Source organism: Adiantum capillus-veneris, chromosome 10 (assembly GCF_014529385.1).
Source record: "Adiantum capillus-veneris isolate H3 chromosome 10, ASM1452938v2, whole genome shotgun sequence".
Lineage (NCBI taxonomy): Eukaryota > Viridiplantae > Streptophyta > Polypodiopsida > Polypodiales > Pteridaceae > Adiantum > Adiantum capillus-veneris.
In genome coordinates this window covers 139,791,864-139,907,895 of record NC_140940.1, presented here as the reverse complement: position 1 = coordinate 139,907,895, position 116,032 = coordinate 139,791,864, and the positions used below count along the sequence as shown (strand labels likewise).

The window sequence follows — 116,032 nt, the reverse complement described above, 5'->3', positions numbered from 1 at the left end:
AACCTCCAACCCAGTCGCATAAACCGGGGTGCATTCTTGGCTATCATGATTTGTGTACTCACCATCATGCCAAGCATTATGCCAGGCCTAAGGTAGGATTGGGGGGGCAAAGCCCTAATCTACGCATGTGTCAGGCCAAGGGCCAAAGGGGTCTGAACGGCTCGGTTTGTCGAGCCGAGGGCAAGGGCATATGGTTAAGGGGTTCTACTTGCAAGAGCCAAGGTCTATAAGTAGGGAGGGTGGGAAGAGATCAATATTCATGTCCACCCATAGGTCTCACATTGGTATCAGAGCCTCAGGTTTTTGAGAGAAAAGGGTGTGGTCCTTCTAGGTCTTGCATGTTTTTGCATGTTCATGCAATTGAAAAGAAGGAGGGGACGAGGAGCATTGTGTACATGCACTCTTAGCCAAGGACAGAGGTGGTCGTCAACATCACCAATATTGAAGCTCTCTCTCTCTCTCTCTCTCTCTCTCTCTCTCTCTCTCTCTCTCTCTCTCTCTCTCTCTCTCTCTCTCTCTCTCTCTCTCTCTCTCTCTCTCTCTCTCTCTCTCTTCACCCTGGCTTGAGGAGACTTTTTTGACACGTGCTCGAAGTCTGGTTTGGTTGCTAGCGCAAGATTTTCCCTCATCTTTCCCTACACAGTTTGCCTGCCACAATCGCTCACAAGCTTTGTATCTTTTCCCCCCTTCAAATGGTGGGCGCCTTGCCAATATGAAAGGCCATTAAAAGAACAAGGATACGTGCGCACAGTCGACAACCCCCACCCTCTTGTACATCGCCAAATAGGGAGGCAAAGGGGGCCCAAAGGGCCAAGTCAAATCAATGATAGTAATTTCAGAGGAGTTACTGAGCTTTCGAGCATCTTCAACGTATCTAAAGAGTTCTAATAACCTTTTTTTGGCATAAGCTACAAACAGTAAGCAAAGTCTACATCGTCAGGACAAGCAAGGATTGCAGCATTAGGTGCTACAATCACTTAGTAGTTTCTCAGTTTCTCACCCTTAGATTAGACACGGTCTTTTTTCGGTAGGCGCTTACAAGTTAACAAGCTTCATGTGTGACGCTGACTCTTTGCAACTTGGTGGTTTAGCATGTCTAATTATTGGGTGATTCCAAATTGTCTTCACTCGGCGACGTTTTTTTCAAGGTGGTTGCAACAACGCTTTGCAAGTTCAACACCCGATTTATCGAATAAATTAGAAGGCTGCATATCTAGAGATTGAACATAGTGTTCACTTACCCGTAGTCAAATACACATGCCCAAATCTCCTACCTGATTAGGCCTAGCAACACTAATTGAAAGATAAGTGAAAATCAAGCAGTAATGCATTAGTAACCCTGGGTGTTGCCTTTGTAATCCAGACCCTGTGGTTTAAATCAGGAATGTCTAACCCTTTAGTTAGACTCCATATGAAAACTACTCAACCTAGCAGCCAACGATGAGCAACTAGTCTACTGTGTATAATAGTGATTGAAATCAACTTTGGAAGTTGAACTTGTCCACTACCCCTTGGTAAATTGTGGACTTCTTTCCTTTAAATAAAAATTGTGATTCTAACTTTGTTGCCCCTTTGAGGAGAGTTGCCTTCCTCTGGAGCTGACTCGTACCCATATAAGGTGAGAAATTTTGAGCTGTAGAAGAATGTACCTTGCATGCCTTCGTGGCTTGGTTCATACCAACCTCCAATAAGTAGGTAGACATGTTGCCAAGGTTTCTCCAAAATCATATGCTAATAGCATATCCCAAACTTTGGAAGCTTCTTGGAAAAATTCCCCAAAGTGAAGCCTTGCTTTGCATAAGTTCTTCGAGGATATGAGACAGAACTGAGTGTGATTGCTCTTAACAGATAGTTGGGTTGACACACAAATGCCAAAGCGAAAGAGAATCGACATTGTTGATCTTTCATAGAGGAAGAACCAGGCCGAATCATGTAGCTTATTGGGAATCATGAGATTGCCCAATATTACAAGAGATAGCTCCTAAAGCTTAGTTGTCAAAGGTATCAACCTGCCAAACTCAAATTTGTTTTGTGACCATCGCCTCTAGCATCAGAAGTCGGAGCATCTTGTGGCATGATTGTGTTTCAATATACTTCTTGTACTCCTGCACTCTGGCAAGCTGTGATTATTGTGAAATGATTATACATCGAATGCATATACATAGATACGGAGTCGTGCTCCTAGAAGCCTTGCTTTACCATAAGTAATTCAAGAAATTACTATGCTCGTAGCTATGTGTTGCGTTCACAAATGTTCACCTATCATGCAATTGGGAGGAGAATTTGTACATGGTTTAAAGGGATGAGCCCGCAAAAGCATAGGTATACCATATCTTATTGATTTACCTAAATGTAAATGACATAAGGATAATCACCATATGCATGTAGCAACACTTCTAAGAATTAAAGCAAAAAGAAACATTTGCAATTTCTGGACTACATAGGTTATATCTATTCGTCTATTGTATCTTATACAAAGAGCTGAGCAAATAGATACCTACTTAATGACATATAAAAGATAGTTGACAACTTATTGATGACATGCATTACCGTCCTATGAGTTCAGTGCATGGGGACAGCAACACTTCTAAGAATTAAAGCAAAAAGAAACATTTGCAATTTCTAGACTACATAGGTTATATCTATTCGTCTATTGTATCTTATACAAAGAGCTTAGCAAATAGATACCTACTTAATAACATATAAAAGATAGTTGACAACTTATTGATGACATTCATTACCGTCCTATGAGTTCAGTGCATGGGGACAATGTTTTCTTTGATGTCTTCCCATGCAATTAAAGCATAACTTTTGCAATTTTTCTCTTTTAAACTCTATTACTGAAAGTCTTCTCTTGTCCACGTTGACCGAGACTTTTACGACCTTTTTTCCCATGAGTAGTGAGTACATCTCGCGAGATGTATGAGGTGATCAACTCAGTAAGTTACTGTACCTAAGTAGCGAGCAATTGGACTCGAATGGCCAATTTTTGGAAATTGGTCATCAAAATTTTGGAGGTCACGTCACGTGATGTACTCCCTTGCTTCGGGTAAATTGTTGGTATCCTCCAGAATTCCAGGACACTTTGAGGAGAAGGAGTTGATTGCCTTGAGGAAAGTTCAAAATCAAAAACATGATTCTCAAGCAGCCCCATGTCAAGAGACTCAAACACAGGGTCCATGAGGGACAGTTTGCTAAATCAAAATCAAGAAATACCTTGAAGAAGCCACCAATCGAGAACAATTTCAAACCGCTTAGAAGCCCCCATAACTACATTTATTTTCAAATATGTTTTGATTGATTTTTTCAAGTAGGATGTATACGATTCTACGCTTTCATCCATTTTTCTCTTCAGGGACCTGACATGGTAGGAGAAAAGTCTTTGGGATCGTAGTGTCCGAAATACATTTATGCATTATGCAGTTATCGACCTACATGTAAAGTTTTGTTAGGCACATGTTGTCACATGGGATACAACATGAACTAGGAACTCATGGGGTTTGGTTTAGCTAGTGTCAAGCAAAGTTTATGAGGGCCCCTCTTATTCAAGTCACTGAGTGTTTAAAGTTACCTCGACACACAAGTACCTCTTGTACTTGATTGATGTCATTTTTTGAACATACTTACATGAGATATATTATGACATTGGTGCCCGTTTTATCAATCATGTGTTGCAAAAAAGTCCGTAGGTGCTAGTCAAATCCGTTCATTAGACCGTTTTGAGCGCATCATATTAGGAACAATTTCAGTGGCCATAAACTATCGGCGGATACCTAGTAAGAATCATTAAGGTTACAAGTATTGTTAAACAATTGTAACACGTGGTTGTTTATACATGTCACAAAGTCATGTTATGTTAATGAACTAGTTCATTTGGTACCTAGATGTGATGGATTTTCACATTCTATTATCATCCAAATATGTTAGCATGGTTTTCACGTGGAAAGTATTCAACTCTTTCCTTGTGAGCTGTGAGCATACATTAGCCATAAGCATTGCAAGTATGATTATGGATATGGAGGTTCGGTTCTGCTTTTGCTGAATTCATGCACACTAGGTGTTATGGGCCCTAGTGTTTAGCAAAGGCTGATTTGGAGCGGCCTGCACATTCATGACATTAGCAGCTTCTAAAGCCTTTTGCACTCTATGTGCAATATCTCTATGAGATTAATTATAGATCTATCAATCACCAATAGAGGTCATGGCTTGGTTTGGGTGCTTGTTGATCAACTCACTATAGTTAATCCAAATGTTTTATTCTAAATTATCGATTACTCAGTAATAAAGCAAGGAATTGTGATTCCTATTTACCAGTCATTTTGGAGGATTGTCTATAAAAAGTGGGGAAACACACCTTAGGACTCTCAGTGATCCAGAGAGGATAGGCAATTTACAAGTATTGATCTGTGCTAAAGGATATGTTGAGTGTGTACATTAGAATAAAGAAATCCAATTAGAAAGATTATCTCTCTACTTGGAGTTTGCTTACCATGAGACAAAGCAGGTTGCGACTAAGTTTAGCCTCTCCTGTTTAAATCGAGTTCTCGACCTTGCACACCGGTTGTGGTGGGGTTGTCTAATGATGAAGAATGATAACAAGTGAAGGACTTATCCTTTGTTGATGAGTTATGTGAGCCAATTACTTCCATGGAAAGTGAGAAGAGGTATTCTTTCATATATATCTTAGTTGTAATAATTTGTTTAGCTTACTCTAGTGAGTTCTAAATGGAGTCTATACGCTAGGTTGGTCGGTTATACAAGATAATTGCAAAGGGACAACAATGTGGAAAATTGAGATGCTCATCTTGATTTCATTGCACCTCCTACTGAACCATATTCCAGTCAAATGGGCAGTTGGATCCATGAAGGGTGCCACTAAAAACATTAGTCTTCTTTTGAGGATAGCACCGCTTTTGTTTTTGAAGACAAAAACGCTTCTCCAAGCGGGGAGTAAGGTCACGCCAAGGGCCAAAGGGATCTAAATGGCTCGGTACGGCTAGGAGTCGAGGGCAAGAGCACATGGTTAAGGGGTCCTACTTGCAAGAGCAAGGGATATAAGTAGGGAGGTTGAGAGGAGGTTAGTATGCCTATCCAAACCTAGGTCTCATAGCATGTATGATCAAGGGACTCTTAAAATAGGGACCAAGGGTCTATATAGGGGCAAGGATGGGTGGAGACTAGTATGTGATAGTCCTCTAGTCCTTTCACTGGTATCATAGCTCATGGTCTCTCTCTCTCTCTCTCTAACCTTGAGGAAGGAGGAAGGGATGACAGGGAAAGACGGATGGAGGTGCATGGAGGGTCGTGGGGTTTTCACGATGCTTGACTACATGCTCCCTTTCTCCCTCTCTCAGACACACATAAATCGGCTTGAACGCTTGAGGGTTCACACACAAAGGCCATCCACCCTTTGAATTATACCAAGGGGTGGATGAAGGGTTGGTTCCCCATTTGCCTTTGGAAATTCATCCGAGCAATGCATGGCATGGTCCTTCTTCTTGTAGATTTCAACATGGCATGGCCCTTCTGCTCACAGATTTTTGCATTGCGGTGTAGAACAAAACCATCTTTCAACCATTGCACAAGTAATTTTTCATCAAAGCTCACATGGTTTTGGCAAGGCTACGAGCCAACATGTTATGATCATGGTGCATGCTACGCCAAAATTTTACTAAGAATCTCAGCACAGGAATCTTGGCATGCATGGTCATGCAGGTGTTTGAACATACATCAAAGCTTGACGATAGTTAATTGTTAAGTAGCCATGATGGAAAAGGATGTGCAACCAATGAAGGATGGCTAAAGGGAGTTCTCCTTCTTGGTCTAGAAAGGCCCATACACAGATGTTGATAGGAAATGCAAAGCTTGTGAAGCTTGGACGCACAGGCCATGCGGCTGGTAAGGAGGGTCAACATAGGTAATTAATGAGGTACGTAGTAGATTTTGATTTTGTTTGACAAGTTTAAGAACATGCTGAGTGGCTATGTCATGCAACAACCACACGTGAGCCCTTGGAAGTTTTTTAATGCTTGTGCAATTCAAGCCATGCTGCATCGAGACACAAGCAAGGCTTGTGAAAATCACAATAAGCAACAAACTTCAGACAAATTGCTTAGTAAGAGCACGATTTCTTAAGTCAATCAAGCAAGGATCGTGCAAGCAATGTTTTTGTCAACTTCTGGTACAAGCATGGCTTGTCAAGGGCGTATAAACCATGTAAGGCTCAATGTTGTTCTGTCAATACCCCCAAAGTTTGGCACATGCATGCTATGAGCATTGCATTTTGAGGGGGATTTTGCACTGTGCGTACATGATCATTCATTGGGTGTTGATATGCACCAAGCCAAGGGGCTTACAAGATACTTATGATGAGTTCTTAGTACGTCCGAATTCACGGCCATGATACAGAGTCAAAGTAACACACTTCACAAGTCATGGCTATGAGCCAGATTCAATCATGGATTGCAAAATTAGACTAACCTTCTCTCTCAACTCAACATTTGCTTCAGGATTTTGAGACAACTGGCCACCTATGGGCGACAAGGTTAGACTAGTTCAAGTTCTTCTTGTTTTTTTGTGTTTCTAATCTTTAAGCAAGTGCTTTGAAGGCCATAACAAGAATCACGATTTCTACCTCGTGCCAAGGTACTCCTCATTGAATTAGGATCAAGGACAAAGCACACAAGTTTGGAGGATTGGCAATATTGGGATATAAGCTCACATTTTACATACGAAGACATCAACAACAAGTGATGTATCCATTCTAGTATAGATTGTGCAAGGCACTTATGTTATTGGCTCAAAGTATTGAGAGGCCGTCATTGTAGCCAAGGGCTTATCACTCTATTTTTTTTATTTGCATGCATGGCATGCCAGTTAGGTGGAGTTAATTCTACTCATTCACTGTTTATGCTTTCAATATAACACCCAATACTCTATCATGGACATCATATCCACCTAAATGGATTCCATTCAATGTGATCTCCACATGCACTAGACTCGTATGCTTATTTAAGACAAGGTAAGATCTTGTTTGTTTCCAACAATTTTTATTGACGATTCTTTATAGACGTCGTTGCATGAGTTTCTCATAGCTCTGACCTTTTACTCGATAACATTTGAGGCTGGTATCTTTGCTTGTGTTTGTTGCATATCAATGCATTGATAGGAACTCTATATCATTTGTTATATACACAAGGTGCACACACTAGAGATGATGGTTTCCATCCATAGCAGACAATCATGGCCTCATTATCAATCATGTGATAACATGATTTTTTAAGATAGCTTCAAAGAAATCAATCTATTATTTTTAAAACCAAAGAATACATAGTATGGTTACCTTTTTTTTGGTTTTGGGAATCTTTCTCTTCTTTGCATGGGGAGGTATGATTGTTTCCAAGATCCAATTGTGAATAAGATTCCAACTTGAGAGGATCTCGTCCATAGTCTTTAGCACTGATTGTGTTTATAGGAGTGATATTTTTAGGGGTATGACCCACCTAATGACAAATCGCTCCATAAGTGTTGATGGTCATTGATTGGACTCAAGGAAAGAAGTTCTCAACTGCCAAGGGCTAGTAACTAAATTCACTTTACCAAGTTGCTTACATCACAATTGGTAGCAACGATAGCCTATGTTGGTCTCAACTACCTGCTATTTTAAGGAGTTTCTTTGAAAAATCTGACCAAGGGGTTCAGATTGCCAAGTCAACAGCAAGGGTTCTCAGTTAAATATTTGTTTATTTTCACTCTTCTCTACTTTAGTGTTTAATTGGTCAAAGAAATACTAATTCTCAATTAAATATTTACCTACTTTTACTAATCTCCACTTTAACATTCAACAGGTCAAAGAAATACTAGGCCTTTTAAGGCTGGAATTGTTGTAAGGTACCTTTGAGATTTGAAAATTGTCGATGACCATTGGTAAGTATCCGATACTTTTTCACCTCATAGTAAGCATATAATTTGGTTTTCTTTTCTTTTTTAACTATGCTTTGATTGAGCTTTACAAGTGGGATGCATATGCTAGAATTCTTTCATCCCCTTTGTTCTTCAAATACATGATAAGATCATGAATGAACACAGGATTTTGGGAAGGTAGTGTACCAGATACCATGTTTTCCACTTGTTACTTTCTCTATTGTTTACAGACAGTCTTCCAGAAATGAATTGTAAATATGGGCTCACTATTACTTACAAAATTGCTGGGTAATCCCATATAATGTATAGATATGGTGAACAACCAACTTGGTTAAAGAGTGGACTTGGTTGAATTAAACTCACAAAGCCTAGACAATCTATCTACAAGCACCCATACTGAACCATCATGTCGTATGGTGGTTGGTAGACTCTCAATAAATCCCATAAAGGTACTGTATTTGTGGTGCAAAAAGCTTCATAAGCTATCAAACTCGTGAATCTGCATACCGCACAATGCTTATAGCGGATGTTATGCTCATAGCATACATGGAAGAGGAGGGAACAAAATGTGTAAATAGCTCTACAAAAAGAAACTAAATACTTCCCACTATAATTACTCGATAGCCTTGCTAAAACAGTTGGACCATGATAGAATGTGAAGAGAAACCACATCTAGATACAAGCTATGAAGCATTTTCATTGACAAAACATAGCCTTCCTATATGCGTAATAGGTATGCAAAATCTAAAAATCTTGAAACAACCATCCATTAATGTTGTTTAATAGTACCTGTTATATTAACAAGTCTTACTGATATTCGATGATTTTTTGCCACTACATCTATTCGATACTACGTGCACTTAGGGACTCTAATGCGACACATAATTGGGAATAGGAACCTGTGTCAGTCCTAGAGACTCATATTCTCCACATGTGGAATATGTCTCATATAGGGATGTCGAGAATTATGACATCCATCAAATACTAGATGTACTTGCATGTGGAGGTAACTTGAAACACTCAGCAACAAGAGTGAGAGGGACCCTCATAAACCTTGCACCACAATGGCTAAACCAAACTCCATAAGACCCTAGACCATGTTGCACACCTTATGACTAGCAACATGTGCCAAACAAAACCCTACCTTGTAGGCCTATAGCCGTTTTAATAGGGAATGAACCTTAGATTTGATCAAAATGACACATCTGATAGAAATATAGCGCATCAACAAAAATTTGTAACATGGATTTGGGGTACGTTTATGGTCTCAAATCCCTCAGGGGGCTTTGCGCCCATTGAACATACTTTTTTGTATATGTTGGATGCCTCTACACTACAAAGGATATGCCAGGGTTTGAATATATTATTTTGAGTTAATTCAAATCTAGCTCAAATGAGCATTTAAAAAAAATAAAGCATTCATATTATTTACTAAAAAACATTTCATACTACTCTCGTTAAAATCATATAGAGCTTCTTCGTTGTCAAACATTGCAAGCCAACTCCTCTTATGTTCATAAGATTCAACGGTTCTACCAATGAAATTCTTTTTCCCATAATCTTTCTTTCCAAATTCTTCCTTAGCCCACTCTTCGCCCCACCAATACATAAGCACCTTGAAAAAATTTCCACTTATGTGAAAAACTACTAGTATATGATATATATAAAGCAAGGAGAAATTCCAACCCCTCCCTCGACCACATTTTAGGGAGCCGATGCATCTAGCACATCCTGACCAGTGTGCAGTGAGCGCCATTCGAGTCTATGACACAATGAGGAGAGAGAGAGAGAGAGAGAGAGAGAGGAGAGAGAGAGAGAGAGAGAGAGAGGGGGGGGGGGGGGGGGGTGATGCCCATGCAAGTTGTGACATTGTGTGTCCTTGCCATTTTCTTTGAGCTTTGTTTTTTCAACTGCGATGACTTTTTGAATTTAACTACCTTGTTCCAGCTCGACAACATCCCTTCTTCCAACATCTCTCCTATTTCCTTTGAGCACCGTCACATGCTTGGCATCATCAGCCACATGGCCACAGCTAGATGGGCTTTTCTCCTCCTCACATACTGAGCTTTACATGCTTTCCTTCTATGGGGCTCTACAAGTCCGCAAGTCACAAGTATGCAGATCATGATTTTTAATTGCTCAGGGCTCCAAATCCAATCACATACATCATGTATGCCACCAGATGTGGTGCACTTCATAAAGCACAAAAAGTGCTTGAGGAACTTCTTGTCTAGGATGTCGTCTCTTGGAATGGACTGATTGTGGGATATGCCCAAGATGCTAATATGGCCAAAATAATTCACGACGATATTGTTAGTCAGTGGTTGTTGAAAGAAAATGTCATGCTTGGCATTGCCTTGGTTAACATGTATACCAAATTTGGTGCACTTCATCAAGCATACAAAGTGCTTGAGGAGCTTCCTCTTCGGGATGTCATCTCTTGGAATGTGAGAACCATCTATACAAACAAAATCGTAAGGACAAGATTTAACAAACATTTCGTTCTTTGTCACAAAACTACTATCTATTGCAGTTGTATTTACACAAATCTCTTGAGATTCCTCTTCCCCATCTCTTGACGTGCAAGAGAAAAATAGACCAAGCTACAAAATGTGAATTTGAACTTGTGAAATTGCATTCACTTCTAGGGTTAAGGGTACTAGCCAATTCACCTTGAGGTGTTGCTACCAGCCACGGGCCACCTGCAGATAAAAAAAAAAAGCTCATGGCATCGAATTTGCAAAGGTACCTTCCTCCCCTTCCCATGCATATCACATGGGAGTGCTTTGTTGGCTTGTCTCCTCGTGCCCTCCTCCATCGTGCCTCTACCCTTGCTTGCACATGCAACCCTACCTCCCACACTTTCCCTTTATTTGTGTTTTCCTTCGTAGTTGAGGTAGAATCAATGTTGATTCTCGTCTTTATTTCTTTTTATAATATTGTAAGCACATACTATCTTTTTTTTTCCAAACTCACAACAGTGTGTATTTATATATTAAGAAACCAAAAAATTTACATAGAAGTCATGCTCCTACTGAGCCATGAGATCAATCAATAGCCCAATAACAATAGGAAAATCGGCTGATAAAGGTGCCACCCTAAGACCGCTTGTTGACATCCAAGGAAAAGGGGAACTTACACAGACTTGGGTTTGCAACCAAGAAGCATGCCCTTCCACAACCCACATCTTGATCGCCAAGTTGTAGCTAGAACACCAAAACCACTGACAAGAAAACCATCCAGCATCACTTTTTCTTCTTCTTTCTTTTTATCAAACTGACAGTGTTGGTCGTAGGACCTGAAACATTTATCACATGACTAATGAGATTTAACTTCTAGACCTGTACTTCTTTTCAAGCTGGAAGGCTTCATTGGGAGCCAGAGTCTCCATGGATGAAACGACACACGAATTTGGTTTGTCCTGAACCTCAATCGTGGGGCATTCACACTTATCTTGCAACTCCTTTGCAGGGTTCTCAGACTCTTTGCTTAACTCACCTTGTTTCATCTCATTGACCCCCATCTCCTTCGCCAGCTTGTTGGAGGTCATCGATGTCCTGATATCCCTAGAAACATGCATCCGTGTCATCCTACCCATCGTAGTTCGGGCCTCATCAGCCTCAGGATAGCCTAGTGTCCAATTTTGTGACATTTGTAGTATGTGTTGGGGAATGATGTAAAAGCCAACTCTTGATGATAGGTACCATAATCTCCCATATTGAGATCCAGGTATTTGGGAATGGGTCTGCACATGTCCCATAGAATGCACACTTTCACATCCAAGCCCAGCCTATGTTGCATCTTGGGAGTAAAAAGTACTCGACCCGTATAATATCCACATGGCCCTCGGCTAGAGAGGAAGGCTCTTAAGCATGACCCACACCGGGCAAAATTTCTTAAACTCTTCATCTGAATAGAACTCGGGCGACCACGACGTTTAAAAAAGTTGTCATACATTTGAAAGGCCACAAGGTGTAAGGTCTTTGAAGCCCAAAAAGTTCAAAAATAGAAGATAGTATGTCACAAATTAAAGTTGTGATGTGATAGATTTTGGGCAAACCTTCAGTTTCCAAGGAAAAATTCAAATTTATATTTTCCACGCAATAGCGTGCACATTATTATAAGCACAATCAAACATTGCACACGCGGGAGAGGGGGAATGACAATGATAAAAGAGATTTTTTACATGTCTCATCTAAATGAAGTAGACCAACCATGAATTATTGCAATAAAAAAAACTAGGAATACCGAAAATTAAAAAACGTAAATGCCTAAGTAGAAGCGATGAACTTTATGTAATATCGACTTGTCCACCCATCCACTTACGCTCCTACTATGGACAAAGAGAATTTCACCTCGTCAGGATTGAGCCAGAACACCTCCACCTTACCTAAGCCAAACATAAGTCGAGGTTGCTTCGCCTCCTTCCATGAACTCGAGCTCTGAAAGGATTTCAAATATATGTAGATGGTAGAAAATCAACACAAACCATACCAATTTAGGTGCCACGTCTCTTTGATGCCACACTAGGTGTTTGAGTGAAGTCAAGGCAAGATCCCCGATGTGTTATCCGTGTAGATGAACCCAACAAAAAAAGAATATCTACGCAACACCCCCAATCTAGCAAAGCTTCAGGTCATTGACCCTTTTATCTAAGGCTAAGCAATGCAGGTGATCCTAATCTTATAAGATACCTCCATGAGAAACATAACACATGATTCCAATCAAAATAGCGTCTTGCATACGCACAGATAATCCGTTCGAAGCAGTTAGACTGTACAGGGTCTCTACCCTTATACATATACCATAATCCATCAAAACCACTTCATAATCCAATTCAAAGAAAATAAACCATAACCCAATCCTATCACATGGGTGAACAATTCACCCTACTCTAGGTAATGCACATGCAACTTGCAAAAAATTCGGGAGCATAGCCACCATAGAAAAAATGATCCAAGAGCCACATCGGCTTTCACATTTAAAAATCGCCACCAAATCCATGAGGGATCTTAGCTCTTAACCATAAATCATGTTCCTCACTGAACCAACTCCCACACTTGGAGTTTTGACTATACATGCTACAGTCCAATTGAGCCAATACGCACCGCGCTTGAAGAAAAAAAAATTATGCATAAAAAGAACTCTGGAAAGCGACTAAACATGATCTCAAAATCCCATTTTGATAATGTTTAACCATGCATAAGTGTTGTACTATGACCGCACCTCACCCTCCTTGCACATTGAGCTAGAAGGGTGAAAAGCACTACACACATGCACATGAAATATCAACATCTATACATGGGGTTCCATACATCATGTGAAATCACCACATCCATCCATTCATGATGCAAAATAGCCCTACCACTTTAGTCAAGCATATGCCATTGTTTCACATGTAGGTAAAAGAACTACTTTTTTCTATTTTTGGATGTGTGCACATATGCAAAATAAATGCATCGAGCTTAGACCTATAACATAGACTAACATCTTATCACATCACTTCACCCATATGAAACTCATACTAACAATCGTGTCAAAAAAGGAAAGCTACTTTATGCATAGTTGCCTATAGGGTTGACTAACCATACATCCACCCCGAAGGTTATGGACATCAAACATTTGAAATCAACTCATCAAAACAACCCATAAAACACATATGAATCAATCTCAAACTCATGAATCCACATGGTACTCCCCCTTGGTAGTGTCTCTACACAAATTTGTAATTTCGTACAAAGAACGATTAATAACTCACGCTCATGAAGTGATATAGGTGATCTAAATACATTTATGAACAAGTGTATTCAAGGTTTTGATTTGGCTAAGTGGGCTTTCTCATCCTACAAATCTATATAGTGGTTCTTTAGAGCCCAAAATATTGACTGTGTAGTGGGCAACAAACTGCATTTTGACCGTAACTCTTTACTCGTATAGAATTTTCATGTGACCAATAAAGAAAAAATGCCCAAAATGATGTGTTTAATATCTAGTTCAAAGGCTTCAATTTGATTCATAGTAGTTTAGGATGTATGACCAAAATAGTTTTCCTACCGTTTACGTGACATTAAGCAAAAAGCGCTTTTTATGCATCTACTATATCATAAATACATTGTATGCATAAATTGACATGCTAAGCATGATGAAACAAGCATGGAACATTCTCATACATATTTGGAAAGCCCATACATACCTATGTATACAAAAAAGTAACCACAAATGGCGTAGTTTCTCGAAACGAAAGTAGAGAAAGTTTTTCTTCTTCCCCTTCCCGTGAACGAGAGAGGATTTTTTATGGGAGATGGTGATGGAGAGCTTGCACCATTTTGTATAATACGTACGTATAGTCTTGTGGTATTCTATGCAATTATTGGCCCTAAAAACTAATTACTAATGATGCTTTTATGCCAGTTTTCCCAAGCTTGGAGTGTCTCCCAAGCAAAAATAGGGTGCCCCCTCCTCAACCTGGAATAAACATTATTTTTGGGATACTTTGCTAAAAACAAGTCAATGTTTTGAAAGTCAACTCTCACCCCTTTTCTATCAATTTCAACTGCAATTTAATTCATAAAAATGATATCTCGATAATTAATGTGGCCGTAGTTGAACTAGGCTACATTGTGATTCTTTGATATAATAGTGTAGAAAGAAAAAGAAAATTTAAAATTGAACCATAGCTTCCCCTCGTCCACTAGAACTAGGAAACTAACTTGCTTTCCATCGAAAAGCGTCGAAAGGCATGAGAAGCTAAAAATAGCACTCAAAAATAAAATTTTACAAAAGTGAATTCTAGCTTCCTCAGGACTCATAGATTAAGAATCTAGCCTTGCTTTTTAGGAAAAAAACATTAAAAAAAAGAAAAAAACTTTTTTTTCAAAATTTAACTAAACGTTCGTGTTACCTATTGAAACATGAAAACGACTTGTTTTTCATTATAAAGTTGGACAACATTGCACAACGAGCATTCTAGACCCAAAAATTTCAGAAGTATACATTTGAATCCATTTTTTTATTTTTGAAAGAGACCCAAAAATCGAGGATCTTACATTTATGCTGAGGATACTGCTTGCATAATCGTGGACAATCCACACTCATGTTACCTTGTAAAATAGTCACTTTATGGCAAGCGTCTTCATTTGCCCCACATATATTGGAAATAGTACCCATATCACAAACCATCTTTGAATAAGTTTCCTCACCTTCCATTCTGCTCTTTGATGTCATGTCAATTTGTATATTCTCCATTGATACTTCTTGTGTCCTGCTTTGTGAGCCTTTCAACATCATAGCTTTACCCCCAAAAGCACAACTCATGTAAAGAAAGTGGAATATCCAATGTTTCATGCACAACTTTGATTATGTCCTCATCTTTGGCGTATAATAGTTGGTCATCTTTTGGAAGACACTCATTGATAATGGCTTTTAGCTTTGCTTGAACTTGATTATTGCCACATGCATCATCTTGTACATGTAACATTCCATTTGACACTATGGAAGCAGTTCACTCCATCTCCAAGTCTACATATTTAAGGTTTTCTTGCTTAACGGCTTCTTCAAAGTCATCCCAACTGTCTTCATATTCCCTTGCAAGGTCTTGGATTCGCTCAATAAGCTCTAGAATAACTGATTGCTCGAAGGACAAAACTATCAATCCTTGTGGAACCCCTTGAAGCTCATCCCCCTTACATAACACTGAAGATATCGTTGCGGATCATAACCCACAAAGGTATTACATTCCTCATACACTTTTTGTAATGTGAATTCTACCGCTTCTTCCATTTGCTTGGCTTAGTTACCTGCATATTGTATGGTGACCTTCCATTTGATAAAACTTGCTAGAATTGCATCATTTACCTATGATTTCCCAAACTCACAAACCCTCACCCTAGCCTTTCCATGTCAGGGTCACCAAAAATGTGTCAAGAAGCACATAGTGCGGCTAGGAAAGCGTCGGGCCTCTGACTGTGAGGACTCATAGAAAAATCAAGCAAATCAAAAAACACACTCAAAATGAAAATACTCCAGCAATGAAAGCTTCATTCTGGAAAAAGAAGTCGAGATCAACTCAAAACTCTTGTGTGTGTGTTGATTTGGTGTTCTTCAATTCTTTATCAAGGCCATTTCATGGAAGCTTCATCACCTACATAGACAAGCCCACACACATTTTTGAAGAGAAAAAACACTAATCCCCCACACACTCAAATACAAGGTCGGAACAATGCAAGACTGCACTAGCACACCATAGAAGAAGCATGTGTTTCCTTCTCAGAGAGTCTTGAAGTGTTGATATTGTACTTCACAAGAGATATTCACCTCATAATACTCATAAAAACGTGAGTGAAACGGCATTTTGAGACTTTTTCCATTTTGGGTTATTTTTTATCATTTTATACCATTTTTGTTGGAAACACACACAGCTTGGAGAAGACGAAGGAAGCTCAAGGCACACAATAGAGAGTGTGTTACTTAGTGTGCAATGGAAAGATAGATAGCCCTAGAGTGATGGGCGTATATACAATGCACGGGGGAAAAAACCTCCTTAAGAGGGAAAAAATGCCTCGGCGGTCTTAGTGTGTTCACACACATCACTACCACATGTATATGGTAACAAATCCCCCCTGGAGTGATGCGGTGAACGAGAGCTGGCACATGAGTACAGGGAAGTGCCATGCCTTGAGGACAGGATCAGTCCACAAAGGAGAGTAAGCCCAAAGCTTTGCAGAAAGCTTCAAGCTTCTCACGAGACAATGCCTTTGTGAAAAGATCTGCAAGGTTGTCCTGTGTTGGCACATAAGCCAAGCTGATCTCTCGTGCTGAGAGCCTCTCCCTGACATAGTGGTAATGCACCTCAATGTGCTTTGTGCGAGCATGAAAAAATGGGTTCCTCGCAACTGCCAATGCGCTCTGACTGTCAGTGTAGATAGTGTTGGCAGTGTCCTGTCCAACACCCAAATCAGCCATAAGGCGTCTGAGCCATACACACTCAACCATAGCTGTGAAGACTGCCCTGTACTCAGCCTCACAACTCGAAGTGGCAGAGACAGCGTGTAGGACCCATTTTGGGCATTTTAAGTTCTTGGTTATGCCATTTGGGTTAACCAATGCACCAACAACATTTATGATGGTGATGGACATCATTTTATGTCCATACTTGAAAATTTGTAGCAAATACTAGTCTATAGTAAATCTCAAAGAGAATATTTAGAACATTTGCATCTAGTGTTCGAGTTATTGAGAAAATATAAGTTATTTGTGAAGGAAAGAAAATGTTATTTCTTTCAGATTGAGATCATTATTTGGGCCACATTATCTTTGCTAAGGGAATGCCGCTGGAACCTGAGAAAGTGGAAGCTATTCTTAGGTGATGAACACAAAAAAACTCAAAGAGCTACAAATTTTTCTTGGTATTTTTAGCTTTTACTGACATTACGTAAAGGACTATGCAAGGATCCAAGTCCTGTTGACAAACCAATTAAGGTAAAAGAGCAAGAATATAAGCTAGAGTCGAAGCCCAATAGAAAAGAGCAACTGCACCTATGTGACTAAAGTTTATGTGGCTAAAGTGGCTATAGCAACTGCACCTATGTTGACTACAATGGATCCAAATGAGTCGTTTTTCTTCGAGATAGATGCAAGTAATGAAGCCATAGGAGTGGTGATTATACAAAGGGGACACCCAATTACATTTGAAAGCAAAAAGTCACAACGTGCTCAACATAACTACTCGGCCTATGAGGGAGAGTTATTGGCTATAGTACATGCACTTAAAAAGTTGAGACACTATTTATATGGTGCCATTTTTGAGGTCTAGATAGACCATGAAAGACTAAAATTGCTTTCAAGTCAGAATGAATTGAAGCATAGAAAGGCTTGGTGGGCATAGATCTTATAGGAGTTTGACCTTCAAATACGTTACAAAGAGGTAAATATAACGTAGTGGCAAATGCAGTAAATTGCTTGCTGTAAATCAATGAATTAAGCTTCACAATATTATTGAGTTCTTGCAGTCACTACATGGCTCATGTAAGCACGATCCAAAATTGGATTAAGGTAAATATAACATAGTGGCAAATGCACTAAGTTGCATGTTGTAAATTAATGAATTAAGCTTCAAAGTCTTCAAGAATGAGTTCTTGGAGTCACTATGTGGCTTATATAAGCATGATTCATCCTTTACAGAGGTATGGCATGTTGTACGCGATTGCACTACTTCACAGACATGACCATCTCTCTCGTCGGCACGTAGTTCTAGCCAGGAGAGACAAGTTGTAGGTGCAACTAGCAGAGAAGAGAGAGTTAGTATGGAGAGACTAATTGAGACTTTCGGGTATAGTTTGGGCAGGAGAGTGCTGATGTAGACCCTGCATCACCTGTGACAGCTTCAACTTCAAAGTGGGGTGGTAAACTTCGTCAGAGGGAGAAGTATACTAGTTACTCCATTGATGATAGGTACTTATCTACAAGATTAAAGTGTGTGTTGGAATTAGGGTTGCAGAGAAACGCACACAACTTGGAGAAGATGAAGGAAGCTCAAGGCACACAATGGAGAGTGTATTACTTAGTGTGCAATGGAAAGATAGATAGCCCTAGAGTGATGGGTGTATATACAATGCTCGTGGGGAAAAAACCTCCTAAAGAGGGAAAAAATGCCCCGGTGGTCCTAGTGTGTTCACACACATCACTACCACATGTATATGGTAACAAATCCCCCCTAGAGTGATGCGGTGAATGAGAGCTGGCACATGAGTAAAGGGAAGTGCCATGCCCTAAGGACATGATCAGTCCACAAAGGGGAGTAAGCCCAAAGCTTTGCGGAAAGCTTCAAGCTCTCACAAGACAATGCCTTTGTGAAAAGATCTACAAGGTTGTCCTGTGTTGGCACATAAGCCAAGCTGATCTCTCCTGCTGAGAGCCTCTCCCTGACATAGTGGTAATGCACCTCAATGTGCTTTGTGCGAGCATGAAAAAATGGGTTCCTCGCAACTGCCAATGCGCTCTGACTGTCAGTGTAGATAGTGTTGGCAGTGTCTTGTCCAACACCCAAATCAGCCATAAGGCGTCTAAGCCATACACACTCAATCGTAGCTGTCAACCGTAGCTGTGAAGACTGCCCTGTACTCAACCTCACAACTCAAAGTGGCCACAGTACGTTGCTTCTTGCTCAACCATGATATACATGAACTGCCAAGCATGAAACAAAAACCACTTGTGGACACTCACGTGTCAAAACAACCAGCCCAATCTGAGTCCGAAAAAGCATGTAAGTCTGGCGGCAATGATCCCCCCTTGGGATAAAACAAGCCAAGATGTAAAGCGCCACTAAGGTAGCAAAAAATCCTCTTGACAGCCTACCATTGCTTAGACCCCGGGCTATGCATAAATCTGCTGACCTGTGAGAGTGCAAACTGAATATCTTGCCTCGTGTTGCATACATAAATGAGGCAGCCAACAACAGTTTGGTAAAGAGTGACATCAGCAGGATCGCCAGCATCATGTAGACTCAACTTCAAACCTGTTTCCATGGGAGTGGCAATAGGTTTGCAATCCTCAAGTCCAAACTTACATAGCAATGTCTCTATGTAACTTTTCTGACACAAGGCAATACCACCATCACACTGCTTAAACTGTATACCCAAGTAATGATGCAACATCCCCAAATCTTTCATCTTGAAAGTAGCATTCAAATCAGCCTTAAATTCAGCAATATGTCTATCATTTGGTCCAGTGATAAAAAATCATCAACATAAAGAACCACGATGAGAAACACATCACCCTTACGCTTTACATACAATGTGCTTTCTGTTGGACTGTTACGAAAGCCTTGTTTGACCAAATGAGTGTCAGCTTTCTCATACCAAGCACGAGGAGACTGCTTCAACCCATACAAAGCCTTGTTAAATTTGCACACTTTGTCCTCTTGTCCTTTTATGACAAAACCGCGAGGCTGCGTTACATAAACTTCCTCAAATATGTCACCATTCAAGAAAGCAGTAACAATGTCTGATTGATGTACATCCCAACCAAAATGAGCTGCCAATGCACATAGAAAACGCACAGTAGTCATACGACAAGTGGGAGAAAAAGTCTCTTCATAATCTATGCCTCTTTGCTGTGCATAACCTTTTGCAACAAGTCGAGCCTTATGGCGATCGATCTCACCATCCGGCTTGCGTTTCAACTTGTAAACCCACTTCGTACCAATGGCCTTTTTGCCAGGAGGCAAATCACATAAAGTCCATGTGTCATTTTCTATAAGTGCATCATATTCTGATTGCATGGCAGCCATCCAATTTTCTGAATTCTGTGCTTCATCAAAAGTCAGAGGCTCCTCAACATCATGTAAACTAGACACAACCAAAGCATAACAATCTGATGCATAAGATGCATGGCGAGAGCCTGAACGAGTACGACTAGACAAAGGTGCATCCAATTTACTGTCACGCAAAGTGTGCACTAGCCATTTTGGCATACCTCTAGCCTGCTCATTTTCAGCCCTTTCCTCATCAAGTACATCATGTACATCTGCATCAGGAATAGGCTGATCTAAAACATTTTCAGAAACCCCCATAGGCTGTCCATTTGCCTCATTGGAACTTACATTCGTATTTCCACCACTGAAAAGAGGCAACAAAGTGTCATAAATGTCCTGTGAGCTTACATTACCGTCTCTAGTACATGACAGCAAGGGTTGAACAGAATCTTCCACAAACACTACATCGCGAGAAACCAGAATACGTTTTGTTTGCGGATGATACAGCCTGTAACCTTTGCTTTCAACACTATAACCAACAAAAATACATTTGACAGCCTTATCATCCAATTTTCTGCGCTGCACTTGTGGCACCAAAGCATATGCCAAACAGCCAAAAACACGCATGTGCTCAATAGAAGGCTTTCTATCATGCCATGCTTCATATGGAGTAATAGACTGCAAAGCTTTCGTAGGACACCTGTTAAGTACATAAGTGGCACACATGATGGCTTCAAGCCAAAAAGAATGCGGCAAAGCTTGACTTTTGACAATACATCGTGCCATTTCCGTAAGTGACCTGTTTTTCCTCTCAGCAACACCATTTTGCTGAGGTGTATAAGGCACTGTACATTGGTGTTTTATCCCACGACTAGCCAGAAATGCATTAAAATCATGAGACATATACTCCCCCCCTCGATCGGAACGGAGGGTGCCCATAGTACATTTCGAGACATTTTCAGCCATAGCCAGAAATTGTTTGAAGCACATAAAAACTTCGGACTTCGCTTTAAGCGGAAATACCCATGCATGCCTGGAGTAATCATCAATGAAAGTCACGAAGTACAGGTAATTGCCCAAGGACGGAGTTTGCATGGGCCCACAAACATCACTATGCACAAGCTGAAACCTGCATGTGGCCCGAACTGAACCATCCTTTGGAAACTTAGAACGTTGTATCTTACCCAAAATACAGCCTTCACAAACATGTTTGACAGGTGCTTCAAGAGGTGGCAAAGAAGCAACCATATCAGATTTCTGCAAACGCAGCAAACTAGCAAAATTCAGATGACCAAAACGTGCATGCCAAAGTTTTGCATCTGAAATAGCCCTTGAATCTGCAACAGCATTTGCAAAATTTTGTCCACACTTGTCATACAAAGTGAGCTTATACAGCCCACGGCACAAAAGGCCAGATGCAACAATTTCATCACCAAAACTGAGATCATGAACTGTACATCTGTCATCCACAAATTTGACTACAAGTCCAAGTCTAGCAAGTGCGGATACAGACAAGAGATTCTTCTTGATCCCAGGTACATAAAGTGCATCAACAAGTGTGAAGGAACTGCCATTAGCAGCAGTGAGCACAATCTTTCCAACTCCCTGAACTGGATAAGAGGCGTTGTTGGCACAAGTGACTGAATTCCCATGAGGGACAGACTCGAGAGAGGTAAACAATTCACGATGTGAGGTAATGTGCTTTGTAGCACCACGGTCGAAATACCACACATGTGAATCTGCAGCAACTGACAAGCATGCATCATGGACAACAGGATTGTAAGTGCACTCTGCGCTAAAAGCCCATTCTGCATCAACATCAGCATTACAGTCTCCTTTCACAGAAGACTCAACAATGGCTGCATTTGTAGTGGAACCAGCATTTGCAGTGGAACCACCCTCTTTCTTCTTAGCCTCTTTGGCCTTCAACTTAGGACACGACTTGATCAAGTGATCATTGGCTTTACAATAATGGCAACGCATCTTCTTTTTGCCCTTATCACCAGAATTACCAGACGAAGTACTGCCAGCAGAAGCATTAGGAACATAATTTTTGCCACTCGCAGCAGAACCATAAGAAGTGGCTGCATTACTATTACCACCCTTTCTTTGAGAAGCAATAAAAGCCTGTTCAACTGCACGCTGCCTAGTCCTGTTTTTTCTAGAAAGTGACTCTTGCAACAACAATGTGCATAATGCATCAAACTTGACAACTTCAGGATTTCCTTGGGTCATCAGTCTCCAAGTACTAGCAAAAGTCTGGTAGGAATCTGGTAAGGCATCAAGAACAGTCTGCACAAGGGAAATGTCTGAAATGACTTCACCTGCAGAAAGAAGCTGTTCATTGATATCTTTGACACTAGCAAGGAAAGTGCCCATATCATCTTCCTCATGCATAATCTTTGACTCCAGCTCTTTAAGCAGCAAAGCAATTTTAGCCTCATTGCGGCTTGCATAAAGACCTGCTAGAATATCCCAAGCCTGTTTTGCAGATTTTGCTGAACGGATGTGAGGAACAATGGTGCGCTTCACAGACAACGCAATCAATGCATGAGCCTGCGCATCCTTAACATCCCAACGAGCTTGTTCTGCCGTAGGCAAAACAACTCTAACAGTTGCAATCCTTGCAGCAAGACCTACAACATCCTCAACATCGCCTACATCCTCAGAACCAGGACGTACATCAGTGCCCTGCACAATGTTACAGACACCCTTTGACACAAGAACATGTTGCATCATATAAGCCCACATAGGGTAGTTGTCCCCATCCAACCTGTCCTCAACAGCAAACATCTTGAACACATCTGTGTTGTTGTTGTCAGCCATGGTAAATGCTGCACCTGATGTGAAAACTACCCAAAAATAGGAGAAACGGAGCGGGAACAACCTGTGCTATGTAGCACAAACCGTAGAAGACTGGAAGGCACCTATTATGCAGAAAACGGCATTGACAGAAATTCTGCACAAAATGACGAAATAGCCTGTGCAGTACTACCTGTAGTGGAAACGGAGGCCGAAATGAGCCCAAATCAAAATTCTGAGCAGACCAAGCTCTTTGAGCTGCCACAAAATTTTTGTCGACCTGCGAACGCTCGCCAAAGCTCACTGAAATTGGAGTAAGTGAGCAGGCGTGCGCTGGAGCAGCTGGCGACTAAGCCCGGGAGGACGTGACCTGCTCTGATACCAATTGTTGGAATTAGGGTTGCAGAGAAACACACACAACTTGGAGAGGACGAAGGAAGCTCAAGGCACACAATAGAGAGTGTGTTACTTAGTGTGCAATGGAAAGATAGATAGCCCTAGAGTGATGGGCGTATAAACAATGCACGGGGGAAAAAACCTCCTAAAGAGGGAAAAAATGCCTCGGCGGTCCTAGTGTGTTCACACACATCACTACCACATGTATATGGTAACAATTTTTAACCCAAAAATAGGCCAAACGAGCTAGAAAAATCTCTTAATTGTGGGAAAATTCCATTGGGCTCAAATTACATGTTGAAACTCATTTTTTCACTTGGTAAGGATTTTAGATGCATTGTTTATAATTGTGCAAGAAACTTGCTATTTTTGAACAAGATAGTCCACATTGAACTTTTTAGGCCAAACAAGAGTTCCATATCGATGCACTTGACATATATACATTTCTAAACCCCATTGGGCATGCTTTTATGTTATAAAACATGCAAGAGTGCCATGTCCAGGGCCTAGCTTGCCCCACAAGGTATGTACATAATTATGACCGTGGCAATTGTTTTCACACATATGACGTACATAGCTACAATAGTGGCAACTCTTATTACACATATGACACTATCTACATTGTAGCATTTGGTCCCACGTAATAAAACACATAAAAGTGAGGTGAAAATCTAAATTTCACATTATAAACGTGCTGCAGCTCAAAAACATCTCCTCGTGCTCCATACTTCAGACTCGCATCTGCTAAGACTCAACACCTGCGTCATTTCCATCTCCTCCTTGAATGACCTAATGTCTCAAAAATAATACTTTTTAATGCTAGGGCTAGAGAGAGAGAGAGAGAGAGAGAGAGAGAGAGAGAGAGAGAGAGAGAGAGAGGTCCATGTGTCAGAGAATAGGAGGGAGAAATCTAAAATTTACATGATTTTTTGGCCTAGCCGCTTGGGGGTAGTTCTCAATGTAATCTTTTTACTAGTTTTTGTGAAGAATTTGCTAGGTTTTAGACTAAGATGTGTAAAATTTAGCTGGTTTTTCTCTAAGATGAGCTTGAAATATAGTTGATATTTGTGATTCTAGTCGATAAAAAATAAATATGTCAGAGGTCAATTTTTTCTGAACACCGTTTCTAGCCATTGGGTCGTGAAAAAAGTCCTCAAATCTTTATTATAGAGCATGGCATGTGGATGATGGTCGAGTCTAACAACAAGGCTACACTCCTTCAGTTAATCCAAGTACATTGTTGAGAAAACCCGTTGACAAAAGACATTGTTAAAAGTAGTGTCTGAAGGAGGTTAATACTAAAAAGTGATGGCAATGGGAATCAAGCGACACAAGCTATTGGTGGCATTATCGCAACATGGAAGGTGGATGAAAGCTAAATTTCACAAGGAGGATACACTCCTTTAATTAATCCAACAAGGATTAGATTGTCAAGAAAATTGATTGAAAGATAAGAAAAGGATTACTAGATAGAGGACTTGTAATGAGGAAAACTCAATCATCCATTTAGAAGTTGCAAAATTATAGTTTGGAAAATTTGAAAGGCATTTTTTCAAAAAAATTGTCAAATCTGAGAGGTATTTGAGGAGTTTTTTGGATTTTACGTTTGTCACATTTCCCTCAGTCCCCCCCCCCCTCTCCCCCACTCTCCCCCATGCATATGGTAGATCTTGGAAAATAAGTGGGGATTACCCCTATTGTATATGCTTATGCAACCACTATTCAGAACCAATACTGTATGAACTACATAGTGAATCCCCTAGGCATGGGCTATAGTGTTATCCTTTTTAGCATGAACTAAACAACCTTTTCCTATTTTTTAGAAGAGAAATTTTTGACTTCCTGCAAAAGAATGGCCATTGTAAATGGAAGTGATACTAGAGAGTGATTTCTTTCATTGAAAAGATAAATTATGATGGAAGCCATCGGTGATGAAAAGTAGAGGGTCGGAGACAGGCTTAATGGTGAGGTTTTCCTCCCTAAAGCTCCTCATAGTGTGGCACCAATTTGTCTCTCTTGCCATTTGTTGTTGCACCATCAACGTCCTATACATCACCAACTTGGAGCTATTGCAAGTTGCTAGGCTTGCTACACGTTGTTGGAGAGTGGTCTTTGTGAAGGAGATGCTTAGAGAGATATGCAAAGTGTGAACTGAGAGGCTCATCATGTAGGGGTACTCGAGAATAGTGACGTCTCTCTCTCTCTCTCTCTCTCTCTCTCTCTCTCTCTCTCTCTCTCTCCCCCCCCCCCCCCTCTCTCTCTCTCATATATATATATATATATATATATATATATATATATATATATATAAGGCAGAACAAAGAGAGAACCCGATGCATGAAGTGTGGCCATAGTATGAAGTTCTTAATCTCCTATATTAGAAACTCATGGATGCTATGCGCAAAGCTCAAATCTATAATGTTACGGATGCTCTACTAGGGTAGCATCATTCCTCGGTGATTGCCGATGTAATGCAACATTCAGACATGGTAAGGCTGAGCATCCAAAACAGCTCTAGGGCTAGCACTAATGTATGGGCTACACAATTGTAGTTCTCAAAAGGGAAGACACTTGGTGGCAATACATGCGATAATGGTAGATGGCTTGTAGGCCAATGTATAGTAAAACGTTAGTGGTAATTATGTGGGTGGCTAGGTGGATGAATAGTACTCAAGTGTCAAGAATCAAGCCAATAGAATGGCAAGGGAATGGATAGTTGGACAGTCAACTATCCAAAGTCAACTAAACAAAGGGTGAATAAGGTACAACTAGGGTTTAAGAGAGGCACCAACTGCGAGGTTCACCTATAAGAAGTGCATAGGGTAGTAGTGGCATTGCATTGTTTGTGAGTAGAGGACATGTGTTGCATAAGGTAGAGTGAAGGGTGGCACACATTTTAGCAAATACCTCCATTACAAGAGATCCTCTCTACCACGTTCACTTTAACACAACCTCTGTGCGTGCCCCCTCTCTTATACTCCCATCGTGGTTCTTGCTCACAAGGTTTATGAATAAGCTCCAACATTTATGAGATAGCATGTGTGGTTTTAAGGCAGGATGACAATGCCTCTTGCTTATTAATTTTCCTTTTGTTAATAAAGTTAGAACCTTTGACTTGGTATAACACCCTACTACCAACAACAAGGGTAGATTTGAACAAATTGAGGCTATCATTCATGCAAAGGTCTAGGGCTCAAGAAAATTTGAAGATATGTGAGTCGAAACAAGAAAGTATCTTTTAGTATGGAGAGTATGAGGGATAGTTCTGGGGTAGGTGGATAGCAATACTAGTAGTTAGGAAAAGGACATTGAATTTCTTGAAGTGGGATTGCTTCGTGGCTGGCCTATGCCCGCCTCTCACAGACAAGGTAAAGGCAAGGTTCCTTGTCTCATTTGAAGCAACTAGGGAGGTGGGCTATCTAATGGAGAGGAATCTAAGGTATCAATGGTAGCATTGAGAAGGAGATCAAGAAGGAGGCAAGGGAGCTCGAGCACCACCAACTTGCATGTCACCACCCCAAAGACCTCTAAAAGTAAGCAATTGGCAGAAGTTGTTGAATAGGATCACTATCAATTACAGTATTTATCAATACATTTTTAAGAGCACCAACATCTGAACATAAAGAAAGAGGACAATGATGGCAAGACTAGGATTTTGCAGTACTACAAATGTAGTCAGGATGGTCACCATATGTGTTTGTCCCTATCCTCAAAGCAATGGAACTAATTTAGAACCCGAAATAGTAGAGACACCAAGAGAAAGACATCAACAACACACCAACTGCCCTTACCAATTTATCAAGCACCACCATTGCAAATAATGAGGTTGCATGTGCAACAATCACTGTTGCAACAATACAAGTAGCCGCCACCATCACCTCCACCATAAAAAATAGAGGTAGCCACCACCATCACCTCCACTTAAACCATTCTTCCATTGCCACCAATCCCTGAGAATAGGACTATCCCTCGGAGTCCATCTTTCAAAAATACCTATAGAACATACATTTAAGAGATATTTATTAAACCCATGAATTAAAAGACCCTTTTTTCGTAACTTGAAAAATTTGAGATTATTTTTTCATTTTTTCGCCCCTCTTGTACATGTAATTAGATAATTCTTTGACATATAAAAATTCCCTTCGATTGAGCTCACATGCGACACATACATATCTTGAGATGGACCCCCCATGAGAACTATAAGCATTATCAATCTGGATGCCAAGGGATAGGCAAGGATGGAAGACCAAGGGGAGTACTTGCACAAGAGCAAGGGTAAGGCTAAAGATCTTGGAGGAGTGGTTGCCATACCCATAAAGAGGACAAGGAAAGAAGAGATAGGAGATAGTCAAGTCAACAGAGGGAAAGGAACGGAGAGTACAAAAACTAGTAAGAAGAAGACCAAACCCCGTTGGAAGTTACCCATCAAGGATGTGTCCTTGAGTGAGTGTTGTCAACCCTATGACTTGTTGATGATGTGTCTACATAGGGTCCAAGGATTACTCGGCCCTAGCTCGTACACTTGGTTCCAAAGGTTCAAAGACAACGATCAAAGATGGTTAGTACAACAAGAGTGAAGAACATCGCTATGGGCTCAGAGGGGTCACTAAATAATTATGTGACTATCACGTGAGTGCAGTAGAAGGGGTTATTAAATTTCATTTTTTTCACATATTCACGTACAGAAGGGTACCATAAAATGGAACCGAAAAAAATTACAGATTGAATAGAAAAATGATGCATTTTATTTGTAAAAAATTCACAAATAAAGAGTTTTATAATTAGTCCTTGACGCATGCAATATACAAAGTTTATACATAGTGACCCCCCCCCCCCCCCCCCCCCCACCAGGCTATGGGCCTTGTTTTAGGTAGAAATTTGACAGACATTGTGCATGTATTGGATGCCTATGTCTATGGTAGCAAATGCCAAATAGAGAAGCATAGATTTGAGTGATGAGTAAGTAGGTTTTGCACGTTTCTTGCACTTCCCCCTACAAAGAAAAAATGGCCAACAATGTGAAGGTAATATGTCTACAAGTAGTGAATGATGTGAGATAAACATGTGTGAAATTGAAGTGGAGGTTGATATTTATGTCATGCCCACCAAGGGGGAACAATTAGATTTTGTGATAGAAGAAATAGCTCTACAAAAATTCAAGGAGATAATGAGAGAAGATGGCACATGAGTAAGTAATGAGCTAGAATCAAAGTAGCCTAAGATCTTTTATAGTAGTGACAAGATGAGATCGATATTCAACATTCGAAGAAGAAGAGGTTCTAAAATTAAATTTCTATGGGATAAGTTGGGACCAAAGAGAAATGAACCAAGAGACTTAGCTAAATTAGAGTTAACACAGCCAAAAGGGGCATCACCACCCTCTAAAAAACACTAGAAAACAAAACCAACCTCCATGGATCCTACAAGGTTACCACAAGCAACACAATGAGTGGGTATTTGGGAGATGCCGACTACCTGTCCCCCATCTAGCCAATTTTTTGCTTAAGTCTTTATTTTGATTCTAGAGATTGTCAATGTTGATGGAGCTCACTAGAGTGTGATGTAATTGGAACTGTCCACTTACTTTTGATGTAAATGTATGATGCCCAGGGGAACTAGGCCAAAGACCACTTTTAAAGATCCCTAGGTATAATAATCACATTGTAAGTGAGAAACATAGTTTTTGAAGCTTAGAGAACTCATTGTATTTACAAGTAGAGAAAAGAGCAAAGTGCCTTGACACCGTTAAGTGCATTGTGTTTTTCTACTCTTGTTTTTTCATTTGAGTGTATTCTTTGTTAGTTTTGTGAAGGTTCGTGACTATGCTTTGTGAGCTTTAGTTTGTTGTTTTGGTGATATTTTCAAGTCTAAATTCTAATTTTTTGGTGAGAGATTGTTCTTAGACCTTAGGAGGTGCTATTAGACCACTTTGATTCACTTTTTGTTGACCTGAATGTCCATAAATAAAAATTTATATACCTATCAAAATGAGGTTTTTAGTGTCCAGATGTGTTCTATTAGCCCTTATCTCTATAGTCTCTTAGGGGTTTGTAGCATTTTGAACTCGTTTACCTGAAAGGATTGACCGTTTGCTTGACAAAGGTGATTGTTGATTGTTGATTTGTGGTTTCTTGTGTATCTTCCTACATAGGTTCACTCCATTAAGCCGCCTAAAAAGCTCAATGCGTTTCCGTACCCCCAGGTCGCTTCCTTGAGTATTGACAGATGCCCAATGAGTGCAAGCTCTGATGGTAAATAAATATGGATTGGAGTTTAAACTTGTCGATCAAACAGAGCTAGATTGATACACTTAAGGGGTGCTGCAATCTCTACTTACATCTAGTCGAGTGTGAGTACAACAAGCATATCTGAAACTAATCCGTAAAGATTTGAGCCACAAAATGTGTAAAGAACGGGATTCAGTGAGTCCCAAGGACATACACACGTTTCAAAGACTAAAGCTATGGCATCACCAGGACCTCAAACATCAAGAACTGATGTTCAACGATGTCTAGCTCCAAATCCGATGAGCCAAACAAGTAGTTATTTTTTTGTGATGGGGTCAAGAGGACCACAATTCAAATATAGAATTTCAAAAACAATGCCAGAGCGTACATCAAAGAGGATTCCACCAGGATTTCCTCCAAAACGACGAGAAATAAAGAGAGATGTCTTTGAAATAGATCTAGCAACGATAAGATAAGTGACTGAACCATGACAAATGAAACCATCTCAAGTTTCTATATGCGTTAAAAAAAGAAATGGTGGATCAAGAGATCCTCATGTCCATGTATGTCTTTTTAAGCAAGACTTGATAGCAGAGCATGTGCATGATTTCCATACCCAATAAATCGAGATACCTTTGCTACTATAGAAAATCTACTGGTGGAATATGGAGAAGAATTTTCCAAACAAGAAATAAAGCATAACACTGTTTCACAAATATATACTTTCAAACAAAAGGATAACGAGAAGGTGAAAGAAGCACCGTTGAGATTCAAGCAGTGTCTTGAGAAATTTCTACCATGAGAGGTACCACAACTAGACTGATTAGTAGTGCTTTTTATTGAAGGTCTAAAAAACCAAACACTAAAATTTGATCTTTACTTAAAGGGTTTTGATTCTCTAGAAGGAGGAACTAAACAAGCTTTGTATCTTGTGGACAACTACAAAGCTTATAACGAGATATCAAAAGACACTAAAGCCTCAAACCATTGAAACGAGTTTCACTACTACTGAAGCTACAACTCAAAATACCAACACAACCCAACCATTAGTCAATGTTAAATAACAAGTTGAAGAGGTAGTTGGAAGGATGAACCAACTTGCCTTCAGAAAAGTACAAAATCTTAAACAACCTCAAATGAGGAAATGTGACATCTATGGAAGTGATCATTCTATCACACATTGCCACACACAACCAAAGCCCACAGTGTCAAATGTACCTCAACAACCAAAATGATATGCCATTGAACATAAGCGTTAGATGTAAATGTGCCACAACAATCAAAATGGTGTGCAATCAAATAGAAATGGATGAACCATGATACAAATGAGTGTTACAACAATTGTGACTATGTCAGAGAGTGGCCTTATAGTTCACTTTTTGTGAATCAACGACTACGACAACAACCTCGGCAAAAAGGAGGTAATCATTGGCCTATAAATTTTCCATACAAAGGGAAAACATTTGGATTTTGTCTAGAGTGTGGGCATAAACATCTCATCCAAGATTGCCCTAAAAATCTTGAGAGAGCAGAAAAAACACTTGTCAACATGATAGGAGTTCTACCTAGTACACGTGGTCCAGAGGCCGAGAAAGTTGCTCCTATCAACATGGTAACAAGAGCTTAAGCTCGAGAAGACATGAATGAAAATAGTAAAGAAGAGAGACCAACCACAAAGATAAACCCAACGAAAATCGATAACGAATCTATTCAAGCTCAAGGCAAGTCGTGGAAAGCTAAACGGGATAAGTTTAAAGCCAAACAAATGCATGAACAAGAAGCCATGGTTGTAGAGATTTCTCAAGCTCAAGAGAGACTGATAGGAGCTTCCATAATGCAACAACACAAACCCCCCTACAATCAGTTCAGGAGGGTCAAAGCTGGTAGACAAAGTCTTTGAATTGTTCGATGCTATATTATAAGCATATGAGGTGAAGCTTAAACGCAACTAGACTTTGGAGCAAAGCTGGATGATATATTCATATGCGGAGGTTGAGAAACAAAGATTGAAAATGTGCAAGAAACTAATAAAAACTACACTCGCAATAGTGTTGCCAATCTAGCCCTTTGATCAATACATTCCTAAAAGGTGAGTAGTTGACTTCGAGATGCCAAAGAAAAAGACCGAGGGAAGACCCCCTCAAAAGGTAATAGAGCCGGAACCACAACAAGACACAGAAAGAGATGCCAAAGAACAAGACCGAGGAAAGACCCCCTCAAATGGGAATATAGCCAGAACCACAACATCCCAGATGTAGAAGAACAATGGCCAAATGATTCATGGAAAGCGATAAGAAACACAAAGAAAGGGGGTTTCGACCTATGAATTTGTCCCATCCCCAAGATAAACATCGAGCACAGGCATCTAAACCTCAATATATGGTCCTTTTATGATGACGCTTCATTTGTAGTATCCAAAGAGAGTAAACCAACTCATTGAAAACTATACCATCATATATGGGATATCATGAAGACAAATCAGAAGTGAGAGCCGTATCCTCACCATGGAAGGCAACGTCAAGAATGATCGACTCAAGGAGTTTACCAGGACTATTGTCTAGTCATATCGAATGCATGATAGCACTAGCAGTGTTATTGAAAATTAGACCTCATGGATGGGCTAAAGTGTGTAAGAACTTAGAAAAAATGGGCATATATTTTTCTTTTTAAAACCAGTGAAATAGAAGCAAAGGAAATTAAATCTGGAAAATCCAACATCACTCAACCAGTGCTTATAAACAAAGTGGACAAATACTGCAAAGAAGAAGAAGGAAACACCACCATACCGGTAGAATATGAGAACATCAAAACGATAGGCTATGTGGAAAGACCCATAGGGATATTGGAGTAGGTGATAGTCACTTCTTATGGAATAGATTATAAGCATACATTTGCCATGGCAAGGACAATAATTTTGATATTATTTTGGGACATTCATGCAACTTAAAATGGTTCATGATTGGGGTTGCGATCACATTTACATAAGGTGGATCAGAGATTCCTAAATGATAACGATCAAGGAATCCATTTGGATGTGTGGTGGGAGACCTATGAAGGGAAGACTGATGTTGGAGAAGACTATAGAGAATGAAGCATATGTTAGAGAAGATTGTAGAGGATATCTATAAAGCGAATACTGTATGTTGGAGAAGACGGTAGAGAACGAAGCGTTTTCAGAGCCTTCCCAAAACATCTCATTGTATCTTTTGGACGGAATCAGATACTCGTAGCACTGGACGTATATGTAAGTGAGATAACTCCTACTCGGGTTTGTGACGAAGTCGCGTACGATAAAGTGCCCCTAAGAATGGTTCAAGTAATTCAAGAGAATCCAAATGATAACAAAGAGAGGCATGTTTAAAATAAAATACCATTTAGGCAAGTGAGGAATCAAAGAGATTCCACTAAGATAAAGTTGTCCAAAAAGGATGGCTACGACATTGTTCCTTATTTTAGAGAAATTGGGACAAACAACTATTTCATGGATCATGTTGCAAAAATGCAAACTATACGATTAGAGCAAAATAGAGATGTCACCATTGGCATGCTTGAAGAATCAACGATAAAGACTCCAAATCATGCAACGGAACACACTTACATACGTCCATCACTCTAGGGACATCTTATCTTTCTATTTGTGCATTAAGAAATACACTCTCTATTGTGTGCCTTGAGCTTCTTCCTCTTCTCCAAGCTGTGTGTGCATCCCTGCAACCCTAATTCAAACGAAGTACTATCTATAACCACTAACTATGTTAACTCACTAACTCCAACTTGCAAAACCTAGCTGTACATCCTCTCCTGGCCACTTTGGTCAAACTTGATATTCTCTTTTTAAAAAATATGAGAACGAAGATATGATGCCCCTAATTTCAAATTCGCTTTCAATACAGGGGATGTCAAGAAGGCTCATAATAGCTCTTGGAGGACAAGCTTATGAGGTGTTTTGTATAATATATAGGCTAATTCTACAAACATTTCACCATACGCTAGTGCTTAAATTGTTTTTGCTATGGGCTACATAATGAAAAGAAAATATTTTGATGTTAGCCTTGTGAATCATGCCATTCGGGAAGGAGAATTCAAAGTGAAATTAGAGAAGAAAAATGAAAGACTTAAAGTGGGATAACCTTCCCTTGTCATAACGTCACTTTCATGTCAATAAGAAGATTGTACCGAGCTTTAATATTAGTGGCCATATTTTCATATGGACCAATCGTGAGCATGTGTTTCTTGCAAACATAACTTTCTCTCTTATTGATAATTAATTCCACATTGACTTGCATTGTTGGGTTTGGTATTTGTGATTAGTGATTAGTGATTTGCACTTAAATAGCCAATGCATGTTATTGTAAGAAAATTATAAGTGAAGAGACTCCTTTGACACTAAAAGAACACTCGAAGTGGCAATCTCAAGTGTGTTTGCTTAAATTATTGAGGCTTTTGGGTGGGTTCATTTCACACAAGTTTTAAATTATTATTTTTATTGCAAAACTCACAATGGTGAGTATATTATATTGATCAACCCAAAAAGTTACAAATTCTTGTCATGCTCACATCGAGCCATGACATCACAAGGAGACCATAGATATATCAACTGATAGGGGAGTACCCCAAAAGGACCACATCTTAAACCTTGCTAGAATATTCAAGAATATGCTAAGGGATACAAGACTTGCTTCCACCGAAGATGTTTCCATTGTACTTGGGGTTTTTCCATTAAAACATTCTCTAATTTCTTTCTCTATTTCCATATCTCTTTCCTATGTCATGAAGCATATTAAATGAAAGAAAGGTTTTCATAGCACTTGTTTGACAAGCACAATGGCCCTTGACAAAAACAAAAACAGTATGAGAGCTATGGAAGGCCACCTTGGACCACCTCAATGTGTGTGTGCACGCACGTGTACATATCTATTGATAAATAGACTATGAGACATAGAGAAAGCAAATTGCAGTAAGATTTCTTATGCAATACCTAACTTTTTCCGTCTCTACTAAACTTTGTGCCTCAACAAAGTATCTTCCCTTTAACAATTCTACAACCCATACAATAGTATGGGCTGCATGTGATTGGATTCATAGGAGGAAAAGCAATAGGCAACCAAGCAAGGGTCCCATTGAAGGAGCTCTTTGGAGACAATTTAAGCCAATAGGAATCAAGGATGCACAAGATAGAAGAAGACATGAATAGAAAAAGAGATGCATTGGATAATAATATATAAAGGCTTCAAGAGTTATATGTGTACAACTGTGTAGCTCTACTTTCTATTGAAATCCCTTTTACTTATGCTTAGACCACTTGCTCCTCTCTCAAAATCCCATTCAATGTTAAGTACTGTTCTTGTCTATTTCTGTCTTGTATACATGAGAACTTTGTTGTAGTGAACTTACATAGGTTTCAAGATCTAAACTATACTACAAAAAAAGGAGGGAGACTCTGTAAAGAGTAAGAAAGGATGTGGAAAATCTCACAAAAATGGGGATTTGCTTGAAAACATGAAACTTTTGAAACTTGAAAGTGTATTTTTAAAGTGCAACACATTTTGACCCTTGGGGGCTTACATCAAGGCAATAGATGCAATCTCTCTTTAAGTTTATCTAGTTTGATGAGTTGGGACTTGCCCACGGTTTGCACTTAGAAGAGCAAGGAGGGGAGTGACTTACAAGGCATTACAACAAGGCTTTTCAAGATGGTTTTCAACCTTCAATATTTGAATTGGGTGCAAGGATAGGGAACAAATTCCCAGGACATTAAATCCTAGATGAGAGTACAAAAATGAGTGTATCTCTCTAGGTTGTCCCAATGTTAAAGGTAGCTTAAAATGCCAAGTTATACTATGCTTGCAAAAAGTGTTTCAAACAAACAAAACGCATGACCTCATTTTCTCACCAAAACGAGTAGGATAGTTCATACAAGATTATAATAGTTTAATGGGTACAGAGAGAATTGTTTCATATCTCTCTATATACTAAATGATCGTGAGATCCCAAAAAATGCATGGAGCTCACTATCCGCCAACATGTATCTCCCCCCCCCCCCCCCCCAAATCCGGAAAACGGGTCACACATTCGTTTGGGCAAAGGGCAAAGACCTCAAGCTCAAAATGGTGAAAGATGGTTTTCAAGATGGTAAACTATTGGTTCTTTCAACCAATAAGGGGCCCAAAGAGGACACAAATTTTTTTTTTCTGGGGGGAAGGGGGAGAGGGGGGGATATCATTTGTTCGCCACTCTGAGCAATCCACAAAGAGAGTCAAGAAGAAGAGGAGAATTTTAACGTCGTAGAAAACTATTCCAAGAGACCTATACGACGAGGAGAGTTAAACTCAAAACCTGTTATGAGAAAAAGAGAGAGAGAGAGAGAGAGAGAGAGAGAGAGAGAGAGAGAGCGCAAAAAGACCTCTCTAGCAAGTCTTTGACTCAAAATCCAAGGAAGCCTTTTTAGATGAGAAGCCAAACCTTTAACACTAGTTTTGTAATCAAACACTAAAGTGTACTGTTTTTTTTAGCAACTTGTGATAATTATTTGGTGAACCTAAAAAAAAAGAAAAGTCATGTTTACACCTTAGGTCAGTTATTAGGTGAAGAACATAGGAAAATTTTACTTTTGTCAAAGTAATACCAAATTAAGATTATGATGATAAGTTTTAGGATGAAAAATCATAAAAATTTATTACAATTTTAACAAAATCTTCATAAATTGAATATAAGTTCTTATCACAATAAGATTTCGCATAGATTTCAAGGTGTGTGGATAGGAAAAAACTTATTATAGCAAGAAATCAAGCTTCATAACTTGGTTATGAGACTAGTTTTTTATTATGACCAAAAAACTAAAATCTTGAAAAGAGATACTTTTTGGTACTTCAAGGCCTCTTTTATTAACATGATGAAGTTACATGACAAAACCTAAAGTCTATAATATATCTATAAGTCAATACCCATCAGCTACGCATTTTTTAAGGTTTCAAACTTACAAGAATCTTGTAATTTAAGTTCATTTAAAAAAAATTATAATATGTAATTTCTTACAAAGAAAACACTGCTATGAAAAACTAATGAAAGTGTTTATATAAATCCACCAATTGTGTACATATAAGGTATTTGTATAAAAGTAAGTGAGAAGACAAAAAAATCCAAAGATGGAATTAACTCTAAGGCTTATCTTTGATAAATAAAAAATCAAAATTACAACATGCGAAGTTTTTGGGATATGACATAAATCGCAAAATGTAGATTACGTAACCATAAAAAAGTATTACCTTGTAATGGAATTTGCCTATTCAATTTGAGAGTAGCGGAATTTAATGAGAATACTTTCAAGAAATGATATTGTGAGCTAACGGGTAGACATAATTGAAGATAGCAACATAATCATAGCAATTAGTTAACCTGGCATAGACAATACTTTTGCAAGTGAGAATTTAGAGAACATGACAACAGTTGAGGACCGGATTTATGTGGAGCCGGTCCCCCCTCCAATAGGCATTTGTATTATGATTTCTCCCATAAAGAGAGACTTGTTACAATACATTCTTTGTGTTCCTTGTGACCTAGGTGAAGCAATGAAGATGGAAAGCTTCATGCATCACCATCATAGCATAACCTAAACTTGAAGAAAGCTTTAACTATACCAAGCCTCAGTCCCAAGACCTCAAACACCTTCGAAGGTGGAGAGAGCTAGCAGGGAATGAGGGTAGGGAAGAGGAAGAAGAAACATTTCATACGAAAAAGAGCTAGTTCCTCACTTATCATAACTCTTGAGCTAGCATACATAATAGCATAGTAATGAAGAAGAAGGAGATGAAAAGCTCAAGCATTGAAGCATGGCTCTTGGTTGGATTTGCACTCCATAGCCAAGAGTGTTGGTGTAACCTCTCAACCTCTACTTGCTTGGAGAGGGAGCTCTTGCACTTTGCATAGCACACAATGAGAGTGTTTGTGAGTGTGTGTGGGTGAGTATACCCCCTAAGCACCCCCCTAGATTGCTTGGGTCGACACCCCCTTGTAGCTTATGCTTGAAGCTCATTGGACCCCTCCAGACCTAGCCAATCACAAGCAGGAGCCATTACAAGCAACATGGGTAGCCTTGGGACAAGTGTCCCCCTTTCCCCTTTGAGAGAGAGGACTTGATAAATGAAAAATCAATTAATTAAATATCCTAAATTATCATTGGACCCCTTGGGTGGCCAACCAATAGGCTTCAGGCACACCATGAGGGCAACATGAGGAGGAACTTGACAAGTGTCCTTGCTGCCTCTTCAAGCTGGGGCTTCCCTTGTGTGTGTGTGTGTGTGTGTTCTCTCTCATCCCCCCCCCTTGTAGGCTCGCCCCCCTCCTTGTAGGAATCTTTTTGACTTTAGGAGCTCAAGCACCTTAGTCATCAAGCATGACAAAGCACTTGGACTAGGGGATATTCCCACAAGCATCTCAGGCAAGCATATCAAGGCACCTCAAGCACCTTAATCAAGCGGCAAGTCAAGCACCTCAAGCATAGAGTAAGTCAAGCACCTCAAGCACCTCAAGCAGGTCAAGCACCTCGAGCTTGGGCCGGGTTCCCACCTCAAGCTCAACCCTAGCTTACTTAAGGTCAAAGGATTTTTTCACACATTATTGGAGGTCTTCAATGAAGCTAACCCTAAGGTTTTATGCTCCATTGGTTAACCTTACTCTTGATAGACCATCTCCCATTTGGACCCCTTTACTATTGGCCCCCTGTTAAGATAGATCTATAAGCATATATTTATATCTTAACACTTGTTCCCGTTTATTCTCCCACATTAAGTGATCAATTTAATATGAGAAAATCATTTGGATTGGTTAGATATTAGATTTTATGACATTCTAAGATCTTATGCTCCATTGGTTAGCTTTGCTCTTGTTAGACCATCTCCCATTTGAGCCCCTTTACTATTGGCCCCGTGTTGAGATAGATCTATAAGCACATATCTATATCTTAACACTTGTTCCCGTTTATTTTTCCACATTAAGTGATCAATTTAATATGAAAAAATCATTTAGATTGGTTAGATATTAGATTTTATGACATTACCTTATGTAATGGAATTGTAGATCTCGTATATATGCATCATAAGATATTGCAAATTTAGATGAACTAAATATTAGGTGATCGTTAATTGAATTTGTAAGCATCGCATATCTAACCCACATGACTTTCTATATATAATTCTAATCATCATAAAAGATTTTTTTCCTCATATGACAATTGCAAAAATATCACAGATATATATAAATAGTTACCACAGATTATTGCATGCATCTTGCTCATTTTTTCTTAGACTAAGAGTTTTGATGAAACATTCAATGCTGTTTTGTGTAACTTCTTTTCATGTGTAGTTACTATTGAGCTTGTGATAAAAAATGAGGGATTATAATTTTTATGAGTATTTTGAATAAACATTTTATAAGTTTGCAAAAGCATTTCTTGAGATGTTTTCTAGGTTTCATGTACCATTTTGTTTAAATTCATGAAAAAAGGACACTAAAGTGTCTTTTATGGTACCAAACTAGTGTTAAGAAATAGATCCACATACTGGTCTTCATACACAACCATGTCCATGCCCCTCATGTAAAAAATGAACCAATTTTCTTGCCAAGAGGTTACATAATCAGACTTTTAAATTGAAGGTGTAAAAATCGGATAGAAAGGTAAACCAAGCAGAACAAGGCGTCTCCCAGCGAACAAGAGGCATTACCTTTTAGGCCGGGGTCCAGACAGACACACACACACACACACACACACACACACACACACACACACATAGAGAGAGAGAGAGAGAGAGAGAGAGAGAGAGAGAGAGAGAGAGAGAGTATACATAGACTAGAGAGAAAAACATACTTAAGGTCATCACAAAGTTTCTCCACCCGACAGGCAATGCCAACAAATGGATGTAGTTATCACTCTGCAATGATTCTCCCATGCAACCTGTCCACCGATATCCATTCCTCTTATGTCCTTCAACCAGCATTCTGGATAAGTGTGTCTCAGCTTATACTTGTGCCATTTAAAAATTCAAAAATGCCACTCGAGCGTCAGACGAAAAAGGGAAAATTAAAATTGGAAGAAATTAGTGTAAAATCAGGCAAAAAAGTCAATTTTGAAAAATTTCCTTTGTACAAAGTCTCAAAAAGGCATATTGTATGCTTAGCAAGATGGATTTTCGCCGACACTACCTTCAACACATATATACAAAGGACTCGAAAGCCACACCTATAAGCATTTTGGGAGCCTGCACGGATTCTATTCATCAATAGAAAACTCCTGGAATATATCTCCTAATGTGTTCAAAAAAGATATATTCAGTACATAACATAGTGCAAGGAAACTCTAAAGAGAACAAACCCCTAAAGGACGGGTAAAGAAGAAACAATACAAATGTAAAATGACACACGCATTGCATGCAGCCTCCACCTCTTTATATGGTTTTGCAAAGTCTTTTGACTTCACACTTTTCAAGAGGCTTTGCATTTCCTAGACTCGCCCTTTACTTATGAATTTGAGATGTTTTGAAAGTTTTTTTTATTTTTCCAAATTGTGGAAACCTAGTGGTACAATTTCAAAATCAAGGTGAGCATCCCGCCACATAAATATTCAACGCACATACCTGACTGTGCCCCTTTGTCTTAGTCTGCCAAGCTAGCTTTCTCAATGGTTTGTATGCAATCAAAAATGGAAGCCTTTTCCGACATAGTCACCATCAATGCCTCATGAACCTGACTATTGTTCTTTAGAAGTGAACCGGCAAACAGGACCTGAGATATAGAGTACAACAAAAAAGTAAAGTGAGTAAGCTCCAACAAATAATTTGATGATAGCTGCCTGCACAGCCATGTAAAGATTCATATGCAAAATGGCCATTGCTACCCTGCAGGAAATGGGCAATAAAGCAATATCACATTCTTAATAAACCCCACATGCCAGGCATCCTCTTCACCTAAAAACAAAGGAAATGCATCAAATTTGTCTGTAGCCAAGGTTATAAAATAGTTCTCCCCTGATATGTTTCTCTCTTTTCCTTGGTGTCTTTAATTCAGGTATCTGCACATGTTTGGGTGCACTTATGCATTTCAATCTCAACATTCACATGCTGAGAGGCCTCAGATTTTCCAAGAAGGAAGCTTGCAATCTAACATGCATCGAACCTTCACTTATAGCGATGCACATCGATACAAGATCATGAGATTACCATTCACTTACCACTCCACTTACCGGGGGCGGTTTTTAGTGGCCCGATTTTCTCCATGAGGAGAGCGGCAGAGACTGGATTGACTAGAGCATACACAGCCTTGGGAGGTTTGGACAGGATGGTTCAATTCCATGAGCCTCGCACCAAGCTATGGCTTTTTGATACTCAAGTACCTCACTATGCTATATGGAGTGCAGATATGGGGACCGTCGGTAGATCATCATAGTCATCAACATGGACGTACATGTGGGTGGCGAGACATGGAGAGGCCATTTATCTCCATGACCTTCAGGATGATCAAGGCCAAGGCCTCGGTTTCCTATGCAATCATCCGAGCAGAGCTGTGGTGGAGGTTCTTACGAGATCAGTGGCATTTATACACACCTTATGGGAGCTCCCACGAGATCGTTATGTTCGGTTGGCTCTGGAGTCCTCATGGCACTCAACAACACACGGAGATACATAATGCTGGTATGCACAGATGGCAACATGGTTCGAGCTACATGGTTTCTCTATGGACAGGCTCCACCCCTTAAAGTATTCTCTAGATGCACCTTCTCTCTGGTCACTAGACTTATACCACACGATTTGTTTTAGTTGGATATTCAAAGGACATGGATACAGCCTATACACGAGCTGGGCACGAAGATGACTACATTACAAAGAGCATTTTCTTCAATTCACAGGGATGGTTTCTTATCTAGGCCTACCTACATGGACACTCACTTGTCCCACTGCTTACGATGGGCTATCGGATAGATTTGGACATCATCACACCAGCTGAAGATTGAAACTGGCCGATTTCAAGGCATCCCAGCTGAGGGCAGGTTGTGCCAACTGTGTCAGAGAGAGCCAAAGATAGAGCTCCACTATATATGTCATTGTACAACATACTATGAGATATGTGACCGCTTTCATTGCCTTTTAGAGAGGGTTTTGGATCTCTATCTTGAGTTATGAGACATCAGGATCAAAGATGTCTTGGACTCTACCTATTGGAGATTCAGCGGCATCCAACACGGTTACTGAGAGAGAGAGAGAGACTCAAAAGATAGGGAGACACACCCAGAGATAGATCACAATGTTCTTTCATCCAGTGATTGAGCATCTGGTCGACCATATACTTGAAGCTCCTATGATGAATCGTGGAAATAGCCAGAACTAACGGGTTTTGAGACAAAGTATCTACGACCAATTCTTTTGTCCCTGAACATGGACAATCTGGAAGTGAAACTGTGACAAGATGTTTGCCCACCACAACTGCTTTTTTGATAGTTGATTCTGTGACAAGAAGTAGCATAAACTCTGATGGTCTGTAAAGACAGTAAAATCCGCTCCGAGGAGGTAATACCGCCACTGAGTAAGAGCATGGATAACCGCCAAAAGCTCTTTCTCATAAATTTGTGCTGTCAATTCCAGCCTTGACAACAATCGGCTCTTGTAAGCAATGACATGGCCTTCTTGCATTAAGACCGCACCCCGACTACGACCACAAGCATCACAATATACTTCAAATGACTTCTGCAAGTCCGGCAAAGTCAAAAATTGTCCCGTAGTCAATTTCTCTTTCAATGTCTGAAAGGCAATCAACTCTGTGGATCCCCACGAGAAAGGGACTTCTTTCTGTGTGAAGATATGCAAAGGGGAAGCAACCTCTGCAAACTTTCTAATGAACCGCCTGTAGTACCAGCTTGTGATCACGTAATGCTTGAAAGACTTGAAGCAGATGTTCTCTATGTTCTGCCTCATCCTTGGAGAAAACAATGATGTTGTCAAAGAAAGTGCCAACAAACTCTCAAAAAATCCTGTCCATCATCTGGTTATATGTCCGCAGGAGCATTGGTTAGGCCAAAAGGCATCACCTAAAACTCAAATAACCCAAAAGTCGTCCGAAAGCCTGTCTTATAGACGTCTCCCGACGCGATTCGGATTTGATGATATCCACTCTTCAAATTGATCTTGCTAAAGCACGAGGATCCCTGTAATCTGTCGAGTATATCATCGATCCTAGGAATCGGAAATCTGTCCTTGATGGTGATTTTGTTGAGAGCTCTATAATCGATGCACATTCTCCAAGATCCGTCTTTCTTCAAAACCAACAACACTGGAGAGCAATACGGTGAAGTACTAGGCTGGACAAGACCCTTTTCTAAGAGGTCTTTCACTTGGTTCATAATTTCTTCATTCTGGGCTCGCCTCACACGGTAAGGTGGCCGATTTGATGGTGTGTTTCCAGGTATCAGTTCAATGGTATGATCTTCAGGACGAGCGGGTGGTAACTCATTAGGAAAAAATTGAACTCAATTTTGGGCCTTTTAAGAGTGCCACATCATCAAAGTTGTACAAAAGAAAACAACCCGGTAGACCCCTCTAAATATTGCTTAGAACCCCATGATACGACCTATCATTGGAAAGTTTTTGAAAAATGGATTCTAAAGAGCCAAGGTCCGAAAAGTTTGGATGACTTCTATGAAAGTTATGCCATTTTTTTTCAATCAGCCAGGTTTTGTTACCGTTACGGTAATCTAAAATCACCTTTTTCTAGATCTATATGAAGGCAATGTCCAATACATGCATGCTATATATCAATGGATAGCATTTGAAGAGTAGATTCTAAATATCCAACCTTCGACAAGTTTGGATCTTATTTGCAAAAACGATCCCCACTTTTTGAAAGCTATGCTACATCAACAATTCTTACAAGGCCCATTTTTGAGTCCAAACTTTTCCTAATGTCGCCTGGTAGGCCCTTTGAGAAGCAATCGGCATGAGAGTGGAGAAAATCTTGGCGTTCTTTATCAAGTTCAGACATATTTGTCCTATCCTCAGCAAGAGAATTGGGTCAAAGCTTTGTTTAAAGGAGGAGACCATAACCTACTCACGAATTACCGCACCATCATGGTGGGCTCTTGCATGGCAAAACTTTTTGGGAGCCTGATAGAAAAGGATATTAGCACATGGGCTGAAAATAGTGGAAAGAGGGCTCTCGGTCAAGCAGGTTTTAGAGCAAAACATAGTACCATAGATCACTTGATTACAATCCGGATTATGATGGAAGAGGCGCGACTCAAAGGGAAAACTATGTACTGCTGTTTTGTGGACTTTAAGAAATCGTTTGATACGGTACCTCGTCATGGGTTATGGTCCCGCATGGAGACCATTGGGGTTCCCATACACTTGAGGGTTGCGGTGGCACGCCTATACCATGCGATTCGATGTAAACTGAAAATGCAAACAGGTTTCTCCAAAGAGTTCTTTAGCACAATAGGGGTCAAACAAGGATGCCCTCTGTCCCCAACATTATTTGGGCTATGCATAGATGAGCTTGAGGACTTTATCTGCCAAACGACGCAAGATAATGGAGATGCACTAAACAAGGTCTCATTACTTTGCTACTCCTCATTTATGCTGATGATGTGGTTCTTTTAGCGCATAGCATGTCTCTCTTGCAAAAACTTTTGGATACGGTACATGCTTTCTGCGAAGCCACAGGACTTTCGGTGAATGTCACGAAAACAAAATGTATGGCGATTTGTACAAACAAATCAAAGGATCAGCCCGTCCTTATGTATGATGGGCAAGAGATTCAAGCAGTGGACAGCTTTAAATACTTGGGCATCATTATACCCTCGAATCATAGATGGGGGCAATGTGTAAAAACAAGAATTGAAGCAGGACAAGCAAGGTATTACGAGTTTGAAAACATGTGCAAACAAAGCGTCACTAGAAGGTGGGAAATAAAGTCCATGGCTTTCAATGCGTGTGTGGTCCAAACGCTATTGTATGGGGTAGAGGTATGGGGACCAAGTATTCCGGCCAGCACATGGAACGACATTGAGAAAATTCAGAAAAAGTTCTTATGTAGACATATGGGGATAAAAACCACAACACCATACTCAGTGATGCTATTGGAGACTAGATAAAGACCATTGGAAATGCTTGCCTTGCAAAGAATGCATAGATATCTCTTGAAGGTGAAGCTGATGCCTCATAACCGTTTGCCTCACATAGCATGGGAGGTAGGATGTAAGCCGCAAAAGAACCACAAAAGCAAGTTTCTCACCTCTAGCCTTGTTGAGGACATCAGGAAATGGTTCTCTAAATGGAATGTGGGAGCACATGTGGACATGCATGTAGAGGCAGGTACCGAGCATGAGCACGAGCTGAATTTTGAACTACAATTACTTGAGGCCCTCCACAGCAAATGGAAGAATGCAATGCACAGGTCCAAGTTTGAATACTATTGCAAGCACATAAACACGAGATACTGGGAAGAGTACAAGACCGGGGAAACCCAAATACATATCAGGACACCCATGTCTTACCGTGCGAGACAGGCCATCACCTTGATGCGGACAAGATCACACATGCTCAAGAGTGAAACGAGAGGATGGCTGAATATTGATGCAAACATGAGGAGATGCACTCAATGCAACTTGAACTCATTGGAAAATGAGGCACATGTAACCCTTGAATGTCCAGCATATGCACACATTCGGGTCGACTTTCCCCAACTTATTCAAGGATAGTACTACATTTGAGGAGCTTCTCTCAAGAACACATCTCTCTCCAGTAGCACTAGGCATCTATCTTGCCAAAGTACTAGAACATCACACCACACTCACAAACAAAATCACCACAGAATCATGACACGTCCCCTCCTTCACATGGGAAGGGGGGAATCTCATATATGAGATTTTGGGTCCGATGGGTCATTTTGGCCCCCCGAGGACGTAAATACATCATCATCATCATCATCTCTCTCTCTCTCTGTGTGGTCTCATAGGTCACTTTGGCCTTTTGAAGACGTTAATATAACACTTCATTTCATTTCATTTCTCTCTCTCTCTCTCTCTCTCTCTCTCTCTCTCTCTCTCTCTCTCTCTCTCTCTCAGACAGAGGAGCAACCAGCGACGGTGGAGAGGTCTACCCGCACTACTGGCATTCTCATAGACCGAGCATTGGAGCTAGGGAGATCTAGACGACCCCAAGGGAGGAGAGGAGCTACACAATTTCGAAGGAGGCTATGGCAAAAGATTCAAGCCATACTCTTTCGTCGTCCAGAGTGCAGATGAAGATGGATCTCTACTCCCCTCCCATATTGTCTTCACATTGTACTGCTTAGTTTAGGATCCCGCAGTATTTATATTTTGTTATCCTAGTTTAATTTATTTTGTTAATCTGACTTTGTATCAGATACACCGCATTGTAACTTTCTCGTCTCATAGGTCACTTTGGCCTTTTGAAGACGTTAATATAACATTTCATTTCATTTCATTTCTCTCTCTCTCTCTCTCTCTCTCTCTCTCTCTCTCTCTCTCTCGTAGAGGAACACTTTATACATGCTAGGGATATGCTGGTAGAGGTTCTTGCAGTGTTGTTCAATTGTGTCATGTGTGAGGGATTACCCGAGACTTGGAGGTTGTCTACTATTGTGCCTATCTTCAAGGCCCCTGGGGATCCTACAGAGCCTGGGAATTACTGCACTATTATGGTTGAATACACATTGGCACGGTTGTATGTATCCATTCTTGAGCAGCATTTGAGTAATTGGGCAGAGGGTGAGGGTGTATGAGCAAAGGGTCAGGCTGGTTTCAGGAGGGGTTTCTCCACTCTTGATCATATTTTGACGCTCACAGCCATCATTGAGGAGGGCAGGTCACATGGGAAACGGATTTATTGTGGCTTTGTGGATTTCCGCAAAGCATTTGACATGGTACCGAGAGCTCGATTGATGCGTAGACTGCAGGATATGGGGGTACCCACAGTGTTGATTTGGGGGATTATGGCTTTATACAGATCAGTGATTGGACATGTACGCACCTCGGAGGGGATATCTGACTTAGTTCACTCCACTATTGGGGCGAAACAGGGTTGCCCATTGTCTCCTACTCTATTTGGTATGTATGTTGATGAGGTGTTTGATTACATTGACAGAGAGGGCGATAGAGGTGCTCAGCTGGCGGGGACGTGGATCCCATTGTTGTTATATGCTGATGATATTGTGTTGATCTCTGACTCACCAGAGGGTATGCAACGACATTTGGATGCATTACACGGTTTTGCAGAGGATAGTGGATTGTCTGTAAACCTTGGTAAAACCAAGGTTATGGTGTTTAACACCACACCACAATGGATCAGGAGATCAACACCTACTTTCACACATGGTCAGGATATTGTGGAGTATACAAATGCATACACTTACCTTGGGGACACAAAGCAGACACTGTGACATCTATGACTTTGATGACCCAGAGCTACTCTCCACCATGGAGCACACAAGAGCAAAGAAGACTTCCACAGATACCACCACACCCACACCATACGAACAACACCCACTCCGCCTAGAATCACAGCATTGTCTCGTTATCTATAATGGAATGGCACAACGGCCATCATCCGGGGCCTTGACATGTGTACCAACATCTTTACCAGGAGGCGAGAGTACAATAGATTACACCACGGGCTTTCGCGAGGCAGCCCACTTGCTTCCATACTTCACCATACCACCACTATCCATTGGGTCTGACCATACATATCTCGCTCTCTCCTTCATTGGCTCACATATCCCACATACTTTTTTTTTTTGTAAATCTGATTTGATTTATTTACAAATGGGAAACCTCAAAGTGAGGAAAACCCATCAGAAAATAGATACAAAAGAAAGAACACAGAAGCGTTCATAATGTAAATGCGGCTAGAAGCAAACATCGGAAAGTTGCAAGATATCAAGGGATATGTCCCCAACATCAAGGGCAAAATGTAAGGATTGCCTATGCAATTTCTTGAAGAAAGGAAAAAGATCTGTTTCTTGCTGATGGAACATGCTAAGATTGAGTTGGCGCCACAAAGACCAGAAGGACCAGAATCTGACCCAAGTGAAGAAAGCCTCAAAACATTGAAGGGAAGTTGAGAGGATGCCAAAAGCCCAAAACCGTTTGTGGAAAGTCTCCAAGGGAAATCGAAGGCGCATGCATGATGAGATGCGGGCAAGGAAAGTCCTTGTGAAGCGACAATCCCAAAGCAGGTGCATGATAGTCTCTTCAGTAGCTGAACATCTGACAAGATCTGATGCGACGTGCAACAAGGAGAGTTCCAACAAGGAGAACTCCCAACAAGCAACGCCAGAGAAACAGACATTCCTTCAGAGGCAAATGGCTCTTCCAAATCGCAGCAAGAGCCTTTCTCCACCATCGATCAAATTTATGCAACGACCATAACGCATTGCAATGATCAGCCAGCCATGAATGACGTGGGAGACAGGCATAAATGTTGCTAGCATAAATGGCATCAAAAGAGGTTTCCCACAAAGTCCAATCTGTCATACGGCTTCCATTGGCCGAGGGCGGAACATGCAAGAAAACAGCCAGCATGAGCTGAAGCTCCTCTTAAATCTGACGATAATGCACACCCAAAGTAAAGCGTTCAGCCGCTTGGGAGAAAGAAAGCATAATCCCAGACGTGTCTACAACATCGTCCACCGTACATATGCCCCGACAAGAAAGGAAGTATGCTTGACGTGGCAAGCGATCAACAAGAGTAAGTGAGAATGCCCTACTCCAGTGAATGCTTTCCAAGCGTATTGAATTCCCATCTGGATGTTGTCTGCCATGCCATGAAAGATGAGCTGTAACAGCTTTCCAAGCAATGAGTAAACTCGAGGTGACCGAGAAACCAGGAATACAATCATCCATCTTGCCAAATACAATCTCCCAAAGGGAGGTCCGCCAATGACCAAGGGCGGGTGTGACAACATGTTGACAAAGTGAGGAAACCATCACTCTCCATGGCTGAGACTGCTGAGCAAGAGTAGGTAACAACATGGCCTTCCTTGCTATAACATGGCGGCGAAGATCCAAAATATTAAGCCAACCCAAAACGCTTCGGACTGCAACGCTTCTCCATAGATAACAAACGAAGGCCTTTCTTTCGGGAATCGGTGCGCCAGAAATGAGATAGAATATCAGACATAATCAACTGGAGGCGAGGACGAGGCCAATGTAGCAATGGCAAATAGAACCGAACATAAGCCATCATTATGCTCTGAACAATATGGAGCCGAACATGTAACAGCCAAGTGGACAGTTTCCAATAATGCAATCTGACCTGTAGTCTTTGCATAACCCATTCCACTTGCTGGGTATTGGTTACATTTCACCCAATAGGATACCCCAAGTGTCTGACAATCACGTGCGAATCAATTATCTCCCCAAGCCACAAGAGATGATGCCAGTCACTTGCATTAAGAGGCAGGAGTTTGGATTTTCTGAAATTGACCTTAAGGCCTACCGCAAGCCCAAATGTATCCAAAGCCTGCATAATCTCCCGCATGTCATCTTGATTATTTCGAGGCTTGAATATGGAGTCATCAGCATAAGCCTGTCCAATAAAATCATTCCTAGTGGACAATTGCAATCCGTGAAGACGGCCAAGGGAAACCAAGTGATCCAAATACATCAACAAGGGGTGGGTGGCAATGGCATACAATAAAGCACTGAGCGAGACATACATATCCCACATACACCTCCTTCTTATACACCACACATCACCATTCATTTCACACATGAGCTAGCTAGAGTTTACTCATCCCACGTATACTAGGGGATATACACTTTGGATCCAGACACAGCACTGGCCACACTCACTATCCAGCTCTCCGCTCTCCTCCACACCTCAGCCCTCAACTGCTTCCCACACACTACCCACAGCGGCCGACCCCCATCTCCTGGGACGATGCCCAAAACTGATGGTACGATGAGAGTGCAAAGACTTAAACAGACATCTACAGGCTGAGAGAGGTTTGGAGGTGATCACGGAGAGCGAGATTAGACGACAGATAAAGGCCATCACACGCCGTAAACGGCGGGCCTTCGAGGAGGCACAAGAGCTTGAGCTATATCACCTCCTCATGAGTACAGATTGCACCACAGCCTGGAGGATTCTCAGAGAGCCACGTCCCACCACCCCCTTGGAGGACCATCGCATATCGCACGACTATGCAGAGCGCCTATACCAGATCCCTAGACAGCTATTGATTCCAGAGCCATCATGTCCTCGCTCCACTACCTAGACCTTCACATCTGGGATGGTGGAGAGAGCTATCCGACGCCTACAACATGGCCGTTCAGCAAACCACACCGGCCTACAGAGTGAGCACCTGATCTATGCACACCCTCTCCCCCTTGATAGCACGTCTCTTCAACCAAGCCTTGGTTGAGGGACTACCAGAGGAGTGGACTATGCACACCATTGTGCCTATCCACAAGTCTGGCGACACCTTGGATCCAGGAAATTACACGACTATCATGATTGGTCACACATTGGCTAAACAATATGGGGTAGTTCTTGAGGTAGAGCTTAGCACATACGCAGAGGCATCAGGTCTACGCACACCAGGACACGTGGGCTTTAGACGCACTTTCTCGACTATCGACCACATTTTTGTGCTTCGCTGTTTGATTGGTGGAGCGAAGGCACAAAAGAGGAGGTTCTACTTCTGCTTTGTGGACTTCTGCAAGGCCTTTGATACGATCCCCAGAGAGAGACTCCGAGAGCTACAGATACCCTCGGAGATGATATGAGCCATTCATTCTCTATACACACACGTCACAGGTAGAGTACGATGCCCAGGTGGACTATCAGATCCCATTGCTAGCACCATTGGTGTGAAGCAAGGAGGCCCCCTATCCCCGACTCTCTTTGGCCTCTACATCAATGAGATATCAGACTATATTCTACAAGCACGAGGGGAGGGATCAGATTTAGCGCCACAAATAGGCTCACCAAAGGATATGTAACATTGGCTATGCTAGAGCGAAGATGCCTTTCAACACAATTTCAAGAGCCTTGCACAAAGGGTGGCTCTTCAACGCTTTTGATGACACCGGTCATGATGTACGTTGCTGCACTTTGGGTTCCAAATTTATCGGCAGACACCTGGACACACATTGAGAGACCCTAGCTTTGTATCCTATCTCGGATGATCCGCTGCAAGTGTATTGTAATATTTTTAGCTACGGCTACAAATAAATGAAAATGATTTTTGTGCACACAAAATAGATTTATGAATTTATTGGTACTGATTGATAATTTAAATGAACAGGTAAAATTTTCCAATGCAATGTGCCATCTAGAAATATCTGTGTCTGGATAGTGTGATAAGTAGAACACTAGCCGGATGTAGAGCAAAACAGATAAAAACAAGTACATGAATAAGATGGTGTCCCCCGTCCGCTTAGAAAAGTCACGATTTAATAATTTCACAGTGGCCGCCCAAGAAAGTGGCCGGTCAGACATAGTGTAAATACATCACAACGAGACTAGACAAATTGAGTTGGGAGAGGAATGAAATTGGCCAAGATAATAAAGCTTAAGATTGGTTAGAAACCGAGTTCTAACGCTTGTTTTTAAGTGTAAGGTTAAAAACCTTTAAAAGTGAGTGGCCGGGCCAATCTGAACGCGACTAAATTTAATAACCATTAAAAAAAATCAACAACTAGCGTGGAGATTTGGAAAACCTCAACATTGGCAGCTTGCATGTCCTCTCTCTCTCTCCACATGCAACGCCAATTGGTGCAAAAATCACCCGCTAGCAATAAAAAAGATGTAGTGCTACCACTTTGGAGCTCCTTGCAACAGTTTACACACACACACACACACACACACACACAGACAGCTCTCTCTCTTAGCTTTCTCTCTCAGCTCCGAGTTCAGCCCCCCCCCCCCCTCTCTCTCTCTCTCTCTCTCTCTCTCTCTCTCTCAAAGACGGATTACAGACTTCTTCAGAGCAGACACGGGACAGCCGCAAGAGCCACTCCCACAGCAGAGCTCCCCCCCGTCTCACACCAGAGGCACATTGATTGACCGAGCGACTGAACTGGGGAAATCCAAGCGCCCACGACTGCGCAGGACTACACAGCATCGACGGAGGCTACGTCAAAAGATTCAAAGCACGCTGGCCAGGCATGCACGACGCCCGGTCAGACTACTAACCATGGAGGAAATTGATGAGATTCGCCAATGACCGATGCTAGATCTTTTGTGATTCAGCTATCCCAACTAGCCGCCCATTTTTGCTTAGGTTTCGGCTTAGCTCACATCGACCGATCTAGAATCCCATAATATATATCTTTGTTTTGTACTGTTGACTAGGTTATTTTAATTTTGTTACTCTGACTTTGTATCAGATCCACCACCTTGTAACTTTCTGCTCTCAGAGGTCACTATGGCCTTTTGAAGACGTTAATGTAACATTTCATTTCATTTCATTTCTCTCTCTCTCTCTCTCTCTCTCTCTCTCTCTCTCTCTCTCTCTCTCTCACACCAGCAATTTCTTGCTCAGAGCTACTGTGAGGGTTGTGTAGAACCTACATAAATAGCTTGCACGACGAAGGTGACGCACAGCCATAAAAGCTTGTGTGCGTCCCCGAGACAAGCGTAGTATTGGCTGTTCGCTCAGTCTTTTAGCACTCTGTCTAATTTGAGTCGTCAATTTCAGCCAAGGCATTCCCGTTCAGGTACCTCATAAGTGAGCAGACAATTATAGAGATTTCTCCCACCAAGAATACTCCACAACAAAGCAAAAATAGCCGTTCACTGCTACAAGTATGACAAAATTCAGTCAATAGGCTTATGATTACATGCATTCTTATGCATCAAAAGCCTCCAAGACAGAGAATAGCGTGAGCTTTCTGATTTATGTGCTTATAACACTTCATAACTATAGAAAGTCTCCTCAAGGGTGGGACCAGCCCATCTTCTGGTCCCTAGAAGAATATCTCCTCAAAGGGGGGACCAACCCATTTGTTGGGTCCCTAGTGCTGTGTACTCTTTCTGCATTGTTTCTCAGTATTATTCTATAGAATAGTGCAGGCTTCTGTTTGTGTGACAATGGTATCAGAGCGAGGTCTCCTCTATTCCTTTCCTCAGGAAAGATGATTCTTGTTAGAAACATACCCCATGGCAATACAACTAGAAGAGCTTGAGAACCTCATGAAGCAAATGTCAAAACTACAGGCCGCTCTCGCTCAGCCAGAAGTGCAACAAGTGCTTAAGACCCTTGAAAAAGGGAAAGCAAAGATAGAGGAGCCACCTCAAAATCCCTCAGAGCCGACTCGGTATATACCGTAGATTGGGGCTCCAACATAGCTCCAAAGGGATCCTGGAGTGGGAACTTCCCATTGGCATCTTTCTTCCTTGCCCAGTTACTCTCCAAATTACTCCTTTATGAAGAACTTGGGCAACATAGTCCCTGTCAAAGATTTGCAGCTAGATCTAGAAGAGGTAGTAGAGCAACCGAAGGAAGCAGAGGAGCAAGACCCGGTTCGAGGAAGAGTCAACACTGAATCCCTGTGCCTAAAGGTTCCAAAGCTATCTCCAAGAAGCGGTCCCAACACCACAAGAAGAAGAAGACATTCAAAACTAGAAATAAGGACGTTAAATTCGAGTGCTATAACGGAAGGAGGGTTGTCAATAAGGCTCTAGCTTTTATCCATCAGCTCGAAGTGGCCTTTGCAGAAGGCAACTTCTCAAAATGATCCAAATTGTACCATGTTAGCATGTATCTTAAGGATACAGCTAGCATTTGGTGGCTTACTATAATTCTGGAAGGATGTAAACCCAAAGACTAGGAGGAATTCAAAAAGCAATTCTATGCTCAGTTCCTTCCTCTTGACTTCTACACAAATGTAAAGAATGGGATTGGCTCTCCCAAAGAGAGCATGAAGCTGTTTCCCACTACGTTGACAAGTTTTGGGAGATCCTTCTCAAGGTCACTCCTTTATGAAAGTGTCTGATGAAGAGAAGATGCGAAAGTTTGAAGCTGGCACTTCAAAAAAGTATGAAGCTTTACCCACGAAACATTCTCCAAATTATGATGCAATCTGCTTTGGTTGCTGGAATTTGCATTCAAAAGGAACTCCCCGCAAGTAGGAGTTTAGTACCTTTCATGCAAAGCAGAAGGCTCTCTTTGCTGAGAAAGAAACCCCCTCTTGAAAGGGGCCTTCAAATCAGTCCAAAGGCCAAGAAATGATGCCAAAGGGGGCTAAGCGAAGCAAGTACACAACTCCCTCTCAGTTGAAGACCTACATGGAAGAGGGAAAATGTCCTTGACGTAAAGCTAACACCAGGAAGGAGAAAGGAAAAAGGTAGCTACTAAAGGGGTGGGGAAGTTTAAATGGGCAAAAGTGGAATTGGTCTTTGATCTCTTTTATCTTTTGTTGGTAAAGACGACGTGTCTGAAATCCAGGTGCGCTTTGTCTCTTGCTAGCTCTCAGTGTCTCTACTCTATAGAGGGTAACTCCCTGCTATTGTGTGGGTGCGGAGGTGGGATAGATCTTTGGAAGAATGTGGTGATCTCTGTCTGATGTCCCCACATGGTACCGTCTAAGATAGTAAAGAAACCCCTCTGTATCGATGAATCTCCTGTATAAACCTCCCTATCATGCGCGGGTTTGCTAACTCCTAGAGCTGGCAGAGGGAGCGCTGCTCTCTGAACGGGGTGGGGTAGCTCTCTCTGATCATAGTGTAGGCCCTGTAGGTGCATGCATATTTCTCCTCATCCTCCCCAACACCCCCCCCCACCCCCCCCCCAACCCAAAAAAAACTCCTCTTTGGGGTTGTGAGCTGCTCATCACCCACCTTCTCTTTGCACAATCTGCATATCCTCCCGCCTTTGGGGATCTAAGCCCCTCTGCAAGTCTCTATCTGAGGGTGATGCGACGAAGCCTTGAGTTGGCAAATCGCTACCCTAGAACCATGTGGCAAAAAGCCCTCCATGTATCTAGGTCTCTATCAAAGGAAACAATGGCCCATATCTTCTTAGTAGGGGGGCAAGAAGCGATGCCAATTGTCTTCTTTAACAGTGCTCTAAAAAGAAACACATGCCAAAGGAAAGATGGATGACCACACAAACTTGCTGCCAATGCATGCCCTCCCACCATAGCCCACCAAAGAAACACCGTTGGCCTATGATGAAATTGAGTATGCTCAGTTGAGACAATGTCTCGGCACCAAGCAGCCCAGTTTTAAACCCGCTGAGCCTCTTTGGCCTTGTTAGCCAGAGAATATTTCCATCAAGTAATAAGTGAGTGATAGACATAATTTTCTGAACAATAAATAATGGGCTTTTGGCCTTTGACAATCCAGTCTTGCCAAGGGTGACCATCACAAAAGTGATGACATAGCATTGATGCACAACAAATCGATGGAACAAATTGATGATGTGGCAGACTACACATAGATGATCATCACAGGATAGGTGGTACAAACGCTTTAGTGGCATGGCTGCTACCCCCATATGGGTAGCCAAGTCCCCTTGATGCTTTTCATGTAAAACTTGTTGTTAGCAATTACAAACGATATAGTGCAATGGCTGATACGCCCATATGGGTAGCCAAGTCAGCTTGATACTTTTCATGTAGGAGTTGTTTTTTGCAGATGCTTCATGGGTTTCTTTCAGCACCCATGACTTATAAATATGAGGCCTAGGTGCAAATTGTAACCAGGTCCCGAGAGTAGTCTCTCCAAGCAAAGCGCAAATGTGCTCTATTTTCTTGATCAGAAAATAAAAAGATACCGCCACAATGCGCCTACCTTGGGAGCCAATCATCTTCTGAATGAACTCCGCCTCTCACATGTCTCTTGCAGTTTTTCTCTTGCGCAATATTTACAACTGTGTTTCAGGTTTGTTTCACATATTCACCACCTAGCACGTGGTGCCGTCCAGATACAGTGCTATCAAGCTCAGTCAGTTGTCATTCTACGGACATATCTGATGCAGACACTGTAAATGGAGAATAATCTATTGTAATATGATAGCTGATGATGAAAAAATAGAGGAAGGACGTTTTACTCTTTTTTCTTAGGTTTGACCAGCTTCGACCACATGTTGACCAAGGGTTAACCTGCAAGAGATTCCTGAGGAGCATGTGCACACATGGAAGATCCTCTACAAATCATCCCATGGATTATGCTCATTTTTTCTCTAAAATACATGAAATGCAAGTTTTTTGTTGTTGACATACTCTAAAAATCTCTCAACGGTTCCTAAACCCACGACAGTGATTGTTATGGGCCCACTTGAGACACAGCAAGACAAAAATAGGGCTGGATAAATTTTTTGTTTGGAAAGCAATGATTCCCATGGGAGAATACCGAGCAGATATCTATATCAAAACACTCTTTTCTTCGAAGACAGCTTGCTTTTCTGTATTTAGATAGCCTTCTCTTCCAAATAATGGTGGAATCTGTATGGTGCCAAATGGGATTTGCATGCCCACGTAACCATGGGTTAGGCTGCAGCAGTAGATACATAGACCTGGCTGTCATGTCATGAAGAGATGAAATAGATGTTGAAAAATGTATGTGTCCCCTAACAACCTTGAAAAGTTACCTATCCTGATAAAGTCATAATTTTTAACATTAACCACATTTTGAATTTGTATCAAGGAAACACAGAATCATGATTGATGAGGTAGTTCTGTTTGTGCAATTATTTTTACCTAAGTTTCCCATAAGAATCTGACCTTGAAATTCGAAAATTAAAACGATTTGAAAAATAACAAGTCCAGTAAGATTTATTAAGATAAACCAGCTTTCTGCTCCGACTCTTACAAGCGTAGTATTAACGTATTGAGCAACTAATGCTTGAAAGATGCGTACCGCCCATCTTGTCAAATTCTGCTGCTGTTCACTGCTCAGTGGAGGCTTCGTTCTATTAATAAGTCTCTGTAAGGACAAACCCAAGCCAAGGATGAGTCACCCATGAACAGGAAATAGAGATAAGAACAATGAGAAGAAGACATTGCCTGTAGAGAAAACAGGTCTGCTGATTGACCTGTAACTTTTTCGTATTTTAAACCTTCTGCTGCTAAGCCAGCCATGGAGACAACTGCCAGTCTACAGACGAGTATACTTTCAAATGACTTATCAATTCATTAAAATACTCCATGCAGCATAGCCAGAGACTCACCTGTCCAACTCCTTGGCATCGATTTTACCCTCGTAAATGCGTTTCTGAATCTTTTCATCTACCAGGTTCACGTGCTCTTTTCCAGTGTCTAAAGAATACCCCACTATAGGTACACCCAACACGTATGCAACTGTACAGCACACGAATATAACAGTCAATTATCAAGATGGAAAGATATTACAGTTCCTCTTTAAAAAGTGTAAACGATCATGCATCTGTGCACTAACAAACATGCCAAACACAAGAGTTACATAATTTCTGTAGAGAGACATGCCCAGAAAATGAGCTGCCTCATGTCTAAGTACTCGATCCTGGTAATCCTCAAAAACCGAGGAAAAGCTGACAATGGCTGCCTGTAGAACTCTGCAGAGATAGTACACTTTTGTAATGTAATGTTACTGACATTGATTCTTGAAGTGGTAGAAATGTAAGAATACCCTGGTGCAATACTTCCAATTGCCAGTACAACCAAAGAGATGCTCCCAATCAAGTAAGGTATAAAGAATCCCCAATCCTGAATCCATACCAAACTTGAAATTACCAAATGAATTTTTCATTGAACAGGAATACCATGCAGGTACGGGACTGAGGAAATGAACAACGGTGAACAAAGACATTGATAGGACTCTTACCCCAGGAAGCTGACCTGCAAGTACGGCTAAAGCACTCGTCACTCCGACTACTGTAAATAAAAACGTTGCCTACATGAAGAAACAAGATTGGTGCATAATCATTCACTTGAGATAATTAGATATATTTGCAATTGTTAAATGCTCTGTAACTACAGTACTTACATCATCTCTGACACTTGGTATAGCAAGCTTTTCAGCATTCTTTATGCCTAGAGTCGTCAGCTCTCTAATAAATGTCTGCAAATAATAGTCTGTGAAACAGCACCCATGTAGCACAAGAATACTCTCTTCACTAGCTTTTACATGCAACTCATGCACATGAGAACCAAAGTAGCAATGTTAAGTGAAGGATGAATGTACCAAAGTAGCAATGGTAAGGTGCATTCATCCTTCAGGATATTCATGATTCATACTCCAGGAAATTCATGTTTAATGCACATGTCATGCCCATACCAGCATTAACAAGAGAGGAGATATAAAAAAAGACCGTGCGTCGTGACACGTAGGGTTGTGAATTCCACACTTTGGCCCATCCAGCTTGGCGCAGTTGCTCCAAGGCCTCCATTACAGCATCTCCATCTTTCTAAACCAAGCCTGAAGACTAAGTCAATACACTCAATTTCTCCTTTTCAAAACCCCAGACACTACATTCTCATAAGCCCACAACTACACTTTGAATAAGCTCTGATTAAAAGGGGGGTGGGCGGGTGGCGGGCAATTGCAGGCATATAAAAATACCTAATGCTTGTTGATAAATTGAACATATCAATGCAATTCCTACAAAAGACAGGATTATAAAAGCTGACAAGAAACCTAGAGAGTACAGAGCTTGTTTTTTAAGCTTGCTCTAAATATAGACACCCAGCTAAAGATAGAAAGTTTATTTATTCAAACTTAGCATCAGTAAATGCCGCCCACTACATTTACAAAAGCCCAATTCATGGTTAACATTAAAGATACATAAGACAAACGCTACCAATGCAATAAGATGTGGGTGCCTGTGGACAGCCAATTGAAACAGATGTCTCAAAATACCTTACAACTAAGAAATGTCCCCTCTTGCACACAAAAGTTTTCCCCTTGCTAGTAGCATATTCAAGAAAAAGTCACAAAAGGCTGGCATTCATTAGGGTTGGTTGTCAGATAAACTATAGACACACTGGCATGTCTAGAACAACATCCTAACCTTTACACATTCCCTCAATAGTCTCATTTTAATGCCATTTTCGCTCTCTAGCCCCACTGTGTCAATGTCATACGTGTAATGAACTTGACATAGATCCATATCACAATACTCATGAGTACTTGTGTTGTTTCCTTATTCATTTTTCCTCCATTTGGTTTCATATTATTAGCCCATTTGACACGGGCTTTGGAAGGCACCCTCATGCATATGTCGGAGTCCAGGCATCTCTTTGATTTTTTCCAGTCGGTCCCAGTTTCTCCCAAGGATAGGTGTTAGGGAGTGAGGGCTGTTTTATGGCTGTGCTCTTCCAATGTGAGGTAGGTTTCTCATGTCGGGTTGTGTTTAGCAATGATTAGCTCGGGTTTTCGCTTTGTTCCATGGCCAGATAGGCTCCTAGATAGGATATTTAATCCCAGTCCCCCCTATTTTCCCCCCAGGCATCTGCTGTCCTTCCCTATGTTTTCTCCCTTTTCCAAGGTCATGGAGCCGGAGGGCTTAGTCGGGCAGATCCATGTAGGCTCTATATATGGGCATTGGGGGTCTAGGGGCCGGGAGAGGGGGGGGGGGGGGGGGGGGGCATGGCATGCAGGTCAGCCCTAGTGTGGGGGCGCCTTCTTATGGGTACCCCAAGGGCAGTAGGTGCAGGTCATTGGCGGGCAGCCCTAGCGTTTTCACCAGCAGCCCTAGCATTTTTACCTGGCAGCCCTCAGCATTTTTGGTGGGCAGCCACGGCAGGGTTCGCAGATGATGACAGGCTTCTTGTGTGGAGGTGATCCTTTGCTAGGAGAGATGGCCAGCAGATCTTCCCCTTCGTGTCATCCCCTCAGAGAAGCCCATCCCTTGGGCATCTCAGTCAGAGGCATAGCACCATCCTTGTGTGCCGGCCTAGGAGAGCAGAGATCCAGTTCTCTCTCTCTCTCTCTCTCTCTCTCTCTCTCTCTCTCATGTGTGAGGGATTACCTGAGACTTGGAGGTTGTCTAATATTGTGCCCATCTTCAAGGCTGGTGACCCTACAGAGCCTGGGAACTACCGCACTATTATGGTTGGACACACATTGGCACGGTTGTATGCATCTATCCTGGAGCAACACTTGAGTAATTGGGCAGAGGGCGAGGGTGTACGAGCAAAGGGTCAAGCCGGCTTTAGGAGGGGTTTCTCCACTCTTGATCATATTCTGACACTCAGGGCCATCATTGAGGAGGGCAGAGCACATGGGAGACGGATCTATTGTAGCTTTGTGGATTTTCGTAAAGCATTTGACATGGTACCAAGAGCCCGATTGATGCGCAGACTACAGGAGATGGGGGTGCCCATAGAGGTGATTTGGGGGATTATGGCTTTGTACAGATCAGTGATGGGACATGTACGCACTCCGGAAGGGGTATTTGATTTAGTTCACTCTACTATTGGAGTGAAACAGGGCTGCCCATTGTCTCCTACTCTATTTGGTATGTATGTTGATGAGGTGTCTGATTACATCGACAGAGAGGGTGACAGAGGTGCACAGCTGGCAAGGACGTGGATCTCATCGTTGCTATATGCTAATGATATTGTGCTGATATCTGACTCGCCAAAAGGTATGCAACGACAGTTGGATGCACTACGCAGTTTTGCAGAGGATAGTGGATTGTGTGTAAACCTAGGTAAAACCAAGGTTATGGTGTTTAACACCACACCGCAATGGGTCAGGAGATCAGTACCTACTTTCAAATATGGTCAGGAGATTGTGGAGTATACAGATGCATACACTTACCGGGGGTAGTCTTTACTGGGCGGAGATTTTCCTTGAGAAGAGCAGCAAAGACTAGACTAACTAGAGCTGGTGCGGCTCTGGGAGGAATGGAGAGGATGTGTTCGCAGGTTCAATTCCAGGAACCTAGGACAAAGTTATGGCTCTTTGATACTTTGGTTGCCTCTACTATGTAATATGGGGTGCACGTTTGGGGACCTTCTGTAGGCCAGGAGGGTTGGAGGCGTATGGAGAAGCCCCTGGTATCTATGATCTCTCGGCTGATTAGAGCCAAGGCTTCCGTACCGCATGATATCATTCGACCGGAATTTGCTGCCCCCCCTATGGAAATTGAGGCGCTTACTAGATCGGTCTCCTTTGTACACAGTCTGTGGGATACTACCAGAGACAGATATGCCAGGGCGGCTGGCTCTAGAGTCCTCCAGACAATTAGCTCTTAATGGGGATACATCATGCTGGTATGGACAGATGGCATCATGGTTTCACACACATGGTTTCACCATGGACAAGTTGCCTCCTTTTCAATACTCTCTGCAGGCACCCTTGAGGTCTTTGACGCGGGTAGAGATTAATAGACTCATTCGTCAGGATCTGATCCAGCTGGACACGAGGAGGACATGGATAGAGCCGATACAGGAGTTGGGCACAAAGATGGCTTTCTATAGAGAGCATTTTCTCCACCTCACAGGGGATGGCTTTGTGATTCGACCTAGCTATATGGACAGGCATCTTTCTCATGGTGTGCGATGTGCCATTGGCCAGATACGCACGTCCTCACATCAGCTCGAGATTGAGACTGGCAGATTCAGAAGGACACCAGCAGATAGCAGGATATGCCGCTTATGCCATCTAGAGCCAGAGACAGAGGTACATTACATGTCATTGCACAGTGTACTATGAGATACGAGGCCGTTTTCATTGTCTATTCAGAGAAGGTTTTGGTCCTCTATCTAGGGTCGTGAGTTATGAGGATCAGTGATGTCTTGGGCTATATATACTTGAGCTACACAGGCATAGAGAAACTTTACCGAGGAGAGCTGAAGAGAGACAACCCCAGAGACAGATCACAGATTTCTTTACACTAGATATTGTACACCCAGAAGAAAAGACAGAGGAGCAACCAACAGTGAAGAGGTCTACCCGCACTACTGGCATTCTCATAGACCGAGCATTGGAGCTAGGGAGATCTAGACGACCCCGATGGAGAAGAGGAGCTACACAGTTTCGAAGGAGGCTACAGCAAAGGATTCGAGCCATACTTTTTCGTCGTCCAGAGTGCAGATGAAGATGAATCTCTATGAAGATAGATCTCTACTTCCCTCCCAAATTGTCTACACATTGTATTACTCAGTTCACACATTTCACGCCTTTCGCCTTTCACGCCTATCCGCTTAGTTTAGGATTCCGCAGTATTTATATCTTGTTATCCCTAGTTTAAAAATTTATTTTGTTAATCTGACTTGGTATCAAATACATTGCATTGTAACTTCCTAGTCTCATAGGTCATTTTGGCCTTTTGAAGACGTTAATATAACATTTCAATTTCTCTCTCTCTCTCTCTCTCTCTCTCTCTCTCTCTCTCTCCAGTTCTTCCTTGATGCCAGGAGGTGGATCACTGTTGGGGTTGTAGCCCTTGTTGTCGTCATGTCAATGGTCTCATGTGCAGGAGCAGTTGGCAGTGTCAATAGCAATCGCAATTGTGTGTACCTTGGGTCTATCCAGTTGGCATGTCAGTCTATCCAGTTGGCATGTCAGTTCTATGCCGGACCACCGTTGGTCACTTGTATGAGCAGAATGTTATCAGAATGGAGAGCCTTTCCCGGATCTCTCTCTCAGTTTTCATTTTTTACATTTAGTACTTTTTGTACTTGCACTTTAGACATTGTATTAGATTCACCAGTTTGTATCTGATGGTCTCATAGGTCATTTTGGCCTTTTGAAGACGTTAATATATCATTTCATTTCATTTCATCATCTCTCTCTCTCTCTCTCTCTCTCTCTCTCTCTCTGGAGGGCGAAGGCGAGCAGCTGGCTTGAGGGCGAGCAGTTGGAGGAGTTGCACCTACTGGACGAGGGCGAGCAACCTGAGTCGAGGGCAAGCAACCTGAGGCGAGCAGCTGGACGAGGGCGAGCAGCTGGACAAGGGCGAGCAGCTTGAGGAGGGTGAGCATTATGTGGCGAGAAGGTTGACGAGGACGAGCAGGCCCGAGGGGAGGAGACTGAGGCGGCGAGCAGGCTGACGAGGACGAGCAGGCCTGAGGGGAGGAGACTGAGGCGAAGGACCCTCTCGCGCTGCCAACTTGCTGGACGAAGGACGAGGGACGAGCTCTCTCTCTGCTGGATGACGAACGAGGGCGAGCTGCTGGTCGAAGGCGGGGCGAGCTGCTGGACCTGGTCGAGGGCGTGCAGGTGGACCTGGTCGAGCTGCTGGTCCTGTGTCAAGAGGGCGAGCAGCTTGCCAAGGGCGAGGACGAGGGCCCTAACCTCTAAAGGACGAGGGTGAGCTGTGCCAAGGGCGAGAGCTAGCTGCCTACCAAGGGAGAGGGCTAGAAGAGCCAAGGGCGACCAGACGAGACCAGTGCGAGGGCGAGGACGAGAGCAGTCAAGTCAGCCAAGACGAGGGCGAGGACTTGGTGACGAGGGCAAGGCCAACCAGGGTGGAGGCCAGACCTCAGCTGGTGAGGGCCTTGACTCAGTGCTCGCTTTGTTCTTCTCTCTCGGATGGACCAACCAATCGAGGATGGTGATGCAAGTGGCTTCACCACGCCACAAAAAATGAAAGCGACTTTCAAGCGGAGGAACAGAGATAGCATACTCTCGCCAAGCTCATTGTGGGCAGGGAAAACCGTCAGAATCCAAGATGACTTAATGATGGAGAGGGTTCAAGTGATGATTAAATCTGAGCTCAGCTTTATGAGAGATGACATCAGGAAAGAGATGTATGCAAACGCTATAAGAATTCTATGTATGCAGATATGAGGAAAGAATTCGATAAAGCGATGCTTGGTAAGCATGATGAGATGTATCTATCTGTGAAAGGGGAGATGCAGGCTCTAATGCGGGCAGAAGTGAATGTAATGGAATGTATTATGCAGAAAAAGTTGGATGAGGCAATTGCAAGCTTTGAATCTTGGAAAACCAATGTGGAAAAGTGCATGAAGGAAAAAGATGCAGTGATTGAAGAGCTTAAAGGGGAACTTGCAGCGTGCAAAATTATGCCCAAAACGGAAGGGAGAAATCAGCCCTCGATGTTATTAAGGAACAGGTGAAAACTCTGCGCGAAGGGGAAGAACTAAACTCGAAAGAGACTTCCACATGGGCGGAGCGCCTTTCCAAAACACAGGATAAAGTTGACGAAGCAGAAAAATGGATTGAAGGTGCAAAGAAAGGAAAGGCCCGGATGCCAGAAGCCGCACAGACTTCTACCATCATCAATATGACCATTGAGGAGGAACAGAAGAGGAGGACTAGAGCCCTCCATGTGCGTATTACTAGTATCAAAGACACCAAAAATGTAGAAGACCAAGTGAAGGAACTCTTGTAGCGTATGGGCATCCCGGAACCTATGCACACAGGTGCTTGGAGAGTAGGAAAGAAGGGAGTGGATGAGAAGGGAAACATCAAAGAGAAAGCACTTATTTTGCGTTTCCCGACTTTGGAAACAAGGAAGGAATTTCTGAAGAAGAGACCTTACTTTAGCACAAATAGCACATATGCAAGAGTTGATGCCAGAGATCAAGGCAGCAAGGGAGAAGGGAAAAATTGCCTTTTACATAGGAGGGAAAGTAGTGGTTTTGGAAAAACGCACAGCATGACGGTGCGAGACATATGGGACCACACTCCGGATGGCGGCATGGAATTGTAATGGATCATATAGGCTGGATGTGGGTGCCTTTGAAGATAGCTTCAGAAATAGAGACATTGTCTTTTACTCGGAGACACATCAAAAATCTGGACAGTTGATGCCAAGTGTGACTGGCTATTTATGGGAGACAGCTTGTCGGCCAGACGCTAGATCCCAGCATGGAAGTCGAGGTTCAGGAGGGGTAGCAGTCTTATTCAAGGAAGAGTTGCAGCCGCTATTACAGATTGTCCGGAGAGATGACCAGGCGAGATACATGTGGGTGAGACTGAGAGCTGAGACAGGCAGATTCTTATACATTGCTATATGTTACTTTCCCCCTAGCACATCAGTCTATACCTCACCTATAGGGCAATCCCCTTTCTCTATACTTGATGCTGACATACGGGAGTTCTCTAGAGATGGAGATATCATTCTCTTGGGAGACTTTAATGCCAAGACGGCCAACTCCCAAACGGTATTTTATGATACCTCGGAGGAGATGCTTAGAGAGATGGATATATCGGAGATGGGACTTGACAGACACTCACAGGATAAAGAGCACACAGAGTATGGGAGATATCTCATGGAGATGACAACTACGCATGGTCTGGCCATACTTAAGGTCTAGAGAGTTTTCCTTCGTCTGGGGGATTCACATGCTTTCCACACAGACATGGGGCCAGTACAGTGGACTATGTCATGACTTCACCGAGCTTCATCTCTCATATTCAAGATCTCAGTGTGGGCCCTAGGCCTGTTGGAGTAGCAGTGGACCATGCTCTCCTGACTTTTTCAGTCTCTTTCCAGTATAGTGTCTCTCTAACACCACGGAGGATTGCACACACACGGTATACTTTTACACCAGAGACGGATTCAGTCTATGTGGAAGAGATTTACAGACAGATGGGGGCAGCCGAGCCTGTATATACAGTGGAGGAGATCACCACTTTATTGTCAGATATCTTGCATGGGGCAGCAGCAGAGGCATACCCGCACACTCAACCAGATCAGAGAAGACGTTCTGGGAACATGCCTCAGAATAGTTGGTATGATGAGGAGTGCAGAGAGACGAGAGTTCAGATTCAGAGCGAGCTTATACTTGGAGTCATTACATATAGACAGTCTCGGATTGCCCTTCGGCGTTTAGTGCGACGGAAGAAGCGGGCCTTTTTAGCCCAAATGGAACGTGATTTGTATCAGCTCTTTTTGAGCCGAGATTCAGGTGAGGCCTGGCGTCTCTTCCATGAGCACTCACCTCCTCCAGTGATTACCTCTCCCAAGATTTGGGGTCAATATGCAGCATCATTATATACAGTACCTGGGCAACCACCATTACCAGACCCTCTAGAGCCATGTCCAGCCACTAGTACCTTCTTTACCACTGAGATGGTGAAGAACGCCATTGACAGGATGAGGACTAGGAGAGCATATGATCATGATGGTTTGGTGGTAGAGCACTTGATACATGCTAGAGATTTACTGTTAGAGGTTCTTGCGCGGTTGTTTAACCGTGTCGTGTGAGGGACTACCCGAGTCCTGGAGATTATCTACTATTGTACCTCTTTTCAAGGCAGGGGACCCCACGTTACCAGGGAACTACCGTACTATTATGATAGGGCACACATTGGCACGGTTGTATGCATCCATTCTTGAACAGCAGCTGAGTAAATGGACAGAAAATGAGGGCATACGAGCAGCAGGACAGGCTGGATTCAGGAGGGGTTTCTCCACTTTGGACCATATTCTTACACTCAGAGCCATTATTGAGGAGGGTCGCGCACATGGGGGACGGATGTATTGTTGCTTTGCGGACTTCCGCAAGGCATTTGACACAGTGCCGAGGGCCAGATTGATGCATAGGCTACTGAAGTTGGGAGTACCCACAGAGATCATATGGGGAATCATGGCTTTATACGGCTCAGTGACTGACCAGGTACGCACTCCTGAGGGGATTTCTGACATTGTTCATTCCACTATTGGAGTGAAACAGGGGTGTCCTTTGTCCCCTACACTATTTGGTATGTATGTAGATGAGGTCTCTGACTACATTGACAGAGAGGGTGACAGAGGCGCTCAGCTGGCAGGGACATGGATCCCTTTATTATTATATGCTGATGATATTGTGTTAATGTCAGAGTCGCCAGAGGGCATGCAAAGACATTTGGATGCATTGCACAACTTTGCAGAGGATAGTGAACTGTCTGTGAACCTTGGTAAAACCAAGGTTATGGTGTTTAACACCACACCACAGTGGGTCAAGAGATCGGCACCTACACTCGTATATGGCCAGGACAGTGTGGAGTACACAGATGAATATACATATCTGGGGGTGGTATTCACGGGACCGAGGTTTACCCTAAGGAGAGCAGCAGAGACTAGACTATCCAGAGCCTATGCGGCATTAGGAGGGCTAGAGAGGATGTGTTCGCAGGTTCAGTTTCAAGAACCACGAACAAAACTATGGCTCTTTGATACTTTGGTTGCTTCAGCTATGCTTTATGGGGTCCAAGTCTGGGGACCATCTGTGAATCATGACAGTTGGAGGAACATGGAGAGACCCTTGGTATTTTTGATATCCCGGATGATTAGAGCCAAGGCCTCGGTACCACATGCAATTATTCGAGCAGAGGTAGCCGCCCCTCCTATAGAGATTGAGGCTCTTACCAGATCAGTGTCCTTTATGCACAGTCTATGGGATACACATAGAGGCAGATATACTAGACTAACTCTTGAGTCCTCTAGACAGTTAGCGATGCAGGGAGATGCATCATGTTGGTATGCACAGATGACCTCATGGTTTCAGAGGCATGGTCTCAGCATGGATAGATTGCCTCCCTTTCAGTATTCCCTGGATGCACCCTCCTTGCCAGTCACACGGACGGAGATCACTAGACTCATTCGTCAGGATCTTATACAGTTGGACACCAGGAGGACATGGGTAGAGCCAATACAGGAGTTGGGCACGAAGATGGCTTTCTACAAAGAGCACCTTCTCCAACTTTCAGGGGATGGGTTTGTGACTCGTCCGAACTACATGGACACTCATTTGTCTCATGGTCTGCGATGTGCTATTGGTCAGATTCGCACATCCTCACACCAGCTGGAGATTGAGACGGGTAGATTCAGAGGGATACCACTAGAGGCTAGGATATGTCAACTATGCGGTAGAGAGCCAGAGACAGAGCTACACTATATATGCCACTGCACTGTGTATTATGAGATACGAGGGCGCTTCCATTGCTTATTCAAGGAGGGTTTTGGACCCCTAGATAGAGTCATGAGGTATCAGGACCAGAGATGCCTTGGCTTATATCTACTTGAGCTACACCGACATAGAGACAGTCTGTTGGGGGAGACATGGAGTACGACAGTCGTAGAGACAGATCACAAATTTCTTTGGATCGAGGGAGCCAAGAGACCAACCACCAGCACAGGGTTGTACCCGCATTCATACGAGAGGCACCCTCATTGACAGGGCGATTGAGCTCGGGAGATCGAGACGACCACGACCCAAACACAGGAGCACACTACATCGACGGAGACTCCAGCAGAGGATCAGAGGCATTCTAGCACGCCACCCAGATTTTCATTGAGGGCCTATTCTACATTTTCACATCTCACATTTCACACTTCATTTCAGTTTTCATTTTTACTTTCAATACTTTTTGTACTTGTACTTCAGACATTGTATTAGATTCACCACTTTGTATCTGATGGTCTCATAGGTCATTTTGGCCTTTTGAAGACGTTAATATATCATTTCATTTCATATCTCTCTCTCTCTCTCTCTCTCTCTCTCTCTCTCTTTTTTAAAAGTCAGGGCTGTATATTACTGAGTACAATATAATCCCCAGCAGATGCCAAAATAGCCTATCACGTGGGGTGTACAAGCTGAATGTAAGGAGGAGAGCCACTATAGTGACTACTCGACTAGAACAATCTCATGGTGGTCGGTGTGAGGAGTGGAGGAGAAACCACTGAGGAGGGGCATAATGCCAAGTAATCTGACTACCTTTCAGTGTGAAGAAGAGTGGGGATCGAGCCCAACGCAGAAGGAAGGTAAATCAACGAGCCTTGGCTGCTCGAGATGTACCTGAGAAAGAATCCCACTGCCAAATCAGGGTGTGAATGATGTCCAGCCAAATGGCAGTGAGGATATCTTGAAGGAGTTGTGGAGCCGCACTGAGAATGTGAAGACAACGAGCTCTCCAAACATTCCATAGTGTAATACTAGTGATGACTGAAAAAACTTCATCACGTGTCTGAGAATCCCCCTGCCAAGCAAAATGTGGTAGCATAGCAAGAGTCCCTCGCCGATAACCAATCGAGGTAAGCATGAAGGCTGGATCTATGGCTGAGCCCTCGTAGAAAAGATGCGGGCCGGGCATCGGCATCAACCATGAGACAGATCCCCAAGTGAGAAATCCATGCTGAACACCTGTTCTACTGAGTAGAAAGCAAACTGCAAGCCACACTACATGGGAAGCTGAGCATGACCAAAGACAGTGGGCAGGTGACTCAAGTAGTCGCAAAGGACAACGAGTACATAACGGATCATGACCCATAGTAGCTAGCCAAGTCCCAACTGGAAGTCCCGCATGTGCAATCATCCACATGAAAAAGGAAATACGACGAGCCGCATGTAAATCCCAGATGGCGGACCAAAACTGCTGCAGATAGGCATGGGAGAGGCCTGAATGTAACCAGAAACGCATACGAGTGGGCTGCTCTGGTTGATGTCTCATCAATGCTAACCTTCCAATCCTGACAGTGTACTCAAAGAATGATACAGGTGCACCGGTGGGGTCACAGTGAGGCCAAATGCCACTCTCCTGGGTCCCAATAAAGCTAAGATAGGGCATGACCCTCCCACACCCAAAGCCTCCAAAGTGCAGCATCAGCGGAAGCAAAACGGGGGTCAACACAACGACGCTTCCCGCGTGAGCCAACTACTCGTATGGCCTCCCATCGAGCGCCAGGGGAGATAAGTTGTGGAGAGGTGGCATCATATGTCAATCTAGCATGAATCCCCTGAGAGTAGTCAGTATCAATTGTGAACAGCATGGTGTCCAAACGAACTAATAAGAGAGTGTTCTGATCAAAGAGGCCTTCCCAGCCACAATGGGGGGGCATCCAAACCGTGCCACGCATGACTGCATCCCACTGTGAAGGAACGGCAGAATCAATCTCAAGCAGTATGTATGTCACCCCGCGACCAATGTCATAATGTTCCGCCACAAAATCTGCATCCAGCATACGTGTCTCATGAAACAACTGCATAGAGGCAGCAGGGACAGTGTCCCAAGCAGCCCAATCAATGTGGGTCCTCTCTCCAAGCTGACGAGGTGGATTAACCGAAGAATCAAGAACTGTAGCATTCCAAATGAGAGGCTGGCGCTCAATCTCCTCACGACATGAGGGAGGTGAGCGTATGATAGCCCGTCGCATGGAAACCCAAATCTGAAGGAGCGATCGGAGGAAGGGTGAGAGGGTGGAGGTGGACAAGGGGGCATCCGTAAAGAGAAAACGATACCCTGAATGCCAAGTATGACCGTCTCTAGTGCCGAGTCGTGGAGTCACTGTGCAAAGAGCGGCCTGAAGAAGCATCTTCCAAGGTTCTTGGCCGGAAAAAAGACCCCGAACAATAAGCTTGGTAAGAAGTGCGCGGCTCTGTAACTCTGGATCAATAATGCCAAGGCCTCCCTCTGACCTAGGTCGAATGATCGCGGACCGGCGAACTTGAGCACGAGTATCAATAGTCCCATCTGTGCCACTCCATAAAAAGTTCCTCACTAGTCGGCGGAGCTGAGCTATCACACCAGAATGTAACATCCAACAAGAGGCCATATACCATACTGTAGCCAGAATGATCTGGTTGGCGACCAATGCACGGCCAACCAAGAACAGACGACGTGAAGACCAATGGCATAGCTTCCTGTGAATAGACTGTAGTACGGGTGCAAACTGTTGCTGTGAGGAAACATCAAATCCAACCTGAAAACCCAGATATCTGCATGTCTGACCCGGTTGCAGCCATGTGAAACCATCAGCTACCCCCCAAGTAGGTATGTTATCACTGCCAACCAGTAACCCATAGGATTTATGCCAGTTAATGCGTGCAGGGCCTCCCGCATGGCGTCAAGAGCAGGTAGCAAATAGTGCAACATGAGCATAGTGTCATCAGCAAACTCCTGATCGATAAGGTCTGGAGCTGTAGGTACTGGCATGGTCAAGCCACGAAATGCATGACTCTGAGCACGAAGAAAGTCAAACATAGTCTCTCCCACAAACAGATACAGATATGCTGCTAAAGGACATCCCTGACGGACAGATCGAGAAAGCTCAAAACTACGATTGACACGGCCACCAATAGTAATAGCACTGCTAGCAGTTCTGAAGAGAGCGGAAATGCCTGAAATCCATCTCGAAGGGAAACCCATCTTGGCTAAAGATCCTTCGAGAAAGTCCCACTCAACACAATCGTATGCTTTCTCGAAGTCAAGGATGAAAAATGTGAGAGGTTCAGAAGATGATCTGGCCGACTCTACTGCCTCATAAAAAGTGAAGATATTATCCAGGATGCATCGATCCATGACAAAGCCTGTCTGAGAAGTATGAATAATATCTGGTAAGAACGGCCGCAAGCGATGGCTGATCAGTAACGCTAATATCTTATAGACTGAAGGGAGTAGGGTAATAGGTCTCCACTGTCGGAGCTGAGTGGTGTCACCCCCCTTCGGAATAAGAGATATGAGACCTAAACAAAGATCCGGATGCATATATCCTGATGCAAAGATGTCCTGACAACCGCGAAGCAGTGGTATATGCAATACATCCCAATATGTCAAAAAGAAGGCTCTAGTGAGGCTATCCTCTCCTGGACAGGAGGATGGATCAAGGCTCTCTATAGCAGCATGGAGCTCTGTAAGTGTGAAGGGTGCCAACAAGATCTCTGCCATAGTGTCTGTACAACGATGTCGAGTGTGCTGCCAGATCTGCTCACGGGCAAGTAAAACCTCAGGAGTTCATACATCAACAGTGAACACTGTCTCAAAATAATCTGCAGACATATCAAGAATAACATCATGATGCATATGTAGTGTCCGTTGAGCATCGCACAAAGTCCGCAGGGTGGTTCCAGGAGGGCGTTCTTTATGCGCAGCGAAGAAGTCTTTATTCATTCGACCAGCTTTAGCTATCCAATGAGATACTGAAGCATGATGAGTGAACTCAGACCTAGCCTCCTGTACGCGGCGAATCTCTTCTGTGAGCTCTGTCTGTCTAGCAGCGAGATAAGCATCCTGAGGCCACTCCTCAAGCAAGCGCTGAGTGGAACCAAGAGGGATGTGAAGATCAGACTCGCGTACTCTCAACTGACGATGAATAATAGCAGTCTGGTCACCGCAGTAAATACTAGACTGAGTAATGCAATGAGCAAGAAACTCTCCAGGGGGTCCACAAAAAGAAGCATCCGTGGACCATAAGTCACGAATCTGCTGCTGCAATACTTGAGTAGTGAGAACACTGTCAGGGATGCGGCAGCCTCGTCTCTGTGCAGAGAATCTAGTGAAGGAGATAAACAATGAGGTGGGTAAATGATCTGAGAGGCTGGTCCCTCTCCATATAGTAGTAAATCCGCCTAGAGCTGTTGCCCAAGGGCCAATGTAAAAACGATCAAGTCGCTCTAATAATCTCCCCTGCTGTCTCTGAAACCCCCAAGAGTAATGAAGTGTAGCAGGGTGGTGACCAAAAGAGGGTATGTGCCAGGCGTCAACACCTTGAATAGCTAGAAGAAATCGATCCCAAGCTGGCTGCTCATCGAGAGAAATGGATGATAGAACGGGAGGTGTGATGGCTCGCCAATCAGAGTCGCTCTCAACGTTGTTGAAGTCACCTCCAACAACCCAAGAGTCTACAACAGGTAGAATAGCAGCCAAGGAGGACCAATAAGTAGCCCTTTCCCGAGGGGTAGTGGGTGCATAGACTGACATAAAACCAATGACAGATTCCCGAATCCGAATAGAAACATAAACTGCTCTGCCAGCGACACGTGTGCCATGCTGCTGAACTGAGGCCAAGTAACGTGGCCCCACTGAGATGCAAACACCGCAACTCTGTCCATGAAGGCCCAGAGCAGGCTCCCAAAAAGTGCGGGCACCCGAGGGCATGAGATTGCCAAAAGGAGTGGCAATCTTATGCTCCTGTACTAGTAGTATATCCACAGTGCCCACTACATGAGTGTGTAAATCTCTGCGAAGTAAAAGCTTACGGGAACCTTTTACCCGAGAAGTCTGTAAACCATTAGCATTCCAAGAAACTACATGTAAATCCATAGACTGCATGAAAGAGTATGTATAGTATCTGACTAACTGCGCATCTTCTTGGAGGCAGCTGGACCATCCAAGAGGTGAGCTTCAGGCAGTAGGAAAGCAACCCGCAAGCCCTCTCTAAAATATGGTGTCTCATTGCACCAACTGCGGACCTCAGCTTGTTTACATTGCATTACCGATGCTGCAGCTTTGACACCCCAAATGCGCATAGACATAGGAAGCACCACATCTGAGGATACATGAATGACCATAGGCAATGAATAGCAAGCGTAAACATCACTCCACTCCATAGCACCAATAAATGAAGGATAGTGAGGAGACAGAACATCGGGAGCGGAAGTAGACAACCATAAATGAAGCTGAGCCATAGTCTGGGCGTGCACAAAATGTAGAACCTGATCCTCGGACCATTCCTGAGCAACGTGGAATGGAAGGAAAAAGGAATGGGTAGGCTGAGAGTGACTGCCAATTAAAGAGAGAACACAACCTGTCTTGTGATGCATAAGGTAGAGCTGTACCCGCAATGGCCCTTCTGAGTCACCGCACATCTCAGCCCGATGAGTGCCCCAGGAAAGAGGGCAAGAGTTGAGAAAACTGCGTGGGACGTAAGTATGAGCTGCTGAGGGAGGGGGAGGACCAGAAGGTGGAGGGGGGAGAGTAAGGGCAAGTGGAAAAGGAGGAGGAGGGAGAGGTAGTAGCGGTGAATGATCCATCTGCATGGGAACAGGGACCTCGGGAAGAGGGGAAGGAGCGGGCGGGGGAACTGCAGGTGAAGGAGGAGCTGGTAGCAGAGGTAAGTGATCCTGTGGCGAAGAAGAAGAATGGCGAGGAGATGCAGGGGGTAAGGGGGTGGTGGAAACTTGAGAGGGAGCAGGAGAGGTAACACTGGGGTCTAGTTGTGTTGTTGGTTGCTGACGAGGACGGAAGGAATGATTACGACCCACTGTCTGCCATGCTGCCTCAGTGGGAGCTGAAGCAGAGGGAGGAACAGGGAGGGTTGGAGCTCAAGGAACGCCTGTAGGCTGCTGAGGTGCTTTACTAGTAGAAGGAGGAACCGGCTATTGACGCTGACCACGTGGCTGAGCATGACTGCCACGAGCTGGCTGTTGTTGCCGTCTATGGCGTGGCAATCTCGCGCCAAGTGTCCCATCTCGTGACAACGTAAGCACTGTCCTGGGCGGCCAGTGACTACCATCGGAGAGAGTAGTCGCGATCACGCACAGCCACAGTAACTGTATCTGGTAATGAAGAATCCCCAAACACCAAGACCTGAATGCGAGGTGGGCCAGATGAGAAGATGCAGGATCCTGGAACTACCGTGCCAAAATGAGCAACAATCATCTGAAGGAGATGTTCATCAATAAAATGGAGAGGCATATCCGGGAAGGAGAGCGTCAGAGGGAATCTGGGAATAAGGTGTCGACTGTCAAACTCCTCAGTGGAAAACTCGGGATACCAGCTCGTCAAGTAAATCATCCTGCGATCAGAGAGTATCAGAGAGTGAGCCAGGAGAGCTGAGGCAATGACGTACCATGAAGATGCCCCTGCCAAGGAATGCAAGCTCCGAGATCCGCCCCTATGTAGTGTCCAATGCAGTCTGACACCAATCATGTATAGAAGATCGAGGAGGAGACTGTCCAATCATCCGGCCAACCAAGGCATGCTGAGCCAAGTGTTGTACTTTAGAGTCAATGCGTGTCAACAACAGGTCGCCAGTGCAGTCCACGCGACAGGCAAGTGGTGATGGAGCGCCGTGTGTAGCACTCGAGACCGGCAAAGCCGCCATGAAGAATGGACGAGACTGGCAAACGGTAAAAGCAAGACTTGAAGTGAAGCTGGGACTCTCTCTCTCTCTCTCTCTCTCTCTCTCTCTCTCTCTCTCTCAATAGATATATGCGCGCAGAGGACAGTTAGGGTTTCGCACAGTTAGGGTTTTCGGACAGTTAGGGTTTCGGGCTGCTAGGGTTGCGCGCAGTTAGGGTTTCACACTGTTAGGGTTTCACGTAGGCAATAGCAGGGACGTGCAGACTGCTCGCGACAGTTAGGGCATGCAGACGCAAGGTCGCGCAGGCACGTTCACGCGCGCAGTTGCAGGACGCGGCATAGCAGGGTTGAGTAGCGCAGGTCTCTCTCTCTCTCTCTCTCTCTCTCTCTCTCTCTCTCTCTCTCTCTCTCTCTGCCCCTACTCTGCTCCCGCACCCGCTGCCCCTGCCCCTCCTCGCACTGCCCCTGCCCCTGCCCCCTCGCGCCCTGCCCGCTCTCTGCACCTGCTCGCGCGCACTCTGCACCCTCCCGCCTCCTACTCGCTCGTTCTCTCTCTCCCCTGCTCCCCCTCCCACTGCCCCCCCAACCCCCAACCCTAAGCACCCTACCGGCGTAGAGAGAGAGAGAGAGAGAGAGAGAGAGAGAGAGAGAGGTAGCGTAGAGAGAGAGAGAGAGGGAGTCTTTAGTTTTTAGGCGAAGAAAGAGAGAGAAAGGTAGCGTAGAGAGAGAGTGGGAGGGTTTTAGGCGTAGAGAGAGAAAGAGGTTAAAAAGGACGTAGAGAGAGAAAAAAAAGAGGGGGCGTAGAGAGAAGACCCGCGACCTTAGGATCTCTATCAGCGTAGAGAGAGAGAGAGAGAGAGAGAGAGAGAGAGAGAGAGAGAGAGAGAGAGAGAGAGAGAGAGAGAGAGAGAGAGAGAGAGAGAGAGAGAGAGAGAGAAACTCTTCCTCTCTCCGGTACCCCCTCTCCCCTTTTTTGTCGTGGCCTCTCAAATACCAAGGATGACCCGGTGGAGGATGCCATCCAAAAATGCAAAGAAGAACTGAGCGAGTCCATCAGCAAGATCAACCGCCACCTCTTAGGTACTATTAACGGACTCAACGCACGCGTGGCAACACAGGAAAGCACAATACGGACACTCGAAGATCGTGTGAAGGCCCAAGATGAGGGAATCGCACTACTCAAGAAAGAGCTTGCAAAGGTGCGATCGCAGAATGTCCTCGAAGAGGGAGAACTTCAACCCTTTGTCATTGAAGAGCTTAATACGATTAAGGAACAAGTACGGGCCTTCAAAGAAGGTGGGGAGCAACAAAAAGAAATGATGACCTCGTGGGTAGATGTCATCACAAAGACCCAACAAAAAGCAGAAAAGGCCGAAAAATGGATCGAGATTGTCAAGAAAGGGAAAGGCAAGGAAATAACTCCCACCCCCACACCAACCATCATCAACTTGACACTAGAAGAGGAGCAAAGGAGACGTGTGCGGGCCTTACACGTAAGGATATGTGGCCTCAGAGACCAAGATAATGTAGACAAAGAGGTGAAAGAACTCATGACTCTGGTGGGGGTCAACGAGCAGACGCATACGAGGGCTTGGAGAGTGGGCACTAAGAAAAGTGGGAGCAACGGAGAAACCTCGAAGGAAAGGGCACTCATTCTCCGCTTCCCCTCCATGGAAGCGAAGAAAGACTTCATGAAGAAGAGAGCGACTCTAAAGAAGACGGGCATCTTTCTTGGAGATGACCTCACCCTCTCGCAGATTGCTCATATGCAAGAAGTAATGCTGGAAATAAGAGCAGCAAGGGAAAAGGGGAAGATTGCTTTTTATAGGGATGGAAAGGTGGTGATATTGGAGCGACGCCCCGCATGACGGTGTGAGACCTATGGGACAACACTAAAGATGACGGTGTGAGACCTATGGGACAACACTAAAGATGGCAACCTGGAATTGTAACGGGTCACTCCGTCTTGATGTAGGGGCCTTTGAGGATAGCTTCACGGGGAGAGACATCATTTTCTACTCTGAGACGCATCAAGCATTGGGACAATCCATGCCACAGGTGAGCGGATATAGATGGGAGATGGCCTGCAGACAGGACACCATATCGGAGCATTGAGGACGGGGCTCAGGGGGAGTGGCCGTTCTATTCAGGGAGGAACTGCAGCCAATGATATATATAGCACGCAAGGATGAACAGGCTAGGTACATGTTTTTAGGCTCAGGGCAGAGACGAGCAGATACCTCTACAATGATATTTGTTACTTTCCTCCTAGTACGTCAGTATATGCATCACCTAGAGGACAATCCCCCTTTGCTATTTTGGATAATGACATATGGGAGTTTTCCAAGGATGGTGACATTATCATACTAGGGGATTTCAATGCTAGGACTGCCCACCACCAGACAATATTTTATAATAACTTCCGAAGAGATGCTCAGGGAGCTGGACGTCACAAAGATGGGTCTATCCAGACTATCACAAGATGAGGAATACACTGAATATGGCAGATACTTGATAGATATGGGAACTGCACACAGATTGGCCATTGTGAATGGCCTACAAAGATTTTCGATAGCAGCTGGAGGTTTTACTTGCTTTCCACACCGACATGGTACCAGCACAGTGGATTATGTTATGGCCCACCCAGGTCTCATTCCATTCTTTCAGGATTTCATGGTGGGCACTAGGCCAGTTGGAGTAGCAGTTGATCATGCTATCGTGTCTTTCACCCTGACCTTTCAGTTAGCACAGCTCCATTAGGAGAGGTCCCCACACACACTCGGTATACCTTCATGAGGGAGACGGATTCTGTGTATATGGATGAGATATACAGGAAGCTATACACCCAAGAGCCGGGACGGCCACTAGATGAACTCGCTCAGATATTGACAGAGACGCTCCATGATGCAGCATCAGAGGCATACCCCCACAGCCAGCCCACACGGAGACGATCTGGGAACATGCCCCAGAACAATTGGTATGATGAGGAGTGCAGAAAGACGAGGATCAAACTACAGAGGGAAGTGCTCACGGGTATTACAACACATAGACAGTCACGGATTATCTTTCACCGCCTAGTGCGACGAAAGAAAAGGGCCTATCTATCTAAGCTAGAGCGGGATCTATATCAACTATTTATAAGTCAGGACTCAGGCGAAGCATGGAGGCTATTCCACAAGCATTCACCACCGCCCGCGGTCACCTCCACTGAGACATGGGGGGAATATGCCACATCTCTCTACACAGCATCAGGGCAACAACCTCTGTCGGACCCACTAGAGACATGCCTAGAGACATGTTCTTTCTTTACTGCCGAGAGGGTAAGGAAAGCCATTCACAGGATGAAGACAAGGAGAGCACATGATCATGATGGTCTGGTAGCATAGCACTTTATCCATGCCAGGGATATGCTTGCAGAGCTCCTTGCTATGATGTTTAATCGAGCCATGTATGACGGCTTCCCGGAGACTTGGAGTATGTCTACGATTGTGCCTATTTTCAAGTCAGAAGATCCCATGATTCCCACGAATTATCGCACCATCACGGTTGGCCACACATTAGCTAGGTTGTATGCATCCGTTCTTGAGCGGGAGCTCAGTAGATGGGCAGAGCAAGAGGGAATAAGAGCACCAGGACAAGCAGGTTTCAGGAGAGGTTTCTCCACTCTTGACCAGATTCTGACACTCAGAGCTATTATTGAGGAGGGTAGACACCATGGCAAGAGAATCTATAGTAGCTTTGTGGATTTCCGTAAAGCTTTTGACACAGTGCAGAGAGCCAGACTTATACACAGACTACAGGACATGGGTGTGCCTATAGAGCTGATATGGGGTATTTTGGCTCTATATAGGACAGTGATGTGGCGGGTACGCACCACTGAGGGAATGTCTGACATGGTCCACTCCACTATTGGAGTAAAGCAGGGATGCCCCCTATCCCGGACTCTTTTTGGGATGTATGTGGATGAGTTTTCAGACTATGTAGAGCGGTAGGGGGACAGGGGGGCTCAGCTAGCAGGGACATGGATTCCGCTGTTACTATATGTTGATGATATTGTGCTGATTTCAGACTCCCTAGAGGGGATGCAACGTCATTTGGATGCTCTGCATACATTTGCTCGTGACAGTGGATTGTCGGTCAATCTGGGGAAAACCAAGGTTATGGTGTTCAACAGCACACCACAGTGGGTCAGGAGGTCGGCACCCACATTTATGTATGGCCAGGAGACTGTGGAGTACACAGATGCATATACCTATCTTGGGGTAGTATTCAGTGGACCAGTGTTTTCACTAAGGAGAGCATCAGAGACTAGACTGACGAGAGCATATGCAGCTTTGGGAGGACTGGAGAGGATGTGTTCGCAGGTTCAGTTTCAGGAACCGCGAACAAAGCTTTGGCTCTTTGACACTCTAGTGACTCCAGCTATGCTCTATGGAGTTCAGGTATGGGGACCCTCAGTAGACCACCATGGGAGATCTAGCAACACAGATGGATGGAGATGTATGGAGAGGCCTCTAGTCTCTATGATCGCTCGGATGATTCGGGCTAAGGCCTCAGTACCACATGAGATTATCCGAGCTGAGCTAGCCGCCCCCCCCCCCCCCCCCCCCCCAGTGGTGGAGGCACTGACGAGATCAGTTTCCTTTATTCACGGTTTATGGGATCTCCCCAGAGACAGATACGCTAGGCTTGCCCTGGAGTCATCTCGACAACTAGCTCTACAAGGCGATACAGCATGTTGGTATGGACAGATGGCATCATGGTTCCAATTGCATGGTCTCAACATGGATAGATTACCTCCGCTTCAATACTCCTTGGATGCACCCTCCTTGTCTCTCACACGGACAGAGATCACCAGGCTCATACGTCAGGATCTGATTCAGCTAAATATCAGGAGCACATGGATACAGCCGACATAGGAGTTGGGCACAAAGATGACCTTCTACAGAGAGCATCTTCTCCAACTCAAGGAGGACCGCTTTGTGACTAGGCCAGCATACATGGATACACACTTATCTCATGGGATAAGATGCGCTATTGGATAGATACGCACATCCTCACATCAGCTCCAGATCGAGACTGGCCGATTTCGAGGGGTGCCGGCAGGAGCCAGGATATGTCACCTATGTAACTTACAGCCAGAGACAGAGCTGCACTACACATGCCACTGCCCGCCGGCATACTATGAGATACACGGACGCTTTCACTGCCTGTTCAAAGAAGGGTTCGGACCTTTTTCTAGAGTCGTGAGATATAAGGATCAGAAGTGTCTCGTATTGTTCTTGCTAGAGCTGTGCAAACTTAGGGAGAGCTTGTTGAGGACATCAGGGGAAAAACAGTCTCAGAGACGAATCACAAAGTTCTTTACACCAGACAGAGGAGAGCCAACGGAGCAGTCATTACAACAGATCTCAGAGCCTACTCATACTAGAGGTACACTGCTTGATAGAGCCACTGAACTTGGCAGATCCACACGTCCACGATCTCCGCGGGTCTCCCACTATCGACGAAGGTTGCAACAGAAGATACAGATCACTCTAGCTCGACATGCAAGACACCCAACCAGAGTTCTGACCATGGAGGAGGTCGATGAGATTCGACGGCGACTGATGAGAGATTTCATATAAACCCACAAACCCCCCTCCCCCCCCCCCTTATTTCCTTTCTCCTTAGTGTTAGTGTCAGTTCTTTGTAACTTGGTAACTTTGTAACTTTGTAATTTCCGTACTCAGACATGGTATCAGATTCACCAATTGTAACTTTTTGGTCTCATAGGTCATTTTGGCCTTTTGAAGACGTTAATATAACATTTCATTTCATTTCATTTCTCTCTCTCTGAGGAGGGCAGATCGCGTGGGAGACGGATCTATTGCAGCTTTGTGGATATCCGTAAAGTATTTGACACAGTGCCCAAAGCTAGATTGATGCGCAGATTACAGCAGATGGGAGTACCCACAGAGCTCATTTGGGGGATCATGGCATTATACAGGACAGTAGTGGGGCATGTACGCACCCCATAGGGTCTATCCACACTTGTTTACTCCACTATTGGGGTGAAGCAGGGCTGCCCGCTCTCTCCTACTCTATTTGGTATGTATGTAGATGAGGTTTCTGACTACATTGAGAGAGATGGTGATAGAGGTGCACAGCTGGCAGGGACATGGATTCCACTATTGTTATATGCTGATGATATTGTTTTGATCTCTGACTCTCCAGAGGGGATGCAACCTCACCTGGATGCTTTGCATAGGTTTGCCCAAGAAAGTGGTTTGTCCGTCAACCTTGGTAAAACCAAGGTCATGGTATTTAATACCACCCCACAATGGATCAGGAGGTCAGCGCCCGCCTTCACATACGGCCAGGAGAAGGTGGAGTATACAGATGCTTACACTTACCTTGGAGTGGTTTTTTGTGGGCCAGCATTTTCATTGAGGGCAGCAGAGACTAGATTGACTAGAGCCCATGCAACATTGGGTAAATTGGAAAGGATGTGTTCACAGGTTCAGTTTCAGGAGCCTTGGACGAAGCTCTCGCTCTTTGACACTTTGGTGGCTTCTGTATTGCTCTATGGAGCTGAGATTTGGGGACCTTCACTGGACCATCACGGGAGGACGGGCCGCAGTGATGGATGGGGGGACATGGAGAAGCCTTTGGTCTCTATGATCTCGCGGCTCATTAGGGCCAAGGCTTCAGTACCATGTGCTATTATATGAGCAGAGCTAGCTGCCCCCCCACTGGTGGTTGAGGCGCTCACCAGATCTGTCTCCTTCATACACCGCATGTGGGAACTTCCCAGAGACAGATATGCACGCCTTGCACTTGAGTCCTCTCGACAGTTAGCCATGCAGGGAGATACATCATGCTGGTATGGGGAGATGACGTCATGGTTTCAGGCGCATGGGTTCAGCATAGACAGATTGCCTCCTTTCCAGTACTCACTGGATGCGCCCTCTCTGACTCTTACACAGTCCGAGATCACCACGCTCATTCGCCAGGATCTGACTCAGATAGACACCAAGAGGACATGGATACAACCAGTACAGGAGCTAGGCACGAAGATGGCTTTCTACAGAGAGCATCTCCTCCAGCTTACGAAGGATGGTTTTGTGACGAGGCCCAGATACATGGACACTCACCTGTCTCATGGCATACGATGTGCTATTGGCCAGATACGCACATCTGCACACCAGCTGCGGATCGAGACTGGGAGATACAACGGAGTACCAGTAGAGGCCAGGACATGCCCCCTATGTGACATCGAGCCTTAGACAGAGTTGCACTACACATGCCACTGCCCCGTCTACTACGAGATACGAGGCCGCTTCCATTGCTTGTTCAGAAAGGGCTTTGGACCATTCTCTAGAGTCATGCGGTACGAGGATCAGAGATGCCTGGGTTTGTTTTTGCTAGAGCTGCGAAGACACAGAGAGAGCCCGATGAGAGGAGAGACTAGCCAGTCTTAGAGACAGATCACGGACTTCTTTAGAGCTGCCACTGGACACCCGGAGGAGTTACTACCACAGCAGAGCTCTTCGCTTTACACCAGAGGCATACTGATCGACCGAGCGACTGAGCTGGGGAGATCCAAACGCCCACGACTGCGGAGGACTACAGAGCATCGACACAGGCTGCATCAAAGGATCCGGGTCACTTTGGCTCGACATGCACGACGCGTGGTCAGACTACTGACCATGGAGGAGATTGATGAGATCCACCAACGATCGATGTTGGATCTCTTGTGATCTAGCTATCTCAGCTAGTTGTTTTAGCTGTTTAGTCCACACCCAGCAGTCTAGGATTCCATAGTATTATATTTTGTCATTTTGTCATTTTGTCATCTTGATACTCTGACTTTGTATCAGATCCACCACATTGTAACTTTCTGGTCTCATAGGTCACTTTGGCCTTTTGAAGACGTTAATATAACATTTCATTTCATTTCATTTCTCTCTCTCTCTTTTTGAGATGTCCTGTCTCTTTCTGCCTTAGTGATCTCTCTTCTCCAATAGGTGCCTTGTTCATGTGTTTGGCATTGCAGGTGTTCTAGATCGGAGTCGAGGAGTCCACCAGATCACGAGCCAGTTCTTGTTTTCATTGCATCTACCGCTGCCACCTTTGACATGGTATCAAAGCCCCATGGTGATATGAATACCTTGGATACTCGGACTTGGTTGATCCGCTGCGGTTTTGAAATTTGCGACATGATTGAGAGAGAAGAAGCTTGCTGTTTTTTCCTGGTTTTCTCCAAGTTTGGGGCAGATTTGGGTATCTAGAGGCTATGGACCCTTGTCTGCAACTTCCCCATCTTTACCCTTGATTACCCCGACCTCTCTTCACCGAGGGGAAACCCAATGGAGGCTTCAGGATGTGTAGCAGTGCTGAATTGATTTGGTTTTCCCACATGGAGTCATGTTACCGTGCTTTCCCACAAGAGCACGCATGTGGTTGTTGGATCCAAAGGGGGAGCTATTCATTTCCAGCTTCTTCTTCAGAGAGAAGTGTTTGTATAGCAGTAGGATCTTCTTCATCACTTTTGGTGCAGGTTTCTATGATTGTGTTTTCTTTGAGGAGATGGATTGGCAGATTTGCTATGTCTTTTGCAAATGCACGTCTTTCTTGGAATTGCCGACGGAGCTACCAATCAGATGGGTAGCAGGTTGATGATTCGATTGCACTTTTGTACCAGAGATTTTCCATTGTCCTTCTAAGGATGAAAGTTCCAGTTCCGGCTTCAGGTGACTCTTGTTTATCCGGTATACAATAGTTCAGGTGCATGTTCCAGTGCATGTGTTGGAGTTGGCTTTGACATGCAGAGGGAGATACTTCTATCTTCAAAACCACTTCTTGTTTGATCATCCGACTTTCTTGAATGAAGTTTAGAGATGGAGCATGTGGTGCCAGATCCTTAGCCAACAATGACAACAGGTACGAGGAGGTTTTCTTGGAGTGTAGACTTCTCTTATCTCCATGTTCTCTCCGAATACAGTGGTAGTGTGGCCCTACAGATTTGGTCATTCCTTTGCCCTTTTGTGAGCTTGTCAATTCCCATTTGTGGGACAGGTTTACGATCTCTTGTGAGCTTGTCAGCACCATTTATGGGACAGGTTTGCAATCTGCTATGGTGGTAGTTTTGATGTTCGCGACAGTAGATTTGTCGAGATCCTTTGGAGGACAGGTTTGCACGTAGCGTCAACAATTGGTGGGGACATTTAGTTCCTACTCCCGCAGTAGTAACATTTGGATACCTTTTCCATACATCCCTTGGAAAGCTCCAACCTTGGGGCAGCCCATTCTTCGTGGGTATGTTGCAGTTTCCCGAGCCGGTTCCTTTCCTCTTACCTTGAGTATTGGATTCATATTGTGTATTAAATATTGATTGCACAGTTCAGTTGTGGGTATATTCTTCTCGGCACAAGTACAAAGGACAGTTTGGTGAAGATTTTAAGAAAGCAAGTTACGAAGTGGAAGTATATGTGCTCTTTCGAGTCTGTATGCAGATTGGCATATTGTATTAGACTATACCTGCAAGTTTGTTCTTGGCAGATGCAGAGGAGTGAAGGACATTTGGTTTGATCCCAAGGAGTTTGCTTGAGTATCTCGGTTCCTTTTTGGACCTCGACGGCTTCTTTGGCAAACACGATCCTTAGGTGATGTCGGACAACCTTGCAGGTCTTCCTATTCTTTGTAGTCCAACTCTACCAATGGGGCGATTCTCTTTGAGTCTCGAGTTCCTTAAGATTCTGGTTTTGCTATTCAGAGGAAGTAGTCTTACTCCGATTTGTCTTAGATTTCTTTCTGGCGGTACTCATTCTCTTTTCCCACGATTATCGGGGGGGGGGGGGGGGGGGGGGGGGGGGGGCGGGGGGGGGGGGGGGAGCTTCCTATCTTGGGAGGAGTTCTCAGCTTTAGCTATAGAGCCTTCAATGACAATTTTGCTATGTACCAACGTGGGATTGAGTCAATTGCTACCTCAAGATGTACTTTTGAGGATACTTCTCGTTCAGAGGGGGCTTCCAGGTTATTATCTATAGTAGACTTCCGGTGATTATCTATAGTAGACTTCCGGTGCTCCATTCAAAAAAGTACTATGCACGGTGTCCTCTAGTCCCTGCTTTCCTTGCCCATTTCCTGTGGCTTTGGATGGTGTTCTTTAGCCCACAGTGCAATTAGTATCTTGGTTGATGTTTTCTTTAGCGATTTTGGTGGTTGCTTTGTCTTTCGGATATGTGGTATGTGTCTTCGAGATTGATCCTTGAAGACTGTACCATTCAGGACACACCTACTTCCCTTATCCTTAGACTGGCATGTTGCTTTGTACAGGTGGATAGTGGTCCTTTCGGACTAGGAACCAATTACAATTAGCCCAAGCATTCTTCATAGTGGGGGGACAATCTTCTTGGTTCTCCCAAATTTGGTTCCAAGTTTCATAGGTATATCATTTTTCTTTCGGATTCCCCTACTTTGGGTCCAATTACATAGGCAGAGACAGTTGGAGAGGTATGATAGTTATCCATGGTTAGGGCCTTACAGTTCTTGTGTCTCCATGTGCAGCGGACATGATTGACAGTCTATCTGGTGGCTTTCTATAGCACCTTGTTCTTCTCTTGCAGAGCTTGGGTGCAAGGTCTCTTGATCTTGCCGTGTTAGCTGCAGTCTCAATATTGATGTGTGTTCCTTTCTATTGGATGTTTGTTCCCGATTCACTTTGAGAGTGGAGTGATATACACTCACGATGTGTTCCACACAAATAAAGATCAGTAGCAGTTTTCACTCTCTGTTCCGATGAAGTTCCTTCAGATACAGTTTGCAGTTCACCATGGTATATGGTGGTTGGTGCAGTTCTTCATTCCTTGTCATCTGACATATAATTCCTCAAGAGCTCTGGTTGTCCTATTCTTTGGACTTCCATAGTAGCTGAGATTCTGGCATGTGGTATATGACCGGAGGTGCAGGTTTCCGACTCTTTCCTCGAGAAGGGAGCATTTTAGAGTTGGAAAATGATCCGGATACCAATAGTTTATGCCTTTACCCTCAGTTTTGATGCATTCTCTTAGAGCGGTCAGCAGAAGTACCTTCTGCAAATGCTGGTTGTGCGACTTGCAAGTCGATTTGGTTGAGGAGATTCTTGTTAGAGCTTAATTTACTTTTCAGCAAACAACATTATACTTCCCGAACGTCTTTCGGGGTAGTGATTGGATGGTATGATGGCTACATAATATACGACCTTGGAGTTTTGTAGTAGATATCTTCGTCCACGAAACCCTCTCTTTATAGAGGCACATTGCTCACTCCAGCTTCCTGGTCCGTCTTTTTTTCTAGGAGCTGAGAGGGGGTGTAGGCATCTCTCTGGATTCGTCCAATCAGTCCCAGCATCTCCCAAGGACAGGTGTTAGGGAGTGGGTTGTTTTGTGGCTATGCCCAGCCAGTGTGAGGTAGGTTTCTCATGTTGGGTTGTGTTTAGCCATGTTTAGCTCAGATCTTGTTTAGCCATGTTTAACTCAGGTTTTGGCTTTGTTCCATAGACTGATCAACTCCTGGAGGCCTAGGATATTTTATCCCAGTCCCCCCTATATTTCCCCCAAGCATCTGCTACCCTCTCCTATTTTTTCTCCCTTTTTCAAGGTCGTGGAGCTAGAGGGCTGGGTCGGGCACATCCGTGTAGGCCCTATATATGGGCATGAGGGGGGTCTTCTCATGGCATGCAGTTCAGCCCCAATGTGGGGAACAGTACCCCAGGGGGCAGCAGGTGGAGGTCATTGACGGGCAGCCCTAGCGTTTTCACCAGCAGCCCTAGCATTTTTACTTGGCAGCCCTCAGCGTTTTTGGTGGGCAGCCAGGGCGGGGTTCGCAGATGATGGCGGGCTTCTTGTGGAGGTGATCCTTTGCTAGGAGAGATAGGCAGCAGATCTTCCCCTTCGTGTCATCCCCTCAAGGCAGCCCATCCCGTGGTCATCTTAATCAGAGGCATAGCACCATCCTTGTGTGCCTGCCTAGGAGAGCATAGATCCAGTTCGGTCAGATACGCACATCCTCACATCAGCTAGAGATCGAAACAGGCAGATTTAGAGTACCCGCTAGTCCAGGATTTGTCAAGTGTGCCAGATAGAGCCTGAGACAGAGCTACATTACATATGTCACTGCCCAGTATACTATGAGATACGAGGCCGCTTTTACTGTCTATTCAAAGAGGGCTTTGAACCACTTTCTAGAATCATGAGATACCAAGGTCAGAAATGCCTCGGATTATACTTACTAGAGATTCGCAGACACAAAGAGGACCTTTTGAAGAGGGGCACAATGAGAGAGAACCAGCGACAACGGCAGATTACAGATTTCTTTCAGTCACAGACAGAGGAGTTCAAGCAGCCCCCACAACATAGCAGCACCAAAGGCATACTGCTTGATCGGGGGATAGAGTTGGGGTGGTCCCGTCGCCCACGGATGAGGGGACCCTCTCGACATCGACACAAATTATGACAAAGGATCGATACCATACTGGCGCGACAAAGGAGCCATTTCGACAGAGTGCTTACCATGGAGGACTTTGAACCTCTATAGCCTTTTGGATACTGATGTCTCTACTATCAAAGAGCTCCATTGTATCAGCCCCCCCCCCCCCTCCCACCTTTTTTTGTATTAGCTTCCACCCTACCCTACCCACTATTTTCTTTTCAGTTCTTCGTATATTTCGTACCTAGACCTGGTATTAGATTCACCACATGTAACCTTTTGGTCTCATAGGTCATTTTGGCCTTTTGAAGACGTTAATATTACATTTAATTTCATTTCATTTCTCTCTCCAGTTCTTCCTTGATGCCAGGAGGTGCATCACTGTTGGGGTTGTAGCCCTTGTTGTCGTCATGTCAGTGGTCTTATGTGCAGAAGCAGATGGTAGTGTCAATAGCACTTGCAGTTGTGTGCACCTCGGGTCTATCCAGTTGGCATGTCAATTCTATGCCGGACCATCGTTGGTCACTTGTATAAGCAAAATGTTATCAGCATAAAGAGCCTTTCCCAAATATCTCTCTCTCTCTCTCTCTCTCTCTCTCTCTCTCTCTCTCAGATGTCCTCCCTCTTTCTGCCTCAGTGATCTCTCTTCTCCACAGGTGCCTTATTCATGTGTTTGGCAATGCAGGTGTTCTAGATCGTACTCGAGGTGTCTACCAGATCACGAGCCAGTTCTTGTTTTCATGCATCTTTCGCTGCCACTTTTGCATGGTATCAGAGCCCCATGGAGATACGAGCACCTTGGATGCTCGGATTTGGATGATCCGTTGCGGTTTTGGACATGATTGAGAGAGAAGAAGCTTGCTGTTTTTGGGGCAGATTCGGGTATCTGGAGGCTATGGACCCTCGTCTACAACCTCCCCGTCTCTACCCTTGATTACCCCGACCTCTCTTCACCGAGGGAAACCCAATGGAGGCTTCAGGATGTGTACCAATGCTGAATTGCTTTGGTTTTCCCAAATGGAGTCATATTACCGTGCCTTCCCGCAAGGGGAGCAGAGCACGCATGCTTCTTCAGAGAGAAGTGTCTGTACAGCAGTAGGATCTTCTTCATCACGTCTGGAGTAGGTTTCTATGGCTGTGTTTTCTTTGAGGAGATGGATTGGTAGATTTGCTATGCCTTTTGCAAATGCACGTCTTTCTTGGAATTGTCGATGGAGCTACCTATCCAATGGGTAGCAGGTTGATGATTCGGTTGCACCTTTGTACCAGATTGTGGATTATGGATGACAGGGGGATCTCTTCCCTTCTTGGAGCAGAGGATGTTCTTTGATTTTCCATTGTCCATCTAAAGATGGAAGTTCCAGTTCTGGCTTTAGGTGACTCTTGTTTATCCGGAATGCAACACTCAGATGCATGTTCCAATGCATGTGTTGGAGTTGGCTGACAGGCAGAGGGGGAGATTTGTATCTGGCTGACGAAACTGTGATGCATTTGCTTTGGGATTGCTGCAACAACACTTTCATCAGGCAAGTGTCCTATGCACTGCGCCTAAATCTCCCCTCTAGAATCTTTCACAGAAGGTTCTCGATTTTTGAAGTACTCCAGCAACCACATTCTTCGTTTGAGGTCTTCTTCCATTGGGTCAGATTTGGGTTATGTGGACCATATGGCACCAGTGTAACTCTCAGATGTTTCATGCCGTGGAAATTGACCCTTTCCCTTCAAATTTTCTCTCTTCACTTTGCCCATGATGCGGGAGATATCTCTCTTGAAGCTTATAGGATTTACCTCTTATTTATAGTGGGTTTGTCTTTTGTACCTCTTATTTATAGTGGGTTTTCCTCGGTTTGAGGTTTCCCACTCGTAAATTCAATCAAAATTTACAAAACAAAAGGTGCATGTGTGTGATGATTGTGGTGCGCTTGTTGAAACGGTTCCTCATCTATTATGAGATTGTATTGTCTCTCGTAATTTGCTAGATCATGTATTAGGGCCTCTTGGAGCTCATTTTCCTTTTGTGTTTTAAGAAATAAATTTGGTTGCTTGGTGTTTTTGCTCCTGCTCTCAAACGATATAAAGAAAAAAAAAATCAAGGTCTAATAATATGCCATGTGGATGATTTGGCAATTGAAGAATCAATTTGTTTTTGGTGAGTCACCGATTCTCAAACAATATAAAAATTTAATTTGTGGGCTCCAATAATAGGCCATGTGGACGATTTGGCAATTGAAGAATCGGCCTGTTTTGGTCAGTCACTTTCTGGCCTTATTGTTTTTCAAACAATCATTGCATCACTCCCTTTCTGATTGTCTGCCTCTACAAGAGATTGACCCATGGTATGCCCTTTTCTCAACTGTCTTGACTATGCCTTTGTTCGCTATGAACTTGGACATTTCTTGTATATGATACACTTTTGAGAAGATGCTCTCTATAGAAATCCCAACTCCTGTGTCGGCTCTATCCATGTCCTCTTGGTCTCCAACTGGGTCAGGTCTTGGCGAATGAGTCTAGTAATCTCCACATGTGTAAGAGACAACAATGGTGCATCACCGGAGTACTAGAAGGGAGGCAAGTTGTCCATGTTGAAGCCATGTATCTGGAACCATGATGACATCTGTGCATACCAGCAAGATGTGTCCCCCTGTAAAGCTAATTGTCTGGAGGACTCAAGGGCCAATCTGACATATCTGTCTCTAGTAGTATCCCATAAGCTGTGCATAAAGGAGACTAATCTGGTAAGCGCCTCTATCTCCATAGGGGGGCCTGCTAACTCCACTCTAATGATCTCATGTGGCACAAAGGCCTTGGCTCTAATCAACCGAGAAATCATAGATGTCACAAAAATACGGAAGCGTAAACTGACGTTTAATTGCACTTCAAATACTCAAGAGAATTAGAGGGAGAGAGAAAACTTGACACTCCATTGGGGACCAGAAGATGGGCTGGTCCCCCCCCATAAAGAGAATATCTTTATTACTAAGGGAGAATCTTTACAAGCACAGGAACGGGGCATACGCCCGTCCTCTATTCTTTCTTCTGTTCTGTTCTGACTACTGACTGAGAAAGTGTTTCCACTTTCTTTCTGCTTAGGGGATTTCCCATCTTCTGCGAGACTGGTTGGAAGCTCTCAAAAAGAGAGTCTATCTTCCAAAACAGCTCATCGGAAGCTCTCACAGAGGAGAGTCCATCTTCCGTTATGTGTTGCCTTCATGCTCATTCATTCATGCATCGAACACAAAAGAGAAACAAGCAAAATGCACACGCACATGCTTGCTGTAATTTTCTACACATAACCTGAAATTCTTACCTGTGCACACCCCTATGCCGAAACAGAGGTCTTCTTCGCGATGGAATCGCGCCAAACTTGATGTAGACTTAGGATAAGGAGAGAGAAGAGAATTTCTATGGCTGGTCTGCTGAAAACAGCCCTAATCGAGGTGATTAGGGACTGAAAACAGAGAATTACAACAGCCGCACTCTGCTAAGAGAGCGTCTATGGCAGCTTCTCGCGATGAAACTTCACCAAAAGGTGTCTATGACTGTGAGATCCCTTGTTCTTGACAATGGGAGCACAAGGCTACCACATATGTCGCAAGGGGCTGCTCTCAAGCTTCAATGGAGGGCTCCACCGCGTAGAGCACGCTCACATTAGGGGAGGTAGGTGCACTGCCAGCCCTGAAAATGGGGGAGGGGGGGCTCCTAAATAGCCATCAGGGAGAGGGGGCGCTAGGCAGAGAGAGAGGGTGAGAGTGAGAGTGAGAGAGTTAGTTTGCATTGGTAAGTGTGCCACTTGGCACACTTACTTTAAAAACTTAAAAACCATTCAACTTTTGACTTTAAAAACTTCTAGCTCATTAATTAAAAAAATGTGCAACTAACTAACAACTGCTACCAATGATTCTTTTATGAGAACACCAAAAGTCTGCCGGCGCAATGCCGCACGGGCACTACACCGCCTTTACCTGTTCACACTTGTCCGGCCGCCCGCCCGGGCACGGACCGTTAAATTTAATTTCACGAAACTTACCCTAAGGCTTTATTAGCTTTATTAGCCTTAGGGTCACTGTTCTAAGGACCCCATCTCATTCATGTGCTTGTACTGACGCGCGTATTTTTCCTGAGCCTAAAATCTGAGGCTACTGCTTACCCCTTTCTGAAGACCCGATTTCCCAATCACTAGGGCTTCAGGGTAATTTCTGCTAAGGTCCCTCTGAGGTGTTCTAGCCCGCATTTAGGCTCACCTGAGGCCTTAGAACTGCTAGGTCTATTCTGGTGTGCACACAACTAATTAGATAATTCTTTTCTCATAAATAAATTAATTATTTACAAAGTCTGACTTAGTTACAATAGATACCAAGGGCCTCTCCATACCTCTCCACCCATCCTGACCCACAGAGAGTCCCCAAACCTGAGCCCCATAGGTTGTTCGGGGTTCTTGGAACTGAACCTGCGAACACATCCTCTCCAACCCTCCTAAGGCCACATACGTTCTGATCAATCCGGTCTCTGCTGCTCTCTTCAAAGAAAACTTTGGCCCCGTGAAGACTACCCCAAGATAAGTGAATGCATTTGTGTACTCCACAGTCTCCTGACCATAAGTGAATGTAGGTGCTGATCTCATGATCCACTGCAGTGTGGTGTTAAACACCATAACCTTGGTTTTACCAAAGTTTACAGACAATCCACTATCCTCCGCAAAGCTATGTAATGCATCCAAATGTCGTTGCATACCCACCAGTGAGCCAGAGATCATCACAATACCATCAGCATATAATGACAATGGAATCCATGTCCCTACCAGCTGAACACCTCTGTCACCTCTCTGAATGTAATCATCTCATCTATATACATACCAAATAGAGTAGGAGACAATGGACAGCCTTGTTTCACTTCCAATAGTGGAGTGAACTAAATCAGATATCCCCTCCGGAGTGTGTACATGTCCCACCACTAGTCTGTATAGAGCCATGATCCCCCAAATCAACAAATGGGCACTCCCATCTCCTGTAGTCTGTGCATCAATCTGGCTCTGGGCACCATGTCAAATGCTTTGCGGAAATCCACAAAGCTACAATAAATTCGTCTCCTATGTGCCCTACGCTCCTGAATGATGGCTTTGAGTGTCAGAATATGGTCGAGAGTTGAGAAGCCTCTCCTAAAACCGGCATGTCCTGCTGCTCGTATACCCTCACTCTCTGCCCATCTGCTAAACTGTTGGTCAAGGATCGAAGCATACAACTGTGCCAACGTGTACGATAGTTTCCAAGGTCCATAGGACCACCTGCCTTGTAGATAGGCACAATAGTAGACAATCTCCAAGTCTCAGGTAGACCCTCACACATGACGCAATTGAATAGAACTGCAAGAACCTCTGCAAGCATATCTCTAGCATGTATAAAGTGCTCTCCTACTAGACCATCACGATCATATGCCCTCCTAGTCCTCATCCTGTAGAGAGAGAGAGAGAGAGAGAGAGAGAGAGAGAGAGAGAGAGAGAGAGAGAGAGAGAGAGAGATGAAATGAAGTGAAATGTTATATTAACGTCTTCAAAAGCCCAAAATGACCCATGAGACCAATCTGTTACAAAATAGTGAATCTAATACCATGTCTGGGTACAAAAGAACTAGAACAAAGAACTAGAGAGAGAGAGAGAGAGAGAGAGAGAGAGAGAGAGAGAGAGAGAGAGAGAGAGAGAGAGCCTTTCTGAGTTTTTCCCATTTCCTTGTATATAGACCTATGGTGTAATGCAAAGGGTCAAAGCACCACTTTTAATGCCAAAAAAAAAGAACAGAGCTTGCTTTCTCTCCACTTTCTTTTGTTGATGCAAAATATTCAACCTCCCGATTGATCTGCTTACCATTCTGCAGTGGTCCTCTACTGCAAGAAGTATTACCATGGCCACAAACTTTATCCAATATTTCAGCCTCCAAAGTGGTTCTCTTGCCCATTAATCAGAGCGCACGCTTGTAGAAGTAGCATCTCAACAACCTTAGGGCATGAAGAATCCAATTTTCTAGAAGGTTTTCTTTTGGTAAATTATGCTTGGTGTTTTCCATGTTGATTAGGTGCTTGCCTACAAGCACAAAGCTCCTTCTCAATGGTGGATCTTTTCTAATAATTCCCAAAGGCTTGTGGTTTCCTCCTACAGCTTGGGCAATGCCACACAGACACTTTCTGGTGCATCCTTTGAAGAGTTTTTCTTGCTCTTTGGAATACATCTATCCCACTTGGCATACAAACTTTTCTTCAAGTGGGGTGGATTTTGGGCTCTAAGCCACCTCTGAGAAAATGTCATTACTTTAGGAACTTTCCTACAATTCCTCCTACAAATTATCACAACATTCACCTAACAAGCTAATTGTCTTGTCTGTATAGAAACATTTAAGCCTCCACATACGTGCTATGTGTGTGTGTGGAGGTAATTGAATACTTTGGACCTTTGCCGCCACACTTTAGCAAGGAAGGCCATGTTATTGCCTACTCTTGCACAGCAGTCTCAACCGTGGACAGTTATGATTGCTGCACTATATCAGCATGCTACCACTTCTGCCTTTGGTCACTGGCAGATTTCCAGCTTGGAGATTGTGTTGGGCAAGATGGTCGGCTAGATTCTTGGTTGCTCGATCACCTCTAGTTTGCTCTTTGCTTGGAAAGCTGTTACGGATCATCTTTCTTGGCATGGCAAACAACAAACGATGGGAATTCGCTAGGCTTGGAAAGCATTCATTGGAGTAGGGCATTCTCACTTACTCTTGTTGACCGGTAGCCTCGCCCAGGCATATTTCCTTTCTTGCTGAGGCATATGCACGGTGGATAATGTGGTGGATTTATCTGAGAATATGCTTCCTTCTCTCACAAAGCTACACACTTTGAGTTGGGCGTGCATTATCGTCAAATTTGAGGTGCCCTTGAGCATACGCTCGTTGTTTTCCTCCCCATTCCGTCACTGGCCAGTGGATGCCATATGCCAGATTGGACTTTATGGGACGCTCCTCTTGATGCCATTTTTGCCCGCAGCATTTATGCTTCTCTTTTGCAGGAGTCTTGGCTAGCTGATCATTGTAATGGGCTTTGGTCTTTGCATAAATATGATCCATGGTGGAAAAAGGCTCTTACTCCAATTTGGAAATGCCACTTGCCTCTTAAGGAATGTTTGTTTCTCTGGCTTTGTTTCTTGGGAGCTCTCCCTGTTGGAACTCTCCGTGCAGCGCGTCGCATCAGCTCTTCTCGTTGTGTCACATGTTCCGCCGGTGATGAAACTGTCAATAGACATCTGTTTTGGGATTGTTGTTTCACCGGGACTTTCCTTGACTGCATATCTGCCTATATACGCCTCCGATTTCCCTCAATGGTTTTCCACAAACGATTCTGTTTTTTTGGCATTCTCCAAACCTCCCTTCAACAATTTGAGATCTTCTTCACATGGGCCAGATTTTGGTCGCTGTGGTCTTTGTGGCGCCAACGCAATTTTCACATGTTCTATCAGTAGGAGGCGGGTCCTTTTCCTTCGTTCAAGATTTCACTTAGGCAATCCTTACATTTCGTCCTCTGATGTTGGGGACATATCCCTGGGCATCTTACAACTCTTCTATGTTTGCTTTTAGAGATTTCCCATCATGAAACACAGAGGTGTTTCTCCCTTTGTATCTGATCTTTCTGGTGGGTTTTCCTCATTTTAAGGTTTCCCACTTGTAAATTAAACAAAACAGATTTACACAAAAGAAAAAAAAAACGTGTGTGTGGGGTGGTGGTGGTTTGTGAAGGGGGGATGACCTTGGAGAGAGCCTGTTGAAGGGGGAGGAGGTCCACGCTCTGTACTTGTTCTCCAGCGGCAGAAGATGCTACTACTACGCTCTTGGAGAGGCGGCGCCCACCCCTGAGAGCTACGGGTGACCTGATAAAGCTGACACGTAGCAATAAGGAAGGAGGCGCGGCCCAGCATTGTGCAGTCGCCATGACTGGTTACCAGCCTCCCCCGGACAAACGATAATGTCCCCGCAAATTTCAAATGATAAAATGATCTTTCAAATGTACAGCCTATTTTTATCCAGCTAATGGCTTTTCTTTAATGATATTACCGAGAATCTTTGTAGATTCCTCAGCTTCATCATTCTTTCTATTGCAACAATGGACTATAAGTCTTACAGATAGAGAGAATCGAACACAAAACCTTGAGAGTCTTAAATAAACTCTCTCGCTAACCATCCAACCCAGCTTCTCACGCTATCTGCGACGTTATCCTTTACAAATAAAATAAAAGATTTCCCCAACTCAACGGCCCATGCTGCTGCCACGGCTTGCTCTTTGTCTTGCCTACTGGCTTCACCCAACTTGCCACTGCTCATCGTCTTGCTTGCTGGCATCACACGGTGCTTGCCATTGCTCGCCGTTTTGATGCTACCACCATCAAGTGCGTATGGTCCTTGCTACGTCCCAAGATTCGCACTCATTTTCTTTTCCAAAATGGGTAGCACCTAATGGGGAGCCTACAGACTAAATTAAAATTAAAAGTTAAACATAGCATCCCCCGTTTGTAGTGAACACGAGGTGGACTCGAGGGATCAATGGCGCCAATCCAATCCACCGTCGATCTTGCTGGCGCGGCCTAAAAAATATAGGGTCCCTTCGTCGCGCTCGCTGCTTGAGCTCCCGATCTCATCCCACAGACTCCCACACCCTATCCAGCTCGCCTATCACGCATCCGTGCAAGCAATGCAAGTCCACGTGTATAAGTTCTTGCCCCCCCTTGTCGTGTGGATTTGACGGTCTAAAGCCCCCCGTCTTGCCATTAAATCGCTCCACTGTTGATCCCATGAGTGATACCCTATGTCACTTATAAACGAGGGTGCCTCGGCACTATTTGATTACAGCCGGGTCGCACCCGGGGGGGGGGGGGGGGAGTGGGAGAAATTCCTAAAAGCCTGGGGAAATCGAAACGTGGCCACCATCCCCACTATGACTTTGAAAATCCGAGGGATCAAGAGAGCCTTCCTGTAACTTTGTTGGAACCCCTTTTCAATTGCATGGCCGTCCGAGTTGGCATGCCCTCCGAATTCAATCACGGCCCCATACGAGTACCAAACTTGCGCTTCTGCAGTTGATGATTGTAGCTGGCCGAATCAGAAGGGGTAGGGAATGGACACTTAGTGTCCATTCCTCATAATACCTGCGACCCCTTGGCGACCGGCGGAGGCCGGGAGCCATGGGGGAGCAGGTATTATGAGTGAATGGACACTAAGTGTCCATTCCCGACCGTCAAGGTCCAGGGGAGCCGGGCCAAGCACTGGTCTCTGACCACAGCCTTGCATTGCCAGATACAGTCCTGCAGCCCTACAGCCCTGCAACACAACTACAGTCGGTTATTCCGCATGCTGAGGTGTCGTACATTCCTGCAACGCAACTAGTCAGTTATTCTTCACGCTGAGCTGGTGTACAATCATTGGCAATCATTGCCATTGAGATTATGAGTGCTGATGTGTCTGACATCTGACGGGCATCGGCTGAAATTACTATATGGAATCGCTACTAGACAAACGGCTCAGATGGCCTGCCCGACGACCCTGGACCTTGACGGAGAGTGGCATGCTCAGGAAAATGAGGAGAGTTGTGCCTACACTACTAAGGCTGGGTTCACAAGGCGCGGCGGCAATAGGCGTCAACCAATTAATTTCCCCCCGGTGGAATTTCCCGTTCAGACGGCGCGGTGGGAGATTGTAAACTCTGCTCCACGTCACGGCAAAGGAACATGAATTTTCTTCCGCCACCCCTATGTGATCTTCCGACCCCCCCCCCCCCCCCCCCCCCCCCCCCCCCCCCCCCCCCCCCACCCAATCTTTAGCATCCACGCACGCAAGAGCTTCTGATAGCCTTGAGCGATTCCACCTCGCCTTGTGAACACCTGCCCGGTGGAAGCTTTCTTCTCTCTCACCTTCCGCCTGGAAGACTGTATGCTTTTGGCTTTCTTCCACCGGCATCGTCTGAACCCAACCTAAAAGATGAAGAATGTGCAGGCTGTGGCTAAGAGCTCATGCTCTGACGTACCTTTTGGTGGGTATGGTCAGGGGGAAGTTGAAACCCACCAGCAACCTCGACGAGTTCGCATAGGCTGGGCAAAGCATTGCAGTGTTCTTTATAGAGCGCTCCAAATTGAGAGGTGGCCATGAAGAGTTGGGACCCTCGTGCGGCGCCTTTATTTGTGCAACTATGCAATGCACTGGCAATAGCCGGTTTCATAGGCGAGATGCATTTCTGGAGGATGGTTCAACCACCCTCCCAACGAGAGGCTCTTTTATGCTCCGCAGCTACTGAGGCGAGCCTACGGGAAGGCCTTGCAAGTTGAGAGGCGCCGTCAGCGGCTCTTTCAGAGGGTTTACGGGAAGGCTCTCCAAGCGACGGTTAAGGAAGGTTTGCTTCGACCTTGAATCCAGGGGTTTGTGAGCCAATCGCACCAAAGCAAGCATGATGGTTTGTTTTTGAAGTGGTTTTTTTTGTGTGGACAGAAGCTTGGGTGCAACTCTGTGCATGGAATCCCCCCCACTCCCGCCATGACAGGAGTGCGACCCGGCTCTTAAATACCCCAAGGCCGTGGGATCGATGGCAGAGGTTGAAGCTCACAAATCTTGGGGTGGGGGAATAGTGTAGAAAAAAGTCAACAATTGGCGGTGATTTGAGAAGCGAACTCAGCACCTCAAGGATGGAGGTCCGATGATGCGTGTGGTTTCTTGAAACCTATGTGAGTTCACAACATTATAAACTTGGTCCCCGTTTACCCCCTCCCCATGTCCTTGTTTACTTTTTTGCATCAGGCATCCTCACGCGCCTCTGTTTTTGTGCCCAAGCTTCTCCGTCGTCCGATCCCATCGCCTGCACTTTGTTTAAGACCCTGTGTCAAATAGTGTTGAGGCCCAGTGTCTCACTTCTTCTCAGCATGTAGAGTGGATGCTTCATGTGCGCAATTTGAATTATTAGAAATGAAATGATCTTTCAAGTGTGTGACATGTGTGTGTGTGTGTGTGTGTTTTGTCCTGTGTGTGTGCTTTCAGATCGAGCGAGAGAGTAAGCCATATGTGGTGGGTGGGTGTGCGGCGAACCTCTGTGACTTGCCCCTACACGAGTTGGTGCTTTGCGCTCCCAGCCTGCAGCGTGGCAATTGTTTGCTCGCAAAGTTTATGCCCTACATGAGCTCTGTCCGAGCACGAACCAGAACGTGTACGTATTCCAACCTTTGTGTGAGCCTGCATCCCTGAGGTACTTCGTCTTGTCTGTGCTCTGCCGCACATTTCGAAACCCTGAGGGGGTGTGGGCTATAGGTGTGTCACGCTCAAAAGTGTGGAAACAAGTTTTGATAACCTCCTATAGTGGGTCACGATTAGAAGCGTGGAAAGGGCAATGCTATGTTGATGTATTACTCTTGTGGTTTTGGGTGCATTATTTTGTAACCTTTGTATAGAGCTTTGTTTGGTTTCTCGTAGAGTTTTCTAGACATTTGCTTTTGTCTGGCGAGGTTTTATTGATTTATGTTCGGCACTTTATGTGTGTTTAAGCGTCGGAAAGCAATCAAACCTGTCTCGGAGGCTACTTCGGAGATCAAGGCTTGCTTGTATGAGGACTTTGAGGAGGCTTGACAAGCCTGGAATGGTTAGGCGCCTGCTCTTGAAATGCACATTTCCATGTAGGACCTCATGGACCCAGTCATGCAGTATGCTATGAATGCACTTATCATGTTTTTCCCCAGGGAAATGCCTACTATGCAAGATGTTGGGCAATGGGTCAATTTTCTCCTTAAACGACAAGCTCTCTGTGGCGTTTACTTTGGTGCACGTGGATTTTATGAAGTTTTGCTCGGAGATACAGAAGCCAAAAAGCTTATGCTTGAGATGTCTCTCTTCTTTTTTAATATGCAAATGACGCATGTTCTACCGCGGGCACTCACTAACGATTACCAGTCTTATTCGTCACAAATGCCCATTGTGGGTGGAAATCGTTGATTTCCCTCACATGTGGAGACATTTCTTGCCGTTGTTGGCTGTGCAACTTGATAAGGTTATTTGTCCCCTGAAATTGGATGCAAACACCAATAGGTTTTGCGTTCTTTGGGACAATGACAAACAAACCCATGAAGGAATTATGGATGACTCAGGAGATCCGTGGGTGGGCAAGTGTCCATTTAAACTTAAATGGGGTAAAATTGCAAATTCCTGCTTTCATTGTGGAAAATTGGGTCATATGCAATCTGAATGTCTAGAGCCAGTTTTGCAACCCCCTCTTTCAAATGCTCCTTCATCCACCTCTATCCCTATAGGTAAACCTGTCGATGAAGCTAAGCAAAATGGAGCCTCTACTGCTAAGGTGGTTTCGAATGCGTACCCCCTCTTATGCAAATAAGAATGCATCATTTTAGCAACTTCCTTGTAATGACAATCGCACGTTGATTGATGCACGGGAAAAAGTGATGCACTCTTACAAAGATTGGTGAGACTTCTACCAACAGAGTGATGTCTCGTAACTAGCAGAGTGACTTCTACTCGTTGTTCATGCCTCGTAACCAACAGAGTGATGTCCCAGTGATTATGGAAGCTTTGGAATTGTTTGGGATTGCGGCTGTTCTCAAAGTCAACTTTTGCAAATCGAAGCTTCTGCCACTTTGTTCGTGCGATTGGCATAGTTTATTGTGTCCATGTGAGATTGTTCCTCCATATGTGATCACCAGCTATTTGGGATATCCAATTGGATGGAATGTCACTCACACTCAAAAATTGGTTTGGGTTATGCAACACTTGAATGTCAAATTGCATTACTGGAAGTTATCTACTTGGCCATTGCATGTTCGCCTACAAATCGTTCAGAATATCCTGATGGCATATATTCAGTCCTTTTTGCCACTATTGCACTTGCCTCAGCAGAGTCTTGATTCTCTTATGTCAGCCATTTTGTCTCATTTCTGGTGAACTCATGCGCACAAAGAAGATTTGCATTTGATGTCCATGGAGAAGCTTTGTACACCCAAATGCTTTGGTGTTCTAAATATCTTGGACTTGTGTAGGCATGTTCTTGCTAGGAAAATCTATGTTATTTCGTAAACTTATGCAACAATCTCAGCCTTGGACTCTTATGTTTCCATACCCGAGTCGGCATGTTGTTACGTCCTCGTTTGGCCACTGGCAATCATCTATTTGGGAGGTTGTATTTGGTAAGATGGACGGGCATATTCCTAGATGTCCACTTGCTTCCACTTTGCTCTCTACTTGGAAAGAGGTTACGATTCATCTATCATGTAATGCTCGATAGGAAAGAAACTCACTTTGTATGGAGAGTCCTCATTAGAGTTGGGCCTTCTCTCTTACTTTGGTTGACCGCTCGCCTCGCCAGGCATACTTCCTCTTCTGTCGTGGCATTCGGGTGGTTGATGATGTGACAGATGCAATCTGATTCACTTTCAAGTTTCCCTTTGCCGCTCCCCGGTTTGGATTGGGTATGCATTACTACCAGTTCTAAAGAGAATTACAACAAATGTTGGTTGACTTTTTACCCATTTTGCCTTTTCCCGATGGCGATCCCATGTCTGACTGGAATCTTCGAGAAGTGCCCTTTCAGGAAATTTTTGTCGGTCGAGTTTATGCTCTTCTTCTACCTCGACCTTGGCTAGCTAATCATTGTAATGCTCTTTGGCACATGCATAAATCTAATATCTGGTGGAGGAAGTTACTATGTTTTTTGTGGAAAAGCCACTTACCTTTGAAAGAGCAGTTGTTTCTTTGGTGTTGTTTTCTTGGTGTGCTTCCAGTGGGTACTTTTCTAAGGACACGCCATATATGCGCTTCATCTTGTGTCCGTTGCTCGATTGCGGAAGAGGATGTTTGTCGCTTGTTTGTGGGATTTTTGCATTACTCGAGATTTCCTTTGCCACATATTGGTGTGCATGCGACTTTGTTTTCCCACACGGTCTTCCATAAATGGTTTAGACATTTGGCATTTTCTCTCTGGTGTTGCAGCGCTTCGTGGTCTTTTCCATGTGGGCCAGATTTTGTGCTTACTGGAGCCTATGGCAATAGCGTAATGGCTATATGTTCCTTCGCATTCATGGAGATCCCTACTCGTTCTTCAGGCTTTCTCTTAGGCAGTCTTTACGCTTTGCCTTGGAAGTTGGTGATATCACTGCGGAGATACATCAGCTTTACTATGAATGCTTTTAGCCATTTTGTACAGCCGAAAACACTTCTGTGTTCCTTCCTTGTACATGATCTTTCTGCACCTTCGAAGATGGTGAGAGCTAGCAGGGTATGAGAGTAGATTGAGAGGAAGAAGGAGTATCTTACGAGAAAGATGTACATCTCCTCACATAATCACTCATATTAGCATAGCTTAGCTTAGTAATTAGCTTGGAAGAGGAGATGAGCATGCATTGAAGCTTGGCTCTTGGTTGGATTTGCATCCTCATGCCAAGAGAGTGTTGATGTAGGCTTCTATCTCACAAGCTTGGAGTAGGTGATGAGCTCTCCATTAAAGCTTGGGAGGAGATAGAGTATTCTTCCTTCACATATGATCCAGTGTGAGTGTGTGTGTGTCAATGCCCAGCAAAAATCAGCCCCCTCTCTCTCTTGGGCGAGCCCTTGTTGCTAATTTGGTCTGGCTTTTGCCTCATTGGACCTCCCCAAGTCAAGCCAATGGGTATTAAGCAGCATAAGTGATAGCCTTCTGACATGTGTCCCCCTTTCCCCTTTTGTGAGAGCTTTAGGTAATTAAATAATTAAACTAAACTCTCATTGGACCCCTTTGCCTCCTGGCCAATAGAAATCAGGCAAGCCATGGGGCTTCTGAATGCTCATTGGACCCTTTGGGAGACTGCCCAATAGTCTTCTAGGAGACTTAATTCTCATTGGTTTCTTTTATTAAATGTTTTTAAATTAATTAAACTACATTTACTCTAGCTTAATTCTCATTGGTCCACTTCAAGGGTCTTCCAATAGGAATTGGGCACACCTTGTGGGCATCTGGGCTAGGGAGCTGACATGTGTCCCTCATTCCCTTTGTGTAAAGGGAGCCTGTGTGTGTGTGTGTGTGTGTGGCTTTCTCTCTCATCCCCTACCTTTGGGGCTCGCCCCCTCCCATGTAGGGATGTGCAAAGACTTTTAGGGCACACACAAAGCATCCAATTTTCCCTAGGGTTGACCTTTGGACACAACCTTTGAATTTTGGAACCTTAGCATTTTGGAAGTCTTAATGGGCTGAACATTAGGGTATTTTTAGCCCATTGTTGCACATGGCTCTTTTGCAGATGGCCCCCCCTTTGGATCCCTATTTTCCCTCCTTTGGATCCCTACTGTGGCCGGTCTGCTAGCTTAACCAATATTCTAGCTTTTTCTCCCCTGGCACTTCCCCACATTAAATGATCAGTTTAATATGAGAAAATCATTTAGGAGAATTAGATATTGATTATTATGACATTACCTCTCTCTTGAAATCATAGTCGTCCTCGACTATGGTGTAGAGAAGATAAAGCATATTCATGAGTCCTTTTCTTAGCGGGTAGAGGATCCCTATGTTACCCTACGACATCATTCCATAATGGATGACTAGTCCATTTGGCGCTTGAGAGCATGAGGCTGCCGCAAGTATGTCTGCACATTAGTCCTATCAATCTTCCATAGTAGAGTAACAAGCTCTACTTGGTGTTTGGGAGACGTCGTCTCCGCAAACTTGATCTAAGTATGCATACTACTTCATTTTTGTGCACAAATAAAGAAAAAGAGAGTCTTATAAGACAAAAATTTTGTCATTTTTAACATTTTGTACATTTGCTTACTCTTGGGAAGCATTGTAAGCATTGACAAAGTTTAGGTTATCCTTTAATTGTATACCTTGCATCCATCTAGCATCTTCAAAAGGATAATTCTTAAACTTAATAAGATATCGTTGGATAGTCTTACCGCCTCTTAATACCTTGTCTTCATGTCGGAGAATGGACTCGGGCTGCAACACCTCCTCTTGGTCCTCGATCTCCGGTGGGTCTTCAATAGTTGGTTCTTGAGGTGGCTCTCCTTTGTAAGGCTTTAATAGGCTCACATGAAAAGCATTGTGTATGAGCCAATGATTGGGCAACTTAAGTTGATAGGCCATCTCATTGATTGGCCTAAGAATCTGGAAGGGACCATAGTACCTTTTTGCTAGTTTAGCATAGTACTTTTGATGGCCCGTAGGATTCTTGCCCGTCGTGTGCCTTAATCGAGCCTTGGGAAACTTTAACAAGACCCAATCGTTTTCTTTAAAGGCTTGGGCTTTTCTGTGCTTGTCAGCAGCAGCCTTTTGCCTTTGCTGTGAGATAGAGATAACATCCTTAATCTTTTGGAAAGATTCTTGTAGGTCTCGGCTATACTCATCTGCAGCGAAGATCTTCCCATGTACCTTAAGTAGCAAGGGACTTTTTGATCTTCCCTCAATTACCTCGAAAGGTGCTTTTCCTGTGGAAGTATGTACAGTGTTATTGTAAGCATACTCTACTAAGGGTAAGTACTTCTCCCATTGGGATCTTTGATCTACTTCCGTTACAGAGGCTTTTAGTAGATCGAGAATGGTTAGGTTAGCTATTTCACTTTTGCCATCAGTTTGTGGATGATAGGCCGAAGAGAAGTTTAGCCTTGTTCCTAAATTCTCAAAGAGACCCTTCCAGAAATTACTGGTCATTCTAGGATCTCTATCCGACACTATGGACATTGGCAAGCCATGGTACTTGATAATTTGTGAAATGAAGAGGGTTGCCATTTTATGGGCTTTGATAGTCTTTTTGACAGGTATAAAATGAGATTGTTTACTGAACCTGTCTACTATCGTCCATATTCTCGTATTCCCATGGATAGACTTAGGCAATCCAAAGATAAAATCCATGGATATGCTCTCCCATGGTGAATTAGGGATTGGCAAGGGTTGAAGCAATCCAGGTTGCTTCCCTCTATCAAATTTTGTCTTTTGACATACCACACATTTGGAAACATACTCTTGTATGTTCACTTTCATGGTAGGCCAATAGAAATATGTTTCAATTCCCTTTAAGGTAGACTGAATCCCTCTATGCCCCGCATACGGGGGAGCATGAGATTCATACATTACTTTCTCACGTAGTGAGTTAGTAACGCATAGTCTATTTCCATAGAGAAGATAACCATCTTGTAAAGTAAATGGTTCTTCTTTCTTCCCTAATGCAAGGGCTGAAATCACATCTCTAAAATTGGGATCAATAGCATACTCATCTATCATTGAAGATAGATCAGTGTGAGTTGCTATGGAAACCGCATTCACTCTCGGTCGTCTTGAGAGTGCATCAGCTACTTGATTATGCTTGCCAGTAATGTGAGCAATATGAAAATGAAATTGCGAAAGGAAATTTGCCCACCTCATTTGTTTGTCGGAGAGCTTGGTCTGTGTCATGAAGTACTTAAGACTTTGGTGATCCGTTCGCAGAATGAAAGGAGTCCCCAATAAATAGTGCTTCCATGAGTCTAAGGCATGTAGAACTGCAATGGGTTCCTTTTCGTATATGCCTAGAGCTTGCTCAACAGGGTCGAGCCTTCGACTCTCATAGCCTATGGCGTGCCCTTCTTAGAGCAAAACAGCTCCAAGGCAATCACCACATGCATCACATTGGACCTCAAATGGTTTTGAGAGATCCGGTAGTGTAAGCACAGGTTGAGAGATAAGCTTTTCTTTAAGCTTTTCGAAAGCATTGTTCTCCTTAGCAGACCATGTATACCTAACACTTTTCTTTGTTAGGTCATGTAATGGTCCCGCAATTTGTGAGAACTTTTCTATGAAGCGTCTATAGTATGCACACATACCTATAAAGCTTCTTAGTTCATGAAGATTCCTTGGTTTAGGCCATCCTTTTATTACCTCTAACTTGGATGGATCCATTTGGATTCCATCTTGAGAGATAATGTGACCTAAATACTGAATCTCTTGCAAGAAAAATTCACTTTTCTTTCGATTAACATAAAGTTTATTCTCTCTTAAAACTTGGAATATTACCTGGAGGTGTTGCTTGTGTTCCTCCAATGAATTAGAGTAGATGATAATATCATCAAAGAACACTCCAGTGAAGGTTCGATGAGGCCTGAACAGCTTCTCCATCAAGCGGTTGAATGTGGCTGGTGCATTGGTCAAGCCAAAAGGCATGACAATGTATTCGTAAAGACCAAATGTAGTACGAAATGCGGTCTTTACAATGTCTTGATCAACTATCCTTATTTGATGATAGCCACTTTTTAGGTCAATCCTACTGAAATAGGTCTATCCTTGTAGCTTATCAAATAGGTCTTCTACCCGTGGAACGGGAAACCTATTCTTGATAGTGATCCTATTTAGTGCTCTATAGTCGACACACATACGATATGTGCCGTCTTTCTTTTGCACTAATAGCACAGGTGAGCAAAATGGAGATGAGCTAGGCCTAACCATGCCCTTCTCAACTAACTCATGCACTTGCCGCATAATCTCCTCTTGTTGAGCTTGAGAAACTCTATAAGGAGGTTTATTAGGCGGTGAACTTCCTGGAAGAAGTTCAATTGCATGGACATCATTACCTCGTTTAGGAGGTAGCTCACAAGGGATGTCGTCAATAAAAACATCTTGAAACCCCTTGAGAAAATTGGATAACTCTAATTCCTTTTGGTTACTTTTATTTTCTTTTGCTAAAGCATTAGGTTCATTTTGAGAATCTTTAACAAAAATCATGTACACGTAAATAGAGCTCTTTATTGACTTGTTGAAAGCTGGTGTATGTACAATGGGGATGGTGTTACCCATCTCCTTAGCATCTATATACATGTCTTTTTCCCTGAACTTAAAGGAGATTCTCCTTTCAGGAAATTTAACATCGGCAGCCAGGCGGTCAAACCATGGTGCCCCTAGGATTACATCCTCATGCTTGAGAGGAGAGATAAAGAAGTCCTCTTTGTCCACATAGCCTTGGACATGAAGCCTCAATTTCCCAATTAAGGGAGTGACTGAAGCTTCTTGCCCCTTGAAGGCACTGTCTGCGGGTAGGACATCTCCCATCTCGTAGGATTGTATTCCTAGCTTGGTGGCCAACTCTATAGATATAAAATTGTGAGTAGAACCAGGGTCAAAGAGAATAAAAGCATCATGTTCTCTTACCTTTCCCCAAGCATGGCATAGAGGAGATCCTTTGTGGTGAATTTGGTGAGTCTCCTCCTCTTGGATTTCAACCAAAGAAGCTCTAGGAGGATCTTGGCGGTTGTTCTTTTGGGGACAAGCGCGGTACGCATGCCCTTGTTCGCCGCACTTGAAACACCGGTTATCCTTACGATAACGCTCAAGCTCTTCAGGAGAGAGTTTATTCTTTCCTTTGTAAACTCCCTTCTCTTTAGCTTTGTTGGAATTGCCCTTAGGAGACTTTTGGACATTGTCCTTCCCCTTAGGCCCATTGGAACCCTTGTTTTCCGGGGGCTTATTATTTCTTTTACCCCCCGTTTGGAAATTGATTCGAGAGGCCACCATAGTATGGTGTATTACCGCCGATATGGTACGTGGCCTTTGGGAGTTGACATACTCCGCCATTTCTTCGGCTAAGCCCACACAAAATTGTTGCTTTTGCTCTCCAAAATCCAACTTTTTGTAGACAGTGGCTTTGAGTTGTAGGTCCCAAAACTTGTCTACATATTTGTGGGTGGATTCATTGGGAGAGAGCTTTAAGCTTCACCATTCGGTGAGTACTTTGTCTTTGGCATCGGTGGCCAAAACTGCTTCATAATGGAAGCTCTTAAAGCCTTCCATGTTCGTGGAGCTTCACCGTTGGCTCGTAGGCTAGACCACCATTGTCTGGCGGACTTTTGAAAGTGCATAGCTACATGGCGTAGCTTAGAGGACTTCGTGAAGCCCTCATCTCCAAACGCCGCATCGAATTGCTGGATAAAGGCCAAGACTTTGTCCGTAGCACCGAAGGTGCCATCATAGGTAAGGAAAGAGATGCTCTTCCCTCCCTCTTTGAATTTCTTCAGCTTGGACGACCTCTTCCATGCGGCATAGGATTTCCTATGGCCTCTTCTTTTTGATGGTTCAAAAGTTGCACCATCACTTTCTTCAGAAGGTGAAGAATTTGAAGAAGGTGGAGAAGAGGGTGACCTCTTTCTCGCCTTTTTCTTGTCTTGATCTTTGTCGTCTTCACCATAGCTTTCATAAGAAGAAGAGGGTGTCCTCTTTCTCGCCTTTTTCTTCTCTTGCTTTTTATCATCCCTCTTTGAATTGTGGTGAGGAGAAGAATACGATGGTCTTCTCCGCTTTGGTGGTGATGGAGAGCGTTTAGCCCGCCGTCTTCGTGGAGCCATCTCCGCCGAGATGGCGGGAGACTCACTTCTTTCTCGTTCCTTCGTTAGAGGCTCATGAGTTCTCCTTTGGGAAGGAGATGCATCATCAAGAAGTAAATTCTTGAGCCCTTCATAAGGATCCTCTTCTTCTTCCCGAATTGGAGAGAGACCTCTTTTGGTAGTCTCACAAGGAGGCTTCCTAGATGTTCTCTCGTCATGGTGAATAGCTTGAAGAATCCCGTGAGCACGGAGTTGCCGTTTCACTTCACTTTGGAGAGATGGATTGCCCATGGCTTGTTGAAGCCTAGAAACAAGATAGTTAACAAGCATTGAAGCATCATTAGTAGCTTGCTCATGAGCAAAATCAAAGTTATCAACATTAATTTCACTCTCTTTACTATTGTCAGCCATTCTAACAACTTTTAGGTGTAAACTTTTTAGGTATACTTTGGCACTTCAAGCCCTAGTTGCTACTCCTCTTTACCCCTTTAGAAAAAGCACTCAAGCTACTGTACCCGCGGCTCGAATACCATTAATTGCAAGGAATAGAAGAGAGGATCTTTCGACACCAAAACAGTACCAGCTCCTGTCAAGCTTCTAATAGCTCAATAGTGGTTAAGCCATAGGCAAGCCCCGTAGGACTCCACTATTAAGACCATAGCTCTTGATGGTGATGCCCCGTTAACTGCACAAAGGCAGGCGCACTGCAAGGCTGAAAAATCCCTATTCTACTTACTCACAGGCAATTAATAATACCAACCATTTGTAGCTAGCTTGAGGACCTCCCTTCTTGAGCAAGAAAAGAGAAACCTTGAGCTCTGACACCAATGTAACATTTAATGGCCTAATAACTTATGTGTAGCGGAAATTAGCATGAACATAGTGGGCATTTCATTAGAATAGATTCCTAATGAGAATTACAAGAGTGCTTGGGTGGAGAGAGCAACAAAAAGCATAACACCTAGTTAAACAGCATCGACAATACTTTCAAAAGAGAGAGAAATTAAGCTATTGACAACAGTTGAGGACCGGATTTGCATGGAGCCGGTCCCCCCTCCAAAAGGCTTTGTATTATGGTTTCTCCCATCAAGAGAGACATTGTACGATACAATTCTTTGTGTTCCTTCAAGACTAGCTAGTGCAATGAAGATGGAAGCTTCATGCACCAAGCAAAACACTTAATCAAACACAACTTGAATTATCCTCGTTCTCAGACCCAAGACCTCACACACCTTCGAAGATGGTGAGAGCTAGCAAGGTATGAGAGTAGATTGAGAGGAAGAAGGAGTATCTTACGAGAAAGATGTACATCTCCTCACATAATCACTCATATTAGCATAGCTTAGCTTAGTAATTAGCTTGGTAGAGGAGATGAGCATGCATTGAAGCTTGGTTCTTGGTTGGATTTGCATCCACATGCCAAGAGAGTGTTGATGTAGTCTTCTATCTCACAAGCTTGGAGTAGGTGATGAGCTCTCCATTAAAGCTTGGGAGGAGATAGAGTATTCTTCCTTCACACATGGTCCAGTGTGAGTGTGTGTGTGTCAATGCCCAGCAAAAATCAGCCCCCTCTCTCTCTTGGGCGAGCCCTTGTTGCTAATTTGGTCTGGCTTTTGCCTCATTGGACCTCCCCAAGTCAAGCCAATGGGTATTAAGCAGCATAAGTGATAGCCTTCTGACATGTGTCTCCCTTTCCCCTTTCGTGAGAGCTTTAGGTAATTAAATACTTAAACTAAACTCTCATTGGACCCCTTTGCCTCCTAGCCAATAGAAATCAGGCAAGCCATGGGGCTTCTGAATGCTCATTGGACCCTTTGGGAGACTGTCCAATAGTCTTCTAGGAGACTTAATTCTCATTGGTTTCTTTTATTAAATGTTTTTAAATTAATTAAACTACATTTACTCTAGCTTAATTCTCATTGGTCCACTTCAAGGGTCTTCCAATAGGAATTGGGCACACCTTGTGGGCATCTGGGCTAGGGAGCTGACATGTGTCCCTCATTCCCTTTGTGTAAAGGGAGCCTGTGTGTGTGTGTGTGTGTGGCTTTCTCTCTCATCCCCCACTACAAGAGGTTGTGTGCTCTTGTGACGCTGTTAGCGACGGAAATACACGGGGTTTTTATAACCCCCGGCGTCGCTAAAACCGTCACTAACAGCGTCGCTACGAGAGCGTCGCTATAGGCGTCGCTATATAGCGTCGCTATAGGCGTCGCTATATAGCGACGCTCATAGCGACGCCTATAGCGACGCTCTCACAGAAGAGTATAGCGACGCATATAGCGACGCTACAGAGCCATAAATAGCGACGCTTATAGCGACGCCTGAGAGAATATTTTTTTGGTGGCAGGGCATTGAATGCCCTGCCACCCATCAACCATATTGTACTTGATTCAGTTTTTAAAAAAAGTGCAAAGGTAGATAATAGACCCAAAATAGTCACCCACAAGACGCATTGTTTGCAAAATTGACAATTGTACACATCATAGGCAAACTGAATTGATTGACAAATGTAATAATGACAATTGTACAACATCATAAGCATAAAGAATTGATTGGCAAAAGGAATTGCGGTGACAAATGTAATAATATACATGGTTCAAAAAGACGTATAAAATCCGTCTCATGATACATAAGCTACGAGAAACCCTAAACTAATGCTATCTAGCTACGGCTAAACTGACGTCGTCTAATCAGACGTCTCATCGCGTCCAAGCGGCGTATCTGTCGGATTCTGCAAAAAAAGACAATAAGACAGTTTTCAGTAAATATAAACATATAACGACATTTATAAAACAATACAAAAAATAAAAAAGAGTAAACCCTAATACTAACCATGCCGCCGCGAGAACTGAGAATGTCCATCAGGGCGTTTAAGCCCTTCCTGCCTGCGTACTCGCGCTCGTACGGTGTGGGATCACGTCCTGTCATCAACCACTGTCAAAACATACAAAGATTTCATTATGTTAGAACTAAAAAACTCATAAACCCTAAACTATCGAACATGCATAAAGAGCAATGTGAAAAGACTTACAAAATCGGCCTCAAATGATGCCCATCCACCGCTCCCCAAGTGGTGCGAGCTCCCTGCCTCTACTCGCGCTCTGGCTGCATCCTTTTGTTGCTTCCACTTGTCGGGATTCTCGCGCGCTGCTTTCTTCGCATTCTTCCAATCTTCTTTGGCCAACCAATCTGGCCTATTCCACCCATTCTTGATTGCTTTTTGCACTTCGGAACGCTTGTGTTTGCAGTATTCGCGCATTCGAATCTTCATCAGGTCTTCATTGAAGCGCTGATCCCGTGTTGGAACGGGAAACTCATCATGAAGTATGCTGATGACTCTGTTTTTTAAATCACTTGGTACTTCACTCCATTTGTTTAGTATATAGTGTCTAAACAGCTGAGAGCAAAGACCACGCATGCGCGAGATCACCTTCTTGCCGTCATCATCCATGATGATGCCGCCGCTGATGTCGACGGAGTAAGGCAAGCCCTCTGGCCGGTGACGCGTGAACCTGGGTGTCCCGGCAGGGGTCTCTAGCGGCGTGTCGATGGGGGTACGGACGTCAGGTGTCTCCACCGGCGTCTGGGCGCCGAAGCGAGGAGTGTCGAGTGGGGTGGCTCCTGGCGGAGTAGGTAGAGGTGTGTAGCTTCTAGGAACAGTCAGCCGTGCAAAACCTGGCGTAGATGGCGATGCTGTGGCTGGTGTGGGGGCGGGCAAAGAAGGGGAGGGTAAAGAGCATCATCGAACACGAGGCGGTGTGGAGGCATCGGTGGCGGAATCCCCACAACAACCGCCACCACCACCACTAGAGCGCCGGTGTCTAGACGAGTGTGACGCTCGTCTCGTCGACGCCGAAGCTTCAGAGCGCGCCGAATGCTCCGAAAGAGAGGGAGATGCGGATGGTGTAGGAACGCGCGATGATGCGCCAGAGCGATGACGCTCCACGTACCACTGTCTCTGCTGCGGTGACAAAGAAGAAAGAAACTCCTCATCATCCATACCTGCATTAAACACACGAATATTTAAACTTAATATTGAATGAATAGAGTAGACAATGACGCAAAGACCATTAAATACAATGACGTAATGACGCATATAAATACAATGACGCAATGAATCGAGTGATAAAAGAGGCAAGTCGAAAACTCAGAATTTTCAATCAAAAGATGTGAGCGCGAGTAGAAAAGAGCGTTATACACCATGGAAGCTACTTAGAGAGCCAGAGCTTTTACAGCACGGAGCAAAATTGTTCAAATACAATATTTGTGGCTTTAAGAGATCTCTCTCTCATCCTCGCATAACTCAGCATAACTTCCTATATCTATATAGAGCTCTCCGTTTAAACACATATCCTCTGTTTCATTTTGTAGCTCCTCTGCATGCACCCCATATAGAGTAGTAGCATCTTGATGCTCGTCTGGCACCACCGCAGCGGCTTCTGATTGAGCATCTTCTCTGATCTCCTCCATTGATGTCGTTGTGATTGGTACATGGTAGCCTTCATACGTCCTTGCACTACGAGGGGCTACCTCTATGACGTACCACCAGTTTGATGTAGACTTTGTAGGATGAAATACTACCTGCCAGAGCCACATTACTTACATGAGAGCTTTCAAGCACATAACTTGTAAAAGGGGGATGTTAACTATTTATATACTTACTTGTTCACAATGCTCGGGTAGTACGAAAGTGTCTCTTAGGTCAGTCCATTTCTTAGTAGAATTCACCTCAAGAAAACCAGACTCTCCTCTACGCACAGTAGCGTTTCGACCCTCCATGATTATCTTGAACCATTGCACGTCGAACAAGTCGACAAAAAATCCTCTGTAATCGATCCTCAAAATCTCTTGCAGCGTGCCGAAGTAAGTGAGTTCCGCCACCACGGGATCTGCATCAGAGAAACGTCGTCGACTAGACTGTTCAAATTTTGCCATGATTCCACAATCTTGAGTAAAACGCTTTTTGTCGATTCGTTCCACCCTAAAATGTCGACCTTTACACCATGCTGCTGTGTATGACTTATACTACAACGAACAAAGATTATGAGTGGCCGTTCAAACGTTTATAAATAAAGTCACTTGCTAGTCGTACATTGCAAACTTACCTTGGTCGCGCAACCCCGAGAGTACTCCCACTCTTCTTCAGTCACTTCGTCACCGCATTGTTGTGCGCTTTTCAATTGGTTGTGCAACCATCTTAAGCTCATGAAGGTTGGTAGGCTCTCCAGAACCGCTGGATAGTGCATCGGTGGTCGTCTTCCCCGTCTCCACTCGATTCGTGGCCTTTGTCGCTCTTGCTTTGCATCCTCATATTGTGAAATCCACTTTTGCATCACTGGATTGTGAAGCATGCAAAATCGGTTGATTTTAGCCTCTAGATCTTCCGTCATCTTCTTCTCAACACCGAGATTGCACATGACAATCCCAGATATGCGCTCATCATCTATGGTTCGCCATAGCGTGTCCCGGGATTTATCAAATCCGTCTAGCCACTCTCCAATGTACACTAGGGACTCTGATACCAACCAACCTTCTGCCATGCTACCCTCCGGACGTGCCTTTTGACGCACATATCCCTTAAGCGTTTTCATGAAACGCTCTAAGAAGAATATCCATCTGGAATGAACTTTTCCAGCTATTTCCACCTCATCAACTATGTGAACAAGAAGATGCACCTGAATGGTTAGTATTGTAGTAGGAAAATGTTTCTCAAACATGCACACAAGCTCCGCAGCATTTAGTTTGGCGAATGGTATGGAGTCTACGTCGATCTCCTTTTGTGAGATCCATTGCACCAGCTTTGCAAATTTGTAGATTGTGTTACGGATGTCGAGAGACAAACATCCCTCAATGGCAACCGGTAAAATAAACTGTAAAGTATGTGCAGCAATGATATTAAAGTCCACATTTTATGCAATGATATTAAAGTCCACTATGAACGTACCTGACACATTTTATGCCAATCGTGTGACTTCAAACCGGTAAGCTTTCCTTCTTTAGTAAAACACGTTCGGAGCGAGTGCATTACGCCAGTGGGGGTCCGCAAAGATCGAATGGCCACTTTTACTTTGCGTTCTTGGGCACCTGTGAAAATCCATGGTGCTTTAGGAAGTTTTATCGATCCATCAGACGCTGTTTGCGGCCAATATTGCTCCATACGATCCACATTTCTAAGGTCAACTCTGGCTCCCAAAGTATCTTTCTTGCCGGTCAAATGGTCCCATAGTAGATTACCCACATTCTTGAATATGTGCATTGGATCGAGCAAGTGATTGATCACGAGTCGGGGTCAGTATGGTAACTCGTACCATAGAGATAGTCTCTTCATCCCTGGAGACAATCCGTCATCGCACATCTCCTTCTGCTCTAACCATGCTTGTGCAGACATCCTTGGTGGCTCTCTTCCCAAAAAGCCGTCGCGTAACACATGATTCTCCGGAAGATACGCTTGATGACCTTCGTAGATTTGCTTCTTCAGTGAGGGTGTCCTACGTGCATTCAGTCTAGGTCCACATGTGACACATGCTCTGTATCCGCTTGTTTGAAGCCCTGCATGTATACACATGATAATAGATCAACTATGGGGAAAAACAAGATTTACAGTGTCTGAGTGAGGAGTGTCAATAGATCACCTGAGCATTCTGTTAGCCCGGGATAGTCATGCATGGTCCACATTAGAATACCTCTGATCAAAGCATTCCGTCGTCCTGTGTGTCGGCTCATATCCACCACCTCTCTGCCAATCCACAATTGTTGTAGCTCTTCCAATAGTGGACGAAGATACACATCCATATTCCCCACTTTATATCGCCCTGGCACAATCAAGCTTAGCCATAGGTGCCCCTTCTTCGTAGTCAACCACGGGGGAATGTTGTAGTTGACGATGACAACGGGCCATACACTGTAAGATGTTGATCTTTGACCAAATGGATTTACGCCATCCATAGCCAGGCCTAAGCGCAAATTTCGAGCTTCCCTGGCAAAATCCGACCATGTTCCATCTATATGTTTCCAGGCTGCGCAATCTGCAGGAATTCGTAGCACACCATCCGAAGATTTATTCTCCTCATGCCATGATGCTAGGGCGGCCATGGACTTACATTCGAAGAAATGCTTGATGCGAGGAAGCAAAGGAAAATGTCGCAAAACCTTTTGTGGAATTTTTGTCCCGTGGAGATCTACTCGATATCTTTCGGAATCACATTTCGGACACTTCTCCATGTCTGTGTATTCCCCTCTGAAAAGAATGCAGTCATTAGGACAAGCGTGGATAGAATTGTAATCCATCCCCAAGTTTTGCAAAATCTTTCTTGCTTCATCTCGGGAATCTGGCATCACATTGTCAGCTGGTAGAATGTGCTCTTTCAGCAATCTACACAACATAAAAATATGATACAGTCGTGTAAAAATCTATCAGATCATTATACATTTAGAGTTCTATTAAAGTAAACTAATTGTAATAGATCACCTGAAAAGCGCTGTGACGCTAGTGTCACTCCATCCAAACTTTGCCTGCATGTTGAGAAGAACCAGGAGTGCTTTCAATCTAGACATACGTGCTCCATTATACAATGACGTATCGGCTTCACTTTTCATATCATCATAGATAAGCCTTTCTGAATCCATGATCGTCTCGATCATTTCATCAATCTCGGGCTCAAACATTGCCTCGTTGGGAATGTGCTCTGCATGATCATCCCCCGAGATGTCAGAGGGTACATCTTGTGGCCTCACATATGCTGCTTGACCAAAGCGCCTGCGAATACGTCTATTGGGTTGCAAGATTGCTGCTTGTTGGCCAGCGTCAGAGTCCGACGAGTTATAATTGGCAACAACTCGATCTATAATAGATGGATCGAACTCGCCAAATTCGCGAACGTGCTGCAAAGAAACACGTCTTGTTCGTCGCACAGCATGCTTGCATTGATTACAAGGACATAAGACCCTCGTTGAGAGATAGGTGTTTCGGTTGGACGGTCCCACATCCTCGTCGCTACTCATAATGAGGATAAAAAACTTATAACCTGGACAACAAATTTAATATTCTATTGGCATTCTTCGTCTTATCTCTCTCTCTCTCTCTCTCTCTCTCTCTCTCTCTCTCTCTTTACAACACATTCTCTAGTCATGTCCAATCCCCGCACACCTCGGTCTAGAGGTGCACGGAGATTAGAACCACCGGGTTATAATCTCGTCTTTATTGGTCAATACCTATATTTGTGGGTACAAGAAATCTACACACCCACGTCTACATGATACTGCATGTAGTGGACAAAATCCCTTTGCCTCTTCTCTAGCTGTAGCACTTCACTTCATCTTAACATCTTTTCACAGTAGATCTTTTCACTGTTCGTCTAACTCTAAACCCTAAACCGTAAGTAATTCTTGCGTGGACTCGATCTAACGTAAATAAGCGTAAATCTAAATAAACGTAAATCTAACTAAAAATAAATCTAAATCTAATTTAACGTAAGTCTAATGACTAGAGGTTGTTTAGATGGTCATTGTGTCGGGGATGTAGTGACTCTTGCCGCCCTGAAGATCCACCTTCTTCCCTATCTTCTGAAGACATTTCACCAGTACTTTTGGATCGACGGAGCCCACCATGAGTGAAGGCAGCAATACCCTATATTCCATTGAGGGCTTTCTTCACCCGCTTCATGCAGGCATCGCAGTCTATGGAGACCCGCATCTAATCTAATATAACGTAAATCTAAATCTAGCTTAAATAAACGTAAATCTAGTTAAAAATAAACCTAAATCTAATTTAATGTAAGTCTACATATAACCTAATCTTTAACGTCTTTTAAGATAGTTTCCTACGACGTTATAACTCTCTTCTTCCTGTGTGTGTGCGCGTGTGTGGATGTGTGTGCCAATAAAAAGAGATAAATGGTATAACCTTTCTATCACCCATGCCAAGTATGATAGATCGGTTTTTGGGCGCGCTCGGTTATTTTTTTTACCCTAGCTGGCGTCGCT

The 116,032-nt window shown here is 43.8% G+C and overlaps 2 protein-coding genes across 17 annotated transcripts; one reads left to right on the top strand and one right to left on the bottom strand.

The window, feature by feature from the left end:
- Positions 1-26,922: 26,922 nt before the first annotated feature.
- On the bottom strand, positions 26,923-94,745 carry LOC147449744 (uncharacterized). Of its 16 annotated transcripts, XR_015189460.1 has the most exons (13): positions 94,509-94,745; positions 57,864-57,993; positions 57,573-57,661; positions 57,411-57,479; positions 57,216-57,292; positions 57,053-57,141; positions 56,779-56,908; positions 56,615-56,705; positions 56,421-56,534; positions 40,227-40,374; positions 39,461-39,591; positions 27,163-27,364; positions 26,923-27,074 (listed from the first exon to the last, which is right to left on the bottom strand). XR_015189460.1 is itself a non-coding variant. In XM_086522105.1 (11 exons), the coding sequence occupies exons 1-10, from the start codon at positions 94,689-94,691 to the stop codon at positions 40,246-40,248; spliced, it is 1,101 nt and encodes a 366-aa protein (XP_086378231.1). In that variant the 5' UTR covers positions 94,692-94,745; the 3' UTR covers positions 26,923-27,364; positions 40,227-40,245. The 16 variants fall into 16 exon arrangements, 11 of the variants coding, with proteins under 11 accessions (XP_086378231.1, XP_086378230.1, XP_086378233.1 ...); XR_015189461.1 differs by having other exon boundaries at positions 26,923-27,364; positions 39,461-39,616; XR_015189459.1 differs by having other exon boundaries at positions 26,923-27,364.
- Positions 94,746-96,730: 1,985 nt separating this feature from the next.
- On the top strand, positions 96,731-97,695 carry LOC147449743 (uncharacterized). The gene is made up of 3 exons (XM_086522689.1): positions 96,731-96,888; positions 97,100-97,139; positions 97,235-97,695. Exons 1-3 carry the CDS (start codon positions 96,731-96,733, stop codon positions 97,304-97,306), a joined length of 270 nt encoding a protein of 89 aa, XP_086378815.1. The 3' UTR covers positions 97,307-97,695.
- The last annotated feature ends 18,337 nt before the right edge of the window (positions 97,696-116,032 follow it).

Excerpts from the sequence above, each read along its gene's own strand:
- LOC147449744 (XM_086522105.1), bottom strand. The coding sequence starts at position 94,691 with ATGGCGACTGCACAATGCTGGGCCGCGCCTCCTTCCTTATTGCTACGT. Across the intron at positions 57,480-57,572 it reads TACCAAGTGTCAGAGATGAT|GCAACGTTTTTATTTACAGT; the intron begins GTAAGTACTGTA and ends TTCTTCATGTAG. Across the intron at positions 57,142-57,215 it reads ATTGGAAGTATTGCACCAGG|AGTTCTACAGGCAGCCATTG; the intron begins GTATTCTTACAT and ends CTATCTCTGCAG.
- LOC147449743 (XM_086522689.1), top strand. The coding sequence starts at position 96,731 with ATGAAGAATGTGCAGGCTGTGGCTAAGAGCTCATGCTCTGACGTACCT. Across the intron at positions 96,889-97,099 it reads AGAGCGCTCCAAATTGAGAG|AGGGTTTACGGGAAGGCTCT; the intron begins GTGGCCATGAAG and ends CGGCTCTTTCAG. Across the intron at positions 97,140-97,234 it reads CCAAGCGACGGTTAAGGAAG|AAGCTTGGGTGCAACTCTGT; the intron begins GTTTGCTTCGAC and ends TTGTGTGGACAG.